Source organism: Pocillopora verrucosa, chromosome 2 (genome assembly GCF_036669915.1).
Source record: "Pocillopora verrucosa isolate sample1 chromosome 2, ASM3666991v2, whole genome shotgun sequence".
Lineage (NCBI taxonomy): Eukaryota > Metazoa > Cnidaria > Anthozoa > Scleractinia > Pocilloporidae > Pocillopora > Pocillopora verrucosa.
This window is the reverse complement of record NC_089313.1, coordinates 13,810,471-13,953,449: the sequence shown is the minus strand read 5'-3', so window position 1 is coordinate 13,953,449 and position 142,979 is coordinate 13,810,471. Positions and strand designations below refer to the sequence as shown.

At 38.7% G+C, this 142,979-nt stretch overlaps 10 protein-coding genes and 1 long non-coding RNA gene across 17 annotated transcripts in view; 8 read left to right on the top strand and 3 right to left on the bottom strand.

Moving 5' to 3' along the window:
* LOC131789668 (uncharacterized) overlaps positions 1-14,888 on the top strand; it is a 15,481-nt gene extending 593 nt beyond the window's left edge. The window contains exons 1-3 of one of the 7 annotated variants that reach the window (XR_010716709.1): positions 10,555-10,817; positions 12,878-13,020; positions 13,457-14,888. Coding sequence is in view for 4 of the 7 variants with exons in the window: in XM_059106852.2 (XP_058962835.2) it covers positions 1-374 (374 nt within the window). In the remaining 3 variants the exon portion in view is untranslated. Of the gene's footprint in view, positions 375-472; positions 2,145-3,044; positions 3,828-10,554; positions 10,818-10,838; positions 12,330-12,877; positions 13,049-13,456 lie in introns of those variants that run through there. The other 6 variants (XR_010716707.1, XR_010716708.1, XM_059106852.2 and 3 more) reach the window with 6 other exon arrangements.
* A 792-nt stretch (positions 14,889-15,680) lies between these two features.
* On the top strand, positions 15,681-17,255 carry LOC131790753 (uncharacterized). Its single transcript, XM_059108024.2, has one exon. It carries the CDS (start codon positions 16,233-16,235, stop codon positions 17,160-17,162), a length of 930 nt encoding a protein of 309 aa, XP_058964007.2. The 5' UTR covers positions 15,681-16,232; the 3' UTR covers positions 17,163-17,255.
* A 3,605-nt stretch (positions 17,256-20,860) lies between these two features.
* LOC131790650 (uncharacterized) lies at positions 20,861-26,645 on the bottom strand. Its single transcript, XM_059107887.2, has 3 exons — positions 26,368-26,645; positions 22,067-22,207; positions 20,861-21,464 (listed from the first exon to the last, which is right to left on the bottom strand). Exons 1-3 carry the CDS (start codon positions 26,522-26,524, stop codon positions 21,301-21,303), a joined length of 462 nt encoding a protein of 153 aa, XP_058963870.2. The 5' UTR covers positions 26,525-26,645; the 3' UTR covers positions 20,861-21,300.
* A 4,212-nt stretch (positions 26,646-30,857) lies between these two features.
* On the top strand, positions 30,858-33,625 carry LOC131788920 (uncharacterized). Its single transcript, XM_059106013.2, has 2 exons — positions 30,858-30,927; positions 32,114-33,625. The coding sequence occupies exon 2, from the start codon at positions 32,131-32,133 to the stop codon at positions 33,079-33,081; it is 951 nt and encodes a 316-aa protein (XP_058961996.2). The 5' UTR covers positions 30,858-30,927; positions 32,114-32,130; the 3' UTR covers positions 33,082-33,625.
* A 1,929-nt stretch (positions 33,626-35,554) lies between these two features.
* LOC131788910 (uncharacterized) lies at positions 35,555-39,772 on the top strand. Its single transcript, XM_059106005.2, has 2 exons — positions 35,555-35,853; positions 38,176-39,772. Exon 2 carries the CDS (start codon positions 38,206-38,208, stop codon positions 39,163-39,165), a length of 960 nt encoding a protein of 319 aa, XP_058961988.2. The 5' UTR covers positions 35,555-35,853; positions 38,176-38,205; the 3' UTR covers positions 39,166-39,772.
* A 12,692-nt stretch (positions 39,773-52,464) lies between these two features.
* On the top strand, positions 52,465-69,795 carry LOC131790123 (autism susceptibility gene 2 protein homolog). Its single transcript, XM_066162466.1, is given in 19 exon segments — positions 52,465-52,803; positions 55,458-55,580; positions 58,534-58,653; positions 59,433-59,471; positions 59,649-59,675; positions 60,595-60,637; positions 61,344-61,452; positions 62,116-62,363; positions 63,849-63,934; positions 63,936-63,972; positions 63,975-64,051; positions 65,508-65,569; positions 66,071-66,110; positions 66,113-66,139; positions 66,668-66,758; positions 66,761-66,838; positions 67,286-67,352; positions 67,354-67,394; positions 67,397-69,795. Coding segments are annotated over 19 exon segments (2,730 nt in total). The 5' UTR covers positions 52,465-52,572; the 3' UTR covers positions 68,581-69,795.
* Positions 69,796-71,554: 1,759 nt separating this feature from the next.
* LOC131789503 (unconventional myosin-XVIIIa-like) lies at positions 71,555-108,770 on the top strand. The gene is given in 51 exon segments (XM_066162864.1): positions 71,555-71,750; positions 71,753-72,223; positions 72,267-72,298; positions 72,343-72,573; positions 72,575-72,707; positions 72,710-72,913; positions 72,916-73,001; positions 74,631-74,714; positions 74,716-74,832; positions 75,611-75,749; positions 75,752-75,786; positions 76,429-76,470; positions 76,472-76,640; positions 78,134-78,278; positions 78,661-78,727; positions 79,133-79,277; positions 79,741-80,041; positions 80,681-80,727; positions 80,730-80,872; positions 81,062-81,145; positions 81,703-81,742; positions 81,745-81,834; positions 81,916-82,047; positions 82,050-82,074; positions 82,603-82,741; positions 83,451-83,655; positions 85,990-86,090; positions 86,649-86,714; positions 89,608-89,736; positions 90,191-90,280; positions 90,666-90,719; positions 91,197-91,286; positions 92,386-92,505; positions 95,212-95,356; positions 95,696-95,823; positions 96,432-96,586; positions 96,990-97,113; positions 97,778-97,867; positions 98,188-98,289; positions 98,737-98,847; positions 102,741-102,800; positions 102,996-103,139; positions 103,318-103,368; positions 103,931-104,044; positions 104,202-104,318; positions 104,952-105,035; positions 105,567-105,647; positions 105,737-105,793; positions 105,986-106,083; positions 106,474-106,561; positions 106,749-108,770. Coding segments are annotated over 51 exon segments (6,420 nt in total). The 5' UTR covers positions 71,555-71,629; the 3' UTR covers positions 107,343-108,770.
* A 708-nt stretch (positions 108,771-109,478) lies between these two features.
* LOC131790597 (vacuolar protein sorting-associated protein 37B-like) lies at positions 109,479-113,520 on the top strand. Its single transcript, XM_059107829.2, has 4 exons — positions 109,479-109,783; positions 110,699-110,870; positions 111,896-111,978; positions 112,717-113,520. The coding sequence occupies exons 1-4, from the start codon at positions 109,616-109,618 to the stop codon at positions 112,876-112,878; spliced, it is 585 nt and encodes a 194-aa protein (XP_058963812.2). The 5' UTR covers positions 109,479-109,615; the 3' UTR covers positions 112,879-113,520.
* A 1,550-nt stretch (positions 113,521-115,070) lies between these two features.
* Positions 115,071-116,061, bottom strand: LOC131790780 (dnaJ homolog subfamily C member 30, mitochondrial). Its single transcript, XM_059108060.2, has one exon. The coding sequence runs from the start codon at positions 116,020-116,022 to the stop codon at positions 115,312-115,314; it is 711 nt and encodes a 236-aa protein (XP_058964043.2). The 5' UTR covers positions 116,023-116,061; the 3' UTR covers positions 115,071-115,311.
* A 138-nt stretch (positions 116,062-116,199) lies between these two features.
* Positions 116,200-123,717, top strand: LOC131790608 (probable 18S rRNA (guanine-N(7))-methyltransferase). The gene is made up of 12 exons (XM_059107840.2): positions 116,200-116,252; positions 116,346-116,383; positions 117,123-117,218; positions 117,612-117,694; positions 118,348-118,444; positions 119,228-119,324; positions 119,711-119,761; positions 120,047-120,132; positions 120,488-120,536; positions 121,212-121,270; positions 122,055-122,144; positions 122,727-123,717. Exons 1-12 carry the CDS (start codon positions 116,208-116,210, stop codon positions 122,779-122,781), a joined length of 846 nt encoding a protein of 281 aa, XP_058963823.1. The 5' UTR covers positions 116,200-116,207; the 3' UTR covers positions 122,782-123,717.
* A 6,902-nt stretch (positions 123,718-130,619) lies between these two features.
* Positions 130,620-136,413, bottom strand: LOC131788796 (uncharacterized). The gene is made up of 4 exons (XR_009340548.2): positions 136,178-136,413; positions 133,716-133,795; positions 132,615-132,714; positions 130,620-130,815 (listed from the first exon to the last, which is right to left on the bottom strand). It is a non-coding gene; the product is annotated as an uncharacterized lncRNA (long non-coding RNA).
* Between the last annotated feature and the right edge of the window lie 6,566 nt (positions 136,414-142,979).

The window sequence follows — 142,979 nt, the reverse complement described above, 5'->3', positions numbered from 1 at the left end:
ACCACGACCGACTGCCGAAGAATATTTTTAACATTTGGTCAGTCAGTGATCAACGAGTGGGATTGCATCATCTCCCTAGGCTTCCCAAAGTCAGAGATCGATCTAGCTGCTACAAATTTTGTCTTAAAAGAGGATGCGCTTATCACGACGGTCTGCAGCTCGATATCTTCGTGGTCGATTCAATTCCTTGGGGAATATTTCCATTGAGGGAAATGACCTTTGAGGGATTCAACATTCTTGTTCCAAACAACTGGAAAAGTATGATAGCTGCTGAGTATCCACATTTTATGGACTTACCTGAAAAGGAGTTGAGGCTCCCGAAAAATATGGACATTGATCCCGTGCACAGGTGCGAGGAGCTGTCAAAGAAGTAGGTCAGTGCGTAGATCCGAGCGTTTGCGCGCTTTCTGATCGGTTAACATTTATTTTTTATTTGCTTGTGTACCCATTTTATTTGCTTGTGAATCCACAGAAATCTGAAATGTGGAACATCGATTACCGCAAGATAATATACATTTTAGCTATGTGGCCAGGTGGTTTGAAATGGGTAGACAAGAATCTTGTTCTACATCAATTCAAAATGGCTGCCCAAGTACTTGCTTTAGGCGGTATCTTATTGGTGAAACCGCTTCCTCTCACAGTCACATTTAAATCAGCACGCAAAAGATTGAGATTATACAGACATCGGCGACAAATGAGATTTGTAATTGAGATTGTGAACACTTCGGGCTTGAGGAACATACTTTAGTTTAGAGCGTACGATCTTTACTAATCGCAACAAATGCATGAGAAGGACACGTGAGTAAAGCAAATGTATCTCAAAAAGAATTCTTATGATGATTTTGTGATGTAACCCTTTCACTACCATTATCTCTTTATTAATTCTCCTTACTGTCTGCCATACATTGTTTATAATTTTAGTTTGGAGAATTTTTATTTTTATTTTATTTATTTTTCTATATTCTCATCTCTTGCCTTCTTGAGATTGTATTGATATTGTAAGGAGAAATTCTTTCTTGGTCACTTTGTTGACAACAGTAAAGTTTATAGTGTTTCACGTTAATTGCACGCTTTGGTTATATGACCGATGGCTGGTCAAAGTTTTCAAACAGCTAAATGACCAGATTTTTTCAGAAAATCAGACAAATCGAATTATCTTTTACAATCCAAACTATTTTATGTCAGTGAGGCACTCGTGGGGATTTATAAATCTCATGTCAAATCCTTGGTTTACGTTTTCTCAGAATATCGAACCATGGATGTTGGCGCTCCAGAAATTGCGTGAGGTCTGCGACGTTCTTCAGGGCTCAGTGAAAAGGATGACAAAGAATAGGAGGGCAATACTGAACGCGACACGTGTGTTTCAACTCTATATTATAAAATAATTCAAATAGTACGCGCGCTCTGATTGGCCTTAAAACCATTTTGCATGAGCGTATGTAAACACGGTTTTCGTTCCTCTTTCATTAGTTATTTTATAAAAGAAAAGTAAAATGGTTTCCGTGTTTAACTTAACAGTATAGGATATCGTCACAAGGTCTACTAGTGGTCAAGGTTCTTACACCACGAGATGACCGTTAGTCGCAAATTTTTATAAAAATTTTCGAAAATTTAGAGAACTTATACAATTCAAAACGCTAGTTGTCAACGAGGAACTGGTGAGCGATCTCGAGGAGATCTATAAACATGACGAGCTTTGCTCAATAAAAAATATTCTCACCAGGGAAGCGTAAAAGAATCCACAGGCAATGTGACTCCGCGGCGGGAGGACTGTGAAAGAGAGGTGTTTGGCTTCGAACGTGAAATTAATTAAAGTTAACGATTAAGAGTGTGTCCTTGACAGCACCAAGAAGTCGTGCTACATGCCATCTCGCCATTTCAACGAAACTTTGCCAGTTTAAAGGGTCTACCCCAAAACTCAAAATGGCAAACTACTTTCTGTTTTGGTCCTTTCCGGGAGAAGATAGAACACCCATCCCGGTTTTTCTAAAATCGCTTCAAAATAGGTAAAATGTATGAAGCTCTCACTACAACTTTATTCAACAAATTACTCTGACAGTTTGGAAAGCACGATAAAAGTTTCAATCGATTTGATTGACGGCCTTTCAGTCAACAGTGCCAAATAAATAGAGTATTCTTGATCACGTTTTGGGCTCTATCATGTTTTTGTCTTAGGGCCTTTCCGCTCTACCGGACAAAACTACAATTGTCCCGATACAATCCAAGGAAAAATTTTGTCACGACAAATTTTTGTTTCGTCTGTTGCATCCGCATTAACAATTTCAGAGCTGACAAATTCCGTCAGCGCCTGATCTGATCATAAGACCGGCCAGTGTAGTTGCCATAGGATTCCACCTTTAATTTCCAGGATTTATCCTAAGTCGTTCTAAAATTTTGGATTTTAAAACAAATAAAAAGGGGATTTTGCAGTATAGGACAATTTTTGCGTCTCTTGCAAACTGATTTCAGTTCAATTACACGCTTGTCGTAGCTCATACGACAAATGATTGCTAAGTCTCTTACGGTTTTGTTTATTAAGTCGATTTTGCCACTTTGAAATTTTTAACAGGGACTTATTTTGTCGGCGGTGCGTTAGGAGACTCGTTCGCTTCGGCCAAAATTTTCCTAGTCGCGACAAACCATCCGCACTTGTAAAATATTGGTGTTGACAGAAAATTTGCCTGAATAAACAACTTTGTCGCTAATGCTGAAAATTTTTGCGACAGTGACAAGTTTCTCTCAACCACAACTGTCATTCAGTTCTGGCTGTAAGCGGTCATTTAAGCACATAAACCGACATTATGTAGCTTGTTATTCAAGATCATTGATCTAGGGAGCTAAGAAATGTAAAAAACTTCCGAGGCTTTTTGTAGTAATGGAAAATGTTTACGTGTTTAGAGAAGCATGTAGGCGAAATATTGATGGGAAAATCGTAGCGTTTTTCTCTTGTCGTTTATTTTGGATATTTTGCTAAAATCAGCAAATATGGCTCTCTTACGGAAAAAAATTCGTAAGTTTTTGATTTGATCGTTTATTATTCGCAGTTTACAATCAAGACATGGGTGACAGGAAAGAGGGTTTTGAAGTCACATTCCGCCTATTTGTTGACATGCAAGTTCCTGTGTGCAACAACCTCGGCTCGTGCGTACGGTGGATGACGAGAAGGGCCCAGGTCGCACTACAGTCCACCAAAAAATTAGGCAGCCAAAAAATTCTTCGAAAAGTTGAAACCGCAACCGGAAGAGCCGAAAAATGTGACACAGTTTTTGGGTCGCACTACCGAAATACATAAATTGGTCAAATAAACACAGTTGATCAGATTTCATTTCTGGCGCGTATTGTGCGGTAATAAGCATGAACCCAAATCAGGCATTTTGCTTTTGCCAGTCTACTTCTACAAATTATCGACATGCAACAGCAGCAAATGTTTACCTTTTTCATCCTGTATCAGAGATGGGTAAATGAATACATGTCAATCCTGAATGTCGTTTTATAAGAAGACGGCGGCACGTACGTAGAATTCGTGTTGCGCCTTACACATGGACCATTCCTCGCCCAGCCGAATCATGGTTTAAAATTCATTACTTGAGCCCTTTGCTCTTCTTGCGGTCATTTGTCGCATTGCTTTTTTTTCTTTTTCTGCCAAATCTTCAGTTGACCTGGAGCTGGTCGGGCTATCGCTCTCACATACCACAGTTGCGAGACTATGGGACCGATTAAGCAAAATTCCTCTGGGTCCCGTTTGATCTAACATCGGTCCAGCCAATGTAGGGTCGAAATGACAAAAACTTGGCTCAGGAATGATCCCGGCGCATAATAAAAAGGAAAACGTCCATCCATGCTGAAAGTTGGCGGGTTGAATCACAGGCGGCCCAAGCTCCAGCTGTGAGATGATCATCTTGCGCAATAACAGTCATGGCGGAATTATAAGAGTTTGTATGGGCATATTTACGACCGCTCTAAGGAATAAAAAATACGTCAAATTCTCAAAAAAAAAAAACCTCACCTTACTTCCACAGTGTGTCGCTTGTTATCTGACCGCTTACTTTGATGAAAAGAGCCCATTTAAGCAAGTTGTTTATTTCGAGGTTTTCAACGTACATAAGAAAAGCCTTTTCTTATGAACGTTGAAAACCTCGAAATGGACAACTCGCTAATATGCGTTCTTTTCATCAAAGTAAGCGGTCATATAACAAGCGATACGCTGTGAAAGTAAGGTGAGGTATTTTTTTTTGAGAATTTGACGTATTATTTTATACCTTAGAGCGGTCGTAAATATTCCCATACAAACTCTTATAATTCCGCCATGACTGTTATTGCGCAAGATGATCATCTCACAGCTGGAGCTTGGGCCGCCTGTGATTTACCATACAACACTCGCTATAGTACATTTACTTTTACTTGGGAAAGTAGATTTACAACACAATTGAGTAAACGATAGTAACGCTGTGTAACGCAACAATAGGCCTCTTCTGAGCCATAATCGTTCTCAAACACCATCACTTAAAATGCGAGAAGCACATGTACCTTTGTAGAGCGTTTGAGCGGCCATCCAAACCTTTGAAAGGCTCCAAACTACGACGTACATCAAATTTGACCTTCTTGAAAACTGGTCTCAAATTACTTACTGAAAAACAGTGATTGCGTTTGTCCTTGGCAACCATAGAATACGCGACAAATACGTACGAAAAATACTTTTACACATTCAGAATAAATCAATTAAATTTACCTTTGGTGAAAGAAAAAAGGAACGGCCTAACTTTTACGGGATGTTCAGTCAAAATTTTCCGATTTCTGCTGCTTTCGCCGCCATATTGAAAATGAAGCTACCACAATGCGACGCAATCGGAGTGCGCACACTGGATAGCGTACTCCGAAATCCGTCAAAAGGAGGTCATCTCAGGTAGATTTCCGATTACGAAATCCGAACTCCCCTGATGTTGTGCTCGTGATAAAGCCCTATTTAGCATTTTTGACCCGCACGATAGTGTAGAAACGAACATATACTTCGTTTTTGCTCATGACTTCGTATTAGCGTTAAGATTTTGAATTCTTTTTTCGTTGCTAACTTATATTACAGACTCCACAAAATTTTTGCGATGCTTCCTTTTCACGGATGGCCGATCACAACTACAACATAGTGACACCTCCACGAATTCTGTCAAAAGGAGGATGTTAAAACATTAGAGGTCATCTCGGGTAGATTTGTGATAACGAAATCCGAGCTCGCCCGATGTTGTCTTCGTGATGGAGGCCCTATTTAGCATTTTAGAGCCGCAAAATAGAGTAGAAAGGAACACTCTCTTCGTTTTCGCTAATGACTTTGTATTAGCGTTGAGATATTTGCATTTTTTATCCGTTGCTAACCTATATGACAGATTCCACAAAATACATTTGATGCCTCCTTTTCACGGATGGCCGACTACAACCACAGGCGGCCCAAGCTCACGTCTCGAGAAAAAGCCAACGATGAATTCATGAACGCGTCACGCGTTGTGTGACTCGGTGTTAAGTTACGGGAGGAACCGTTGAAAATTTGAACACGTTATAAGGAATAGTATGGGGAACGAAATATGGTCGATTTACAACGATAAATATTTCGAAATATGAATATTTACACGTAAAACCAATAAAACTTACTCATGCCCCTCTATCACTGTTATCCATGTCAACACTTCGTCTTTTGACATGGATAACAGTGATGGTAAAGCAAGCTTAAAACGGCAGAAATCGCCAGAAACTACGACGGATACACAGGGCATGAGTAAGTTTTTATTGATTTTCCCCATACTATTCCTTATAACGTGTTCAAATTTTCAACGGTTCCTCCCGTAACTTAACACCGAGTCACACAACGCGTGACGCGTTCATGAATTCATCGTTGGCTTTTTCTCGAGAAGTGAGCTTGGGCCGCCTGTGCTACAACTACAACGTAATGACATCTCCACGAAATCTGTCAAAAGGTGGATGTTAAAACACCGGAAATGATGTTTTAAATACGAACTGTCTTAGCACGAAATAAGGCATTCTGAACAGAAATACCTTTTCTTAAATAAAGCTTTTCAGATAAAACATCTCGGTATATGGTAAACTCAGTAAAGCTACGCCCAAAACTACTAAAAATCTTCTGGATTTCTGATGAAATATATTTAACGCAATTACGTTCAGAGTTTAAGCGACCTGGTCATGGCCTTTCCTGTGAGCATGTGCGAGCCAGCTGTGACACAGCATACTCGAGTTTCCTTGCGCGGTGTTGGGTATAGATGACTAGGCCTCGCTTAAATATTTCTGGACGCTGCAAATAGGCAAGTTTTTTGTTTTTGTTTTTGTTTTTGTTTTTATCATTACTATTTATCAACTTAATGAATAAACTACTGATAAACTATTGACGTTACATTTAGAGTTCGGTAATGTGCTTGTTGCCCTGAATCCGTGACCTCAAAACACACACGTACTCGTACATGTAACGTCAGAAAAATGTCACCCATGTACCACACCTACAGGCACACATTATGTCGTTCTGCCACAGGTGGCCCAAGCTCCAGCTGTGAGATGATCATCCTGCGCAAGAGTCACGGCGGAGTTATAAGAGTTTGTTATTATTATTGTTATTAGCTAGTTTTTTACTCATATTTTAGTGATGTTTACGTTTTTATAAATTTTATCAATGTCTTTTATAAATGAATTGTAAAGCGCTATTGAATAGCAATAGAAATAGCGCTATATAAATACTGTATTATTATTATTATATTATTATTATTAATATTTACGACCGCTCTAAGGAATAAAAAAATACGTCAAATTCTCAAAAAAAAAATACCTCACCTTACTTCCAGAACGCATTTTAGCGAGTTGTCCATTTCGAGGTTTACAACGTACATAAGAAAAGGGCTTTGTTGGACCCCCCAACAAAACTGAGTGAAAACATCGTCCTCAATGTTCTAGTAAAAATGGATGATACTTTACGTTCCAGTGCGTACTAAAGTATGTATTTCATTCAAAACATGCGTATCGTTAATGCATAAGAACTGGCATCCCGTCGGATGTTTCTTTTGACCAAGGGAAAATGGGCAAGAGTTAATTTGATGTCTGGAGAGAGGTCGTTTTTGTACCTTTTCCGCGATAGTCGAACACCACCAGATTCAATAGGAGACAAACTTGTGACACTAATTTATTTTGTCATTATTCAATGCCCGAGTGTTAGGACGACATGGTTCGGTGCGAGTTGTGCGAGGAATGGTTTCACATGATTTAAGACTACCCCGGAGGGCGAGTGGCTCTGCATTGTCTGCAGATCGCCAGACTCTAGACGTCTTCGTAATTGTTAAGGTGTTATTTCGGATCCCTCAACAGTTAATAATCGTTAAAATTTGAAAATAAGATTGAGTCCGATGTAATAGTCTCCACTTTTGTTAAGACGTTGACATTAATGTTGATTAATGTTGATTTGCATCTGAAAATAAGCTGAGAGTTCCAATAGTTCAGAATAGAAACATTTTTACTTATCATAGGCTTTACGAACGACTTGTAGTAGGAGTAGTTTCTTCGTTCTTGTTCAGAAACTGTTTAATGTTATTATTTTAGAAAATCAGACTGAGTTATTTTTGTGACTGGACGCAATAGTCTCCACTATTGTTATGACGTTTCGTGTCAATGTTCGAATGCATTAGTTTGTTCACATCTGATTCTTACGTGTACTGTACGACTCGCTATGATAAATGCGGTAGAATTGGAACGAAATGGCTAGTTTTTTCTTTTACCTTTATTGAGGAATGTTGTTTTGTGATTGAAAAGAACATCGACAAAAAGCTTGCAAATAGAATTAGTAATCAAATATGATACAAAGAATGCTTAAAAGGAAAGTTTGGTAGGGAGGTCCAAATCTGCGAAGGAGGGTCCATATCCGCTAGCGGATTTGGACCGGGGGGGTCCAAATCCGCTAGCAGATACGGACCGGGGGGGGGGGGTCCAAATCCGCGGGGGTTCCAAATCCGCTGTGACACCGGCACCATACAAACGACTCATTCACGACATTAACATTACAAACGAACCGAATAGTACGACCTAACTTGACTCTGATGATGACTTCCACTCAGGTTGTCGAAACGTCAGTCACCACTACCGACAACAGTCCTTCTCAGGACTACACTCACCCGGACGATCAAACTACACTATTACATGTTAACCCCGGGTTCAAACCATTTACTGTATATGCTAATTAGTTTCAAATGTCAATCGCTCAGATCAGAGGTCAGCACTGCACAAACATAAAATTGCACAACAAAAGTTTATAAAAACGTGACAGTTCATGTGGGTCCGCGTTGAACGTGTACGAAGAATCTGACAAATCGTGCGATGTGGAACAAACTAAGAACAAGCTACGATACTGCTGTTCCTCGAGACATGGTCATGCAGATTTTACGAGAGCTTGATCCCGAAAAGTGCCAAAGGAATAATTACCGAAAATTTAACCCTAACGGTTTACGTTGGCTCAGAATACTTAGAAATAGCGTAACTCACGGTTCCCAATTAAGTAAATGACTGACAGTCTTAAATTTTCGTTAAAATTTAAGACACCGAGAAAACTTATACAATCCAAGCTATTATATGTCGATGAGGAACTGCTGAGCGATCCCGAGGAGATTTATAAATCTCATGTCAAACGCTCAGTTTACGCTGGGGCCGTGGGGTTCTTTACATGTTAAAGAGGATAAATGGAAAGAAACAGAGCAGTATACGAGTCTGATTCCTCAAGGAACATGGAAAAAGAATTCACTTCTTGAAAACCCTTTTTAAGCTTTTTTTATCAATCCGATATCTTTCATGTCCGTGAAATGCATTGAAAAGAAAATGTATGATTTCATTCAAAAACAAACTTCACCCTGCATTACAACTGTTCTAAACCATGTACATAATCAGCATCAAAAAAGTAAAGTGTCAACATCTTGTGACGATAAGGTTTTCATGCACTCTAACTGGACTTCGCGGGGACGTACAAACGGGGGGAATTCAGTTATAAATCGTCTTTTACCGTGTTCAACAATTTGTCAAGTTAGTTCTAGTAAAGTTTGAAGTACGAGTGATTAGCGTTTGCGGCGATACTGACTTCTTTCAAATAACTTTCAATTAGGATATTTGAATATGTATCGATATTCAATAACGTTAACTGATAAACAAATGCGCGCTCAGATATTTTGAGCGGGAACTTTATAGTCATTTACATCAAAATATACTTCAATAACACCAACCAACAAACAATTGCATTTATTGACAAGCATTCGTAAAGAATAGAAAATTCATTTGCGCAATTATCATAAACATTGACAATCTATTGTGCGAAGGGCAAAAGCATTATGCACTAGTCAGTGGAAAGCCCCGCACCCCCATACCCGGGGAATAGCGGGGCATTAGACCAGGCGTCCCAACTAAATGAAGCAAATTCCCCGCTATGCGGGGCAATTTCTTATGTCAAAACCTCATTTTTGTACTCCGCCCCCGGGGCAATACTTGAAAAATCCCAAATACACAACGTTGACCAAAATTAATTTATTTCAAGAATTGTGCCTCAAATTTAACTCTTACAAAAACTTTTTCAATGTCTTCATAAAATAGATGAAACAATCATGGCTTCCTCTACTCCTCTTGGTAAGACATAGTTCTGTAAACTTTTCTCTGGACGTGTAAATGACTAAAAAAAAACGCCCATTGGCTCGGTTTGCACAGTTGCAACGGAAATGAAAACAAGTGCCAAAAGACAAAAGGTCAACGCTCTAAATAAATCGCTAATCAAGCATGACGAGGGCATAAACATTTCCCCCCCTTTTTCTAATTTCACTACAAGACATGATAATATTTAGAGATTGAACACAGAATTTAATCGATTGCCCATTACAAGCATGAAAACAATGGATTTTAAATCGTACATACCTTCTTGTTGGCGGCCGCCATTTTGAGATCATACGCTTTCCCAGTGTTCTTTGCAGGCCTATTCAAAAGCGAAATCCCCGCCAAAGCCCCGCTAACGGTCCCCGGTCGCTGTTATTTGTGTCTAATGTTGTCGAACACCCCGCACACTGGGGCAAAGATGACCACTTAAAACCGCTAAAATCCCCAGCTAATGACCCGCATTCCCCGGGTATGGGGGTGCGGGGCTTTCCACTGACTAGCGCATAATGCTTTTGCCCTTCGCACAATAGATTGTCAATGTTTATGAGTACGCATGAGAGGACGGATATGGCTTTTACTGCAAGTATCATCTCCCGCAGCGTTATTTCCCCGGGTCTGTTGGGAATGTGTGAAAGCATGTCAAACTGTAGGAGATCAACTTATCATCGCAAGTTATTGGTGTCCTGGTTAGTGTTGTAATGCGACTCCATAACCTTTCAAACTATAGAGATCAATGTGTCATCGCTCGTGAATGGAGTCCTGGTTAATGTTATAAATGTCGTAATATGATTCTTAATCTTAATAAAAGACTCCATTCTTTTGCCTGTTGTCTTAACCGGCTTTCAACCACGAGTTGTTTGTTAGTCGTAGGATGGCATGTTCTTTCTACGACATATTTGTGGGTATGCAGCTATCCCGTATGGTGAATAACTAAAAGCGCTTTCCAGTAGCCTGTTGGTAAACGGCTTTCTCCCAGATCTTCACGGTCAATTGATTTCGTGGGCGAATCGAAATATCGAGCCGGGCACCCTTAACGCATGCGTACTTGTCTTCAATTATTTTGTCAAAAATACCATTTACACTTCGAGCATTTCTAATCAGCACGACTCATTTAATATGCAAGGAACTGTGAGACATGTTAACTTGTAGAGGTGAGTCAGTGGAGTTATGGTTATCCTCCCACCTTTAGATTTTTAGCACGAACATAGCTTACATACACGGATACACAGGATAGGTACGAGATGAGAGATGAATATACAAAAATGTTTCAGGGATGAGGCCTTCTGTGCCACTTGGCGCGAAGAAGTTAGGTGAAGGTGAAGTTGCTACAATGAAACTTAATAAGTGAAAGAAAATGTTAACTAACATACCTTGGTTTTTCAATCATTAATTTTAAGAGAAGGCTTTGGCTTTGGCTTGTGAAAATACTTGCAAATAGATCATAAATTTTAGAAAAAGGGAAATGTCTCTGCTTAAACTCAAAGCCTAAATGCTGACTCCTAGGTTCAAGCTGGAAGTGTCCTAATACAAAGTTTTTTGAGCCACAGCATCCTTGTTTTATTCCTAAGTTAATTTTTGGCCTTTGCCAGTGGACTGCAAGAGTTATTGTTACAATAGCAAACAGAAACTGGCAAAAAGATGAGTCATCTTGGCAGTCCTGTTGATAAAAGATGTGACATCTTCACAACAGGAATACTGATTTGCTAAAGTAACAATGGAAACAGAATGTTATCTTGCATATGCCTAATTCTTCTATTCTTGATTATTTTCTTCTTCTTCCTTTCTTTCCCAATATTTCAACTACAAGAAGGCTTAGGCTCAAATAATTTATTATACCATTTTTGCCTACATTTATGTTATTCTAGATCTCACAGTGAACACTATTGTAATAGGGAACACAATTGTGTGGCAGATGATAATGATCAAATGAACAAGTCTACTGAATTCATTTAAAAGTACTATGTTTGCAAACTAGATGGACGGTACCATTGACATGGATAAGTCTCAAAACAGGTCAAAACCTATCATTTGGTCATATAGAAACACACCCAAACTACTGTGTCATGCACCAGGTCTGTTAGTAAGGGCTACTCTTCAGGGTTCTGATATTCAAAATTATACCAGAGTTAAGATAGTGTGCACTTATTTCTAAGAACTCAGAAAACAACACACCAGAACAAATGGGTTCTCAAGGCAACCCACCCAGTTTTAACTTTGTTTATTTACTTTTAGATATGCAAACAAGTTATACTTGGTTTTACTTCCAATTGGTCAAGAAATTGGCATTAATGTCTAACAATGGAAAGCCAATATGATGATAATTAGTTATTATAATAATTTACAGAAAACTATACCATAAAATTTGACACTGAGTTACTGAAAACAACTCATACTTCATAATATGGGATTAACACAAACATGCTGGTATACATTTTGCAATTTTTTTTCCAATTGTATACCTGGCCATCCATCCAACATTGTGGCCTTTCTGTGCTGCTGGAACTGTTTTTGTGATTATTTTTTTTTGTTTTTAATTTACTGTGGTGTGACTTTCCCTAATCCCGCTGCTAACTGTGGAAGAGGGCAGACTAATACAGAGGGTTTCCACCAGCAGCCTACATGCAGTTTTCTTTTTGTTTCCAACCAAAATTGATCATCTCAAGGTAATATTTGTCTCTGTTGACAGGAATCAGCAAACTAGCAAAAATGTGTCATTTTGGCTGATCCAGAATTATCCATAGCCATTAGTTGCCCCCAAGCGATGGGAGGTGATGAAATTCTATGGGCTAGGGATCTAAAAAAAGGCTGCAAAATGGTGCAAAGAAAAGTATTGAGGCTAAATTATATGCCTAATATGATTTTCATGTTTTCACATGTGGATCATTATTAGCAAGTATTTCCTCTGACGAAAACATTGCTAGAGTTAAACACTTGCTAAATTTTTGCATCTATAATTTAACACAATAGCTGCCACTGTCACCAAGAAACAAATATCTTTTAACTGAATTTCAACTCTGGTTGACTTTAATTTTTAAAAATGTGTATATATTTAAGTAAGTAAGTTAGTTACTTATTCATTTAGTTATTCATTTAGTTATTTACTTATTCAAGTCTTTTTGTTTTGATTGTTCTGAATGTTATTGCTGTGAGAACAATAATTAGGAGAAGCTTATCTTAGACAAAACCTTTTCATATATTTTTCCTTGATCAGAGCTATAAAGTCGGTGAAGAAAATTGTCATCTAATCAATTCATCTAACAACTTAAGGGCAATCTTCAGGCTCTACATGTACATCACTGGACTTGGCATAGCCAAAAAGCTAAGAAACATTGCTGAGAAACATATTGTGACTTTGTAAGTTTCTTGCAACCTAAACTACAAGGTGAGGCCTTCATCACTAGCAAGAAAGGTTATGTTATAGGACAGTATGTTGTTAAGTAGGGAAACTGGTCATAACTATTGTGTATAGGAAGGTCCTTAATTGAAAAAAAAGCCAGGTGGCTCTTGTTGTCATCCCCATCCAGCAATACACTTCTTGAATATCTTCACAAAAGTAAATACTGCGAAAGAGCACAACCTCCCCTTGTTGTTTTACTAGCCTAATGAATCATTCTCAATTCAATTTTTTTTCATTTAACCCCTATCCCCTTTCTTCCTGACTTCCCCTAAAGGCTACATATTAAAGAGGCCAGTGATGCCATTAGTCCTGTTGTTGTTGGTCCCCTTGTGGTGTTGCTGTCCAAGCATTTTTGAGCATTGACAAGTAACATTGGAATTTCTTGCTTTGTAGCTACTTCATGCAGGATTTGGCCAAGGGAATAAACATCACTGGCTTTGCTACAATGGGTGCCATTCAGAACTTCAGGAGCAATGTGCCTATAGTGAAAAGTGTACTTCTTTGCAGGGGGAAATGAACTGTCACAGGCCTTTCCAAAGTCTATAATTTGGCCATGTTTATCGGTTACAAGAACATTGTTTGATTTGAGACCACAATGAAGAAAGCCTTTGGAGTGAATGTGAGTGGGAGCATCTGTGATATCATGACAAATGATCAGCCAGTCTTTGCTTGTCAGTGAACTGTTAACTTTCTCTAATATACCATTGGATTCTTTGCAATACAATAGTTTACTGACTGTTGTCCATGTATTTTCTTCCCCTTTGAACTCCATCACTAGAGATATAGGCTCTCTTTCAAGCTGGATTCCTATTATTGCAGGAATGTTTTTGTGTGTGAGAGTCTACATGATTTGTGCCTCCTTTACCATCTCTTTAGTGCTTTGCATCAGACATTGTTTTTCTACCACAAGAACGTTTAATCTTTTTAAAGATTTTAAAATGCACCGGCCATATGAACCCTGTCCTAGTATTAATTCCTTTTCACTGATTGGTTGAAGCTCAGATGGATCAATTAAATTAACAGTGGCAAATTTGCTACTGGGTGGTCCTGATTTTGTATTCCCGTCTCTAATCTGGAATAAAGTAATAAACAGAGGAAAAGTGAAGCTGGTCAGCTTAATAAGATTCACATGCTAGATTGTGTAATAAGTGGTAATAGGACTGAGTGGTCTTTGGTCTGTAATCATATGAGTGATAACAAAATCAGACGACTGCATAGTGGGAGTACAATTTGTTTATCACGAGTATGATTACAGACCGAAACGAATGACACAAAGTCCTTTACCAATCAATCATAAAAATTACAATTTCCAAATTAAAAAGAACACTTAAATATTGTCATTGCTCAAGAGAAACCAATTCTCTGTTTTGAAGAAAGCCCCAATTTAGGAATCTGTACACTGTTTCTATGGTGATTGAAACCAAGGTTGTGATTGATTGATTTAAACCACAACTTTGAATGCGATTGGTCGACTTAAACTACAACTTTGAATGTATTTGGCTTATTGAACTGTCCAACAACAACTTGGCAAGTGAATTAGTGGAAAATAGGAGTTTTTAAAACTAATCACAATCGAGGAAATTGTAATTCCTATGTTAATAGATTTATTGGTAAACTTTATCCCTTTCATATAATAAACTGCAGCTCATTTGCCTTCTTTAAGTCTCTCCTTGTATCCTAAACAACCCCAAGTATTTTATGTATTCATTTTAGACTTAACTCTAACACTGTTGATAGAGATACACAGAGGTTAGGCATGGTTGCCACAAACAGAACTTTCCAAAATTCCCTGACTATTAAGGTACTGACCTATCCATGATAAAAATAAAATTTCCCTGATGAAATGGATACAAAATGTCCAGTCTCCTCTTCTTCATTAAAAAATTGCTGAGATCATCTGAAATATTTCTTCCAGCATGGTATGAAACTCAGTGGTGTAAAAACTTTAATTTCCCTGACTTTTCCCTGACCTTGAAATTTCTATCCCTGGCCATTTTTTGATCTGTGGTAACCTTGGTAGGGCAAGATCAACACTACATGGCAAGATGGAAGGGAAAATGCTCAAAGCTCAATGACTGTCCTTTTGAGACAAAAGTTTTGCCTGTCTGCTTGGCAAACAGAAATGAATGAATTCCGGCCAAATCATTTCAGAATGTGGTAATTTCAAATGGGGATTCTTTGCCTTATTTTACGAAAATGATTGTAGTTTTTTTTTCATTTCATCATAAAAAGGAGACAAATTTTGAGGGCTACACTCTCCCCTCCCCCTATGAGTTTATGTTGAAGTCAACCCCAGGACGTTTTGTACAATGCAAGACAATGCTAGTTTGATTACGTTCAGCTTCAGTTCGGTGATATCGTTTTTTGTAACCAACAACTATTTTATTCTATTTTGACGCTAACCGAGTACCTACCTTGGTTTTGTCCAGGGTCTTTTTATTCTGTTCGACTAATGCTTTCCATTTGCCATAATACATTCGCGCCAAGGATATGCATCTCTTTCCTTTTGTGTTCTCATTTCTCTGTTCTCCCTTTCCCTAGCTGTCCTTGACAATCGTTTACGTTTCCTCCTTTGATTTCGCATCCTGCGTTTTTCTTCGATTGTACTTTCCCGAGATCGTCGTGGCATGATTACTTTGCCAAGCACGCGCCAAGCGCGCGCTTTTTGTTGGCGATCGCCTTCGGTACTCGATTCCCTGTGGCTGAGTTTGTGCCCGCGTTTCCATACCGATATAATGTTGTAGAAAATTCTAGTGGACAGCGGCCTATCTCAACGCGATAAAACGATAAAAATTAACCGGAAAGCTTTATATAGTTATATAGTTATATGGGACAAAGGGAGGTACTTACAGTGCACGCGTTTTCCGTCCTGTCATGCACGTTGGGGCCATCATGCGTCACACAAAAACCCTTTGCCACCCTTCATTATAGTTCTCCCCTATTTAATGGTTAGGCCTCTGTCATTAGAAAGCATAACTAGCAGTTTCTAAAAGAAAGTAAAATGCTGCGAGGTTAACTCAATGAACTTTCGCCGCAAAATTCCATAAACCTCACCGTTACAGCTTCAATATTCACTCTGTTAATGCTTAGCGTGACTGGTTCACTACCGCTGAGCAATATACTGTAGACGGGTTCACAGTTCGTAGGCCGAAATCAAGACGTACAAAACATGCGAAGATTCAAGAGAAAACTCAAGCTGATCATTTTAATCTGTGTATTTTTTTTGATTTACATCAATTTCTTCTTGGATCCAGTGTATTTGCAATCGATCCATCGATACGCCTTCGGACATGAAATTTTACGAGGAGATGTTGTGAACAAGCAAGGGGAACGCTCGAGGAGCAGACTTTGCAAAGAGAAACTATCATTCCCTGGCGAAATGTGTCCAAAACCTTTTACAGAGATTTCCTCCTGTGATCTAAATAAGGATAGATTTTCCTGTCCTGACATCCGACGTAAAGGAAACACTACGCTGCGACAGGCCCAACTTGTAGTCACAAGGATGTTGCGAGTATTCGATCTCATTTCGCGCAAGCACAACATACCATACTGGCTGCGATCCGGATCCCTCATAGGAGCCATAAGGCACAACGGGTTTATTCCATGGGATGATGATATTGATATTGAGATACCACTCATGTATTACATCGACTTCTTTGAAAAATTCTCCAGAGAACTACCAGATGATATGTTCTTCCAAACATCCGAGACAGACTCAAAGTATCATCGGCCGAAGAGTATTTTTAACATTAGGTCGGTCAGTGATACACGGGTGGGAGTTTACCGTGGCAATTGGCGACCCAAAGTTAGAGATCGATCCAGCTGCTACAAATATTGCCTTAAGAAAGGATGTGATTGGCACGACGGTTTGCAGCTCGATATCTTCGTAACCGATTCAATTCCGTGGGGTATATTTCCCTTAAGGGAAATGACCTTTGAGGGATTCAACATTCTTGTTCCAAACAGATGGAAAAGTGTGATCGCTGACGAGTACCCACAGTTTATGGACTTACCTAGAAAAGGATTCAGACTCCCGAAAAATATAGATATTGATCCCCTACACAGCTGCGAGGAGTTGTCAAAGAAGACGGAAGTGTAACATTCTCAAGACCTCCTGAGTGATACTTAACTCATACCTGGTGACGTACGTGTAATAAAAGTGGTAATCTTGGAATAAAGGTACGGTTACGGAGAGGTTGTTGGATTTTTTTCCCAATTTTTATTACAATTATCCCAAGCTCAGGTATCATGTCATAGAGGAGGGAAATTATTGTGATTTGTATAAACATCCCACACAGCCGCGAGGAGTTATCAAAGAAGACGAAAGTGTAACATTTCCCGTTTGAAAGTTGATATGTTCATATGAATGGCCAATTTAATTAGCGAGCTAGTTTTTGAACAAGGAGTTTTGTAGAGGAAAAACTTGACGAGTAGCGAAACTATCTGATGAGTGGGTTAACAAAAGAAGATTGACAAGAAATTGCAAGCGCTCAACGGTCTCGTTTTTGTTCGCTGTACTATTGTGGACTCACGTGTAACGCTAACTACAACGCATGATTATTGAAACCTTATTTATACGTTCACACGAGCAAATAAAATAATTTGTTGTTCATTCAGGTAAGACTTACCACCTTGAAACCAGCTTAATTTAAATACTTGTCGTGCATAATTACTTTGTGCATTCATTCATTACAAAAAAACTGTCAAGTCACGCTGTGGAAACAATGGTGACACACGCAATGACCACGAGAAAGGGTTTCGAAGTTTTAAATTTCTAGTACGAAGATATTTTCAGTCGCATTGCTACCACCAAGAATGCAACATAATAGTCCATTTTACAGTTGCGCTGGGTTGCAAAGCCTTTGAAGAGGAGTAAGATTAAGATTGACTTTGTTATGATGCAAACCTTTCTGCTTTTCAAATGTAAATTACTTTATTGTCATGCTTTATTGTCATGCTTTTCACTTGAATTTTGCAATCGCGACTTTCGATTCCCCCCAACTCTAAAAAAATTTCGTTCTAGTTTTTTATATTTTTAGAGTCATTAAAAAGTTTGTATCCACAGCCTTTAGATAAGAAATTTAAAGTTTCCATCAGCTGTAGTTCTTTTAGTGTTTATTATATATATTCCCCTCATTTCACGTGAAAAAGGCATGTAGGAAAACACTGAGCTTCAAGAACAGCCAAGTTAAGGCTAATGTGTTTACCATGCTTAAAAATTTATAATCAGGGCCACTCGTTTAGGAGAGCTTTTTCAATACGGGGGCCAATGACCATAGAGGATTGGCCGGACTTACGATATGAACAGGTACAGTTGCGAAAAATTTGAAAATTTTTTGGGGCAAGGTGGGAGAATTCATTCGGGAACCACGGTTTTGGTTTTCTTTTTTCGTCACGCACGTCACGCAGCAAGTTACAAAACGTAAATATAATTCTTCTTGGTGCCTTTCCGGATGCCACCGATGCCTTTTCCGATGCCTCCATTGTTTATTAGAGCAGTAAAAAGATATATGTGCCATAAACACTTTTGAAAAATTGCTTAGCATTTTATTTAGCGAAGTATACTGTTGATATTTCGGCGTTACAACACTATTGTTTTCCGCAACTATAACTGATATGTCTCTATATGAAGTATTGAATTTGTTTCCCCGCTGATCACTCGTATTTTGATCTTTTCTTCTTCCCCAATTCGTCGCCCGTGATGTAGTGACTCCCGAATATTCCATGTGAGAATATTTACGACCGCTCTTAGGAATAAAAAATACTGTCAAATTCTCAAGAAAAATACCTCACCTTACTTCCACAGTGATTGAATGCTTACTGTGTTAAAAAGAACCCATTTTAGCGAGTTATCCATTTCTAGATAAAGGGGTAAGTTTCTAAAGAAACTGTGGTGCTGCGTCGGTGGGAGAGTATAGCAGGTAATTCAGTGTTAACAACTGGTTGAAAACGTAAATTAGCCACCGTGAAGCGGGCAAAAAAGCTGACGTTTCGAGCGTTAGCCCTTCGTCAGAGCGATTAGAGGAATTGTGGGTTGTGTGTGGATTTATATGTAGAAAGTGGAGCTACGCCAATCTGGAACTTTAAAATGCGCTCGCTCACGTTGCAAAACTTGTCCTTTCATTCATAACGTAGAGAAAATATCGGGACCCAAAAGATCCATTAAGATCATTGATCACTTTACGTGTACCTCCGCCAATGTTATTTACTGCATAACTTGTACTTATTGCAATAAGTTATACATCGGCGAAACAGGAAGACGACTGGGTGACCGATTCCGAGAACACCTTCGCAATGTGGAAAGAAATGACAAGGACGCATCCAAACCAGTCGCTAGACACTTTAATCTTCCTTATCATTCTAAACAGCATATGGCAGTTTGCGGCCTTTCCTTACATCTAGGCAGTTCGGAAAGCCGTAAAACACTAGAACAAAAATTTATATTCCAAATCGGCACCCTTAATCCCCACGGAATCAACGAGCGCTTTTCATTCAACTAATTTATTCCTGTTTTCTCGTCACCATATTCTCACCAATGGCGTAGCTCCACTTTCGACATATAAATCCACACACAACCCACAATTCCTCTAATCGCTCTGACGAAGGGCTAACGCTCGAAACGTCAGCTTTTTTACCCTTTACGGTGGCTAATTTACGTTTTCAACCCAGTTGTTAACACTAAATTACCTGCTATCCATTTCTAGGTTTACTACGTACATCAGAGAAGCCCAATGTTGCACACATCCATATCCGAACGCCCGATACGAGAAGCAAAAAATCCAAGCTTAAAATGACCGGGCGGCCACAAATCCAAGGCAGAATCAAAGCACATGTACTGTAGTTTCATTTCAGTTCACTAAAACCTCAATCTACCCCGTGAAACCGACGCTTCTGAGACGCTAAGCCGCAGTTTGCTTAAAAAATTACCAGTGTAGACGTTTCTAACGGCCCGCGTAGACCCAGCTTGGTAACCCTGCCTCCTTTGCAAACTGTCCGTCACCAGGGATGGACTACACCGTCACTGGCATCATAAAGAACCACGGATGCCAAGTGAGACAAATCAACTGAATGTCCCTTACCTAAATTGTGGCCGGTGTCAATGGTTTCCATTTTCAATCCTATAGGCCAGCTTTATCTAACCCACGTTGCCGTTCTCCGTTACTTCTTGTTTTCCTACCAAACTGGAATTGGCAGAGGTTCGTTCGAAGTTCTTCGGCGACTCTCATTCTCCTGGAAGTCAATTATTCCTTGATGACATCCAGGCACATTAAAATGTATCAGTTTTTTTTCAAAACCTGGCGTTCGCAGGATCAGATAATCGGTAGCAAGTTTAGTTCAGTTCAGACTTGCAGCATGTTCACTGAACAACAATCCAGCTCACAGTTACTTCAAAATAAAGTTCCTCAAGTTAAGAAAGTTGAGACTCATGGTAGAGTTTTCACAAACCGAGTCCGTTTACGGTAGAGGGTCTGAGGTCTACCTGAGTAGACTACATGAAATAAAACTGATTAACCTCGAAATAATTTGGTAAAATTATACGTAGAGGACACAGCACGAAATTCAAAACTGCAAATACGTTCGCGGCCGAACGAGTGAGTAGAAGGGAAATATGCAATTCTCTCACTGCAGATCTTTCTTCGGTGTAAATTGGTAGGAAGGGATATGTAATTTATAATCTGAAACACTAGCCGTAAAGTTCGCGGATTCAGTCACTCCTTTTTTTGCTTTCCTTTCGTCCGGGTCTGCATGTGGTATTAATAGATAAGGCACTGCTAAAGTTTTTTTTTTTTTTGCTATTTATTGAGTGTTCAACACAACATGTGTTCAACATATTAATAGGCCGATCTCTGCTTCCTAAACATGAACTGTTAGGAACAATTTTCGTTGAAATGAACTTCGCTTACAGGTTAAAACATCAACACTTTAATCACAAAGGAACTGTTTTTAATCCTTTCTATAATACATAAACGCACTGAAAGACAGAAGGGGAAAGTGGAAGTCCTAACGTAAACCGGTTTTTTTTTTAAATTTTTTTTCTTCTTTTTGCCTCTTCTACAATATTTACAAGTAGCGGACCAAGGTTTTCATGGAATGTCATGCAAGAACAAGTGATGCATCGTTACGTGACATCCCAAAAACGGCTGTGAAGGAGTCTAAAGCTGGTATTTGGTATCGTGGTTTCGACTAACATCCTGCTTGGGTGTTGCTTCACATGTCTCTGCAACCGTTGTTCATAGTTATTGGTTAAGGACCACAAAATTCTTCTCTTCCTTCCTTGGAGCCTGATGACAGCTTCCGCATGTCTTGCCGCACATTTCTCGTACAAGTTCACCCAGGTCAGTGTGGTCGCAGTAACCTTCAAACTGCTCGCAAAGTTCTTCGCCGACCTCGTCCTGACACTCTATATATTATAGAAGAAGACAATGGAAAAGAATGTGATAGTTGATGTTGTACCATTAGTACTTTTTTTTTTAGTTTTATTTTCAGCGGTGACAAAAAAAAAATCAAGTATCCACTCCACTCTTTGGAATAGGCATTCTTTCTGACCACGTGTAGAGCTGGGGGGGGGGGGGGGCGGAGGAAAGCAGAAATTGGAAAGGAAGGTGAACTTATACTTTATTTAATAAATACACTGTATGAAGAAAACAAAAACCTTATACCAAAAGCCCTAAAAAGACCAGGACGCAACGCCGAGAGAAATTAAGTTTTCTTGTGGAGCCGAGTGATTCTTTGTTTGAGACACTCTGAATGAAGCTTCACGTCTCCTATTTCCCTCTCACAGCAGCTTGTGCTAGACATCCGGAACAGCGAGACAATACCTTAGGGCATTGCTTCATGTTTTTGTTTTTGCAAACTCTTTTCAACATGTATATACAATACCAGGAGCCCATTACTCAATAGGCTCCTGACTATATTTATTTGACTATGTCCTATATCTCTATTGTCCACACTCGCCAATTTCTTTAAGACAAGTATAGGAAGGTATAAGGCAGAATGACTTACTCTCGGTGCAGAAGCCGCATGTAGCCTGGCAGACACTTTCCACAACATACCGTAAGGATTCATCGCGTGTATTGCAGGCTTTCTCTCCATAAAAACCAATGATTTTATTGCACTGCCGTTTGTTTTGGTCCACACACTTCACTGTAAGAAACAATGCTTGGTTAGAAAAGAGTGTAAGTGTAAACGCGGCTGAATTCAACCGTAAATTCGTTTATAGTATACAAGCTGGACAGTACGCTAGACACCATGTGAAGACATTATGGAAAAGTTATGAATTCAGTCTGTACAATGACCCGGGAGGACTATCCTGCAATGCAGGCGTCTGTACCATGATGCATTAATGCAGGAGCCCATTACTAAGCAATGGGCTCCTGATTAACGCTACAAGCTCGCGATCGTTTATCCAACCGGACACATCCGATTTAGAATTAGAGTGAACGCTAGGGCGAAGGGGGCAGGAGAAAGTCGAGGGATTCATTTCCACACCCTCCTCCCTCCCCTTTCCTTCCTTTTGACCGTCACTCACCCCCCTTAGTACAAATTTATTTCTCTCCCCAACCATCCGCTGCAGTAAAAATCAAAGGTGGCAGCTATATAATTTTTCACGAAGAGAATGATATACGAGTAATCACTCGCCAAAATCACGCCTCCGCAGGCTACGGGAACATTTGTTTTATCGACCCCTATCAGTGGCAGATCGAAAGGGAATTGAAACGAGGGCTTTAGGTGTAGGGACCCAACAACACCCGCCCCTTCAGACTTCTGTTTTTTTTTTATAACTTGTCTGACACCCAAATTCTTGCAGTAACAGGATTGCATGCTCGCTGCTTTGTGTGACGAGCGTGTGAACTCGGCAATTAAAGAAGCTCGTGGTTGTGAAACAAATCTCCATGTCAGAACCATTTAAAATGAAAAGAGAACAGTAAGAAGATTATGCATACTGAGGCTAGGGTGTGATGGCTGAAAGATATGCTGAGCTTTCTTTAGCTTACGTATACGAAATTCGCAAATTAAAAACATACTGAATTGATTGAAAACTGAATCAACTTGAAGTCGTGAGCAAATGATAGCTACCACTTGACTGTGGTTAAAAATGGAACAATCATCTTCCTCAAATTATTTTGAATGTGATTACCATCTTTATCTCATTATTCTGAGCGACACTGGAGGTCCTGAGAGATAGATGAATAAGATAGATGATAAGCTGAAAGGAGAAATTAGTGCCAAACTTATGACTGATACTTCTTAATTTCAGGTAGGCTGCTTCGAGGGCCAGACGCTTTCTGCGAAATGTTTACCAATACTGTCATTATGAGGTCATCGATCGTGCCATTCTTCCGCTTTAATATTAGCTGCTGATAAGTAGAAAAAACAAATTCTTATCGTTATCACGCAAACGTTTTTTCTAGACATTTTTCTATCGATAAATTTTCCACCAGGCTTATGTTCATCGACTCAAAATATCTGTTCCTTTTTCCATCACCATGAAAAAGATATCATTTGTGATACATTTCTTTTAGCGATTCAAGTCAAGTTTAGCATTTCTTTCCAAAGGTTTATTTCACAACTTACGAGTTACTTTCGCCATCTGTTGCATAACTTTTAAGAGGCAGCAAGTAACCGCAGATAAATCTTCTCACCCTAGAATAACTCTTGCAATTGTTTCAGATTATGCAGGTTTTAGCTACAGTTTCCAAGTGATATAATTAATTGGCTTGCAGTTAGAGTTTTAATGGATTTCGTCGAGAAAGTTTCCAAAGTTTGAATGCGCTAAAATTTAAAGCAAAGCTTTCGTGACTTCAGTATAATTAGATTGTCTGCTAATCGGTCATTTCGACGTAAGATTGACGTGGTTCTCCTCGTTTTAAAACTTCACTAAAAGGCCGCTCAGAACCCTGTGCTTCGCGCGGCAAAAAGTTATGATGATTGACGCACTCTTTGGGGAAATAACAATGGGTAAAGGAAAAGTATTTTTTAAATTAAAAAATGGAATTCCTTTTTGGTTAGAAATGAATATCTAAGATGTTTGTGGTGGAATGTATACAACATTTCTTGTTAGGATATTTTCAAAGAAAGAAGCCACTCTGAGATAAATCCCGCAGTATTGTCTGCAAATAGCATTAATCCTTGTAGGTTTTTCGGCGTGGGGAGGTAATTTCAACACTTGTTTAACAAGTTCAGTGTGATAATCCGAGCTTATGTGTCACAGCCTGGATTAATTCATCGAATATATTCCTCCTAAGTATGCTGAAAAAAACACATATAAAGACTAAGAACCTATATCAAAGTTAAAGTTGTACTAAGAACCTCTTTCAAATGAAGTAAAATCCCATTTAGGTGTGTCAAAGTAAAGAATATACCCTTGACAGGCGAATTCAAATATTGTGAAACCCTAGTTAATCGCGTCGAGAAATAGAATAAAACCGTGGAGGGACAGAGGGAGAATTCTGGCTAAAAGTTTTGGAATCCGGTTAAATTTAGTCCTTAACGCTGCAGGAGAGGACACGAAATGGAAAAGCAAACCTTTTTATCACGATTGAAATATTCCTAATTTAACTAAAACTGAGAGAAATCATAGCTGTTCCCAACTAAACTTATCATCTAGCTAAGGAATCCATTGTCTAACAAAGGTTAAAAGGCTTTTTTTCGGCTCTTTTAGGTACCGACAGATTTGAATACTTTTTACAACAGATTCCAAACAGATGTGTAAATAATCTTAGCCAGCCGCTCAGTTACTAAAGTTGGAAATTTCAGGATACAGATGAGACCACAAGCGATGATAACTTACACCTTCTAGAACCGTCTTTGAATATTTTTGACCCCGTTCGGTCCAATATGAACAGCTAATCGCCTTATGAAGTTATTACCAAAGCGCATACTGAATTTTCAGAATTTAATACTGGTATGGATCGCGAGATTTTCCGGTCAAATGAATACCGTCGTAACATGTTCCAGCATGCCAAGTGTTTCATCAAGAAGAAATATGTATTTGAAAAAAGCAAGCTACTAAAAAAGAAGGGATTTTCAGTTATTGCAGGGCAGTTTCTACCAAGATTATCATTTACAACAAATAAAATGCAAGATCATTGTGGTGACATTTCTTCATCTACCAAACCCTTCAGTCTATGTCAACTAGTGTAACTATTCTCTGATATAATCATCTGTGCAAAAGGCGAGTACTTTATAATCAATTAACTTTAAACGGAGCCCTTCACAAGTACGCTTTTAAACAACGACCGACTACTGAAGTGCACAAAGTTTCCCTCCAAGAGCTACCGTCATAGTATTTAAAGTCAGTTTGAGACCTTTGGATTCTAGGACAAGTGAGGCGGCGAACTCAGATATTTCCTTAGTGATAGACTGGGCACGCGCGAATGTGCGTTATATTGGCGGGAAAAAGACAAAATCTGTTAACGCGAGCGAGCGAGTTCCAACACAACAGCGCGTTGGCAAAAACATGACACTGATGCATGAGCAGAATTTCGCTTTCCCACTTGGAAAGGGTTTGATTACGTCTGGTTATAATAGCAGGGCATACTTCACTGCCTATGAAGAGTACAATGAGGCTCAGAAATGTTATATTTTCTAAGTATTTCGCCGAAAACTAGGTTTAAAAAATGATGCTTGATGCCATACTCGTCGTCGATTCTAAAAGGTTTTCATTCTTTGTAATTCCCAGAAGGACTCCTACAGGTTTGCTCACCATTTAATCCTCAAAAGTAACTAGTATCCAAAATCTCCCAACAATTTACCTTTGAATCCGACATTAAGGTCAAGAGAATGAAGGGAATGATCACCAATAGAAGAAACTCTAGATTGCCAAGCAAATTCTCCTTGTCAGCACCCATGGAAATTTAAAGAAAACAGTAAGGAGGAAATTCACACCGATGTAGGTTCTAAAGGGTTAAAAACGATAACGAAGCACAGGCGATATAGACGAAACAGGACCAAGAACGAAAAAGACCAAAATTGTTTGCAGATGATATTTCACGCACCTCATTGACGATGCGCGCACATTTTTCAGTGAGTAAGTCTCGCAATCTTGTTATTTCCATTAAATAATAAGAAAAAAATTTATCAACACTGTGCGCCATCGGATTAACACTTGATTTAGAAGTGTTTTTCAGTCTTTGAACGACGCCGAGACATCGAGCACGCTGATAGCAGTCAGACTCGTTCGCATATTACAAAACAGTTTGTATTTCGTCACGTTTAAAAACCAAAAGTACTCGCTTTAATCTGTAAACTTTTTAATCCCCTCAATCATTTCCGTGCGTGCACAAATCGAATTGCTTCCTTACCTTCTGAATAAATACTCTCTGATGGTTTCCCCTCCGAATATGTCCCGGCTTCGTGTCCACCGACGTAAATACTGGAACCGTAAACCGAGTTTCCTCCATAAAGGACTTCTAAGATGGCCGCTACCAAACACAACTTTCTTAGCGCTGTGGTAATCATATTGAAAAGCGTAACGTGTGCACGCGTGTTGCAGTAATCTGTTTTCCTCAAAGAAACTCACCGTAGCTGTCTGAGGATTAAAGAACGTAGCTGCGTGTTATATAGCAAATCAAATCAAGGCGTGACCTCCTATAAACATGCTAGGTGTGAAGGGATCACCTCCTATAATGCCCCATTCCAAAGATCGCTGTCATTTTTTGGGGAGCTTTTGAAATCGATCTACCTTTTAAGGTCCTATTACCAAAGAAATCATTGTAGTTATTTAAAGGCGGTTGGGTTATTTACCATTCTTCGATGACCCTGTTCCGTTTAGACTGATAAACTAAATGACCCTTGGACATTTGCATGATTATCATTTTTTAAACTAAATTCACCGACGTAAAGCGAATGATCTTGATGAAGTTTGATGTTCCTCAAAATAGGTCTGTTGCTGTGTTTGTTGTAGTCAGTTTCCTTAAACGTCTCTTGTTTAGTGGCGCATTGGCGGTGAACTTATAAAACCTGATGTTTACGAACACTTCGATGATAATGATGATTATCTAAATCTGTACGTCTGAAACGTCGAACAAATTTTCAGCTGTTGGGGTGTTCTGAAAATTGTTATGGTGCATTTAGTTCGGAGAGATGCAAATAATCATCATGTGACTCTTCTCTCGACCCGGTAGTAAGCACGGACATGCTGTAATTATATTTAGTATAAATCCTTAAGTGTTGTATCACTATTCCGTGATAGACAGTGAGTAACCTGAGAAGATAAACATCGCGTAGTTATAAAAAAAAAACACGAGCCTTTCTTGATGGTAAGTTTAGAGCGGCTAGTAGAATTACATCAAACAAATAGATTATTCGCTCTCGTTTTCTTGCGAGATGGTTGTTTCGGCGTCTCCCTCATCAACGAACTATCACGCGATAGAAATCTCGACATGTAATACAATACATAAAGCGCGCGAGTGGCGAGGGCAACGATGCATATAAAACTGTCCAATGTCTTTTATTTCTAATTTGAACCTCGTGTTTACTACTTCAGGTCTTCGTTCAGTTAGAGTATGCCCAAACACCTTCGGCACTGGAATCTGTGGATTTTCTGAGGGATCTACGTAGGTGGTGTGACACGGCGCAGGCATTGCAGGTTGTGTGGTTGGCAGCATTTTCTGAATTCACTTCTTTTAAGGAGGCTATCAGACTACTTATCATAACTTGGAATGGGAATTCAAAATTTAAAAAATTGATAAGAACATTTGCAGGTGACAGTCCGAAGAGTATGATGTAACTTAGGATGTTATGTACACCTTGGTGTGTGGTAGGTTAACATGATCACATATCACGGGTCAAGTGTATCGCTTTAAAGTATTTAATAATATTAGAACTTTGCGCAAATAGAAAGCAGATGAAAATCATATCATCATCATCAACAAAGTTGCATTGTCAAGTCAAAACGTTAACAAGTTCTGTGAAGAGGCAGGAGATTAAATAATAATGACGAGGTAGAAATAAATTTCACAAAGGCATCTATTTCCTCTTTCTTAATTTCTCCGTGTAAATTGGGTTGATGAAACCACTTCGATTTTTTTGAAAGGCAGCAAATTGAAACCAAATTAAAACTTTATTGATATTTTTCCTCCTGTTTCCATGAAATGAATACCCTCGTTCAATACCGTCCCTCGGAATTCCTCGTTCAAGATCAGTTGCTCTCTTGTATGACGTGCTGAAGACATCTAACCGATTACAAAATTTGCACAATCGAGAATCGTCTTGCAGCAAAACGGGCAGGGGATGTGATCAACGCGAGCTGATGACTGGGAATTCCTCGCGCTTACTGGGAATTCCTCGTTTAAGATCAATTGTTGCCTTGTCTGAACTGCTGAAGACATTCTAACCGATACATAATTTGCACAATAGACAATCGTCTGGCAGCAAAACGGGCAGGGATGTAATCAACGCGAGCTGATGACTCGCGCTTATTAGGAATTCCTTGTTCAAGATCATAGCAAAGCCATTGTGATGGCCGGAAACGGTGTTGACACAATGTGATTTCTGCCCAGTGCTCTGAATTATATATATAGAGATGCACGGCATTTTGGTGGTTTAGCGTAAAGCCTTAACTCTCAGATGTGTTCATAACATGTTCAAAGATATGGCAATCTCCAGATGGAAATTGCAAAATTTAGGTGGCTGACAACATAGAGCTTGATGCGGTGCAATTGAGACATGAAGTATTTTTAATACTCCCCTATGGAGTGTGGGCTCTGCGACTTGCAGTTTACCACAGGCCGGAACAATTAATTGCCTCCGAAATCAATTTTGTGGTCATTTTATTTTAACTTACGATACTTGAACAATCTTATCAAACTGAGCAACTTGAACTGAGATGCAGTTTACAAGTACCACATCTGCTTTCAATTAACCAATAAAAATATGGTCATTCAAAACATTTCGGCCATTTAAGTTTTAAACAGGAAATGTGATTTCACGAATTGCCTCTTGAAGTGGATGTCTTCTGGACCAAAGACCTTAAATAGGGTTTGAACGTTGACGATGCGTGTTCAACATGCATGATACTGACAATTATTTGAGATCTAATCGCTGAATAATCTGTCCAAATATTTCATAAGTTGCAGGATGAGGTCGACACAGCAGGTTAATTTTCATTTTTGCCCTCACCCTAGTCCTGGACGGGGCAGCGAGGTGAACCGATGAAGGGAGTTTATGATTATTTATCTGAAACAATGCAAAGGTTTAAGGACACGGCGGAACTCCCTCACCCACACACCTTTTGAGGGCTCCTCCTTCACTGTGGAAGACTTCTATTTCAATCGGTAGTTATGTACTTCTTTAACTCTTGAACCCTAAGAGTGACTGGCATCTAAGGTCAGAAGAATAAAGGAGCTGATCACCCACTAAAGAAGATCTTGATCGTTAGGCAAATTCTCCATGTCGGCATCTTAGGAAATGTTTAGAGAACACTATGGAGAATATTCATGCTAATTTTAGGGTGTAAAGGGTTAGAATTTATAGGCTACAGAACCAACACTATCCAACAGATCTTGTTGAACTATATGCCCAATAAGATCGTACTTTGTCTTAGTGTCGACCTCGACCTCAGTTTCAAATATCTATTAGTTTTGAAATTCGTGTCAGTCATAATGAGCTGCTGATGGGGGGGAAGGGTAGGAAATTTGGAGTCATCATTAAAGGAAGGACGTGACGTAAAGGGGTTTAAAGCTTCATCACAAAAACTGTGGCCTTCGTATTAGTCTTCGTATTATGAATGACCTCTTCTTAAAATTTTGCGGGGATTGCTTGACTTTATGTTCTAGTCAGGTAGGAACCTGGGTCGTCAAGTCCGTTTTCCGGTTTTCTTTCAAACATTTTGCAGATTCTCAAATAAAGAATAAGCACCCTGTCCCTAAAAAGCGCCTGTTTCGAATAAGCACCCTTCCTTCACTAACCAAAGAAAATAAGTGCCCCAGACACTAGATCGATCTTTACTGTTCTCTAACAAACGATACACAGTATATAACGTAGAAAGGAAATATACTTATGTACACGATTTCTTCAAATTCCGCACAGCCTTGTTTTTTCACCGTAAATTTACACCCTCTATGAACGTGATTCCTAAAACGCTTGCTGAGATTGTCCAATGAGGATGATTAAAAGGAAACGGGTTATAAATAGCAGCATCCGTTGACGCATCAGTTATTACACAAGTTTCTCTATTTGTCCTTCAGGTTTCTCTTCAAGCCTATCTTGCTATCCAAAGACATGCTTTTGGTTAATCATCGTGTTTTTTTCTAGACTACATCGATTACATGTAAACAACTATGGCAAAGCTTTCCTCAACTTTTAACCGAAAGAAAGACAAAGTTGAGAGGTTGACTATCACGGTCTTCTTTTGCCAGAATCTAAGGAAGCTGTTAGATTTCCGCATCATAAAGCGTGGAGGAATTTATGGAGCTAAGGAGATCACATGTGTGCAAAACTTCCTTTTCAGCCCTTTTTTAAACTTCCGCTGTTTATCAGCCTGTACACCTCCTCACGTCCGCCGTTTAAAGGAATTGCATTAAAGCTCGATTTATTTTTCGGTTGAGACGTTAATTAGTTGAACATTTTAATCGCTTGATTTAAGAAATGTAAAATAATGCATTGACTTTTTCACTTAAAGGATCAGTGGTCAGTATGTCTTCTTCTCGTCGCGGCAAAGACTACCGCTCTCTCAGTTCAGCGTCGCGCATTCTTTTGTTCGCTGACTGAATTTATTTTGCTTGACAAACAAGGAAATTAAAAACATAGGCACGCAAAGGAGCAAGGGTCAACAACAAAGCGTATAAATTGGCTTCCTGGTGTTGTTGGACCTCAGAACAAAGATAAATCTGGATTTCTTTTATTTTTGAGCAAAGTTTGAGGTGAGTACAGTGGTTTTATTTGCGGTATTATGAACTGAAACGTTTAGTCCACTTGACAGAATCTGCTGACCCTTTTTTGAATCACAGGGTCTATGGATAAATCGACCAGCTTGAATGACAATACATTTTACGCTCTGCGAGAGTGAAATTCTACTAGGAAACAAAGTGGTTACGTTCAGTAGTCGACACGAATGATAGTTATTGTTCAAAGTTGTGTTTTGATGTGGGGCTCCGCGAGTTCGAACCAAAGGCTTTCAGTCACGCTACATCCCACACAATTCAAACAAGAGTCGCCGGTTTCGTAATGGAACATTCGGTACGAAAGTTCTCATTCTCATGCTCGTACTCGATCTCTGCTACCCAGGATTGAGTTTATTAAAATACCAAGGTTGACATGTTAATTAAACGTCAGTAGAATGCGTCCATGAGTTGTTTGACACAACCGCACAATTATATATATATTTCATAGAAATTTGACAATTGTCATAATTTTCATCATTGTACATTCTCAAATTGTCTCGCATATCTTTAAAGGTCGAAAATGCTAACAACAGAAAGGAAGCTTGCTAACATGATTGAAAAACACGTTGACTGCGCCAAATCACGTTACTATGGAGAGCGAGAGAGGTCGAGAAAGCTTGAAGAGTTCCTTAAAAAATTAGACATAAGAGCTGTAAAATAACACTACATGGACACCATTCCATTCAGTCAAGTCGAATTTTATAATCAACTGATAATTGAAGTCACCAAAAAAGTGTATTTAAGTCGAACTCAGTCGAACGTTCTAATTCCAAACTCTTGACTGGAAACATTTACTTGATAATTTTTTTTTTCATAGGCCTGTTGATTTTTTAGCCATTTCGAAGTGTAAACATTCACGACATCTCCGCAATACATCACGGCGTTTAAATGTTTTCTAGCTGCACAAACATGAAAGAAAAAGATAATTCAGTTGTTGACCTAGGCTTTCTTAACTAGTTTTTAAAGGGCAGGTGATAACATTTTGGTCGGGTTCCACTCCCTGTTCTTTGAAAAAAGAAAGAAAAACTACACCTGGACTCTTTGCACGCAAGGCCTTATCCTAAGTTCACATGCAAAACACCTTCAGATTTCTTTATGCATATGTCCTTTAGGTTATTATTCTCTAATCACTACCTTTGTCTCTTTTCTCTTTTTTTTCCTAAAGCTCTACAAACTAGTAGCATGACTACTATAAAATTATCATTGCTGATCATCGGAATCCTTGTGCCAGCGAAATTGGCTCACAGAGAGTGCAAAAACTGTAAGGACTGCTGCAATGTATATAACTGTGTATCTGGTGATATGCATGTGGAAGAGCAAAGCAAAGGAATCATCCGCGTATCACAACTATCCAATGGAGACTTCATCCGAGGAATTTCCGGAGCCGATCGTAAGCCTGGTTGGTGCAGAGTTGAAGCCGTTTATCCCTCTTCAAACGTAACGGTAACTACATATGAAGGTTTCACAGCGGGCCACATGGTGGTTGATGATGACTTTGTACACCAATTCGGAAAGAAGGGCAACGTGACACAAAACATACCATTTAAACTGGCCACAGAGTGCGATGCCACCCTGAACGCCGCTGGTCAGGCGTTTACACCCATCAGCACCACATTTTGTCCTCATGATCTGGGATGGAGCGAGTACCTGACCCTGATGGCTGCTATTCGACGCGTTACAGATCGCACTGGGTTTTTCTGGTATTTCAGCGATGCCTTCCATGATAACGACACAGCTCATGTACCATTTTGGACGGACATGTTGCATGAAATGTGCCTGGAGCTCTTGAGCTGTGCCCGCGATGGAAAATGCCAGCAGTTTGAGAATGTGATGGCCGAGTTCGTTCGAGAACACGTGAATAAGAGGTACGTGGGCATCGTTGAAGTCGTGTTTCCCAACATGGGCGGTGATGTGAGGAAAGAAGAAGCTGGTACTATCACTGAGACTGTTCGACCTAAGACAATGAAAAGCATTATGCTCATTTCTGCTATCGGCAGCGCCATAGGTGGGTTCTTGCTTGTTGTGCTTGTTGCAGCCATACTGTACAGGAAAAAACACCACCGAGGAAACAGGAAAATGCGGATTCTGCAAGTCAGCCACCCCCAAATCAAAAGTGTCAATGAAAAGGCCTAGACTAGTAAAGTGGATTTTTGCGATCCATGATGTGTGACTAGTGTGACAGCGACATACAACGTCATAGGAGTGGTTTTGTTACAACAAATTTACTTGATTCCCCCCCCCCCCCAAAAGGCTCTGTAGTCTTCCAATGACCACCCCTCATTGGCAGGCGATTTTTTTATAGTGTCCCTTAATACTCTGTCACTAGGGTAGGCGAGTCTAGGTAAAATCATGAATGATTTTCTCATAAGTATCTTAACACAAGCCGATTGAAGTCTTGTTATGTACATATTAGTTATACAAAATCTCGCACTTTTTCGGGAAGGATACTTGACGAAAATGCTTTCAGATTTTTAATGCTATTTTCAAATCGCTTTCAATATGCATTCTATTTACTCGATATTCTAGGTTTAACTCGATATGATCGTAATTTCTATTTCGGTATGTTAGATTTTAGGAATTTTTTAAACTGTAAGTTCACACAATTATCCTAATTGACCAAATATGTGAGGCTAGTTTGAATACTTCGTTCATTGCAATCGTAAAAAAATAAACTGCTTTTCATCCCATAGCTCTGAACTTCTTTGGGCGAGTAGATATGAAAAGGAGAGGAAATGAGACAAATGCAGGGATGGGAATTTTATGTTCGGGGGAAAGGCTGACAAGTGTCTTTTAGTTCTACCTGAAATAGCGGTCACTTCCATTGCATGGCTATCTCGTGAGTACCTTGAAATTTTTTCGCCCAGAAAGAAGCTGTATGCATAAACACTTTGACCTTTTGTTCAATCTTGATTATTAATAGTAATAGGACCGAGTGGAGTCCAGTTCGGTCTGTAATCATACGAGTGATTAAAAAAAATCGGACGAGTGCGAAGCGGGAGTTCCATTTGTTAATCACGAGCATGATTCAGACAGAATTCCTTTTACCAACTAATCAAAGTGATGACAAAATTCGGGAGAGAAACTAAACATCCGTTGAATGTTTTCATAAAAAGACAATAGTTAACTCGGCGAAGTGCGCAACAACAGCGCGTGCACATGACGCGTACTGTCCTCGTATACGCAGGCGTGACGCGTTAACTGTCCTAATACACTGTCCAATTATAAGCATGACGCGTACACTGTCCTAAGAGCGCTCAAATCAGTCTGGTGATAACCAATCACGTTCGAGAATTTTGATTGATCCACGTATCGATGGGATTACCTGTTCGATGAAAAATGACCTAAGAATTGTATTGTCAGTTGTCCGAATACTTTTCCTTCATTTTCTTACGCTATCTGATCATGGTCGTGATAAGACATGTTTAATAGAAACAAGGCCTTGATCCACGTGATGACAGACTCGAGCCCAATCGCTTTTTACTTGCAATCTACTACCTAATTCTTGCTTGGCCGTGTCATAGGATACGAGGCAAATTTCGGTGTATTAAAAACGAAAGAGGCATAGGATTGACAGGAAGGGCTTTTCCCCTTTTGAGTAATGCATAGGCTTCATGTCAGAGCCGCTTTATCATCATTTGACCTTGCTGCGCAGCGAGGAAATATCCATTTAAACTTCACTTTTCGCTTTTGCAACCGCTGCTTTTTACGCGTAATAGGTCTAACAACGCCTGTGAAACGTAGTGCTTAAGGGACAACTCGCCCCGTTTGAGGGAGAGGGGTGAGGGATTTTGCGGAAATCACATGGTTTTCAGGGGCAATTGAGGGGATCAGTCGTCGCAAAAAGACTATAAAGGGGGAATATATAATTTTGACTGCATACGAACTACCAATGAGCTGGGATCATATGTCTGAAATGGAATCGATGGTGACTACACATTCAAATATTTAAACAAGTTTAATGAAGCTCTTGTGTTCTAAATAACTCTTCTGTTTGTTTCGCTATCGCACGATAATTATTTGAGGAGAATAATACATTTTCTTTCGGCGAGGGTGAAGAATCACAAAATTTGATTTTTCCGTATTCTGTGTCCATTTAATTGTAGTCAACCAGTGATCGACATTTTAGTCGATTAGAGGTCGATCCTGAATTCTACAGATGGAATCACTCAACGTTTTGCTATACGATAGCAAAGCGACCTATAAGACGTTAGCGAATTGCACTGAGACATAGGCGAACATGGACGTAAGCTAACTCGTCATTAACGAAATGAAACATTAATTAAACGATCAGTAACCAAGTGAGTAAGAAACACTGCGATGTATTCTTTGTTAAATTTATTTCCTCTATGAACGTGACTTCTCAAAGCTTACTGGGATAGACATAAGAGGATGATTGATGTACACGTATTAGCAATAACAGCATATCCAGATTACAATAAAAAAGGCAGCACATCACGTATTATACTGGATTTGCGTTTTATCCGACTGGTTTCTTCTTCAAGTCCATCCCATCAGCTCGCTTTTGGTTCCATCACTGTGGCTTTTTCTAGACTATATCGATTAAATGTAAACGCCTGAGGTACAGTCTTCGTCAGCTGTTAAACAGAAGGAAAGACAAAGTTAAGAGGTTGACTATCACGGTCTTCTTTGCCTGATTTCCAAACAAGGAAGTTGTTGGATTTCTTGCATTGCAAAGTGTGAAGGAATGTATGGTGCAAAACTTCCTTTTCAGCGCTTTGTAAACTTTCTCGTGAGAAAACTGATCTTGCTCAGCAAACAACAAAACAAAAAACATGGTCACGTAGAGGAGCTGGGCTCAACAACGAAGCGTATAAATTGGCTCCTCGTGACCGTTGGACATCATAACAAAGATAACTCCGGATTTCATTTTTGGCAAAGTTTGAGGTGAGTACACTGTATTAACAACTGAAACTTTTAGTCCGCTTGATGGAATCTGTTTAGCCTCCTTTTAACAACAGATTATATGCATAAAAGGACTGAATGATAATTTATTTTACGGTGTGCAACTTTGAAATTCAACCAGTAAGCATAGTGGTTATGTTAGTCGACGCGAATGATAGTTATCGTTAAAAGTTGTGTTTTGATGCACGGCTCCACGAGTTTGGGCCAATCGATAGGCAAGTTCTCATTTGTAAGCTCATACTCGATCAAAAAGTTCCCAAAGAGATAAGACAAAAGAGCCGTAAAATTAACGTACATACACTCGTGGATTCAGTGGATTGAAATCGGTAGTCAAAGGTAATCTAATTCACCGAAAGAGCCAGTTCAATCGACATTTGAGATTCAACTATATGATCATGAACAAGAAAAGTTGAATAGGAAAAGAATGAGGTTAAGAATAAGAATGAGGCCTATGTCTTGTTCGCGATTAATTTGCTTTAGTGGCGTGAATATTCGACCACATGTGTAGAAGCAACTATATCGATAAGAAAACTTGCGTTGATTCTAATTGCACCCAAGCAACTCATTCTGTTCGACATGTATGTCATTCGAAAACCTGTCATTAGATTGAGTCAAAGTTTTTTACACCCGTCCTCAAACGAGGATTGCGCTCCATGCAGGAAATGTGCTTCTTGTTTTAATAATTGCACGCGTCATAACTCACCTTTTCGTCCTAGATTGCTCTTTGATGATTTCGTGTATAAATTTTACGACAGCATTTACACCATTTCCGCTGATCTTTCGTTAGCCAAACTGCAGCCAATCTAGACATGAAGTCATAGGGTTAACATGAAAACATTCCTTATTGTTTGGGGTCTTGAGTCCAAAAATCTGAAACTTCTCGAAACTCGAACAGTCTATTTTTTAATTTGGTTTCTCTCTCTTTCATTGCTTTTTCTCCTTCTATCTCTTTGTTGCTGTAGAAAGGGTGACACTGTGCTTGCTTTTAAAAGGGAATAGTCAGCTTTCATGTAAGAACGTTTTTGTTGCTATTTCAGTAGATTCGATTTAATCATGCTCTCCCAGGTATCCTAATTAAAAGGATCCGTTCCTCATCGGTCTATATCCAGAACAGATTGTTCTGTTGTGATGCAAAGCAGAGATTAGACGAGAGTATACCATGTTTCTTCAAGAAGGGGATTGGCATAAGAAACAATTGATGTGACGTCTCGTAACTTGCTTAGAAAGACGAAAAGGTTTGTTTAAAAAGATGCATTTTGGAAGACAAAACTATCGCAACAAGAAAAAATAATGAATAAATCTGATAGAGATTTCAGGCATTTTCGTTCAGCAGCTAGTTGCTTGAGTTCCATTTATCTTCGAGTTTCATCTCACTTGCATGATGCAGGCATCGTTTTCCCAATTCAAGTTGAGGAGGTTAAAAATATTTGATAACAGCCTTCAACTCGTGATGTCGTGAGCAAAAGGCCCTAATTAACAGAGAAATGGCATTACACGTGAGTTCTACGACGAAGTACATTTGTAAGCCGGCGGAAACATCGAACTTTTGCGACATTTCTTCAATATTAAATTCTTTCGTTTCTCTTGTCAACAAAATACATTGGAAAATCCATCAGAGACTTACGTTGCATGACATTTTAAACAATGACTGCATAAGTTGTGATGACATTAAGTTTTACATTACCACCTTTTCAGCGCTTTGGTAAATAAACTTCCGTTGATTTGGAACACGTATCTCCCATGTACGTGACCGTTTCAGCGGTAAAGGATCAACAACCGCGGTTGCAGTTGCATGTTTGCAGCTCTCAGTTTCACTGCCAAGGCAATGAAATCATTTTAAGCAAAGTCACCCGATTGATTTCTAAACCAATCGGTGATTTTTCGGTAACCTTTTACCACACGTAGCCATAGTATCATCTTACACTCCCTAATGTCTGAGGATACTGGATCACTTAAATGAATTATTCCCGAAGAAAAAATGACTGTACATATTTGATGCACATAGAATTCACAAAGTGAACATGCAAAACTTTCAGTGTCGGGTGTATTCCAAAACCTGCCTTGAGTGTGAGATAGCGACAAAAAGCTGATCAGTTTTTAATAGCGGTTGAAATTTCAACCTCAGCGATTCTGTTTTCGTAGATGAATGCTGTCTCAGCTGAGTCACTTGTACTCGTTGCGAACAAGGTCGTCATGACGCTCTTGTGAAATACCCTCAGACTTACTTGATATACATGTCCTCTATCCTATTGTCCTTTAATAGTAAATTATTCCTTTTGTCTTTTTTTTTTCTTATTCTCTAAGGCTCTACAAACAGGAAGCATAACTCGTATCATGAAACTGTCACTGCTCATCATCGGCATCCTTGTGCCAGTGATACTGGCTCAGGTAGATGTCGATAACAACGACAAAAGAAGGTGCAGCGGTTGTAGAGACTGCTGCAACAATAATGGGTGTGTATCTGGTGATATGCATGTGGAGGAACAAAGCAAAGGAATCATCCGCGTATCACAGCTATCCAATGGAGACTTCATCCGAGGAATTTCCGGAGCTGGTCGTGAGCCTGGTTGGTGCAGAGTTGAAGCCGTTTATCCCTCTTCATACGAAAGCGTAACTATATATGACGGTTTCACACCAAACCACATGGTGGTGGATGATGACTTAGTACACCAATTTGGAAAGAAGGGTAACATGTCGGAAAACATACCTTTTAAGCTGGCCACAGAGTGCGATGCAGCCTTGAATTACGCTGGCCAGGCGTTTACACCCATTAGCACCGCATTTTGTCCTCATGATCTGGGATGGAGCGAGTACTTGACACTGATGGCCGCTATTCGACGCGTCACAGATCGCACTGGGTTTTTCTGGTATTTCAGCGATGCCTTCCATGACAACAGCACAGCCCATATTCCAAAGTGGATGGATACGCTGCATGAAATGTGCTTGGAGCTCTTGAGCTGCGCCCGCGATGGAAAATGCCAGCAGTTTGAGAACGTGATGGCCGAGTTCGTTCGAGAACACGTGAATAAGAGGTACGTGGGCATCGTTGAAGTCGTGTTTCCCAACATGGGCGGTGATGTGAGCAAAGAGGAAGCTGGTACTATCACTGAGACTGTTCGACCAAAGGGAATGAGAAGCATTATGCTCATGTCTGCTGTCGGCAGCGCCATTGTTGGGTTCTTGCTTGTCGTGCTTATCGCAGCCATACTGTACAGGAAAAAACACCGCCCAGGAAACAAGAAATTGCAGGTTTTGCAAGCCAACCACCCTTGCGTTGACTATGGAAAGGCTTAACTAGTTAACTTGATGTTTGACTCATGATGTGATATTAGTTTAACAGTGTTAGTGTTTTAGTTCCAGTCAAACAGTTTTTGAAATTTTTAGCTCATAATCGTGGCAATTGTAACGAATTTATGCATTTCCCTGCACAGTGTTTAGTTTTGTTATTTATCCTGAGCGTGTGTGTGAATGATTTTTCATTAGCTATAGGTCTTATAGGGGTGGATTCTTTCGCTTTTCTAGTTCAGGCTAGTCTGGTTAACGTGATGAATGATACTTTCCAAAATACCTTGACACAAGCGGTTTAAGTGTTGTCAGGTGCATATCAATTATATAAGATCTTGTACTGTTTACATTTCAGAAAGGATATTTGACAAAATTGTTTTCAGCTATTTAATGATAGTAAGTGTTAAAGCTATTTATTTGTCTTTAGATAGTCTTAAATACTGCACTCCGTTTAATCGTCATTCTAAGCCAAACTTGAAATTATCGTATGTTCTATTTCGAAATTCTAGATTTAGGGATTTTTTTTTACTGAAATGTTAACACAATTATCGTAGTTGACCAAACATGTGAAGCTGTTTTAAATACTTCGTTTATTGCAATCTTAAAGAATAAACTGCTTTTTAGTCCGAAGTTGTCAGTAAAGGTTATTGGGTGAGCAGATATCAGAAGAAGAGGAACTGAGGAGAGGGTCTCAATGGGGTGATGGCTTTTACGGCTAACGGTTAAAATTTTGGCCAATTTACGGCTAATGGTTAACACCTTTCCATTGTTTCTACCAGATTTTATATTCACGGTAAACTTTTTTTACGGTTAAAATTTGTCAATTTTTACGCCTAACGGCTAAATTTTTTGGCCGTTTTACGGCTAACGGTTATCCCCATTAAGACCCTCTGAGGAGAGTGCAGAGACGGGAATTTTGTATGCGGGGGGGGGGGGGTGGGGAAGGCTGACTGAATTATTTCAGACAAAGAAGGTTTTGTTTTGACCGTTGTCTCTTTGCAGAAAAAAAAATCTATTTACAACAGTGGTCACTTCCATTGCCTGATTACCTCGTGAGTAACATACCATTAGACTTTTACGCCCGGATAAAACTGCATGCATGACTATTTTTACAACCTTTATTGATACAGATCCCAATAGGATTGCCTGTCCGACGTACAACGAGCTAAAAATGTCTTTTTAATTATCTAGATGCTTTTTCTTTACCTGCGTACGCTATCTGTTCGTGATAAGACACATTCAATGATCCGCGTGATGACCGAGACTCGAACCCAGTCGTTCTCTACTTGCAGATCCTTGCAGTCCACCACTTAATTCTCGCTTGGCCGTGCCATAGGATATAAGGCAAATTTCGATGTGTTGGAAAGGTAAGGGCTTAGGGCCAACTGAGCATTAGGATTGAAAGGAAGAACCGCTACACTTCCTTCAGAAAAAGACGGAGACCGAATGTGATGAAGTATATGTTTCATGACAGAGTCACTTTGGAACTAACCATGTAACTTCATTGTTCGCCGTCGAAACCGTTGCTGTTTGCCTGTGAAACGCCTATGAGAACACCGGAGCGCCAAATGTGGACACGTTTTGGTTGCCAAATCGGGTTGATTATTTCAAATTTTGAATACAGCTATCAGCCAGAAAATGCCAAAACATTTCGTGCTATAGGTACTAGGAAAGACGTTTTAAGACCTCAAGATCCATGCCCTGTTCGGCTGCGCATACCCGTTTAAGACAAGTCTGATTTTACTTTAAAGAAAACACAAACGTTGAACTTTGCACCAAACTACTTGGGTATGAATCGACGGTGAAAAACCGATAGTTTTTATGACTTTTATGACTAAAGCCACACATACATAGAGTGCAAGAGAAGACGATGAACCTCAAAGATCTCCCTGATCTTATTTAAGTTCAAACAAAATAACACAAAACAAAAGAAGGAAAATTAATAACTTCTACGGATCTAGCCTTTCACTCTGGCTTGCACCTGAGGAGGAAACCACCTTATAAAAGAATAGTAGCAAGCCATGTTACATAAGAAATGTTCAAGCTTATTTTTCTTCGTAAAGAAGAGTTTTTTAGGACTCTGAATGTAGCCGGTCAGAGCTTAGGGTAGCTGTATCCAGCCACCTCAAAGGACTTTTGTTCATTATTGTCAAGAAATGCAGGCATAGGTCCTACAGAGCGAAGTGTTTGTAAAGAGCCTTTTGAAAAAGATTTTTCTCCATCGGTACTGCATGCAATCTAATCGCTAAGGACTTTTATTCAGTTAGCCATCAATCGTTTGGCGCTCTCGCATACAACAATCCCGTATCTAAACCTTTCGCCAATATCACCAGTGAGAATTTCATTTTTCTTTTCCAGACCAGTTCCTAACTTTTTGTTGACACGATACCCGAGTACTCCTTGCGATCGATTTTATTTTTTCTGGGCAAATCATGATTCGTAGACTAAATTAAAAAAGCCGAATCAGGACCTTATTCGAGCGTGTTAGAAAACAAATTTATGAGAACAACAAAGTAAATCTTTGAAATAAGAATAAAAAATAAATGAACGTAATCATGAATTGGTGGCCGTCGGGGCGTTCTTCTTGATGATAGGCCCTTGGGGATGTGTCGCTGGATCATGTGGATGGGGTTGATGCATTTTCGATAGAGGTACAGGAATGAGGTTGAGCATTTTCGGGATTTTGGGGGTGCGAAAAGTCTGGTAAGTAACCATTTCAAAATTGGAAGATTAGCGGCTGAAAAAGCGACTAGGATGGGGCTTATAACTAGCCACAAAATAGACGATAATGGAATAGGCGTTCTGAATGGCCAGCGGTACATACCCAACAAGAATTGACCCAGGTGCCGCCTACCCCGGAAATTGTGCTGTGCTTTGTACGCAAAATTTACCCAACAGTTCTTCAGTAAAGACCAGGGTATTAGGTAAAACTTTCTTTATTGCCAATTCATCAAAGTACGCCGATAAAGACATATAATTCAAATAAAATGAACTTTAGGAAGTCTTAAACAAGATATGATTAAAATATCTGACAATATGTTCCATTTTGCGGTTCAAATAGGAAATTGCTAAGTTAGAATGTATGCCAGCTGTCTGGCTACAAACACATCAACCAATCACATCAAAGGGAAGCCAACACACGGTCTAGTGCCTTGGGTTGTTTTTTAGTTCTTTCCAAGTATTTTGTTTTTCTACCTCTTCTCCGCTGCTGGAACTGGTTGGAGCTGACTTACTAGCCTTAAAAATGGGACAAGGATGAAGAAAGAACCAGGTTTCTTTTGTAACACCGGAAGTTTTGAACGACAAGGCTACTCAGCTGAGATGGGAACAAACAACAAAATGGTTTCCACGGTGGAGCAAAAGAATACCTCCAACAAATAAGCACAATATTTCTCATTTTTTTTTCCTTTTACTTTTTTTTTTTTCGTAAAGAGCTACAGTAAAAAAGAATCTTCCTTGTCAGGTTTCCAGCTTTTCACATATTGTGTTTTGCGCTTTTCAAATCCATTATTGAATGATCGAATATCAAACAACCTCTTCCGCTCCAGTATAATTAAACCTTTTCTTTTTAAAAGCAAGCGAGACTATAAATGCGTCAGTCAATTAAGGGTAGAGCAGACTGCGGCAACCTCAAAGAAGATCCATCAAGTTTAACTAAACACATCATGACTCGCCTGTAAAACAATACTTTGTTGTTCTAAGAGGGTTGACATTTTCTTCACATATACCACACTAAATCGCCCGATGAGAAGTCTCTCGCATGAAAAATTAGAAACTTTGTTAAGCCAAGATTGTAGTTGTATGTTGAGGCTGTGACCACACAGGTACAATTTTAGCTGCTTAGCATTTTACACAACCATGAATTTGCAGCTGTTTCGAGTGTTGTCTTTATTAAACTTATGCTATTCAGGGAGATATTAGCCAGCTGAAATTTGTACTCGCATAATGAAATTCGTAACTGATTAACTTCTATCTCACGAGGCGTTGAATGAACTTGGAAAAACTGAACTTGGTCAGCTCCATCAGAACTTGAAAGTGAAGATCAAATCCGCTTAAGACGAGCACGTTGAGAGCGTAAAGAAAAGTTTTCCCAATAAGGAGGGGCTGGATGAATTTAAAAACGTTCTCATGGTTATTGAAAGTGAAGAATGTGTTATATTGCTTTGCCATGGGGTAAACACTCTCTCAGCGATATCTCTACATCTCTTGACATCGTGATCAAGTTTCCTTTCTTTTCAATACTAAATTGCCTGGTGTATTACAACCAGCAAAATGGTCAAGTCTTTCTCACGAGTCACCAAGAACGTTCTTGTAAATTCATTACAATACACTTTTTGAAGTCGTGTTTTGCTGTACTTAAATCATGCTGGTAAGACGAAAACAACGCGTCTTCACAAATACCAATCTTAAGAGTCATCAAGAAAGCATCGATGGAGAGCTTGATCCCAGGCCTCTAAAACTATGGATATTTTCAAGCATTTGGCTTATTATTGCTTAAAGTAGGTGGTGCTAAATATACACAACCCCAGTGATATTTCAGTTGTAATTGTACTATAAATATGCCTGATAGTGGGTTTGCTTTGGCACTCTCATAAATGTTTCATTCAACCCAAACATAGCACCTCAAAAAGGGCGGATCAAGTTAATTGTCCACGCATAATTGTAAATATACAGATATTCTTTGTCGAGAGTTAATCACTTATGTATCTATTTCTGATAGCAAGTACTGCCTAAGTGTCCTTTAAGTGCCCTATCTAACGGGTGTTTTTACTTGTCTGGGCTCATCTCCTTTCGACCCTCAAATATTTCGGAATTCAGTACAAAAAGGTATATTGCCTTTAATGCAGTGCGCAGTATAATCTACTCAGTTAGCTGAACATCTCAGAGAGACAAATCGCTCTGTTTACTTTTAAATTTCAGATATTAAAGCAGACATATAAACCACAATTTGTCCTTCCCTCATATATTTCTAGTGATGAAATTTTTGCATGCACTAAATTTTGGAATGAGATGGACTCTTTGTCGGTGTTTGCATCGAACGAGCAATACCATTGCCACTTATGTCGTAAATTCAATTCTTAAGTGTTCACTTCCCGTTTTGGCGCTACCCGCTGTTTTAAGATCAGTATCTTAATCATTGAACTTCAAAATACCGTCAATGAAATGCAATTTACTGGATGTTTTTCGTTCCCAGTCTATATTACTTAAGCCTTTTGTCCTTTATCTCCTCATGATGTTATCATCTTTGGCTGAGGTATGTCTTGGGTCAATTTAGTTATACCTATTAGATGCTCTATCACACTTCCGATCCCTAATTACACACAATCAGTGCTGATTTAAAGTGTCCAGGATTTTTACTGCAAACGTGCTACTGTGCGCAGTTCCACATTTCTTTGGCATAGATTCAAACTGAACTGGTATCAACCCGTTTCTAATACTCCTAAAAAATTTGAACCGAAGAGCCACAAAGTGACGGCATTACTGAAATCTTCAATTCATTTGATATTGCGCGTGTTGATGAAGTCTTACAAATATAATTTTATCGTCTTTCCCTACACCCTTTCCGTGCGTTTATCAAGCCAGTGAGCAGATGAAATGTAAGTGATGAGGCTGGATTGATGCTCAATAAATTCCTGTAGTTCTGTTCTGGTTCCTCTTTTGAAGTACCTTAAGATGTCTCTGTGCGTCAGCTGTGAGAATGCGGCGCAGTATCGTAAAAGCCAATACCGCCTTTTAATTTCTGGCGTCTTAATTTTCTCTGATGACTTAACTGAATAACAATATATTATGAAAAGATTACGTAACTGCTCGTGCTAGTGTGCAAAAGGTTAAAGAACATCTCAATATGGGCTAAGGAAAACACGCTTTTTGTAGACTTAAAAAAATAGTTTTCTCTTAAAGAAAGCTTCAACTCACAGAGCTTATCAAAACGTTGCTTTCTCACTTCATAGCCACCTTAAACCTTTCACTTCCATCAATGATCGTTTTGTAAACTCTCTTTATAGTTTCTGTATATTTTCTAGCACCGATGAGTAATGAGAATTGACAAAATTATCCAATGAGGCGTTTTGAAATGTGGGAGGAGTGGGGTTGGTGGGCTCCCACAGATCAAGCCGAACGCATACCCCTACTCAAGTTTTCCAAAATGTCCTATGCGTGGGTCGATCTTTGGTACAAGCAAACCTCTCGGCAATCTTAACAGTGTTCAGTGTGTCTGTGATTGATCTGTGAAAATGCATTAGTAAGAAGCTGTTCTGAAAGTTACTCCAGCATATCGTTTCACTAACGCGATCCAAATGAAATGATTTGGTCTGAAACTGAAAATTTATCCGAGCCGCACCAAAGTGTAAGAGCTTTGCCACCCTCTCCCCCTCAAATTTTCGTTTTGAAGGGTTACATCCCCTCTCTACTCCTGGTCTTCCGCAGGTGGGTATCATCTACCTATTATTCATTTCCCATAGATGAATCACTTAAATCTTAGAAGGACTTAGTAGTACCTATCAGACAAATGTTTGGCCATGCATTTAAAAAATTAGTTTCTAGTTATTAAATGAACGAGTCATTGATCACTTTAATCCTGGCACGAACCTTTTTCTCTTTATATTCTCTGTCAACTTTGCAGACTGTTTGACATTACAACTAAACATGCTCAGCCAAAAAACTGACCACGCAGTTGCAAAAACTCAACTTTGGAATGCTACACTCGCTCATCAGTTCGAGATTTATCACTCACTTGAACCCCGGGATTGACCTTCTAAGCCAGACTTCAAGATTAAGTATATAATCTCATAATCGTGGCGGTAAAGATATCGGTTTGGGGTTATCATAGAGATGTATCACTTCTACGTTGGTGCAATCTCTAAAATTTCTATCGGAGGATAAAGGCTATTCAAGTTAAGTTTTCACTGCAAGATAAACAATTTCTACTCGATAACATGTACTTTTTCTTTTCACCAATGAAAGATGGACGTGCTCTTTTGTTTTAATAGAAGGAGATCGTATTTTTTTAAAAGTGCAAAACCGTTTTAAGTTCGCACAAAAATAGCCAATACTTGCTCTCTTATCTGATTTTTGCAATTTCCGGTGTATTGACGTGAAGTGGATACGAACAGATATCTTCTGAGATCTATTTGACTTCCGTTGGTGTTTACTCAAAATATCCACCCTCGCAAAGATGTCATTGGATACGCCGACCACAGCCATTGTACAACCTCAGAATTTAAATTGATCATTAGTCCGAAAATAATTCAGGCGAAATTCAAAATAAAAGCAACATTCTGTCTGCAAAACTAAATTCTATCAATCAACTTTAGGTCCTATTCTCAAGTTTCAACATTACTCTATAGTACTTTTAAAAAGGCAATATTTTTTCGCTGCATTACAAATTACACTTTAAGAAAAACAACGGAAAAGCTCAACCAGTTCTAATCCTTCTAAGCTTCCTCTGCCCAATTAAGAGACTAATTACTGAATAAAATGTGCTTGAAAATGATGCACTTTCAGGTTCTAAAACTCTTGTCCTCATTCAGTATTTTCCTGTTTTGTATTAGACGCATTTAACCTCATAAAAGGATTTTCAGCGAGCCCTTAGATCCAGTGACGTTTTCCTGCCCCGGCAAACAGAGATCTGAATCATGCAATCTACTCTAGCCATAATTCTTAACATTTGTTTACCTATTGCACTTTTGTTTTGGATTTTCTGAAATCTTGCTGTCCCTACTTTTAGCATGTTTAACTTTCCAGCGTGACGGAGACAGCAATTTCCTACGACCTACCTCAAATGGCCGCGAAGAACTGATACAAACCTTTGTGTATGAACGCTATCCTTAGACATTATTAAACCATGTCTTGCCATCATTGACGGCTAACAAGACCGCGTTCTCTGAACTTTCTAATATCAAATTTATTCTGTGCTTTCGGGCGGGTTTAGCATTTTCGATGGATCTTGAGGTATTATATTTTATCGCAAAGTAAACTTTCTGATGATTTTTTTATTTTAAAAACCATGCCAATTCTGCTAAATATGATAATGACATAAAAACGTGGTGTGGAAGTTAAGCCAGCGAGAAACAAGCATGTCACTGTCCTTCTTTAGATTATTGGGTCAGGGAAGATATTTGCCTTTGGGGTCAAAACATTTTATTTTAGAGTTTGAGCAAATTTTTTACTCGGAAAAAAACTCGTTTTTATTATTTGACCGCAAAATTTTGGTAAAAAGATGATAACATTTTATAATTCCAAAGGGTCTCTTTGATGACGCAGATTAGGGCGCACAAACAACATTTTAATTTGTTTTGTAAGATTATCGCAAACCATCGGAATTAATTGACGTCCCCCTTCCGCTTACTTATTTGGAGAGAAATCAAAATAATTCGCTTAATTCTGAGATGTCAATAGGAATTTGCGTTTTGAAGGCCTCCTGTTGCTCCATTTACACGTTCTAGGCATATGTCGATAACCGTCTCTCACTCTCGGATTGAATAGAACCTCGAGTCTTTGGAAAATCTGGTGAAAACCCTTTAACTCCCATGAGTAACCAAGACAGAATTTCTCCTTACAATATCAGAATATATATCAACCAGATAAGTGATGATCCAGTACTAAATTCTCTGAACTAACATTATGAGAATTGTATGGTTGATAGTAAGGAGAGTTTCAGTTTGATCTGGGGGTTAAAGGGTTAAGTATTTTACCCATGAGTTCGAGGCTTTCGCTAATTCCAAAACAACTTTAGGGTCTGGGTAAGTGGCCTGGGCAAAAACTAAGTTTCTGCTATAACTGCAACAACAACATAATCAACAACAACAAAAACAATAATTACATCATCATCAATATCATTACAATACTGATTATTAAGTAAAAATGTTCATGATGGTAACGAGAGCACGCGAGGACGCCTAGCAACAGAAAAGAGGAGGCTGAGCTGTAAAGGAGAGCCTTTGGCCAAAGGACTGAAAAACATCATGATCAAGGGGAACATCGGGGTTAACAAAGTCTGAAATGCTAGCAGAAGACTTCCATGCATTTCCTTGAGAGGGCAAGGTTTCCAACCTGAACCAGTCTTGACGGAAAGGATAAGTATTTTGGCATTTATTTAGGAAAGGGTTTTTGAACACCAGGCGAACGATATGACTGACAAGGGCTGAAACTTTCGGACGGATTTATTTTCACTCTTAACTGTCAAGCACCTTCTCTCAGTTTCCATCTGAAAAAAAAGGAGAAAAAAAAACACTTCACTCATAAATTAAATTGAAATTGTTAGTCTTATAGGTTGGATAAATTTGCGTAAATTATCAAACACATTCAATTTTAATGGCGCCGTCTGAATCGGTCGTGTTTGACATGTTTTGAGCGGGAAGTAAAGCTAAGTTTTGAAAGGGATATCCTAGAATGGTGAAGATGAATATCTAGTTATCTCTTGTGATCAGCCTCAAAAATGATATCTAACCCACCGAATTAAAAAATATTTAGTATTCAGAAAGTACCGCGAAACTGTAAGTTTAGAATATCACTGAATCCTATACTACTTGAATGAATGCCTATTACGAAGCCATTTCAAGAGCGTTCAAAACTCTGCAGATGTAAAACAAATGCACATTAATTGGACAGACTCTACCTGTGCAAGTTTATTACAAAGTTTTATTAAAGGCGAAACCAGCGTTGCACATGCTGTTGAAATATTACTTCTACACATGTTTTGTTGCGTTTTTTTACGGTGCGGTACAGCCTACAACCGCCTAAGATCACTTTAGGTCGGCACGAGTTGTAAGAAAAAGGGTTAGTTATCAGTGTATATATACATAGTATAAATATAGTTATCCTTTTATTTCTTTATGTACATTCAGCATTTGTGGTTCGTTTTAATTAAAGTGACGCTCAGGTATTAATTTAAATGAGCTGCGTCTTTTGATTTTCGAAAAAACCTCATCTAAATTCTCTTTTTTTCTTAGTTATACGTATTTGTTTAAAGAGGAACTTATCACAGTTTGTTTGTCACTGTATTTTAAATTTGAGAAATCGAGGAAATCTCTAAAATATTAATGGCTTCCAACAATGCAACAACGCTTTGAAAGAGCCAAAAATTAGCATGTCAAAACTGCATTTTTAATCTCCTCAGCACATCTGCAAATATCACATATTAAATCTTTCTCTTTTAAGACGTCATTTCTAAATTGATTTTTTGCAAATGCCGATAATGACAGTGAAACAAGATTACCCGAGCTTGTAAGGAGCCGCCGACAAAAAGTACGTCCAGACTCTCATTTGTATTACTTGAATTAACTTTTACGGCAGTAATTTTCGTCTCTCGTTGATTGCTGCAACATATATGCCTTATTTTTGTCACCGAGGCACTTATGTAATCAGTGCAACTGCTTAGAGAGTATTCAGTCGTCGGGGAACTGAAAATCAATTCTGGAATAATAATGATTTTAAAAAGGAATTGTTCGATACAGCGGGAACTTAAAAATGGCAGTTTCCTTAGTGAGAATTCTCTCTTACCCGTCTTTTTGCGGCAAAGTCTGTCGAATTCATGGGGAACTTAGCAACAGAACATTAAACTTAAAACATCCGCAGTTAAAATGATTAATTCAAATAAAGTCTGCAAATTTTACTCAGTCGATTTGAACTTTTCATTTAAACCAGAGATATCTTTCACGGCATTTTGGGCAAAAGACCATTGCGATGGTTTCCTTGAATGATATTTAAAGTGGTTTCTCGGTATAGCCGTTTCAGAAACGCACAGTGAAACGAAACATGGCTTCGTGTAACCTTAGGGGGACGTGCCAGAAATTATACCATGTACACTCAGATTTTAGTGTGGTTTCACCGACGGGACACTTAAAAAATTTTTTCGATTATGGGTGTGTTACACAGGACCTGTTGTTTCGCACATACGGAATATCGGTATATATGGGAATTAACAGGCCTCAGTGTATTAGGCTTGTGGTCTTAACAAAGCTAAACTTAATCCTGGAACACCTTAAAAGCAAACTTTTTAATTCATCCGGCGGAAGAGCAAAGAAATGAAACACTAAAGATTGGACGCCATAATTTCACCCCAGACTGCACAGTGACTGACATTTTTGCCTCAGCTGGAGTGTGTTTTTAAAGTTTCCGGTGTTCAATTTTCCAATTAACACTGTTTCACAATATATTCAAACCAGTGCGTTCTGATAACAGACAGCGCTAAGGCATTACGGATTTACCAAAGAATTGATGAATGCGACGGAGGTTTCAGTTTCGCGCACGTCTCACCAAACTTGTTCGGAACTGGTTGAGGAAATGTTTTCGTACATCAGCAGTAAATCAGATCTAAAACCATCTTTGGTAATTGTTGCGTTTTTGTCTAAGAGCAGAAAAAATCCTTGTTTCATCTTTGTCAACTTGACAAATTTCTACTTTATTTAACGCACTCAAGGTATCTCAAGATCCACTCTTAAAGATCGCTAAAAACCGAGACCGGTTTTTGGAGTCAACAAGGCAGAGCCTTATTTGGTAGATCGTTCGCTCTTTCTCTTCAAACGAAGCTTTTAATTTTCCAGCAACCCTTCCCAATTAAGTGTAATTACAGGCGCTAAAATATTCACTGAATTTAAAGCATTGCACTAATTTTTCCCTTTCTCCAGGGCTTTTTAAAGAGCGTTCTAAGTTTATCACTGTTTTCGAACAGTTCATCAATCAATTCCCCATCACAGAACACACTTCACTGCGGAAAAAAATAAAATGAACCGGACGACCTCATTTTCAATGTATTTGCTTTCGACAAACAGAAAAATAAAACAAATTGCAGGGCGCAATATTGTTTTGGCCGATCGAAAACTCATTACATTTAAAAGACTAACAGTCTGTGGAAATAGTGGATTTGCGCGTCGCTTGCTTCGAGCAGACACCATGGCTTTCATAATTCCTTTCACTTTCTTACAAGGCTGTTTTCTTTTCGACGATAGGTTACGTTTCGAACTAAATTTTGATCAGCTTAAAAAATTTCAGCGCATACTGTACATGACCTACCAGGGTTTCTGTAGTATCGCTTGAGATTTTATCAGTGATGGGATCGGATATAACGATCTTTTGCGTATAAGCTATATATGGACGCATTACCTCAGTCTTATCTATCCTTGCCAGTCAAAAGAAGATGGTTATTTATCTCTTGGCCTATCCACAGCTCGTAGCCAAAACTAATTGAAAACCCCGGTTGGCTTTTTAAAATAAATATCATCTTCAAAACTACAACGTTTGGCAAGTCCGCAGGCTAAGTTTTTAAAGTTTCCCGATTCGAAGAGATGACGATTTCGTGCAGGTATCTTCTGTGAAGGAAATGGATGAGAACTCAACAATTCACGCTACAGTCGTGAGAGAAATTTTTTTATTGGTATTTTCAAAACACTGACGCTTGTTTTTGTGACCATATGTGGGGGAACATAAAAATTAATAGCCTTTTCGTATAATTACTACCTGAGTGCGAAACTAAAACTGTTTTGGACATAAATTGTCTGACAATTAGCTTTTGTGAAACAACATATCCAAAGTTGTCAATTTCGTAGTCCTTGCTACTTGGAATGGTTTCCGGCCAACAGTAAAATGACTGACATATAAAAGATATTAAACCCTTTTTGCGAAATGATTCTCTCTTGGTTTCGAGAGAGTTTTCCATTGATCTTGAACGGTGCGTTTTCTTTTTGTAAAATTTCACTTTAGCATGTTTCCAAACGGATGTTTAAATAGTTGGTATCTCAGACGAGTGACAGAATTGCAAACACAGCTGAGAAGTTGCTTTTAATTAATTGCTCTGCGCCTGCGGAGTTGCTTTTCAAGCTGCTAAGCGTCACGGCGCTGTTTTTGAGAACATTTTTTAAAGAGGAAATTCTCGTTCCTGTAATTTTCATTTAGACGTACGTGTAGAAAGGACACCGGAAAACCTATTTACGAGGAAAAGTGTCTTTCCAATGACCTTCAAACCACAGAACTTGGGCCGGTGAAACAAAGGGGGCGGGCTCACAACAGGCTGTCTATCATGCCTGAGGGAAAACCATTTTTGTTCTCTGGGGAGAGGGTATGTTAATTTAAAGATTGAGTATCGGAATGCATTATAAATATAAATTGCATTGTACAGAAAATGATATTTTACATTTTATAGTCTGTAAAGCGTTTTAAGTGATTAGTTGATAAACAATATCAGACTATATGGTACAAAAAATAAGCAGCCAAATGTTTCACGCTACCTCCCCTCCCCTAAAGTATTTTAATAGCACCTTGCTGATATTGTTAACTGTACTCGGCTCAGTTCACTCACTTTCTACTCGTTGACTTCGCTCGGTATACTCCAGCACAGCTGACCAGAATCAAGGAGTTTGGGACGCCTTTCTCGACCGCACAAGAGGCTTGAGGGCTTATAATGTAACAGAGGAGGTGAAAATGAAAGATGAGGAAGTTAAGAAAGCGACACAGAGCGACGACGAGGGGAAAGCAGCCGAGAACGGCGAACTAGTGCGAATGGATGGTGACGATTCGCACGCGGCCATAGTCAACTCAAATGGCAAAAGCCGAAATAAAGCGAATCGCAAGCGGCGAGGTTCTACTTCTCCTGAGGAGGACATTATTGACGGATTTGCCATCTCTTCTTATTCGTCGCTGGAAGCGTTGGAGGTAGGTAGAAATAATAACTATTTGCGGCCTTCTTTATCAAACTATTAACAGTAACAGGTCGATCAACGGGCTCTCTGTGCGTCTTGGTGTCACAAACACTCGAATTTGCCAAACTAAAACCGACTCAGTCGAGCGGCATTTGTACGGTCGCATGCAAACCAGACGTTTTTATCCGTGATAGATGTGATTGATACCATTCGTTGTTTTGAAAATATTCGTCCTTTAGCCATTTTGTGTACAGAGGGCGGCCAAAGCGGAGATCGTACAATGTTTACTTTTCGCAACAATTCACTCGAGCTTCAGCTTCAAGAACTTCCTACTACCATAAATGTCAAATTTTCAATTGATCGCTAATACCGAGGTAAAGCTACGTTCCGTCTAAGTCTAAGGAAGGGCAAATAAATGAGAGATTTGAACGTAATCGTTGAAAATGCGCCGAATTCAGAGTGCGCGAAACGCTTGTCTTTCAACGAGCCCATTCGGTCTTCGTGCCGATTTTGAGAGGTGGTTCTTGGAGAGATTTTCAAGGAGATATCAACGCTAAATATATAAAAGCCACGCATGAACAATTTCTTATGTGTTGTAGTCTACTAGGTATCATTGTTACTAAGTGATATACTTGGGCTTGTAATTTAGCAAGTAAACCTCGAGCAGACCACAAATGATTTTCGATTGCCCGTGCGGGCCATTTTCGCGTGTTGAGAATGAAATAGTGCTCAAAGTTTGGCCCGTTATCTTCTAAAACTGCGATAGATTCTTTCTTTTAGTCTACATGTGTTCATTCCTTCCGGCATTCTCTATAAAGACACGAAACCCGTGTATCTTGCGTTTAGCTTTCAAGCTGGGAGAAGCTAACGGGTCTGTGTGTTTTGACCACATTTCGTGGTCAAGAGTAAACCTGATAATTCGTCAAGGAACGCCAATGTTTTAATGCAGACAGTTATGCGATAAATCTATTCATTCGGTTCCTCGTGTGAAAAGTGGCTTTCGAATACTCGTTTAAATTTCAGTATTGTGGCCAAACATCTTGCCTTTTAAGCAGTATTAAATATTCAGCGATTAAACTGCAACGATCACAGCCAAACTCTTTCAGATGATTGGATTAAGTTATTAACAAACATTCCACCCTTGTTAGTTGAGTTGGGTTTTGTCAGATTCAACGGCGTAGTCATATAGTTTTTACGTACGAATTTCCTTTTTTCATGGCTTTTTGCCAGACTCTAAACGAAAGGTCATTTTTAAAGTGTGATCCACACATCGAATAACACAAAGCGAATAATATTCCCAAGGGCAGCGTAAGGACATTACATTAAAAATTTTTCACGTCGTTCTCACTTATCCACCAACACTTCTACGGGTATATCGCATTAATGAGAAAAGAAAAAAAAAAAGGGAAAGAAATGCAAGTTTATCCTAACTCAGATGCCTTTGAATATTTATTCCTTCGTAATGTTTCGGTAGTGTTTGTTTAAAGAGCTCGTGATAAACAGAAGAAATTTTATTAATGGTTTGCTGATTCGAACTGCAAATCTCGTTCACTGCGTTTTCTCTTGTTAAACCAGCTTTGTTTAGTTTTGTACCTTTTTACCACTCGTGTGTGTTTTAGTGTCCCCGAGGACTTTCCTTGTTTGTAGAAAGAACAATATCCCCAGGTTCCAGACCAATATATCTGTCTTTCTATTGAGAGACCTTGAGTGTTGGCTTAGAAGAACTTATCTTGAATAGAATTGGACCACTCTCTGTTTCTGTGGCAATCAATTGTGCTATAAAACATGCGAACTGGATCGATGAAGCATTGTGATTTAACAGATAATGCATCTGTGCAATTGACATGAAAGTAACAATTTTGCAACACACTTTCTTTTTATTTTTTTAAAAAGTGCTGTGTGCCAGGCTGTTTTTAAGACATTAGTGCTCAATATATTTCTGAGTCTTAACAAAAATTAGATACACTATCACTTTAAGTGTCTTGATAAGTGCAAACTTTCAGTTTTACTTCGTATTTTGGACTCTGCTATTAATAACTAGCTGTAAAAACTTAGTCTGTATTCTCAACAGTCCATTGTGATGACATACATTAGCAGTGTAAAATACTTGCTATCCACAGCTTCTCCTGAGGTACTAATTTTGCAAGAAAAATTATTTTAAATCATCGAGTGAAATAGTCACTGTGCATGGAGTTCAATAACGGTTTGGTTTGTTTAAATTTTTGCTTTCTCCATTGTGTGGGTTTTTAAGATACTAGATAGCCTATGGATTTGCCTGAATCTTTGTGTTATTCAATATTAATTAACTTCAAATGTCTTAAGAATTCTCTCCTCTGTTTACTAGCAGGTAGATTCTCATTTGTAGTAATTGAAAGTGACAAAAATTTGCACCAGGCTATTAATATTTTTCATTTTTGAGTATAATGAATTTAAGGAGCTCACAGACAAATATATCCTGTACATCTTTGGGTCAATAACTGTAACATTATGAATTATGACTTTGTTGTGATATAGCAGCTTGGTGTCTGATTGAAACTGTTCAATTTAAGATCAGAAATAATTTGTCAATTTTCAGTGGCTGCAAGTAACCATAAGGTATTAAAGCTAAGTAAAAGCTAAACTATCGTGAGATAGTTTATTTAAATATCATTTCATATTTTCCTGCAGTCCAAGGGACCCAGCAAACCCGAGCTACTTGTTGATGGACGCCGATCTCACAAAAGCTCCAAGCGAAGTATGGAAAATGGAATAAATGGGAAGAAAAGAAAGTCTGAAAAACGTAGATCCAGGGTATGTCCCCTTGTAAAGCTGTTATTACTTTACTTGTCAAATTTGTTTTCCAGAAGTTCATATATAGTTTAGTTGTAGCAAAGTGTTATGTGGCTGTGTAAGATTTTGAAGGTAAAGTGGTGGGGAAAAACTGATGAGAATTATTATGACTGTGGGAAATAAATATGTTCTTGGACAGCTGTCTTTCTTGATGGAAATATCATGCTAGGCTCGTCGTGCCAAATAATCAAAGAACCTTGAGTAATTAAACCAGTTAGGACTAAAATTAGTCATGCATATTTATGGCTGTCTTTCTTGTCGGTTAAGGGGGAGGTTATTTTATTTTGATAACATCAGGTAAAGTGGTATGTCTTTCTGTTTGTCTGGTTGCAAACTTCAGGTGTTCCAAGATGTAAATTTGTGTGTTATTTGTAACTCTGTTTTTTGTTCCTGTTTCAAAAAATCTGTTGTCATTCCAATTAACAGCTGAAACCACAGAAAGTTATACAATGTGGGATGCCAATTACTCTGTTTACCTTTTTGTTTGAATTCAATTTCAAGTACAGCTAGACCTCTGGCAAACATCTACATGTGAGGAAAGAATTTTTCGAGTTGATATATTTTTCTCTGTCATTGAGTGTGTTATATGTACAGGGTAGGTGAATGATATAAAAGAATTGTCTTATCTATTGCAAAGATGTGACAATTTGATAAAATTCTATACTTTCATGTTGGGATTTAAGCAGCTGAAAAGGTAATTCCTATCCAAGAGTTTCAAGTTTCATCAGTTAAGAAGGGCAGTTGTTTATTTTCTTAAGCCATAGCTGATTCAAGTCTTTCCACACTGGAATGCTTATCATTCAGATTAAGCTTTTAACAAACATCTTCACCTCTTACTGCTGATGATAACAGTCATTGACCAAAGCAAAGCATAATGTCACGGTAAAGCCAAACTCTGACAAATTATTATTATTGTGCACACTGGAATATTCTTGTAGAGGTGGGAAGTTGCTGTCTTGTTAATAATGTATAGTTTGACCTAGCTTTTGTTTCATTTGATCACAATGGACGCCTAAACATCTTCCCACATAAATTTAGTGACCACAAATTAAAAGAGTTTGAGACCAAGTTAGGTTTCTCTCTCTGTGAGGTGGAATCTGTGTACTAGATCTTACTGGTGTGCAATGAAGTAGGTCAATTTTTATTTATATCACTGTTAGGTTGTTTTTGTGAAAGCATGACTAAGTTAATCTGCAATATGAAGCTTGTTTCCTTTACATCTGTACCTCTTCAAATAGACTTCTTGTTTTGTATTTTGTTCTTTAGTTTTGTCTTGGTTCCAACCAACCCTCTACTAACAGCTAGCTTCATAGGCACACTTTCCACAATTAAAAGTAAAAAATGTTTTGGTACAAGTTAAATTGATCTTTGGATTAACCTCTTAATCCAGGATTAATGGTAGTTAATCCTGGTTATTTTTAACTGAAAGCTTGGTCCACATCTTTTCATGATTTGCAAGATCTTAATTGGGAATTTTTGCCTCTTACTATATCACAAACAAAGCAACATAGTACCTTTTAATTAATGCAGCAAGCTTGCAAATTTATTTCCTCCTTCCTCCCTGCATTAGTCTAAACAGCTTGTGGTGATATTCTATGATCCAAAATTGTTAACTACATGTAGAAACTTTGAAGTATCAAATTTAATGGAAAAGAATGAATCAGAGAATTGGTAGTAGTGTGGCAAATTGACTTGAAGGGAGGATGACTCTCAAGAGTGGTAGCCATAACAGTACTTGTACAGTATGTCATCAGACTTTTGTCATTTGATGTTTTGATCATGTGACACAGACAATGACTTTGAGTGCACAATGAAGCAATGGTCAGGCTTTTTGAAGGGTCAATTATTCTCAGTGGTATATATGTAAAATTAAGAACTATATCTTGAGAAATATGAGAAGCTGGTTTCATTTCATAAGCAATTGAAGCTTGTCACAGTTGGAAGTGATTTCATCATGTGGCCATTCTAGATCATGGTCCTTTATTTACTTCCTTGTCCTAGGAAAAAAATCTTGCTTTTGGACACTCTGTACTTTTACAAATTTTCAGTAGTTGATGGGGAATCAGAACTCTAAATTGGAACTAGCAGGGTTGGAAATCTTTGAGAAGGACTCAGATAACTCTTTTCCCTATGCTCTTTGCAGTTATGTAAAATCTTTCATAAATAACCTTCTTTGTCTTTGACTTGAATGTCAGTGGCATGTAAGATCCAAGCTGTTATTGAAATGTAAGATGACAGGTTGTCAGGTGAACAACTTTGTTGGCAACTAAAGTAAGGTTATGCTTTTCCCTGCCTTGTGTTGCTTGCATTATCAGCATAGAAGCAATCTAAATTAGGAGGACAAACACTTATGATTTCCTTAGCAGCATTATCTTGTATTTTGTTTGTTCTTGTACTTTGAATGTTGGAAGCATAATCAATTTGCTCGGTGGCCAGTACATGCAGATTGTGTTAGAGGGACAAAAACTCAAATTTGTTCTAGCAAAAACCAATTTTGAACAATCTGTTGCATTTCAAACTATGCTACATGTAAATAGAAAAGTCATCAGAAGTAGTTGGTTGTTTTGTCATCTTTGGCTCATAAATATGTGGATTGTCAAAAGAGAATAGTGGCCAACCACTCAACTGGTTACGCCCAAACACCAGTATCCAGATTGTCCTTAATCTCCTCTGTATATTTCCTCTGGTACTGACAAGGAGAACTCATTCCAGAATCAAAGCTTCTTAAGTTGGCAATCATTTGCTTTGTTCTGCTGATCTTAATAAATGATTCAGCAGTAGTGCTTTGTAGCGCTCAGTAGTGCCACAGTTTATATGTATCTAGTACTATGGCTAACTTTTTTGGACCTATTAACTCCACTGATTGTTGATCTTAAATCGACTCACTGATATGTGTAACTTTTTTATTGATCAGATGCATCATGATCCTAAACCTAAAGACACAGATTCAGAGGATGAAGCAGGTGTAGAGAGGAAGAAACCTGAGGGTTCTTGGTTCCCTCCCAAGCGAGAAAAAGGATCAAACACTAGTGACGTGAGTAGTACAATTATATTTTCCATAGTTAAATCTTTTTTTTTTTGTGTGTCTTAAGCCTATGCCTTGCTTGTTGAAGAGTTTGGAGAGCAATAATTGCATTGGAAAAAAATTTCATATGACTTTATCTGTAACTCTGAATGGAGTGGAAACTTAAAAGTATTGGATGTATAAATGAAAAATGTCTTAAGTTCAAAGAGGAAGGGTGGGTAAATAATTTATGACATATTTCTACGAGACAAGTCCTCCTGAGAGGGACAGGAAGAGAAAGGGTTTGTGTGGCAACATGGTTTGAGTGGACATAGAAGTCAAATAAGCAGTGGTCAGGAGTTGTATGACTAAAGTTACTGTAAATTGAGAGGAGTCATTGATTAACTGTGCCAGGTGTATTATTTATTTACTGTCACTCTAAAAGTAAACTTTTCACTTTATTTGAAAGTTTCTGGCATGATTGAGTTTACTGTGTACCTATTCATATTTGGATATGGATACAACCTTTGATTCTTGCCATAAATACTGTCATATTTTCTATTCAAGCACCAGCATATTGTCGCAAGCTATGTTCTACAGGGTATTTGGGAGTCAGATTATACATGACTAACAATCAGTCATAAATGCTTGAAGGAATATCAATTCGCATTTCACAGAACAGGTTATGAAGTTCAACTGGATTTCATACGTAGTTTCCTTTGGGCCAACTGAATTTTCTCTCATGGAACATTGTCTTAAACTTGTTAAGCATATGAATTTTTTCTGATCTTTTATTGATCTTTCGACAGGACAATTCAGACTCTGCAAGTTCAGACAAAGGTTACTGGGTATGTTTTGTTCAGTTGAATCATTTTTGTTTACTTTTCTGCTGTGCATGTGTTTCTAAAGGCTAGTGTACAGCTGAAACATCAGCATGCATAGTCCTTTATGATTTCCTTTCAGAGTTACTTTTATGATTCAAATTTGTCAACTTGTAACTTTTTGTATTTTCTCTTCATTTTCAGTGTGATACTGAGAGTGAGGGGGAAAGGGTAAGAATCATCTTTAAATGTCAATTTTGGTAGAGGCAAACTGCAGTTGAGTCAAGGCAGTGAATTCAGTTTTCAGCCATTGTGTATGTAAATTTTCAGAACAGCAAAAATGCCTGAAGGTAATTTGATTAACACAAAGGTACCAATGAAAGCTGGTTACTAAACTGCTTTAGCCACTTATGTTAGACCTCCTACAGCTTTTTGTAATGATTTTATCTATGATATTTGAATGGCCCATTTCATGGAAACAGCTAACAATTCCATTAATGGCAGACTCTTGTTAAAAATGTTCTTGAGATCGCTGTTGACAGCAACAAGGAGGGAGAGTGTGTTATGACTTACATACTGATGATCCAGGGCTTGACATATTTACTTTGAATTACAATTGTCCCTCTCTCAGTCAACCATCTTGTTTTTAATTTGCCTACTTGTCAGCTGCTGCACTTTTCCAAGCTAGCCATACTTCCCATTAAATTAAATGTACCAGACTCTCTAGAAAGCTCCCACCCTTGTATGAAACCAAAAATGTAAAGTTATCACCAACTTGGTAATAATTTTAGTCCTAGGTTTAATTCTCTGACCCAGTCCTGTATAATACCATGAAGTGGCATGGTTTTTCCTTAGTAGACATTATACTTTTTAAATTTTTACAAAATTAATGTGAAACTCAATATACCATGTTATGTTTTATTTTGGGAAATCCAGTTTTTCAGTTGATTAAGATACTTGTTTCATGTTGACACAATATTTTCATGAAATGTTTTGCTTTACCACATAAATAATTTTTTACCCACTGACCCAAAAGTGTGTCTCTCCTCTAGTGCAATGAAATCGTGACACCCTAGGTAGCAAGAAAATTTCACCTTTGTATATTTGTTGTAAATAAGCTCAAATGACAGAGTGCTCTTTTGCATTTTAGATCTCTGATAATGAATCCACAACTACTTCATCTGCTCCAAACAGTAAGTGGTTAAATATATTCTAACAAAATTGTGAGTTTTATTTAGTAAATTAAGTCAGACAACAGGCCTGTGTGGAATGTTGCAACTTTATTACAGCAGGCTTGTATTTTAGTAGCAACTTTCTATTCCCCCACATTCCTGACCACCTTTGTTGGGGTTGTTTTCAAGTGCCCCACACCTCCCCCCCCAGACCTCACCTCACCCCTTCCTATAGGTGCTGGGGTTGGGGTTGGTTGCTGGGTTGTGGGGATTTGCCAGCCATGTGGGTGGTTTTCTGTCTTGGGGTCTCTCTTGGTCACAGTGGAAGTCCCTGGATACCCTGACACCCACCTGTTCCTCATAGTGGAGGCAGCAGTTAATTTATGGGAAAGTTCTGTTAATCTGAGCTTCAGATTATATTTAGTCCATGATACTTATGACTGTCAATTAGGATTTTATGTGTGACCCATGTCACGTCTAGAAATGCTTACTTCTCTCCACAGTATTCATGCATTGTCAACTGGGCTGATGATGGGAATGAAGTAAAATTACCAGTTAATGTGTGTTTTGTGATAGAATTACTGAATTCTTTTCACTAGCCTAACCCATGGCAACTAGACGGGAGAACTACTTGAGTCTTTTTATTTGGGGGGGGGGGGGGGTTAGCCACAAATTTGCCACAGTTTCGTTCAGTACTGCCAACATTTGAAATGTTATTTTCCTAAAGGTTCATTGTTGAGTGTGAAGACAACAGTTTCTACTACCAAACCGAGCAGTACTGAAATGACAGATAAAGAGGTGGAGAAGAGTGTACCAAAACCATCAGAGTGGACAAGGTTAGTTAGTGATGACCCCTTTAACCCCTAAGAGGGACCAGCATCTAATTTCTCCCTACAATAGCACCCTAAATCAAACATTAAGGTCATGAGAATACAGGAAAAAGTCATTAAGTAAAGATGCTGAAGGATGTTATATGAATCCTCCTTGTCAGCGCATTAGGAAATTTAAAGAGAACATTATGGAGAATATGCCTGCTCATGTTAGGGTGTAAAGAATTAAGGCATGTTTTAACGTAATACTTATGTACTCTTAAGCTGCTGTAACATTGCAATTATAATTGTATTTTATAAATATCTTAGTTGTTCAGTATTTATGTATTTGTATATGTGATTGCTTATTTTCTGCGTCACCAATTAGCTTTCGTTTAATCGTTTAACTCCCAAGATCCAAATAGTAATTTTTCTCACCGACTGTCATGCATTTTCTTTTCAATTAGACCAGAAAATTTTTTGTTATGTCAGGGTTGTCTTTTCTTATAACCAATTTGTAAGATATTTCAGGCAGTACTGTTTAACCTTGGAGAGGCACTGAGATATTTTTCCTGAGACACAATCTAAGCTTTATAAATCAGTTAGCTGGACAAGAGACGTATTGATTTTTCACTCATCAACGAAGTTTACCCGCCTACTGCTCAACTGCTCTGTCTGTTCATGTTTCAGTTCCACGTCTTCTTCCTTTTCAACTGTAACAACCCAACGTCCCAGCAGCCATGGTTCGAGTTGTGCTTCCACAAGCTTACATTTGGCACTGACGACCACCACCACCATGAGTCACCCCATGACCCCCACCTTTGGACACGCCCATCATGGCAGCTTGTTCCCCCACTTTCCGTCCTTCCATCCCCACCCCGGCGCCATAGGATATCCTCATGGACCACCGCCTGGCGAGTCACCTTTTCCGTATCCAAGTAATGCACCAGGATTCAGACACGGGCTCCACATGACCTCACACCACCCCCTCCTTTATTCAAGGAAGAGCATTTGGACCACAGGGGGTGGGGTTAGGCGTGGAAGCTAGTGCTGAGTCATGCACTTTAGTTTAGAAGTTTATACTGCACCTTTAAGCTGCACTAGTCAAGTTACGTGTTTGGTTCATTCAGTTCGTAATGTGTGGCTAGGAAGTTAGCGAGAGCAACGATACGAAAATTCAGAATTAGTTGAGGGTAGTGGATAGGAAATCTAGGGTATGCATGCATGTCCGCCAAGACGCTAACGACTGGTTTGACATGTGCTTGTAGCACATTGATGAGATACTGAACCCTTCGTGGAATTGAATAGCACTTGTCTGTGCATATTATTTCCGTTCTTTTCAATCATCTTCTAGAGCGCAGGCCAAAAAAAAATCGCCGCGGTAGATTTTCAGAACGCGAATTTAGAGGGGTGATGAAGGAGAAGAGGAAACGCACCGTGGTTGGACTCGCTCTCCGCGCTCGAATCACGCTCCGCGCTTGGTCACGCACGCTCGCTTCGTGTTTCCTCTCTAAAGTATGGAAAATAACAGTGTGGACATACTAGAATGTTCCTCTCCCGGCATCAAATGTTTGCTATTGCTGTTTTTTTGTGTCAGTTATACCAATTCGTGCTTCAGGGAAGAATTAGATGACAGTTCGATATGTTATCGATGTGGAATCAAGACAGTTGGAACTTTTGTGTTCTCGTTTAGAGGAGAGTTTAGGCGACATCTGTCAGATTAGTGAAGCTTAGTCATGTCTTGTTTTAACTTTTGTCAATCCTCTGCATCCCAAATAATTTTCCTGCCTTTTCGTTACTATGAAGTCTTAAATGTTTTTCCCTCTCCAAAAAGAACTAAAAAACTTGCTTATGCGTCAGCTGTTGTTCATTTAGACGTGATGGGTGGTAATTTTGGAAACAACGAAAATACGTAAGAGTTGCTCGAGGCGTAGCCGCTGGCATGTCTAGAATTTCGAGTGCTCTTCAAACTTCCCAAGTGCTCTTAGATCTCTATGAGCAAACAGCTGACCTGAGAACTAAGTGTTCCAGACCTTTTCAACGCCGTTTTTTAAATGTTGTCCAACGAGACATTTCCTCTCCCACGCTTCAACACGTTCACGCTCTTCATAAGTGTGCACAATGGGAATATGAACCCACGCATATTAATTTGTTGAACACGAATATCTTAACTTTGTCGTAAGTATGTTTGGTGGACTCCTTCAATTGGAACGGGCATTTCGTAGGCCGCAAAAGTAATTTAAAGATTAAGAATAAAAGCAAACAAAAAATGGTGAAAAAAAAATGATGAGAAAAGATTAAAAAACCAAAAAAAAACCAGTAAATTCAACAGACAGCTTGTTTGGGCTCCATAGGCACATTACGGATTTATCTAGTGGCGTCCTCAAATGTATCTGCTAAAGTTAACAATCTCCTCCTTGCAGGTCCTGAATTTCTCCGTCACGAGCTTAACAACCGTTTCCTGCAGTCACAAGCAGCCGACAGGGTCCCTCCCGGGATGAGTCCGTCCTCAGCTCATGCATTACGAGTCTCATCAACACCATCACCAACCTCCAATCCGCACCAGCCTCAACATCAGCATGTCCATAGCAACGGTGCGCCGGTGGCAACCACCACAGGTATCCCAATCTGGTTTGAATCCTGTCTGTCCGTGTTGAGTAGATGGGCCATTGATATATTTTTTAAGCGTATTATTTGGTCCACCGTTTCGTTTGCCGTATGAAAAATTTGAGGTTGGTGAGAGAAAGGGTTGGACTTGAGCGGAACAGGGAGGGGGGGAGGGTTGTCAGTTACCAACTTTTAAAAAAAAGTGTAATGTCACTTTCACTCATACGTGGCATGCAAGGCTTTTCGCTGATTCACATTAAATTACAATATATATGGTGCCTCCCTATCCTATCTTCCGTGCTCCAAAAAACTCTAGGACTTCAAGAAAACCACGACGGCGACGACAACGAGAACGTAAGAAGACAAAGAGCTAATGAGCAAAAACACGAGCGAAATACGGCGTGTTTAAAACTTTGTACAATTCTTAGCCGTCCCATACAGAATAAGAACGCGAAAATCTTCAACTTTTACTGTTCCCCTAGCAGGGGAAACCTCGACAGGCGATTTAGTCAACAGTTTTACTTTGAACTCGACATACATTTGCATTGTATGCCGAAGTTGAAGATTTTTTACCGTCAGAAAAGGTTAACGCATAAAGCTATCGGCGAAAACTATTAGAGGAAACGTTTCACCCCACGTCGCCGTAGCGCAAAACTTAAACTCCCTACTAAAGAACGTAAAAAGGCACGGACGTTTTGAACGAGAGGCGATGTGAGGGTGATGGAAATAGCGTGGGCGCTCCTTGACCGCTATTCAACAATTAGCAGGCGTTTCTGAGAGGGCGCAGAGTAAGTAGGAGGAAATTGAGATAGTAATAAGAAGAGAGGGTGACCCGATTTGGAAGGGATTAAGGTCATTTTTCATTGTAAAGTTGAAGGTCAGTTTATCCTTAGTAAACCGTGCGTACCTCTGAAATGCCTGTTGCTTACCCAGATCGATGAATTTGGACTGTGATGCTGGTGAGATTTCTCGTGAGAGCTTTTTCCGGTCGGCTTTGTCACTCGAAGGGCTCAATTGAGATCTCTGCCGCTGAATTGAGAAACCCTTCAGCTGAGCATGCTACTAAATATACTTTTCAGTGGGCGAGCAGGGAGTTAATTGTCATCAAGGTTGAGTGCATTTTCACTCGGGGGACTCTACAGGTTTTTGGTTAATCTGGAAAGTCTTGGAATGAATCATAATCAAGTTTGTCCAAGCTTGGAAAGTTAATGAAATGCCGAACGACCTATAATCTCTTTTCATCTTCTTTTGATATTCGCCGTTTCACAACCATAGGGCAAAGAACACAGTACAAAAAGATACTTGGAAATGCCTGGGAATTGTATGAGTTTGAAAGAGTTCCAACCCGATGGCAGAGAAGGCCTATGTAGTTTTTTGGATGTTGTCCCCCCCCTCATATAGTTGGAGTGTTTTTTTCCTTCCATGCGGCTGTGTACTTTAAGTATGCTATGTTGTTTTGGGGTTTTTCAAAACACCAGCTTGGAATCCCTCCTGTTGGCTCAGACAGCCCAGTACCCTCCCCCTCTTATACCAAAGGGTACTGTTTTTTCCTGTTTATGTTTATTGAGGACGTATTTCTCACGACTCTAAATCTTTTCTGTAAATGAGCGGGAAAATTCGCATTCATTACGTTCCTCTTCGCTATGAATCCAGTTTTTACTAGACTAGTCATCGAACTGCAAATTTAATAGGAGCGACGACTTTTATAGAGATGCGAATTCTTTCTTGATTTGTTCCTTGGCAAGTCGTTTGAAACACCGTCCTGAGAAAACATTTTGGGGAAGGGCATAACCCGCTTGAACGTTTGCTTTGGAACCTCATGGGAAACCTTGTTATCTCCGTTCCTCTTGTTGTTGTCGTTATTATTATTATTATTAGTAGTAGTAGTATGCTATAATTTATTTGCAAATTTTCTTTTTAGATTGAAGTTCTTAATGATGGAAACGTTTTCTATAATTGTTGTGGTTGAGTAGTTTCCATGATTGATCCGAGTTTGTTTGTTTGTTTTACTTTTTTTGTCTTTTCCCCCGGTACACAGAAACCTGGTGAAATGGTGTGCAGCACAGGTTCAGACAGCATTGGCAAATTTCACTATCATCAGCAAAAGGTAAGACCCCCATTGAGCTTCGATGCGAAGCGATGGAGCAGGCAACAACTTGGGTCAAATCAATGACGTGAAAAGGCACAAAAAAGCCCTAGTGTCTTGACAAATGTTCTCCCTACTTGAATTTATACATCACGAATCAGATTACCAATGCGAGGCGAATGGTTGGGGGGGGGGGGCAAAAATTTGGGCGACCAAGTCCTCCAGTAAAACCACTGCGCGAGTTTTGGTTTCCCACAACAAGTCACCCGCAATTTGATTTCTCGTTCTCATTTTATTACCCAATTCAAACCAGTTTTGAAATTTTTTGGAGTTGTTTTGGGCTCAAAAATTCTGTCGCAGAGACGAGGAATCTTCACGCAAACATTTCCCTGTGTTGCACACTGAGTTTTATCGTGACCTTCCCGCGTAGTGTCATCGACGACTGTTGTTTGTGGTACATGAACAACTGTGGAACTGGGGTCAACATTGTTGCCACTTAAACCTGGTCAGGTCTCTTTAATCCTCATTTTCCTTTTTCGCTTTTCTCAGGGTCAGGCAGAGTTGCACAAAGACCCTCATGTTAAACCAGACCAAGTGCCCATCAGTAGATCTGCACTTGCCTCTCGTCTGCACTCACGCCCAGCAATCATGAAGCGCGCCGTATCACGTCCATGGCTCCAGGAGCCGTTAGTCCAGTCACTACACCTGCCAGTTCTGCTGGTATGTAGTATTTACTCTTGTCCGTCCCCGTTACTCTTCTCTTGCACCGGATTTAAATGTTACTATACACGGCACTTGTTTTTTTTTTTCTTTTTTTTGTTTTTTTTTTTATTTTTCCTTTTTTTTTTTCCCCCTATATTTACACTTACATATGTACTTACACTAACTTGCGTCTTACACGATGTTTATACTACATTAACTTTGCACTACTTACAATACATATATTACAATACAATTACACTAGTCAAGATTGACTCACAGCTGACACGTCACTTTGTAGTTGCTTCTACAAACGTCCACATCAGCTTGATCGAAGCACCCTGTTCAGAGAGCGGTCCTTCTTTTTCCTGTGATGAGGTGATTTTTCATTCGAACTCTTCGTGGGTAGCTTTAACTCCATTTCATATGACTTACCTTCCTTTACTCTTCACTTCTGTTCCTCTGCAGCTGCTGGTCCATTTCTGACAGGAACTCCCATTCCTACAGCCCACAGTACCAACCATGGTATTGCGCACCTCAGGGGGATCCGTAGGCATTCCGGCGGCCCCGCCTGCTATTATGGACTTGGCGGTAGTCCCGTTGGGGGATTGAGATCGGGTCTCGGCGCATCTATTTCCAGTCCTTTTCGAAGCATCGGGAACAGTAGTTTCAGCGGACTGGGCAGCTCACTAGGCCTGGGTTCTAGCTTCAGCAGTGTTCATGGAGTGAAACCCGAGTGGAATCGTATGTCAAGCAGTCCAGCATCCTATCATTCCTGGCTGAGCCGTGAGACGGAACGAGAAAAAGAAAGAGAAAATGAGCGTGAAAGAGAGCGGGAACGTGATCGAGAACGCGAACGCGAACGCGAACGTGAACGTGACCGTGAACGTGACCGTAGTAGCGATCGAGATCAAGATAGAGATAAGGAGAGAGGGATACCCGATGCAAGGGACAGAGGAAACCTCCTGGCAGGAAAAATCCAGGAGAGGGAGCGTGCATCACTTCGTGTCTCTGACGAGGAAGGCGATAGTAGCCAAAGGCTTCGAGACAGAGATAAGCCCGTTGAAGGACGAAGATCGCCGATCAGACATTCTCACTCGACTGGTTTTAACATCGCCAGTCTGACAAGCACAGAACCTAAACCGGAAACGTCTTCTGCGCAGGAAATGCGCAGCTCGTTCGAGCGCGAGCGAAGCTTATCGACCTCTGCCACAGTCAGCAGTGTTCTTTCAAGTGGTAGGAGGGAAGAGCCCAAATTACCTGGTGACAGAAGATCTTCTGAGGATCACGATCTTGTTATTCTGTCAAGTGACAGACATAGTGGTGGCCATTCACATGGCGTCTTGAGTTTTATGGACAAACGGAGTATTTACGAGGACAGAGACAGACCTCGCGAACCATTCGACCTTGCTCGTTTTGCAGTACGCCCTCCGGTGCCGCACCGTATCGGTCTATACCCCCCACCTCATGCTCATCCCCACCCGTATTCCCTTCCCCACAGCCACGCTCATCCTCACATTGCCCCTCCCTCTCTCTTTGCACATGGAGGGTCCTTGGCGAACCCGTACCTCGGTGGTTCCGCCATGTCAGCAGTTACACACCCGCCAGCCATGCCGGGATTTCTTCCTCCACGTGGAATGCTGGGACTAACACTGCCTGGCTTGGGACCGCGAAGCAGAAGTCCTGGTGATGTGGTCGCTGCTGAGCACGCGCGAACTGCATCGGAAATTCTATTGGCTGCTGCTCCGGAAGGCAGACCATAAGCTACACGATGTACATAAAATGCAGTGGGGTGGGGTCGGGGCCTGTTTCGTTGTGGCTCCAAGACTACGTATGATATAAAATTTGTCAGTTTAAGTTAGGTTTATTCATGTAACATAGCGACTGCTGATGCGGGAAACGCCGTCATACTCTTTTACTTGTCTACTAATCGATGATCAGAGGTAGTCACCGAATTCACTCATATAGTATGACTATAGTTTGGAAAACGAGATATTAAGCGTATCATGAACATGTTTGGCTGATCTTTTAGACAAGTGGAAGATTATAATTCATATTCTTGTTATTTATGACTTGATAAAGCCGGAAACGCCAGCCCTTGCTCAGAAGTAATGTCGATACGACTTTTGATCAAGGGTTGGCCCCTCAAAAACCAGATCGTTAATCTTTTAGGAGAGAAATTGTCGTTAGTAGATGAGGGTAATCTAAGCTCACCAGTGGTTGGCATTTATTGAGAAACTTCCAGAAATTTCCTTGTTCCTTTACATAATTGACACATATTTGAGAACGCCACAGAAGACGAAGGTAGATGTTTTGTTGCTGTTTATGATAGTTTTACAAAGTTACTAAGCACTTGGGTCGGGGAAAGCAGTTTCCTTTTCGTTAGTAATACGTCTCTCCAGGAAGTTTACAAGTCCTACTTATTTCCCGTTAGTATTTCAAAGATTTCTTGGACGGGTCCTCTTTTAAGTGTAAAGGTTAACTTCCTATTACGTGCTACCGTGACGGAGAGATTACTAAGCTGTGAGATCGGGTTGACCCGACTGCTATCACTTTGTAGCCATACAGACACGCTGAAAGATTCACAAAAACGAATATGAAGGGCATATGTGAATAAGCAACAGACCAAACTGGTTTTTTTCCCCGCGGCGTTGTATTTTAAATTCTTGCCATTTAAAGGCCTTTTGACTCTAGCACAGAGTTAATTTCAGCACATTGACCCCGTTTCTGCGGATTTCGTGTACCATTTGCAATTATTATCCAATTTTGCTGTAGAAAATTTTCTTGTGGAACATTCATTGCGACCCTTGCGCAGACTTATGTACATTTTGATAAATGTAGAACGCCGATACGATTATTTGTATTTTCCTCAAAAGTACTATGACAGAGAAAGAAAAATATAGAGGAAATCGATTTAAGTTTAAGCAATTCCCATATTTACAAGTGAGGAATTAAAATTATTTGCCCTCCAATGTTAACTGTGTGAGATATATCTTGATATTGTCATCGCTTTTTGTTACGTATGATAAGGTTCTGATTATGAGAAAGTACGTCGTTTGACTTATTATGAGGTTTGCAAATCTTCGCGCGAGATCGAGAGAAGGAACTTTGCCGAACTGGGTCGTTAACTTGGGCCTATACACCTAGGTCCAGCTATTCAGCGGATGGATAGTGTTTTCCGTTAGATAAATCGCTATCCGCTGGAGTAGTGTTCACGAAACGTACCGGTTAATGTACCGGTTAATACACCGGTTAGCTGAGAGAATTTAACCTTAATTATGATGGAAATACATATGCGCTATTGACCAAGCGTGAGGTCGAGATGGTTGCACGTTGGCCGAGTTCTGTTCATGGGTTTTTATGAACAGAGAATTCAATAAAGGAGTCGGAAAAAAAAAAAAAACGATTTCGATATAGTAAGAATCAAGAATGACATGTTTATTTCGAGAACCGGAAGAGAAAGCCGATTGTGTTTGTAGCACAATAAACTCACGAGAGCCGTGCGTGTTTCCTTTGTTTTGACTTTCTTCTGTCACTTTTTACGATTTCATCGCCAACGTTGTCTAAATATTGCAAACTTTCTCAAGTCCGTTGCCCGCAAATTTTTGACTTGTGCGGGATGAGGGCGGGTAATCCCAAGCGGGCAAGATGGGCCCATCTTACCCGCTCGGGAAGCCAATCAGAATACAGTATTCGTTTCATGTTGCACACGAGCGCTACCGGCTGTGTAATTATTTCAAAATATTGCTAGTTTTTACAAGGGAATAATGGCGATGATCATGCTATGGAGATGCGACGGACAATCTTTGAACTGGCCTGGTAGAGTTAAAGTTGTGAACAACAAATACCACGTAACTTTAGAGTCTTGCCTTTTTGCTGATCATCGGCATTTCATCTTCTGCTAATTTTAGGTTCTTTTTCATTTAACCACTTTCCAGCTATATTAGTTTTGATCATCGATCAGTTAAAAAGCGTTGATTAAATATAAGGTTGCTCACAGTGAGTAATTTGTGATCGTGTATCGTGTATTTTACTTTTGAATTTCGCACGCATTTTTTGATTGGTTCTTTCCTATTATCTATTGGAGGATAGAAGCATAGATTACGTCACCACTGACAAACTTTTTTCGCTTCTTTGTTGTAGAAAACAAATAGATTCCATGTTGTCTAATAACACTTCAAAATGTGGTAAGAAAAAAGCGGCACATAAGGCGCAGCCGAGTGTGTCACTGATGTTTTTTTTTACGTCATCTGTGATGTATTACTGAACAGGCGCAGGGAAACACGCAATTTATTTGTTAATTTGATTATATAAGCCCTTTTTAAAAAGCACCGCTAAGGAATCGAACATTTAAATACGTTCGATACGTCATTTTGTAGTCTTGTTAAAATACTTGCGATGCATCATTAATCACGAGTGTCATTCTCGATCATGTCTTTTTTCATAGACCTCCGTTGGTTGTGCGTGACCGAAACTTACACCACGTTTTCATGAAAACGCACGCAATCTTAAAGAAATAACCCGATTAGTGATCACCTTAATGTATATGCATGGCGTCTTACTCTTTTGGCCTTCTCATTTTCACAAATATTGGCAGTTACCTTTGGCAGTCACCGCAATGGTTGGCTACATTCCATTAGTTCGTGACAAAATTACGTAACGCAATGACCAAAACATTTTGATCACGTGATAAGATTTTGCAATCCCCGGATTTATGAATTAAAAATTTGGCGGCCATTCGTGTTAAGTACATGTCTACCAGTTGTCTCTAAGACAAAACTAAAGTTGGTTCGCTAGCAATAATCTATCGCCATGTTTTCCTTCAAGAAGAAGGACAAGGATAGGGAAAAAGTTATCGAGACGAAAGAAGAACGAAAGGAAAGGAGAAAAAAGAGAAGGATAACAAAAACAAAACTGATCGCAAAGCTCATGGCGAACTTGGGAACATAGTTGCTGGCTCTGAGGAGGAGAGACGAGGGCGATTTAGTTTTAGAAAACAGGATAAACGAAGGTACGATGTTGAGCACGATTATGACCAAAGAAATCCATCGCCTGGAACTGAGCATCTTGATTTGTATGGCAGGAAAGGTCGTTCGAGTAGCACCGATACAACTGGTAGTACAACTAGCGGTTCGGCCATTCCTTCTCCATATTTGTACGGATCTTCTACTAATGTTTCATCTAACGCAGTTTTTTCCGAAGCGGTTCCACAAGCAAATCGTAGACATGTAGACGATGAAAAGCAAGAAGTTTCGGAAGTCGGGAAACCTGTCCCGAAACCACGAGTGAGAGAAAGAAGAGCTCGAGTATTGAAATCAAGTTGCAAGTCCGAACCGGCAGAGTTACGAGTCTCAAGATCGAGAAAAGACAACGAACGAGGAGGAGGGACGAAACCACAGAGCCGAAGTTAATGGCAATTCTTCAATTAATGCGAAGTCTTCTGATGAAGGTATATCTGCTTCGTCGATGAACGATAAGCATGTTTTTGACCGATAGCGCTCCACCTAAACCTCCGCGTATTTTAGCGGATCGCGCTGGTGGTTGAGTTCGAAGTCAAGCTGATCAATGTTGGTTCCGAAAACGATCGAAACAAGGCTAATTCTCAACGATCCATGGAAGTTGATCGACCTATCACTGCTACAAGCTCTGTGCAGTCTTTCGCCGGTCCTCCAAGCGATCCGAAAATTGTTTTGCCACCAAGAGATCTGAACGTTTCCTCGCCGTCGATTCTGTCTCCTACTGATAAAACTTTGGAGGGAAATGGGGGTCGATTTGCAGCTACCGGAAGTGAAGCCAGCCATTTCTGGTATTGCAAGGGTGATAAAATTAAAAAGGCGCTCTAGCGGTGATTTTGGGTTTGCTCTGAGGAGAGCCAATGCCCCTGGAAGCGGAAAAAAACTGTTCACTTTGTGGAACCCGTTGGCCCAAATAGCACACCGGGTTTGCTACCAGGAGATCGACTCGTAGAAGTCAATGGAATCAACGTTGAAAATGAACCGAGAGAGAAGATTATCGAGATGATTGTTATGTCGGGAGAAGAGGTCGTTATTAAAGTTATCCCAGTACCGGAACTTTCAGAATTGAGCGTGAGAAGTGGTTGGATGGATCGACTGTTCAACTTGACGAGTCGAATCTCAAGGCCGGAACTCTGGCTCGGAGTGGAAGCAAAAGAATTAAAAAGAAGGTGAGTACATTTCTTTAATTTAGTTCAAGTAAAATTGCTGATAATAGAATGTACTAATGGAGTTCTGAGGTAAATATGTTATAGCCTTCATTTGTGTACTTTGTTGCCTACGCTCTGTTGATATTCCTGTCAACTGTATTTCTGAATGCCAAGGTCGTTGATCGCTTGGAATTTAACCATGTGATAATTTGCATGTTCTGACTATTATGACAAAACATCCCAGCGGTCGATATTCCAATACCACATCCTGAAATAGTATTAGTAAAGCTCTGTTTAGTTTGAGGTATTCGCCGCTGATCTTGTTTGATTTTCACTGTTTTGCAATGCATCAGTGGTTCAAATTTGCATTAGAATAGGTTTCCTTGTTAAAATTTTATTAGAGTTAATTACTGCATAGTGTAAAATGTATAGGACTTCCTTCATTTGACAAAGAATCACGTGAAATTAAGTCCGTGAGCTTTGTTCCCTGTTTTAAAAAACATACCACTTTGACATGGATAAACACGGCCTTGTCAAAACATGGATATTGCCCAGTACAAGATTCAGATCGCCAAGAATATATTAAGTCTCTGTTTACAGGAGTTCTGCTAGGAATGTCACAGCATGAATATTCTTTTGGGCCAATTTGGGTTTTCGAATTTTACTTTGCTATCTTAAAAATTAATTTAACCAACTAATCCAGAGGAAATTTTGTTCAAATTTTTTTGCTGCTGCTCTCAAATTGCTCTCTCTCGGTGGTGAGTGTGTGAGAACGGGATGTTGTTTTTGTCAACATTCTTAAGATATAGTAATTTACAAGGTGTCTATTGTTTGAAAGAAAGTGAGTTTGATCAAGTTAAGGAATTAATTGCTTTTTTCTTGTGTGCATCCCTTAAGGCTGAGTGGATTAAAATGGAAAACCCACTGTTTGATTTGATACATGCTAAGTGTTAATTATGATAATTTAGGTAATTCGGGAGTGATGTTTGCTATGACACAACTTTTTGTTGAAAATATTTCAAGAAATCAGAATAAGGGTATTAAGGATATACAATAAACCCTCTCAATTACTGTTAATTGCATTAATTCTTACATTCTTTTACTTAAGTATCTTATCATGGATTTGTATTAGGAAGATTACATCCAATAGCTTTGCTTGTGACAGCTTCTGTTTGCATAATGGTGAAGCAGGAGGTGGAAAGGCTATAAATATTCATAGATTCTAAATGATTTGGTGTTTACTATGCTGAAATTGAGATGCAGAACTATAAGTATCTTGTGATGGAACCTCCCTTAAATTTAAGGTTTGCTTGAATGTAATCGCTTCTTAATGTGATTGGAACATGATTTAGGATTTGAGAGGTTTTTTTTTTCATTATCAACAGACATGTATGTGTAGTAGAACCACATTATTTATACCTTTTCTAATAGAAAGATGGGGTAATAACCTTGAGAAAGTGAGGAAGTTTTTAAAGTGATTCTTATCTTGGTGTTTTGTTTCAATTTGGAAGTTATGTTTATATGTTTTCCTGGATGAGTTATTTGATGTATGTAATGGATTGAAATATTAGTGTATGTTATGGCTACTGGTAGATTCTAAGTCGAAAAAATTCTCTAATGTCTCCACTTTAATCTCTTTTTACTTCCCAGCCCAAATCAGAGGAGGAGGTGAACTCACAGAAAGCTTGGTTAGATGCTGAGAAAGTGTGGGTTGTTCACAAGGCAGGGTTTTCTGGGTGGAAGAGTACAGAAGATTAAAGAGCAGAGGCAAGAAGATGAAACCCCTATGTGTAAAGTGAAGTTGGATCATGGTGGTGAAATTATTTCTATTGAAGAGGATAGTGTTGAAAAGGTTTGTTTAGTTATTTTTTACAGTTTTCATTTGCTTTTTTTTTTTCGGGGGTGACCTCAGCTTTTTTATCAGGCTCATTGCTACTGGAGACATGGGAGACATAGTCACATAGTTGTGTTGTGCCCCAGCTGAATTATTGTGTCGTGTTCTCGGGCTAGATGCTTTGCACCTATAATTTCTTGCTTTATTCAGGCCTGGGTTATATTAAGGGTGGACAACCTAATTAACAGCCCTCTATTCCATGAATAGTGAAGTACATTTTGTTAACACCTCTTGGTTGGGTAGTGATTTACCCACTTGATAGTTTTATCCTCCCTTTTGAACAACTGGGCCAGGGAGTCTTGATGGCTACAGGCTTACTGTTGGGGGGTAACCTGGATTAGCATCCCATCTTTAACCCTTAAACTACTAGATCAAATGTGTAATTCTCCTTACTGTCAACCAAACAATTCTTATTATGTTAGTTCAGATAATTTAGTATTGGATCAACCAATTATCCCCAGATTGGTCTTTTTCTTTATTCTCATCACTTATCTAGTGGATATTGTATAGATATTTTTAATTAAAGAGAAATTCTGTCTTGGTCATTCATAGGAGTTTAAGTGTTAAGGCAGACACTTGCTCCAAGTGGTTATAGCTAGAAGAATGTAGGATAGGTAGCAGTTATAATAACCGTCTTTTTGGCCTAATGTAAACATAATGGCAAACATAATGTACATGTATGTTGGAAGAAAGTCTACTGCATAGTAGAATATTTATATTTATTTATTCACTTTAGGCAAATCCTCCTCAGTACGACAGAGCAGAAGATCTTGCTTCCCTGCGTTACTTAAATGAATCAAGCTGCCTACACACTTTACGGCAACGGTTTGGTAGTAACCTTATTCACACCTACGCTGGACCCAACTTGATAGTTGTTACCCCCAGCAGGAGTTGGCCATTTATACTGACAAGGTACTCAAAAGCTTTATAAATACCCTAGAGCCCTTAACCCTTTTATTACCAGATTAATTTGTAATTCTCCTTACTGTCAACCATACAATTCTTATAATGCTAGTTCAGAGAATTTAGTATTGGATCATCTAATTATCCCCTAATTTGATATTTTTCTCTATTCTCATCACTTATCTGGTTGATATTGTATAGATGTTTCAAGGAGAAATTCTCCTGGTGTAATGGGAGTTAAGGGTTTTAAAAAGTAACCTTGGAAGTTCAAAATGCTGGTGTCAATACTTTGTACACAAGAAGCTGTTGTGAATCACCTACTGGTTGAAGAAACCAAAGAGCAACCTTGAAAAGCAATGCCAGAAATTTTGGATGAAAATAAAAGGGAGTTGTTCAGTTTGAAAACTTCCCCACAGATGTAAAATGTTTGAAAATGATAATTTTTTTTCCATGGCTATCAGTCTTGTATGGTTAATATAAAGTAACCTCCCAGATTATTTAATTCCCTATTTTATCTGGTATATTTTCATACATGTAGCTATGGCAACTACAGCAAAGAGAACAAAATGATAAGAAAAACCTAACTTGAGTTGCTGAACATGCAGTCTTTAAGAACGCTTGCTAAAAAACTGTTTGTGGAATTTCAAACAGGTGATTCAGATGTTCCGTGGCTGTAAACAGGAAGACATGCCAACCACACATCTTTGCTGCTGCACAGTCAGCTTATAGAAACATGTTGGCAACAAGGATGGATCAGTCAATTGTACTAATGGGACACAGCGGCTCAGGGAAGACTGTCAATGCCAGACACATCATGCATTATTTGGCAGCTGCTGCCAGTTCTCCTCACTCTGCACTTACAGGTGAAATTAAGTTCTCTCTCTTCCTACCCATCCACCCAACTCCCAAGATCCTCAAATCAATTCCTCTTAGTCTTTGTCACACATTTTGTGTTATTGAAGGTTTGAGGATTTAGTGTTAAATCAAACTAGGTCTTTCAGTTTATAATTTTCTCTCCTCTCATCACCTTTCTGTTTGATAATGTTGTGCTTTCATAAGAAGAAATTACTTAGTGGTCCTGTTGTAAGTGAAAGGGTTTAAGAGGTCATGTTAGATTAGGTCAGTGTTTATATGTTTCGACCCTGGCACCCGAAAAAATGTCTGTTTCTAACTAATGTGAGGTTTAAGAAATGGAATTTTTTATAAGGATGGAACTTTACCTTGCAGTGTTTATCTTTTAATTTTTTTTATGGAAACCATACCTCTGTTGGAAGGTCTCTGCAAGCAGATATTTGCCTCAGTGTGAATGTTGTGATTTTCCTATATCTTTTATCCAACATATATTTCCAGTTTTTTTTGTACATGTGCATATAAATTCATAATTATGTAAAGTAGCAATGAACTCTTAAAGTGAGGAAAAAAAACTTACCAATGATGTAGAAATGCTTAACCTCTTAAACAACAGAAGTTAGTGTGGTCCAATTTTTGTATTATACTTTACTATATTAAACATATTATTTAATTAATGTAATCCTGATTGGACATACAATGTAGATATTGCCTAGTGTTCCGTGATGAAATGGTACCTGAAATTGCGCCTAATACAGGCGCCAATGCGACTAAATTTTTCACTTTGGCGACCAAATCCTGAAAGTTAGTCGCCAAATTGGCGACTAGAACGTTTCATCATAACCTTACCAAGAGATATAGTGAATTAAAAAGATTTGCAAAGATAAATCCGCGGCAAACTTCCTCGTTAAGTTTGTTTCCAAAACGTAGCACATGCATCTCGATCGATAACTAGACGCCATCTTGGATTTAGATGAGCCTGAACGTTGTATATCATCCATCCTAGTGTCCACTTTGTAGCACGTTAAAGATCTTTTCCCTAACTTAATTTTGGAGGGTCTATCTAGAACGCTGACAGCGTAAAGAAATATTTTGTTTGTCTTTGAAAATGGCGACCAACTTTTTTTGAATTGGCTACCACTTTGAATGATGGATCTGCGAAAATCTGGCTCCTCCTAAGATCAACTGCAAATTGTAATATATTGTAATATATAAATAGCTGAATGTTCATTTTTATGTACACCAGTTAACCCTTTAAACCCTAAGAGTGACTAGCATCTAATTTCTTTTAACAATATTACCCCTGAATCTCACACTAAGATCATGAAAATGAAGGAAATGATCACCAAGGAAAGAACCTTTTGATTGGCAAACAGGTTCTCCTTGTCAGCACCCCCAGGAAATGTAGAAAAAACAGTGTAGAGAATATTCATACTGATGTTAGGGTGTAAAGGGTTAATGTGTAGTTCTCTCTTCTATATGTTGTATGAGTGTGGAGCAATCTTAGGAATGTCCCTTACCAAACTTTGTCACTATTGGTTGTTCCAGGCATTTCTCTTAGAGAAGTCCAAAGTTGTCAGGCAGTCAGAGGAGGAGAGTACTTTTAAAAATATCTTTCACTATTTGGTGTCAGGATGTGATCCAAAACTGAGGTAAACAGCATGTAACTGATGCTAAGCATATTTCGAGTGACAGAGAAAGGTTCTTTGTTTCTAACTCATTTTTACACATAACTTTACTCAAAAAGATGGAAAAAAACAAGGGTAATATTGAATCATGAAATACTTTATACATACACAAGTTGTATCAATACCCTTTAATAGCACAGCTTTAGCCACGTGTATCAGGGGCATGGTAGGAAATGTGTTCAGAGGAAAATTTGTACTTGATAGGTGGGTACCTAGAGCCATAGCTGAGCCATTTGAGAGATTAAACAGAATTTTGAGCTGGGAAATTCATGTTGATAGCCAAGTATTTTCCCCAATTTCCAATCATTTTCACAGTATTAAAAAATCATGTGATTGCTTTTAACAGAAAGGAACTACAACTGGAAGCAAAAATGAGTGAAACGAATGAGTTTATGCAAACATTTGATCCCAAGGTAGAGTGAGACATGAGTTACTTTTATTACTTTCAATGCTTTTATATATGCAGAGCCTCTTGTTTGAGAGATGGCTGTCGAAATGGTCTGATCTTAATCAATAAATAGACCTTTTGAAAACAAATGTATCACAGTAGAGCATGTTGTATTTGTAAGGTGAAGCACTTGACCTCATCGCCTGACAAAGACCAGCTGTTGTTATGTCATGATTAGCGTTGGAAGTGACCACAACATGAGATAAACGTTGACTGTGTCGTAATTGTCGGTTTAAGAATGAATCATCGACAATCCACCTGTGCTCATTGCCCGATGTTTTGTAGCAGTCATAACATGATAGTGACTCTTATCTGGTGAAGCAGATGTTTTTAAAAGTCTTGTACTTATTGAAGGCGTCTTTTTCCACAGTCATCAGATGATCAGATGCTCTCTGATAAGTGGACAGAGATTGAGTTTGCTCTGCAGATGCTGGGTATCTCTGAGGAAGAAGCAAAAGGCATTTGGGCTATCTTGGCTGCAATCTGTCACCTGGGATGCGCAGGGGTTGCAGTTGGTAAGTGCATCATTCAATTACGTCTGGAGCCTACGGATCCATTGGAAATGTTGCTCATTGTAAAACATAATTATTTATGTCAGCTGTGTTTCACCTCAGAATGTTTTGTGCACTTGTTAGAGGTTAAAGCTATATGAATTTGGGTAGGCAGCAGTTTGTGTGTGTAGATCAGTTGGTCAGTTACTCAGGTAGGCAGCCAGTCAGTCAGTATGTTAGTTAGTCAGTCAGTTTGTCTGTCAGTCTCTCTGTTTGTCCGACAGTCAGTCAGTCAGTCAGTCAGTCTTTCAGTTTGTCTGATCTTTCAGTTTGTCCAACAGTCTGTCAGGTAGTGAGTCGATCCGTTTATCAACCAATCTGTATTCAATGGTAGTTTGCTTGTACAAACAAATACATATTCGTGGTTACTGACTTCCTTATGGCTTTCCAAGATTTTTACTAAAACGCTCTGATTACATCTCTGCAGGTGCAGATAACAAACCCCACTTCGCCAACCCAGCAGCAGTACAAAGAGCTGCGAGTGTCCTGGGTACCACCAAGGAGGACATCACTGAGATCATCTTCGCACCTCCAATTGTCAATCAGTTCACCGTAAGAATGCGGCGCCAAAGCCAGTCCAGAAATGATCTGACTCCGTCCAGCTCTGCTGATAATACTCCTGAGAGGCAAGCTAGATCTACAGCGGTTCAGTACATCGAGGCGTTGGAAGGGTTTGCCATGGGACTCTACCAGGAAGCGTTTGCTGCCTTGATTAGATTCATCAACAGGTAAAGGAAAGATAAACGAGTAAAGTGTATCTGTTGCAAATAATCCCTGAATGCAAAACAGATCTAACACTGATGTATTGAGACGAGAGTGAAGGCAGACTCTTGAAGTGTGGGGTTTTGCAGTTCAGGTTTATGCGAGGGTTGATCAGCGGAAAGAGTGGATACCTTACCAAATGAAACACAGCAGTCCAAATGTCAGGCATGCGCGAGGGGATCAATTCTGGCCTGCCGCACGACAATTTTCCCCGCGCAAAATTTCAAAGGAAAACGCAAAACGTACAAAACAACTGCTGTCTCGCAAAGTAAGCAAAAGAAAGTTGAGACGTTAATGGAATCTGTTAAAGAAACCAAAACTAGGGAGAGGTAAAATTCGAGTCTTGTCGAACACCAAGCTAATTCAAGTAAGCGCATCCTGTTTATTTACTTTTCTGTTATAAAAAAAAAAAGTTACGCGCTTACTTAGTTGTGTGGTTTTTTGTAACTCGTGTGAGACAACTTGGTTGTGAAACCCTGAAAGCACGTCTCTTACTCAATACAACGTCCGCACATGCGCAGATGTTTGACCGCTGTGTTTCATCCAATGCGGGATCAAAACGACGAACAGACTAGAACGACTCTTTAATCATCTTTCTCTGTCAGATCTCTTCAATGTAACGTTCGAACTGTGACATCAATGCACGTGCTGGACCGCCAGGTTTCCAGAACCCGGCATCAGTCGGCAAGACCGATGGTGCACTGTTTGATGACTTGTGCCATAACTACGAGTATGAGAGGCTTCAAAAGTTCTTCCACGACACAGTGTTCAGTACTCAGATGGAACGATACTCACAGGTACTTATTTATTTTACATAACAGAATGCTTGATAAGGCGTCTCAAAACCAAAATAAAAATACTAGTAATCACAGTCATGTAGGATATGTACTGTACAGTCTTCCGTCTAAAAAAAAAAACCATTTGTATTCACATAGATGTTTACCATAGATTCACACAGATTTTACCAATCAAATTTGACTTTACAGGAAAACATAGATTGTAGTTATGAAAGTGTGGCAAGCTCTCCTGATCCTGTGGTGTCCGTCTTTGATAGAGCTGCTCAAGGAGTGGTATGTACATAATGCACATCATATTTCAGTTGCCCTATATGTAATTTAGCATTTCAGTTCTTTTCTTTTCTCGTTGTTGTTAATACAAAGGAGCCATCGAACCTCAGAAGTTTCTTTTTAGCGTCCCGTAGCGCTTGAAAAAAGTGTGATACTGGGAGTTCGGACGCTATTGCCGCTTCCTTTTTCACGTCCAACCATGCCGGCCGACGCTTAAGTGGTCAATGTTGCATTGTGGCCTCGCGTAGTTTTCTTTGCTCCCGTTGTTTAGGATTTCACGCAAGCGTTTTGTGACATGCACACGAACGGCTGCAAATTCACTTCAAACTCATTCGCATGCAAAGTCGCTCAAGAATTTCTGTATTATGTCGGAAGATCTTTCACAGTAGGTACATTTGTGGTATGTCTGATTTTCAAGTCTCACTGGGGAAAGAATGTTACGCTCTCTATGTCTCTTGTGTGATTCTGATATCTGCTTTTACTTAAAATATCACTTAATGAACATCACGCATTCTTCGTAAAATTTTTTTGAGGCTCTCCTTTGCTTGTGTTTTCTTAAGACTCGAGGTTCTACCTTGGACCTAAAAAGTGAACAGAAGGGTTTTTATGGATCTTAGACGAAGAATCAATCTTCCCGGGAGCAAATGACAGCAGTTTCTTGGCGCGGCTCTATGTACATCACTGCAATGATAGTAAGTTTATTTTTCCTCCAACCGTTCATCAGTTCTAAAAGAATTGCCTGGGCTCTAACAGCTGGTTCTTGTTTCCTTTAGAAGACACGTGGGTCAAACAGGGGTCGCTCAAGGACACATTCTACATTAACCACTGCCAGGGTAACTTACCTGTACTCTACAATGCTCAGGGCTGGCTGAAAGTCGCCAGGGAACATGCTGCCGTCAAGCAGGCCCATCCATCCTGGCTGAATCCTCAAAGTAAGTACTTCGTCTGGTTCTCAGAATCTCCGTTTATATGCAAGCTTGAAAGTCCTGAAAGGCCAATTTACGTTATCAACTCAGTTGATAATACTAAATTACCCTGTTTTACTCTCCCACCGACGCAGCACCACAGTTTCTTTAGAAACTTACCCCCTTTATTCACTTCTCCAAAATAGCTGGTGGAAAAGAGAACTTAATGTTTTACAAAGGTACAGGAAATTTGCACGTTGCTGTTACTACCACGATCCATATGACCGGGATAGCCCTGCCAGCGTAGCAAACGTCTGAAAAAGTGATCAAAACAAACTTCATCTCTGCGATAATTTTTAGTCTATTAACTCGTAATAAATGCTAATTCGTGCTATTTGGACATTATTCTTTCTTTCTTAATTCGAGAAGTTAACTATTTTTCGGCAATTTTAGAAGGTTTTATGACATACCAGCTCGTGCTTGCTGTAGGTGCAAGCACCAGCACAATACTTTCACTCGGAAAGCTGATTTTCAACTGTGTTGTTTGACTTGTAGAACTTACTTGAATGAGATGTTTTCGCGACACCGTTCGGCTGCAGAGGGAGTGACTCGATCCCGGAGCCTGAAGAAAACTCTGAACACACCAACAGCAATTAAAAAGAACTCTCATTGTTTACAGCTCATATACCAAGTGGTGAGTGCTTTTGTCGAAGTACAGCACAGCGAATTCTTAGCCAAGAAGGAATGAAGGAGTGTTATCTCAAGGCTCGAAATAAGGCCATCTCAAAGTTTAATTCATAATTCCTTTGATATTCATTTTAGCCAAGTTCTGTCAACTGTTTCAAGCCCCCATTATCAGCGTTGCAGGACGCGCGTTTATCCGCCCGCGGGAAGATTTAAGACGAGTCGGGGAGAGGTTGGCTGGGGGTCTGGCACCTCACTATCGGTTCCAGACCCTTTACAGACCTCTACCCGACTCGCGTTGCTCAAGACCTCAAATTTTCCCGCGAGCGATGAAACCCTCATCCCGAAGCGCTAGTAATGAAGGCCTGATCGCCAGCTACTTGTTACCTGTTAGAACCGCAGGTTTGGTAATGGAGTGTCTTTCAATTGGCTTTTAAGACAAAAATCAATCAGAAAAATGGAAATACCATAAAAAGCCAATCAGAGCTCAGAATGAACACCCTCAACCGGCTTCAAGCACAGAAAACGTGAGAGCCCAAGTTGCAATTTGATATAGTTTTGCCGTTGCCTTTGCTTTTGCATATTGGTTGAGAAGGTGGGGAGACAACTCTGGGCCAATTATGAACGAAGCGCTGAAGCATCATGAATTCTGTCGTGGATTGGTTTGGGCTAACGATTGAAAATTGAACTTTCTGTAAAATTCTATTATTTCTTCTCAGGACACCATTCTGGACGCCATACGAAAGACCAAAGTCAATTTTGTGCGTTGCATCCTTCCAGTGGAAATCGCAGTCCAGACTGACAGTGTTGATGGAGAGGCCGTGAGTAATAGTGCCAAAGAAGTTTCCTCATTGCACGTACCGCTTGTCAGAAACCAGCTCAGGTCTGCGGAAATGTTAGATGCTGTCAGGATACACAGACAAGGTGGGTGGATTGTGGCATCAGATTATAAACCTGTTTCGAAAGGTCCCTGTTCTCGCCGCCTCGGTTAGTCTGTTTTAAGTAATTTACGTTGTAGGCTTGAGATGCGCGACAATTAAGCAAAATTCTATTAACCCTTTAACTCCTAGAAGTGATTAACATGTAACCTCTCCTTATTACACCATACATTATTCAGCAAACAGGTAATGAGAATACTCATGCTCATCAGGTACAAGATATTACTTTAATCGAACATCAAATTCTCGTAACCAATTGGTAGAGGAAACTCGCCCAATCTCTCAACCCATCGAATGCAAAACTACTGTGAAACCAATGCCGACGTGGTCACTCGTGTTTTCTAGCGTTTTCTTGCGCTTCAGGCGATATGCTTGTCTCTACTTTGCGTTCTTATTGGCCTCATGTGGTATTTCCTTTTCCTCTGATTGACTGTTGTGGTTACTTTGGTTTTGGTTAACGACAGGCAATCTAAAAGGGCTCTAAACGCGTTGTACAGAAGTTTTCCGGTCTAGCAGTTGATCATTTGGTCATTCAGTTTCTTGTTCAGGACGAAATCTTTGTAAGAGCGATTTTTCGAAAAAAGTTTTTAGTAGCCGATGTTTTTTCTCATTAGGGAAATGAGTTCTTCGTTCTTAAAGTACTTGTAAGTAGTTTTATTACAAAAGAAAAAGTAACAAAACAAAACAAAAAAACGTTTACCTTTTCAAGGTTCCGCAGTTTGTTAATGACTTTTCAGCTAGTTCAAATGTGTACACATCTTTACCTTAACTTCGTTATTGGTAAGCGTAGGTTTATTTAAGTAATTTTACTATTAGAGCAGCAGTTGGCAAAACCATTTCCGTTCACATGTACATCGTTCTCGAAATAGTCGCCTACGCCTTAACCACTCAAGCACGCACTTATCGAGCGGATAAACCCTTCACGTAGAGAGGAAGGGAAGGCATGTCAGGCCACATTGAAGAGGCAGGGTCGTTTGTCAGCGTTAAACGGATTCAATACCCGGTCAGTTCGCTTGTTCTATCTCAACGACCGCTAAATTGGTGAGGAATTTGGCTCAATACTTTGTATAAAATCTACGCAGCGAGAAAAAACAATCGTTAATTCATCACAGGAAGTTGCCATTGTGATGCAAGTCGCTTCAAGGCTTTTCTAAATCTTCGTAAGTACCTCTACTGTTGAACTGTACCAAAAAAAATGAATTATTTCCCCAACACTTTTAATTTGTTCTTATAGTGACCATTATATGATTTCTTAATATGTATTAATTCACCTTTTTAAACGTGGCGGTGTCGTAATAAAGTTGGAGGTGTAAAGAGGTAATATTATGTTGATATAGCACTAAATTCACAGAACAAACATGACGGTAGGTGTCTGCAATGCAGTAGGGAGAGTTTAGATGTTAAGATTGGTAGTGAAAGTCGATCCAACTCCGCTGCGTGATTTTAAAGAGGTTTCGTAATCCTTTATTAACACTCTTGAGACTTAATTTCGAAATTTTCTTGTGTTACCGAAAAACGGAACACGGTCTCCAACAATGCACACAACAAAATATAATTAAAGGCCATTTTGAAATGCAAATTTCGATGATCAAACAAACGAAAATGAAGTCTTCCTTTGGGCTAAGAATTTTTAGAGGGTTAGCTTGTCAAAGCGAAACCTAACCAGAAGAAATGAAGAAAAGAAAACCGATGCCTTGTTTGTTCATTTGCAGTCCCTTCTTTCTATATGGAGGTAGTGTAATATGTAAGGTCTTTTCATGAAGTTGTGTTGAAAGCTGTACTGTGTGGAGCGCAGTCAGGATTTGAGCAATCAGTAGCTAAGTCATGGTTCTTTGAAGCCGGCGGAGACAAATATTGGCGGAAAGCGAATGGATTTCGAAGTTGTTTTGACTATTTTCAATCATTTCAAGCTTGTTGCATCCTAATTGAGTATTCATAGCCATTCGACTATGACGAAAAACCCGCAGACATGCAGTAGCAGGGCACATTTGCAAAAGCCGGCAGGATGCCCAACCGTTGTGTTTTAGAGATATTGTATTCCTTCTCTCCAACACGACACGACTCAGTTTCTGTGCAGTTTTCAATTCACCATGCCCTCCAAAACTGATGTTGTCTTTAAGGAAGCCGTTGTTTTCAAATCCAACGTTTTTGAAGTTCGAATACGGTACATATTCAGCAACTGTAACACTTGCTCTTCTAAAAGTTGTTGGAAGCCGGTGACTAATTGCGGCTCGCCGCAGTTGATGTTGTATGCGGATTCACAACTTGATACTTGGTGACATTTCATTCCTATGTGACTCAAAGTCTTTTTCCTCCTCAGGTTTTCCAGAGCATATGCCATTTGGAGAGTTTAGGCGCCGTTTTGACATCCTCGCTGCGAGTCCGCATAGAAACACAGGCCCCGTTTTGGATGAAAAAAAGGTAGGTGAACTTTTGCTTTGTTCCGTAGTCGAGGCATAGTCTCTCCTACTCATACGAAGTTGTTTTCCCTTGGGGGAGAACTAGAACTCGAAGTTCATTAAAGTTTTCGATAGGCAACATAATTTTACGCTCATTTACTCTAAGTTATTTATTCAAATATTGAAACCAAGTATCTTTTGTTATGAGTGTTCATTTTTTAGACGATGACTGTGGCTATTGTTACTTATTAAATGCATTTGTTCATGACCGTGGAAGCATGGCAAAATGGCCCCTTAAAAAAAAGAATGAATCTATGTTACTTGAGTAAAATAACTTCTACCTTGAGTGTTTCTGACAGCAAGACATATGTTGTGAAAACGCAAAAGAGGAGAGGGGTATTCGGTGGCCTAAAAATAACACAATAATTTCGGTTTCCCCCCTTCAGTTTTAAGTCGTTTGTTCACGCGGTGCGCTATTTAATTGCTGCTTGTTATTGTGTGATTGACAGTGCCTACTACAAACGTCGGTGTTTCAGCATGACCGACAGAGCTCGCTTTATCTGATTTTCTTTGTCTTTAGGCCGTAGAAACACTGCTGGATCACCTTGAACTGGACAAAAGAAGCTATAGACTGGGATTGAGTCAGGTAAGATTAAAAGCAAAGCGTTTGTAAGGCGAGGAGATAGTTAACAAAACAGCAAAGTGACTCTTTTCCTTTTCCATACACACCGGCCCAACCAACGATTTCACCTTAAAACATTCCAGTATCTCTCTCAACTTCCCACACCTTTCCCCCTTCGTTTCTTGTTACTCCTCCTCTCTACACCTCTCTTACCACCCTCCTTTACACATCTCTTTCTCCCCCCCCCCCCCCCCCTCCTTTCTCTGTTCTCTTTTTATGCAAACATTTTACTGGACATAAATAGCAAACCTTGAAATCCATGTACGCTCCCAGTCTATTTATTGAGACACACGAAGTAAAAAACTCTAAAATTAAGGGTTTTAATTTATAAAGCAAGCCAAGGACAGTGAGAGAAAATAACCCTGATAGATTTGACTTATAATGATCATTCTGCCAAAAAATATCCATTAAGGCACTCTTACCTCCCATCAAAAGAGCACTTGTCAATCACGTAACGCTAGCGCTGCATGGAAGAGAAGTTACCACAATTTCTAACTTTCACGTCTTTTAAAATTGTTTAGAGTCCGAACGAATTAAAAAAAAAAAACAACAAGAGGCTCCCCTCTGGACCGTCAGATCTAAAATACCGAAGTCGTTACAAGTTGATATTTTTACCATAAAGCACATATGCTGTTCATACGAGCATGGTCGGCTCTGCTTGCCATTTTTGATATTGTAATAACAGGATGACATCCCAGAGAGTGTTATTCTTTTTTCCTGACACTAATCCCGTCTTTGTATGATCCTTTTGGGTTTACAATACGTCAAGTTCAGAAATGATTAAGTTGTATTTCTTTGAGTTTTGGAGCTTTTGCCGACCGCGAGGTCATAGTAAAACGCGTATGTCGACGATCGTGTTGTGCTCGGCAGTTCGTACCGTTTTCGACCCCGTGCTGATTTGAACAAGTGCTCTGAATATTTGGCAACTAAGCCAGCGTCCTAGCCAAAGGTGTGTGATGGTTTTTGATTGTTTGCATACCGTTCAATTTGTCGACATAATTAAGCTGCTTGATCGCAATTTCGAGCCCTATTCACTTAAATTTTTATTTGTCTCGATTATGATATTCCACTCCTTTTGTACCAATTTTAATCGACGCGAGCGATTTTGTCCAGCCTTCGGACTGTCTTCTCTTTTAGCCTATGCGAGTCTTTCGAGATGTGTTTCGTGATGTTTTTGCCTCTAAGAGATCAAGCGATAGTTTCATTTCTTATTTAAAGCTTAGAAACGATGCACTAAACATTTCATGAATAGATCGATGGAACATGTATATTCACGTTGCCAGTATTTTCCTTATGTGATAAACTTGGCCTTTACGAGGCGACTGAGTAAAGGGGTCAGCTATATAGTCACTGTTATCTTTTTACAGACCGACGATACTTTTCAATAAGTTCATAATATTTCTGTACATAAATAAGTCAACACAATTGTTTTATTTGCCCTAAGGTTTTCACTTTGCGTTAACTTCTGTACAAATGGTAACATTTTATACCTTGCTTCTGATTGACATGAAAGATTATTGTATTTAGTATATCGCAAATCCTTCGTCTCGACGCAGATTAAATTAGCATGCATACCAATGTAGGTTATTATCTCACTTACATCTTTGTTTTTGAAAAGATTGTTTTTCAAAGCTCTTTTGGAATTCACTAGTGAAAGTTACCCGAGTTTTGATTAGTTAGTAGCAAATAAGAGTATTGTGTTCGTCTTCAAAACTGTGTGTACCTCATTGGAATGCGGCGACCGACCTATCTTGATAAATCAAAAGTTCAGATAGTCGGGATTAGCAGTTGAAGAGCTCGTTTGTTATGGTGGACTTTGATTTTATGAGGTCATGTTTAAAGGAAAAAATTCAGGCAAAGGTTGTGTTTCAAGTGAAAATCCGAGCAGATGATACAGCGAAAAAACTGTTAAGTCAGAAAGAAAATTTGTTTTTCTCAAATACGCCAAACCACTGAAACAAGAACGGGTAAAACTGTTCCTTTGACAGATACTCTTTTCGGATCCTATCTTTATTTGGACAAGCCACCTAGTTACGTAACTACTTCGCTGGTACTTATCAGTCATATTAATCCAAGGCACAGGTTAATCCGACTTGGATTAAGTTTCCGCAGTTTTTCCCGTATGTCAGGGGTTTTTTTTCCGGAAGTATTTGGCACCAGTAGTCTGTCCTGCCACACTTGGTATCTCTTGCACGTTTTCCCCTTTTAGGAAACCGTGATATTGTTTCCCTGTGCTTGACTTGACTCATGCCCAGTTTGGATGTCATTTGATTTTTTTTCCCGCGCATGACGTGAGTTTTGCCTTATTTGGACATCACTTGATTGTTTTCCCGCGCCTGGCGTGGCGTTTTGACCCGTCTGCACACTTTTTGCTTGTTTTCCCGTGCTTGATCTAAGGTTTTACCCTAATGGACTAACATTTTTCTGCTTACCCAAGCAGTTACTATGTTGCCGCCTAAACTAGGAGCTAAGTCGCTGGTTTGTGCCTCTTATAAGTTTTTTTCTTCCGAAATTTTTCAGTTCGTCTCTAGCGATCTGTCTCGATATTCTCCATCTTTAGCTAGTCTTGTTCCATGGCGGTTTATTTTCGCCTTGTTTCTGATTAGCCATCTTACCGAATCAACATTTGGAGTATCCTTCAAGTTTAAGGCAGTTTAGCATAACACCAAAAAAGATAATCAAATAATTACGAATGAGCTCTTTAAAAGACAAGTTCCTCAACTGTTTTCACCTTTTACTTTTTATGGCATTTAGTTACCTTGTGGCAATCAAACGCAATGTTTTTATTTTTGAATATATCCGAATCGTATTTAAATGAAGATCCTCAATTGTTTTAATGCCTAATATTGTTTTCCAGATCTTCTTCCGTGCCGGTACTCTTGCTCAGTTAGAAGACGCTCGGGACGAGAAGACCACTGATACCATAGTTGAACTGCAGGCTTTCTGTCGTGGATTCTTAGCGAGGAAGAACTATAGTAAATTACAGGTATGCATGCTTTTCTTTTTGGTCATAGCTTTGAACTAGACGCTTTTGACGTCTCAAGTACCTGATAGACATCACTTTTTCATCGTTACTCTACTGTTACCGGAAATTTCTCGTTCTTCGTCTGATGGGATGTCCCCTTTGAAAAAGAAAATAACAAAAAAAGAGGTTTTTCTTGTTAAATGAGATGCGACCCGAAGGAACTTTATTACCGTTCTTCGCTACTTCTTTGGCTTTGGCTTTGGCGTCTTCTTAATTAATAAAGGTGAAATATTTAACCAGGCTTGTCGTGATTGTTTTTTGTTTTTATTCAAGGATTTCTTTTCCTGGTCCAGGTTTTCTTTAATCCATGATTAGTTTTGATTTGAGATTTTCAAATTTTACCCAACCAAATGAAGAAAATGCTGATGCCCGTCGAACTTTTGAAAACCGTATCTTGTTGTTTGTTTGGCCTTAGGTTCAGTGCACAGCTATCCGTTGTATTCAGAAGAATATTAGACTTTTCTTGGCAGTCAACAATTGGCCTTGGTGGAGATTATATACAAAGGTAATAGTGAAGTGAAGTTCTTTAGAAAGTCTATCAAGAGATGGAAGTGGATAATAAGCATAGCGAGGTAAAGGGAACCTGTCCATATGCTGAGGTAAACCTCGATGCTAGAATGGACTGATTCGGGACAATTGTCTTCTTATGACATGACGAATGTCTTTGGAAATATTTATCGCTGAGACTTTAAACAGCTCCATTTCATTCCCGGAAAAAAATTTTCCACACGAGTTAAAACCAATTTGTCTAAGGGTGTGAGAGTTGTCAGCTGCTAGGGTTAGGGAAGTTTTAACTTATGTTTCTAAGTGAATCGTTCTGTGTTAGAATAAGCCGAGAATTTTGTCCTTAATCAGAGCATTAATCCATATTTTTCACTGATTTTGTGTAGGTCCTCCCATTGTTAAATGTTCATCGAACCGAAGAAGAACTAAAGAGCAAATCGGTGAGTATCCTGGTTTCCTCATGACGATCACAATTATGAACAGTTACTCATGTTGCAATGTATATCAGTGATATTAGGAGCGAGGTGGTAGAGATAGCCAAATCGAGGAGAATCCCGGTTTCTTTAATAGCAGGTTCTCTCGTTGAGTACATTTTTTGCACGAAAAAAGGAGAGGTTTATGTCCAGCTAACTTTAAACTTTTTAAAACAAGACTTCGTGATTCGGTTTCCTCCACTCGTAACAGGGGTCATTTCATTTCCCGCGCTTAGCGCGAGTTGCACAATTTGTATATTTCACTCTGAAGTTGCCATTGGCCAGTTGCACTATGTGTGATTGTTGTGATTAGCCGGTCAGGGTTTCTCTGGTGTTGGTCTGTGCATAGTATCATATAAAACGCGTTTATACCGCGGCTTGCTTGGTTGGCCTCATGTAAGAGAAATGAAATTCCTAACTATGCCGTCCTCATTCTTTCTACAGGGAGAGGTCGACATTTTGAAATCAAGATTAGCAAAACTTGAAAGGGAAAAGAAGGAATTAGAGGAAGCAAACGAGAAGCTACAGCAAAAGGTATCAAAACTTATTGCATGGAGACATACAGTAACATTTCCGCAAAATTACTAATCAGCAGGCTGGCTTTCATTGCCTTACGTTTGGATGAATACATTTTTTTTTCAAACACGAATTTCCCCCGTATGTTTGGAGGCCGCGTGATGAAAATTTACGTTGATGGTCAAACTTATCTTCGACTTTAATCCAAAATGGATGGTATACTATGAACGATAAAAAGGAAGCGTTTGCTACACAAAAAAATTGGCTTAGAAATTACGAATATTGCGAAAAAAAGTTTTGATAAAAGAATTATTTTGCGTTAATCTTTTAAATCCATTATGTTATTCGTAATCTACTCCTCTCTTTTTTATCTTTTGGTGTCCACGTTTATGTTTGGTTGGTTGTTATCCTGAACACATTCCCTCTATTTTTGATTATCATGAAGAAATGTTTTCTCGATTTAACGAAATTTGGTTCATCGCAATTATTCACTCTGACAATGCTCTTTATAGGCAAGCTTTGTCAAAGTTTTATCTTGGTTTGAAATTAATTGAGATTTATCTTTTAATTAATGATAATCCCTAGATCATTAAAATATAGTTCTTCTTTAAAAATGTCGTTTAATGTCAAACGGATCAGCTAAGAGAATAAAGTGATCAGCAAGTAATGGTCACTTTCGTGATTAACCTCTTAATTCTCATAGCAAACGTTTCAAGGAATGTAGAGCGATTAGTAAAGAGAGTTGATATTCTCATCTTCGTCGAACTCTTGTATTTTTTATCTCAAAGATCCTCAAATGGGCCTTTTTGACCTCAAAGAATGTACATGTGTTATGTTTCTTGTCCGAGGTTCTGGTTAATTAATCGTATATACATTAAGTCCCTGCATCGAATTCCTTTGATACCCCATGTGGTGAGCTAAATTACCCTGTGATGCATAAATCACCTTCGTTCAGGCTAAATCGTCACTGCCAGGTCAAATTTACTGCATTCGATTTTAGGAGATGTTCCTGAAGACTTAGATTAATTGCCAGAATTATGAGGGTCTGTGTATTAACTTTCGTATTGAAATAATTTCTCTGTGATATGCATTTGACGTCGTTCAATATTTCTTTCAGGTAACTGAATTATCCGCTTCTTTGTCCGAGGAAAGAGAAACCGCCAGCCATGCCAGTGAAATGCTTGAAGGCGAAACAATGGAGAGAATGAGATTGGAACGTCAAATGCAGGAACTCCAGGTTTGTAGGATGATTAACGATTCCAGTGGTGTAGAATTGCTCTCTAAGGGACCGTCGCGTTCATTCTGTCACAATAAACAATCGGGTGCGTTCGGCCAATCGATCGTAAATGACTCATAGTAATGTCTCAGGTTAGTGACTTAAAGAAGATATCGATTTCCGCGATTTACTTCACGCACTCTAGACGGTAACAAGGTAATGATATTTTGTAGAAATAAAGTTCCAAATGAGGCATATAGAACTCGTATGGAATTTTGCTTTCGTGAGTCCAGTCGTTTGAATTTTTTTTCAGGTGTAAGATTCTCTTTGCCAATAATTTGATAAGATCAGAAATACATACTCTAATTATGGGGGCTTCTGTTGATGAAAGAGGACAATATTAAGATACGTTTGTGTGACAAAAAGCAGGATCTCAGCAGTGGACTCAAAAACTCGTATCGAATTTTGCTTTCGTCGGTCCTTCCAATTTAATTTTTTTCTGGTGTAAGATTCTCTTTGCCAATAATATGATAAGATCAGAAATACATACTCTAATTATGGGGACCTCTGTTAATGAAAGAGGGCAATATTGAGATACGTTTGTGTGATAAAAAGCAGGATCTTGGCAGTGGAAAGACGTCCGTGATATATGATATCGTATCTATCAGTTTCAGTGATGTCAACTACGTGCGACTTTATATGTTGCCAAGCAGTCTCGTGTTTGTCGTTTCAGTTGTGATCTAATTGACCTGTTCGCTGTTAACTCTTGTGATATGACGCCGCCATCGCTTTCTTGTGCGAAAACTCATTAAGTTGAGTACGCCATCTGAAAAAACCTTTGCAATCACTTCTATCAAACAGGACCACACTTAGTCGAGATTTAACGCTTGTTTCGAAAACAGGAGGAAGTCTTTATTAGTTCAAAGCAGTGACGTGACTTCTCTCAGACAATCGCGTGACTTGTCTCGTGACTTATGTTTCTTGAACGTTCGCTCCTGTCTGGAGCCTGGTTATATAAGAAGATTAAGATAAACTAGGTGAACTTCCGGTTTCTCTCAGCCTAGAAGTACATCTGATCTCAAAACTATGTTCTGATCGCACAATAAATCGCCAGTTTCTTTTGATTTCATTTATTTTCGTTGATAGAAAGCTTCAGCAGCAGTTACATTCACTTTACACTGTCAAGAACGGTTTTGTTTTCATTCTTTCTTAAATAAACAATATTTGCTATCTAAACCGTCAAGATTTCCGGATTTCGTGTGGATCTGCGGGATAAATCTATTCAGGCCTTAAATCCGGCCGTGAGAACTCTGGTTTGAAATAACATTTAGAGACAGGCTTCACTGTTAAGTGCATAATGAAATATTATTTATTCAAGGAAATTTTTCAGTTTCTCCAGCGCATTGAGGAGCGTGTAGATTGCTGAGCAAGTGAACGTAGTGTGTTAGATTGATCGTTAAAACTCCACAATCAATCACAATCACAATCAGCTGGTCACTCGAGATTTAAACAGCTGAAAGCTGAAGGAATTGAATCTGCTTTTCCGGTGAAGTACTTCTCTTCCCTTAAGTCGTGGATCACTTTGGAAAATAAGCTGCAGTCTCTGAGACATGATTACGGCTGAGACGTATCCACAGGTGAATCACTCTTTTTCGTTTCAATAGCCCAGTGTTTAATTGCTGGGAAATTAATCAAATTATTTTCATCGCTTAACGACGCCTTTCGAGTGACCATTTCCGTCTCAAACACTTTCGATAGAATATGTGAAAGCACTTTGCTATCTCTTCTTTGAGGCTTACCATTCGAGCGTGTCATGTAATGTTGTCCCTTATTTTAAGCACGAAAGGTTAACGAAATTTTCAAACCGGTAGAGCAATCCTTTTACCAGTTGAGTTTGCAAGAATTCCAACCGATTTTAGGCGGTAGTTTTTACTGGCCGTAAATTTTACTGGTTACTGCCTGAAAGGAGAAGAATACCTGTCTAAACCTTAGCATTAAGGTAAGAAAGAGTTTACAAAGCTGTTTTGAGAGTACAACTATGCCTGAATTTATAGGTGCAAGAATCGCACCACAAATGATTATAAATGGTTCAAGCTGGGAAGAGTCAGCTTGAGAAGACTCCGTAACAAGCGGCTTCTTTTTAATTGGAAACGTAATCTTAATATTGTTACGTAATCTTGTGGTGTTTTTTTTTTGGAATTTTTTTTTTTTTTTGCGGTTAGTTTTTTTTTTAATTGTGAGACTTCTGATGAAGTATATTTGATGAAAGTATCTTAAACTCCTATTCCTTTGCCATCGTGTCCTGCTTGATTCCATTTTGTCCACTGTTTGCTATTGTGTCCTGCTTGATTCCATGTATTATTAAGTAACTGAGACCGTGGGTGAAAAAATGGCAGAAACTTAAACTTTAAAGGGTGCAAAAAGAGGATTGTGGGAAGGCGATGATAGCTCAAATCGAACATTTTATTTCAAATTGCTAGCTATTTTCTTTGATTGTTTTTATTGTGATTGTAAACACCATCATCACCTGGTTAACGTGTTAAAAAGCGTAAAAATATTTAAAGAGCTGAAACTTCTTCAGTTGCGTGGGAAGATTTCGTGGTACCGAAGTTGTACTGAATTTTCGTCGGTTTTTTTTTCCGCATACAAGCAAATTCTCCCAAGCAATACAGTAAGGAGACTTAACCAGAATTTGTATGCTAAGATCAGAACATTGTGGTTTTACAGGAGTCCTTGGAGGACGTCAAGAAGAGGAAAGACAAACTTGAAGTTGAACTTCTTGAAGCAAGAGCTTTGAGTGTCACCGCCACAAGGAATGTCGAGAGATTGGAGAGGTACGAAGGCGAAGGAGCTTCTGAAGATGAAGAAGAAGGTGAGACAAGCTTAGATTGCTTTTTGAAATGCTACCCAGAAGGAAAATTAATAATGTAATGCTAGATATTAACCCTTGACTCCTAGAAGGCCAGAAGTCATTGACAAGCAATTTCTCCGTACGATATCAATATATTAGCTAGCAAACAGGTGATAAGAATATTAATTTTTATTAGCTAGAATGAGTTATTCTGAATTTCTCCTTACCAATTTGCAAGGAGTTGCATTGTAGCTAGTAAGGAGAATTACCAATCAGATCTGGCACCTTTGAGTTCTCCGGTAAGCTTCGTATTGAAACGCTGTGGTTTTAACCGTCGGCTCTGTTCTGTTCTCAATACAGAGTCGTTTTATCGTGAGAGGTACATCCAGGCCTCCAAGGAACATGAGCAACTAAGAAAAAAATTACAAAGTCAGGCCGAGCAAGAGATAGAACAGCTCACCAATCAGAAGCGATTACTGGAAAGGAAGGTAAAGACGATACAGGAGAGGTTTTGTTTCGTTGCACACCTACCGTTCGCTTGACTTGAACTTTCCCTGACGGCTCATCTATCTCGGTGCAATTGGCCTGTTCTAGGCGTTCAGGTGCGAAATGATAAACGACGCGGAGGAGAGAAAAAGCAGGGAAGGTTAGGGACGGGTCGCGTAAAGACTAGGCTCGATTGTCAGCCGCTGTTCGAGAATATGAGCCCGCGCTCCACCCCCCCAAACCCTTCTCTGGAAGGAGCGAAGACTGTATGCGAGAGAGCGGCGGAAATCGAGCCTACGTAAAGACCAAACCTTCCTCGTTGTTTCACATTGCTTCTTTCGTGCAGTTTGCAGTTGCGCTCCGTTTTATAACCAAACGCCTGGAACAAGCTTCGGTGCGATAAACAGTTACACTATGTATGGTGTGTTAACGTTATTCCCTGATGCGATAGCTGGCTAGAATCAGATATCAACGTTTCCTATAAAACAAGTTGCTGATTTAACACTGATGCAGTATTTAAAATTATGTTATGTTAATCACAGTGGTTGGGGACTCTAATCTTGTAAATTGCTGATTTAACTTGGTTTATGTGCGATTGGTTCTGATTTAGTTGACTGAGGAGAAAGCTGAAAATGAAGAGATACAGCGCCAATCGTTAAATTTGAAGAAAAAGACATCTCGAGTCCAGTCAGAAATGGAAGATTTGAAACTTCTATTGGAGGAAGAACAAACTAGAAATGCCGAATTGGAGAAAAAGCAACGAAGGTATGGGACTCAGGCTTAAAAAGCAAAGAGAGCAACAGACGCTAAGGAAAAACTTCATTGATTTGATTGTTAGTTAGACAAGCAAGTCTGCTTAGTCAGTTTGTAATGTGGTGATTATAGAATTAAAAGGTATCAGGACGTTTCACTCACAGCAAATTCTCCCACTGCCACCTTTGCGAGTTCGCCCCCTGAACTGTACCAGTTCGGTTTTTTAGGTTTCGTCCTGCTGCAAGTTCCTTCCCCTATCACCTTTGCGAGTTTCGGCCTCACCTTTATCAGTTCGCCATTACTTTTTTAACTCGTTACCTTGCCATAAAGGCATCGTTATAGCTGGGGCGAAGCAACCAGTTTACAATTTAAGTGGAAAGAAAAATGACTTATTTTTAATACTTTAATTTTTTAGGTTCGACACGGACAGTCAGCGATTCAAAGAAGAGCTGAACCACGAAAGAACATTGAAAGAGAAAATCAGTCGCGAAAAGGATAAGGCTGTCACGGAAAAATTCCAATTAGAACATGAATTGTCGGTATGTTGTTTGTGTGATGTCTTTACCTAGAGATAAATTTCCTCTGCCTTTGGTTTGCTTTCTTCAAGCGGTAAATAGACTTTCTAACCGTCAGACTAAGCAATTTCCATTTTTTCCTTTTTATCATTCAGTTTCAGGTTCTTATTGTACGTTATGGAACTATTTTTTCCAGCTACCTTTTATGACTAACGAGTGCCAGCTAAGGGCATTTGGGAATAAAGAATGTAGGATGGCAACTATAACAGCTCAATTTCGGCGAGGTTTGCAGACGAGTTTGGCCTCCTAAATTGACCAAACAAAACACACGTTGATATTGAGAAGTGCAATAATTAACAATTGTTCACCGTAGTGGAGGCGAATAGTGGTGGATATTTTACTGAGCCGCAAAGCGACGAGGTAAATATCTACCACTTTCACCGACACTGAGGTGAACAGTTATTTCAGTATAAGTACTAAAAAAACTAGTTTACCTCTCTCAATATACCAAAAAAATAGGCGGAAATTAAACTCTTGACGCGTGATTTTCGTCTCATGGGCTGCACGGAGGTGAATAGTACTTGCTATTCACTATCGAAATAGCCAATAAACGTGCGTGAAAAGCACTATTCACGTGTGTGGTATATACTAACTATAAGTATTAATCGTTATCTAACGGTATTTATAGGAAACTCGCGAAGAACTGGAGAAGGCCAAAAAAGAGCTGACACAAATTGAGGGCGATATGGATGATATCACTAAACAAAAAGGAGGAGACGTGAGTTGTATACTAAGCCCTTTCTATTTATGTATTTATTTATTGAATTATTGTCTTGGTGTCTTTTTTTACGAGATATGTAGCGTTCTAGCTCTTCGTTGTGCTGTTGATTAACTCGCGAATAAGTAAAGCATCTCGGTCTCTCCAACTAACCAACTTAAACATGCAAAGTCACTTTCGATGTTTTGGTGATCACTTGAAACTTTCGATCGTTTTGTTCGTCCTGGTCCGGTTTTGTTCGACTTTATTTCTAATTCCACGGCCGACTATCCGCGTAGCCACAGCTTACACGCTCTTTGTCGCTGCTTGGTCTTTTCCAGGCTGTTGCATTGAAGAAAACCATCAGAGAACTGGAGGAAAAAGTTCAGGATCAAGAGGAGGAACTTGACGATCAGGCTGGAAAGATCCAAATGCTTGAACAGGTATAAGTAGAATGCTCGGCTAGTCCATGGTTTCAAATAGTATGCATGCGTCAAGAAAATCAAGTTACAAGTTACAGTATGCCTGGGGAAATTTGTTCTCTCTCTATTATTCTGGAAATTCTGAGGTGGGGAAATTTGGGGGTGCAGGAAACTTCAGGCGGGACGCTGAGCTCTAACTTTTGGCGGAAAACAGTTAGAAGGTGGGATGGAAGCAGAAAACTTAAGGCGAAATAAATCTGAAAACCTCGACGTATGCAGTGAATTATGGTGGGGAAAAAAACTGTCAGACAGACGCGGTTTATGATTTTTTTTATCGGATCTTCCCTTCCCCCCCCTTCCGCAAAATAAAATTTTCGGGGAGGGGGAGGGGGAATTCTCGCGGTTTCTCAATAAACATTGAGGAAGGAGCTTACCGTTCTTTCGTTATTTTTTAAATTATTTTTTAAGGCCAAACTTCGTTTAGAAATGGCTGCGGAGCATGACAAGCATATGGTACATAAGGATTTAGAAGCGAAAGACGAAGAAATGGAACAGCTTAGATTTAACATGCAGAAAAAGGTAAAACACTTTATATGAAAAGGATTATGGTGTGGTGTGTACTGTACTTTGGTACTTTGTGTAGAAAATCCCTCCCTTTTTTCTAAATTTCAAGTTACAATTTTTCTCTTCCTCTTCCCCCTTTGTATTCTTTTTGTATTCACGCGCGGCGCGCGTGATTTCGCAAATTAGCCAATCACGTCAAAGAACTCTAACCTTGACCTTGGAAAACTGACGTGGACATTTCCGCCTAGTTTTACTTTGTTTTCGCGGAGTTTTAGTTCGTTATTTTTGAACTTTCGTTCGTGTAAATTTGTTACTCCTTTGTTTGAAAGTTAAAGAAGTTGGGAGTTTTCATTTAGCCGTATGTTGAGGTTCATTTAACAAGTTTAATACATATTTTCTACGGAGTTTGGACTCTAGTCTCTTTTTTCGTAAATGGATTATTTACATGGTACCGATACTCGGGAATGTCGACTCACAGAAGAATTAACTCTCTCTGGAAAAATGGCCGATGAAGAACTGAAAAAGTAGAGAAAGATCCGAGGAGGACATAAAGGATACGTTACGACGATTTTGGAAAAGGTAAAAGCCTTACTCGATGAATTTGATTCTCCTCTGGCGAATCAATTGCGAACTTATCGGATTGCTCTTACGGAAAAACTCAATGTTCTTGGGGCCCTGGACGACGAAATTCTGGCTTTAATAACAGAAGAGCACATCGAAGATGAAATCAAGGGAACTGGAAACTTCAGAGAATCTATTCATCAAATGATGGTGGAAATTGACGAAACTCTCAACGCAGTTGAACTGGAAAATGCCGGAAATACAGATAAGTCAATTCCTCTCTCTAATTCTAATTCGTTGAAATTCCATGGTGATCCCATTTCCTTCAATCCATTTTGGGACTCATTTGCAAGTGCGGTCGATGACAACTCTGCTTTATCAGATGTTGACAAATTCAATTATTTGAGAAATTTGTTCGAAGGGCCAGCCGTAGGAGCCATTCGAGGGCTACCGCTCACAGTAGAAAACTACGAGTCAGCTAAAGCCATTCTAAATAAACGATTTGGGCAACCTCAAGCAATTGTTAATGCTCACATGGAGGGAGTAGTGAAAGTATCAGCTGTAAGCGCGGACAATGTTTGAGACGTCCACGCCTTCTTTGTGGTCGAGTTGAAGCACACGTTCGAGCTTTACAAGCCCTGGGAATAAACTCTGAATCGTATGGGAAGCTTTTGATTCCCCTTTCCATGGAAAAATTACCTCTGAATATGCGACCGATCGATCTTCCTACCTCTAAGAAGCCTTTCTCAGTGCCGCCAAGAAAAGGTAAAGAGTTTTCGTCCGCTTCAGCTCTTATTAATCAGTCTGAAGAATCTGTAACCTGTACCTTCTGTAAGCAAGGGCACCTCAGCGCGAGTTGTGGTGTTGTTACTGATATCGAAGCCGGAAGAAACCTGTTGAAACGAGAGGGCCGCTGCTTTATTTGTTTACGTCGCAACCATTTGGCAAGGAAGCCCGCATTTGCTCAGGAAGACATCACATGTAAATTTGCGTGAAAGCCAACAGCAGTCGTGTCATCTCAGAAAATGCCGCTCAAGTCCTCTACAACGGTATGCGTGGACTCAAACACGTCAATTTTGCTGCAAACGGCCAACGCCTATGTGTCACGGATCCATCAACCTCATTCTGCTGTTACTATACGCATTCTACTTGACAGGGGAAGCCAGCGGAGCTACATTTCCGAACGAGCGAAAGAAAAATTGGATCTGTTCCCGAAGAGAAAAGAGAAGCTGCTCATCAAAACGTTAGGACAAGAAAACGAAGACTTAAGAGAGTGTGGCATTGTCAAATTCTGTGTCTGAGGATTGAATCAAAGTTCAGGCGTTCAGATGACTGCTCATCCCGTTCCTCCTATCTACGGTCCTTTGGTGAATCAAGCCGTACAGTTTGCTCAACAATCATACAGTCATCTGGTAGACTTAAAACTCGCAGATCAACCATCCGAAGACTGTGGTTCAGAAGTAGATGTCTTAATTGGCAACGATTTCTATCGGTCTTTCTTCACTGGAGGCACGAAACGGGGGGAATCAGGACCAGTGGCGATGAAGACGAATCTTGGATGGGTGTTACCTGGTCCTTTGCCCCAAACACCAGGTTCAGATACTGATATTCATTTGGTCAGAAGCCATACCTTGCGGCCAGACACCTCCTCATGTGACGACACGATTATCGAAAAGAGAATTTACGACCCGCTGCTGGAACAAGTGAAAAAATTCTGGGAGTTAGAAGCTATCGGTTTGTCAACACAAGAAGAGACAGTGCATGAGAAGTTCTTGGATACTATTCATCTCAACAACGGCCGCTATGAAGTCTCTCTTCCTTGGAGAGAACAGCACGCATTACTTCCGGATAACCATGCCCAAGCCGTTTCTCGCCTGGCTTCTGTTCTAAAACGTCTAAGAAAGAATCCTGGACTGTTTGAAGAGTACAACCGCATCATTGAAGAGCAATTTTCGCGAGGAATAATCTCCGATGATGTCGATCCCGACATACCAGTCGAACTTGGTCACGTTCATTATTTACCGCATCATCCAGTTGTGCGCGAAGATGTCCAACTCCTCACTAGAAGGCAGCGTTATTTGTCTAAACTGCTCGGTCAATTTTGGAACCGTTGGAAACGTGAGTACGTGGTGGATCTAAGGGAGCACCACAGGCCTGCCAATGAAGGTGCCAGCGTTGCACAATCAGTTGCACCAGGTGATATTTTCACCGTAATGGAAGAAGGGAAGTCAAATCGTAGTACTTGGAAACTCGGAAGGATTGCGGAGGTGCATCCTGGAAACGATGGTTTCGTTCGAGGAGCCACTGTGAAAGTTGCTTCGGGCAGTTGCAAACGAAAACGCCTGAGACGACCTTAAAAATTTTTTTTTCCGCTAGAAGTTCGAGAACTAGGGGGTTCGGAACAAGTTCCAGCAAGACTGGAGGCAAACACTTTGCAATGGCAGAGGAGGAGTGCTGCTATCACAGGAGAAGTTAGAAGACGAGAAGTCGATCAGTTTCTTCAAGGACAAGAGGACTCCTTTTAAAGGAAAACTGATCGAGGGGGGGAAAGATGTAGAAAATCTCTATCGTTTTTCTAAATTTCTAGTTACAATTTTTCTCTTCCTCTCCCCCCTTCGTGTCTTTTTGTATTCACGCGCGGCGCGCGTGGTTCCACAAATTAGCCACTCACATCAAAGAACTCTAACCTTGATATTGGAAAACTGACGTGGACATTTTTCGCGTAGTTTTAGTTTGTTTTCGCGGAGTTTTAGTTGCTTTTGAGCTTTCGTTCGCGTAAATTTGTTACTCTTTGTTTGGAATTTAAAGAAGTTTCGGAATTTTTATTTTAGCCAAATGTTGAGGTTCATTCAACAAGTTTAATACATGTTTTCTACGGAGTTTGGACTCTAGTCTCTTTTTTCGTAAATCTTAACCCTATAACCCTTAAGAGTGACTAGCATCTAACTTCTCCTTACAATATCACCCTTGAATCAAACATTAAGGTCATGAGAATAAAGGAAATGGTCAACAGGTACAGAAGCTCTTGATTTTTTCAAATTCTCCCCATCAGCACCTCAGGAAATGTATAGAGAATAGTATGGAGAATATGCATACTGATGTTAGGGTGTAAAGGGTAAAGTGCAAGGTAACGAGTGAATAGTAGTTAGGTTGGGTGATGTTTTCATTTGACTGACCTGGTGTTAGCGAGCTGACTCGACGGAGTTCATCCTCATCAAATCCCCACTCCTCTCTTTATGTTAATTCAGACCTTCAGCTTGCATTCGACAACTTACTACTGTTTTGTCTTGCGTGGAATCAGATTTCAACCCCACACCTGAAAATAATCTGTCTTTTAAAATTCACAGGTCAAGCAACTCGAGGATCAACTGGAAGATGAATACCAAGAAAAAACGGCCGCTGTTAAGGTAAGCCGCTCTCGCCACTGGTTGCCTGAATGACCGTTTTTAAAACTTTCGCTTCTTAAGAATTGTAGCTCTTCATTTAGCTCTTTATTTAACCGGTACCAGCCTTCTTACTTATGCTTTTTAGGTTATCCTCCACCTGGAGGTAGTTTTGAAGGCTATGTGTCAACCTTCATAAACCTCCTGATTCCTTTTCAGGCCAAACGAGAAGCCGATAGACGCCTTGAAGAACTCCGCGATCGCTACGAACAAGGCAATGCGGAAACGGAGAGAAAACTGAGACGAGAACTGAAGAAGACGAAAGCACTTCTGCGTGACGCTCAACAAGTGATTGATTCTCAGGTTTGTAATCACCCGCCACTTCCCTTGCCCATGTCCTTTGCCCTTCCTCTTCCTCTTTTAGGGAATCTCGTGCAATTTTTTACTCGATAAATGTTGGTTTTCTTCTTTAAACTTTCATAGCATTCACGGTGCCAGTGGTGCTGTGTCCTACTGACTTTCGCTTTGTTTTTCTTTTTAGTCTCAGAAACTTCCGAAAGAAAGAAATCAGATGAAAGCTCTGAAAAACCAGGTGATTTTTTTTTTTTTTTAAAGATTTAGCACGGTTTTCTCTCAAGGGATGAGTTACCTCAGAATAGTGACTCTGATAGCAAAGAATCCACCCCAAAAACAGCTGGGAGACAAAGCTATTGTGTTGGTTTTCCTCAACTTCGTTTTCCTCAAGCTTGCGTGCTTGATTTGTTTGAAATGGGAACTTTGATCCCTTTACTCTCTAGATTTCCACGACGACACTCTCTTCTGGCCACTATCGTGAAATTTGTTGAAATGGAACATGTTTTTCATCAAAATAACACTCTTCAGCTGAAGAGTCTGTCTTCTTAATCGCCAGTTTGACAATTTTAGAAGTTACGTGTTTACCTTATAGTTTAACCCTTTTCACTCTGACATCAACATCTATATTCTCCATACTCTGACATCAACATCTATATTCTCCATACTGTTCTTCTTACATTTCCCATGGCATTGACGAGGAGACTTTAGTTAAAAATCAAGAGCTTTTCAAGTTTGCAATCATTTCACGGATAAATGTCAGTTCATGTGAGCCACAATTAAACCTTGAGTCTTTATTTTAGTTGGAAGACGCGGAATTTACCGCTCAGTCTGCTCAGAAAAGCAAAAAGAAACTGGAAGAGGACGTGGCTGACCTACAGAACCAGCTGGAACTCTTGAGCAAGTCCAAGAAAGAGGTAGGCCCATTTATATGGTCTCGGGAACCCGAGGCAACCCTCTCCCTGGGTTACCCTGGCTGTTTTAAATTTTCACTCATTCAGATGGAAAGAGAAATCTAGTTTGTTTGATGTCAAGGTGCAAGCTCAGTTATAAATGTTGTTATTTATCTCTCAGCTCGAGACGAAGTACATGACGACGCTAAAAGAAAACACTGAATTGCAAAGTAGAGTGGAGGAAGACGAAGATGACATCGATTCACTAACAGAGAAAAACAGACAAATTGGAAAACAGGTTTGTGTTGCGTGTTGTCGTTGATGAGATATCGTCAAATGATATTTATTTCAGTCACTGCCGCTAGATCATGGAACGCATTGGCAAGTTTCAAATCCTCTTAAAAGACTCTAAAAGAAAATATATTTCGGAACCACTTCCTTGCTTGGTAATTTTTAACCACAGGGGTTCGTGATAACCTTGTATAGTACTTTTAACTTTTGCATGAGTACGCCCATAGAAATTATTTTTAACCATTTGTAACTAGATCTTTTATAACTTGCTTGTTATAACTAACTTGTCTTTTTTCTATTAGTACATGTTGATGAGGGATTCGTAATGTAATGTTATTTATTTTGTTATCATTATTAAAAGATTGTGAATGTCATTGATGTATGGTTTATCACTGCCTTTTCGCTTAAATTCAGTGAAACAAAGAACTTTTGGTACCATGGCTAGCTTTCCGTTTTATGTTTGCCTACCTGGTCTAATATGTGATATCGTAACTAAAATCTAAAAGAAAATCTTAAGACTTATTGTAAGCTTTGACTTGAATTGTTTCCATGATTGGAGGGACTTGTGTAAAGCGTCTTCCTTATTATCACGTGTATCTCCGATCTTGATCAACTGTGAAGTTCCTTTTTCATCTCTTAGCTGGCTGAGGCTCAACAGATGCTACGTGAGCGGGAGGCTACCATTCAGGATATCACCACTCAAAAGGAAAACTTGGAAAGCAAGGTGAGTCACACTCCGCTACTATTTCATGCCCGAAGCTCATTTGCGCGGGGTTGAAGGGATTGTGGAAAAGCAGTTAACGACGGCTTTGGTTTTACTTGGCTTTGTTCTGTGATTGGTTGAAGAAAGAATGGAAAAAAAAAACAAAGAAAAAAAAAACAAACACTTTTTGTGTTCATTTGGGTCGTAGTCATATTTTTCTTTGTTGCGATAGGCCAACGTGATTACTTTGGTTTTGGTTGTGCGACGTGCAATCGAATAGCGTAGTTAGAGTAACCCGTTAACGTTATCTTGTTAGCTCAGTTGTTATAAGCTTATCCCTCTAACTTTGCTTGTCCCCGTTACCCGAGAACACTGTGCATGTAATTGCCTCCCCAAATTAGAAAAGGGCAGTAGTTTACCGATGCTGCCTGACGTAAAGAGAAAGAACCTCTCGTTTTTGTGTGGTAGAATCTACCGACACTGTGAGACAGTCCTGGCGTGCCACGCCTTGGTCACGCACCGCTAATAATGGTATTCTTTTTCCTTGTAAAGGTTGACCACATGGCAAACCGTCTTTCGTATTTGGAAGAATGCACAGTTGAAAAACATCAGTTTGACCAAATGGAGAGCAAGGTATTCATTGCTATATGAATAAATCATGATTGGTAATTATTGAAGAATGTCTGTTTGGCTTACTTCTGGTTTTTATTTTTCATTTCCAGAGAAGGGAACTTGCAACGCAGTTGGATTTGGAGGGATCATTCAAAAAACGACAAGAGGTGCAGTGGTTTCGTTCATTTCTTTTTTCGTAGCTTGTCGGTAGTGATCTTTTTAGTTTTTGTTTTGACTCCACTTATCGGAAATCTTGCGGAGCTTTACGAAAATTTTCCGAAATCACGTCTCTTTCCCACAATTGTTTTCGCTTTTTTACTTGTCAGACTTGTGCAAGTAATGTGTTATTTGATCTTTAGGTTCAAGTCAGTCGACTAAAGGAGCAAGTTCAAAAACTAAACGACGAAAAGGAAGATCTGCAGCTCAGAGAAAACAAACTCATTCAGGAGAACTCCAGGTACTCGCATCTCGTCTATTCAGTATCTTCTTTCATGTTTTAGGCTGTATACTTTTTTGATCACTTTGGTCTCAGTCATTCTATTTGATCAAACTTAAATGGTCCTCTCTCTTAATCCGTCACCAGCTATTAAGTCCTTTGCTGTTAGCAATAGCATGCTTCGTAAAACAGCTCGGTTGAGGGGGTTTTGAGCTAAACAGCCATGTCCCGCAAGTTGGATGTCTGACGCGCAAATTTGCTCTCTAGCAAGGAATTTTATGCGTTTACTGCTACCCCCAAAAAGCTCCTCATCCACTGGGTTTGCCAGGTTTTTTTACGCGCTTTTACTAATACACATACTTGCATGCGATACTCTTGAAAGTTCACGTTGTACCTCTCTCGCATCTCTAGGTTGGATCGACAAATGCGTGAGTTAAAGGAGGAGATGACTTCCCTCTCGAGACAAGAAGAAGATCATAAGAAAAGAAAACTTGATGCTGTGAGTCTCTTTCGAATCGTTTCACTTCTTAAGGCGATCACCTTGGCACTTATTAAGATATTATTCTGTATATCTTCGATTGTTTGTCATTTGTTACTCCTGTGTTGACTAAAATATCACTGGTAAAGTCTTAATGAAGCACTTAACTCTTCTTCTCAAATTGTTTTTGTTTCTTTGAAATTTTTAGGAACGAGAGGTTGAAAATTTAGAGGGTGTTGTAGCAGGCCTAAAGCAAGAATTGGGAATGGCAAAGAAACGTGTCAGCGAATTGCAGCACGCTTTGGAAGATGACATGCACTACGACTCGGAAGGAATGTCGAACGACGACGACTACGGCGATGACGACGACGACCTCGACATGAGTGATGAATCCGACGAGTTCAAAGACACTGGGTCACGACGATCAGAGCCGAGGTCATATCGATCGTTCGACGAGCTTGACGACGAGTATGACATCACTGATCGACTGAAACGAAAATTGGACGATCTTAGTGACGATGTACCTTCTTCTCCTAGAGGGTCACGACCTGTTAATGATTCTGTGGATTCCAACGTGTTCGAGAGCTCTCGGAAATTCGATAACGTCAGTGACACGCGAAAAAGCAATCGTAAGGAAAGCGGAGAGGATCGCCATCATCGGCGGTCACGATCGGGTACCGACGAACATGATACCAGTGTCGATAAGAAACGAAGGAAGAGCGATGATAAAAGAAGAAAAAGTCTTGAAAAGAAAAAAAGTTTTGAGAGAAAATCCAACTCCACGGATAATTCTATACATTAACGAGAACACAGAACAGATGACTGTTGTATATGATTTTTGTTGTGAACAGGATTTTACGGCGTTTTGGAACAGAGTTTGAGGCTGAATTGTGTTATTAGGCGATGCAACCGCAGATGTTATTGTTGAAGTTGTCACTTAAACAGTGCCATATTAGCCAAAATATGGCGTTGAACTCGTTGAACACATGATCAAACATGGCTTCAAGACTCGAACTACGTCAGGATTAAGGGATAGACTCAGCTTTTTCATTTTTTTTTAATGCTGTGTAAGATATCGAAAACTCATCAAGGTGAATTGCTGGTCGCCAGCTTCAAATACAGTTCTTCTGGTTAATTAGTTGAGACTATGCCCAAAACTGAAATCGAAGAATTAACAACATTACTCGACAACCTACTCTAAATAATTTAATACTTGAGTTTCGTTTCATACGAACAGTCTCATCTGTGCCTCATGTCTGTTCTGGTTCTTGGATAACATGTTAAGGTTGGTTTGTCAGTAATAGAAGGTACGGTGGTATAAAGGTTATGGTTAAATGGTTATATTTAAATACTTTGGTTCTATCTCGTTCTCTCTTTTAAACATTTTAACCAGTGTAAACTTTTCATGCTCAAAATTTCGTGCTATTTCTTGACATTTATTTAATCGCATCTACTTTATTGTTTTTCTAATTTATGGAAGTTTCCGTGTCAACTCGCATCGTGGCATGTTGACAATACCACTTGTTCACTTTGACAAAATTAATCAATCACATCATGGGAAACGGGCAGTGGCTCTAACTAAAAACTATAGAGCTTGGCACTAAAGCCAGCAAAAGATGGTTAAAAGATTCAAATAGATTTGATGGTTAGTTTCTTGTCATAAATTTGGTCAGTGTCGAGTAAGTGACCTCGCAGTATAAGTTGTCGCGCTGAAAAACTTACTTTCATTATTGTACGTTAGCAGTGAGTCGCCTGTGGTAAATGTCGTATCCATTAACTCCTATAACATGCAAACCCACGTGATGAGTTCTTGGAAGAAGATTTTGCGATACCAATAAACGAAGTTATATACTGCTGATGATCCAGATAATTTTTTTCAAGTTGAGAAGGTTATTTGTGCATCTCACGTCTTGTCAACTTGAAACCAATCTCAAGTAGCAATAAATTTTGCAGCGTGTGCGTCTGTTAAATGAAAGATTGCTCTCATTGGAAAGGTGACGAGATAAAAACTTAGAGTTTCACAGATAAATTAGGATGGTTGTAAATGACAGATTAATTATGTTGCACAAAACTTTTTTGGTATATACAAATCACTTGAATATATTTTATATTAGGACTGAACAGATTTAATTATGGTAGATTAGTTATTTTTGTAAGGCTTCCTGCGTGTCTTAACGCTGGCTGTCGACTGGGATCTGATGGGTGTACATAAAAAAACTGGCCTACACGTCCATGTTATGTTAGTATTTTATTGTTGTGGGGGGCTGGAGGCGCGCGATGTGTGAGCGAGGAAGGCGCAAGGGTCGAGTCTCGCACGATAGGAGCTGTGTGAAAAAAACACTCGATCGCGCTTGCTGATCCGCTCGCGTGAAAACGACACCGCTGGAAGGGAGATAGATCCACGCCTTAGGAAAAATGTTGTAATACTGGAAACCTGTAGGGAATAAAAATCCTCCATCATCCTCCCCCTTCCCCTAGCCAAAGAGTAAATTATTAAGTGCCGAAGCTCTATCCTACGTGTAGCCGTACCCTTTCCCCCGCCAAGGTGAAACGGAGGTTCCCTCGCCTCCAATTCACCTTGAAGGGGAAGGGGACGGCTACACGTAGGCTACCGAAGCTCACCATTTTCCCGCCATATTTATTGTGTTGAGCAATGAAATTCGTTGGAGATGTAAGATCTGTGCGTGGCTTCATAATTTCTGAATTAAAGGATTACAGACATGATCAGCGCCCTAAATAGGTAGTTGTAGTACCTGAAAAAATAATTTCCTCCCTTGATGTTGACTGAATTTGACAGTTAGTGTACGCGATCGTGTGAAAATCAGCTGTCGATCCGGGTTCTTGCAAAGCAATCTGCAAATCAGGTCCGGTGAGGTATAACCTTAAAGTCAGATTTAGGCGAGGTCGCTAAATTTTCTCAGAATAACCATGACGCTGTTCGAGCCACTTGCAAACATTATCTAAGGACAAGGTAAAGAAAATGGAAATGTACGTGTGGCATCGGTGATGCAGTATTCGAAGAACTGTGAGCGATCTTAAGTTCGATCTTGATTTTTGTGCCTTTTTTGAGCGATCATGTCGGGTTACGGAGCACCTTCAGTGGCCATGGCGCCCTTTTTGAACGAAAGAAAAGCCATCGAAGATTTGACGAGTCTTCTTAAGCATATTGACGACAAAGGAGAGCTTAAAGATCTTCTGGAGAATGAAAGTCAGCTCAATGAACTAATCGCAGATAATGAGGAGGTTTGTTGTTCAGTTTGTGCATGTTTGTATCGTTCGCTGCTGGGATATTAATCCGTTTTTTCCTTGTTAAATGTCGCATTCAAATGTTTATCATCCATAAATTTAGCATGGTTCGTTTTTTCGATCTTGCTTACAAGAGTTCTTCCAATCAAGTGGCCACATCGCTATCGTTTCCTCTCTTTCGAACCTAAATTTAGCGTTGTACGATTATGTGTAATTCCACTTTTGGGGTTAATAAATTTAAAGTACTGGTTGTACAAACGGAATCGAAGAGTAACGGACATTTAAATAATACGGTTTTTATGGAAAGGAGGTTTTTAGTAATGCATAGACGGCTGCTTCAAGTCATGTTGTAGCTTTTTTTTAATATGCTGTCACAAAATATAGTTTGGTTTATGTGTGTGATTCGATTGTGAGCAGAACGGTCGTTCACTGACTAAACTAGACCTGACAGCTGCATATAGATTTGGAAAGTTAGAGTTGTCAGGGATGTCAGTAGAGAATGTAATAGATGTATGATCTGAACTGAGTGGGTGGCTGAATTGAATTATTCTTGAGTAGCAAGCATGGCGTGTTGAAAAGGAACTTTCTTGGGGTCAGGTGTGGCATGCCCCCCCCCACATTTAATGTATGAAACTCTGTCAGATGGATGTGGCATCAATAATTTTGGAACACATTTGAGACACTTTTGTTTTAGCTAGACTTTGGTGTTAGAATCAATTAAAAAATACTCATTTTCTGTCTTTGATCACAGTTTACAAAGTAACCAGCGGAAACTGGTCTGATAGCCAGCAAGTTTCTGCTGCTTATTGACATCTCAGGAGAACCCTGAGTATTATGATATTCATGGATGTAATCTTTTACTTATGATTTACAGCAGTGACATGATTGTTGTTAATAACATTTTGCATGTAGGTTAAGAGAATTCAAGTGCAGCGTGAGACTCTGATGGCAAGTAACAGAAGTCTTGCAGAGTACAATCTGTCACAGCAACCTATACTGGAGGCAAAGAAAAACGCACTTTTTGAGGCTCACCGAAACAAGGCTGTTATTCAAGAGATGTATGAAGAGTACAGAAAAAAACTAGGTACAGTATTTGTTGAGTATAGCTGTATCAGAGTTGTGTTATTAGACATAATTATTCACCTACAATTGCCTCAAAATGAAGGCATGGTTATTTTGCTGGCCCTTTGGTAAGCTATCAACACATTTTCATCACAACTTGCCTTGTTGTATACTGTATTATAAAATAATTCAAATAGTACGCGTGCTCTGATTGGCCATAAAACCATTTTACATGAGCATATGTAAACACGGTTTTCGTTCCTCTTTCATAAGTTATTTTATAAGAGAAATGTAAAATAGTTTCCGTGTTTACATAGCCTGATGTAAACACTTGGGAGGTTGGGAGAACACCTGATAAGCTGGAAACCACTCCACTTCGCGTTGTGGTTTTCTACGCTTATCTCGTGTTCTCCCAACCTCCCGTGTGTTTACATCAGGCTATGTACACACAGAAACCATTTTACATTTCTTCAATGAAAATACTCTGTGCAATTAAAATACTTTGTGCAAAAACCTCTCAGTGACATGCAGCAAACTTGGAATCTGCTTAATTTTGGTTAAAAATTAATAGTTTCATTTAAGTCTTTTTTGTTTTTTTTTACATAGGTTTTTTACTCACTTTTTTGTTTATCACTCATACAAGTATATTAAGGAATTATTTTATTATAGCCTTCAGTATATATATTCCCTTAGCTCCGGTTGGAGCATAGGCCATTAACCAGTTCCGTCCTCCATCGGGTTCTGTCCTGGGCAAATCTTCCTAAAGTGGCCCAGGTGTGGCCCCAGTTTCTCATTTGGGACTCTACACCTCTATAGCCTTCAGTCTTCAGTGATTAAAGGTTGTGACTACATTACAACATGCCTCTCGGTTCAGCTAATGGTATTAATGTGTAGCTGGGTGATGGGATTGTGTGAGTGTAGTCATGTTGATATTGACTCATGCAAACCTAGATCCTGTTCTCCAACAGAGCTATTCATTATCTGCGAACAGAAAACGTCATAGGATGTTGGACTATTGGTTTATTGAAAATAACTGATTCTTTGCAGATGCACTTTCAAGCCAATATTCACCGGACACAACCTTAGCATTGTTGCAAACTTCTGCAGCACAAGCAGAGGAAGAAGCCGAGGTAAATTGAAAATAAGGGTGTATCTAGGCTATGCTCCCTTTTAATCTTCTCTCTCAAATTGCATGGGGCTAAATGGGGTATGATGATCAGTATACAAGCCAGCTTCATTGGAGAAATGTCTGGTAAATTTCCAGTACTGACAGTCAAGTGCAGGACATGGTCCAACACCTTAACCCTTAAACTCCCAAGATCTGATTGTCAATTCTCCCCTCTGGCTGCTACACATTTCCTTGTAAACTAGTAACGAGAATTTGCTGTTACATCAAGATAGCAACTTCAAACTGATAAGTTTGAGTATTCTCATTACATTTTTGTTGGATAATGTATGGATATTGTAGGGAGAAGTTACTTGTTAAGCACATCTGGGAGTTAAAGGGTCAAAAACAGATATCTGATACAAACCCAAAAAAAATGCTATATTTATAGTATTTAGCACCAACATGGAAAAATAATTTGGTTTCCATCCACTTTTCAATTACAGAAATGTTGCAATTTGTTTGAAGCTGTTGGTAAAATGACGTTGAGTTGAACTATAACATCTTTCCTGAACAATTTTCTATTTGACTAGCTTCACTTTTTCTAGGCAAAAACTCCTCAGTGGTTTGACAAATGATTAGATCATTTGTCAAACCACTGAGGATTTGCAGGCTTGGTATATGGTAAGTGTTGTTGTATGTTATGATTAATGAACAGGTGTGCATTCTTTAGCACTGAATCAAATATTTTATTGCATTTCAGAAAATTGCTGATAAATTCCTAGATGGTGAAATCAATGTTGAGGACTTCATTCAGTCATTTCAAAGTCAGAAGACTATTCACAGCTTACGAAAAATTAAATCTGAAAAGTTGACTGAGGTATTAAGAAGTAGGATGTCTTCCCAATATTCCTATAGGCTTTAATTGTTCATACTCTTATACAAGAAGAAAAATACATGTTAAAAATAAACAGGCTTATCGTCTTTTCTCTTCAAAATAAAACAAAGCTCTGTGGATATGGTCAAACTCTTTTGTTGGGGCCAGCCCCAATGAGGATTAAAAACAAAACTTGACTGGGGTTTCTGTGTTCAAAAAGGCATGATTTAGAGTTGATGGAGAAGGATGAAATACCTTACATTTTTCAACCTTTCATTGGCAAAATGAAAGTTTGTACTCGTGTGAAATCATTAATTTATGCATAGCTTATATTAATGTAAAAGAGCAGTTGTTTGGGGGATAATGCTATGTTAACTATTTTACTCCCAGATTTCATTAGTGATGCTCCATACTGTCTGCCATACAATTCTTATGATGTTGGTGTGAAGAATTTTGTATTGGATTGACTAATAATCCCCTAATTGATATTTTTGCTTATTCTCATCACTTGTCTGCTTGATGTTGTATGGATATTGTAAAGACAAGTTCTGTTTTGGTTGCTCATGGGAGCTAAAGGGTTATGTGTCTATTGCCTGTCTGAGCCTGACTCAGATTAAAGTGATGTCAACTGGGAGTTAGGCCCAGATTGACAATCTTCACCTTGGACAAAGTCATTGGTAAAATTTAATAGTTAGTATGTAACAGGCTGGGAATTATGCTTACATGTTTATTGTATAATGTGATCTGTAGCAGCTATGGTGATCACATAGCTTGGAATTGGTTGTATTACTTTAATTCACTTTAGCACAGCTAAGTTCGAAGTAAAGTTCAAAGTTAATTTTTAGGTTTTCTAATGGTAATTATCAGTACGATATGACTGTGGTATGTATATGGTTTGAGACCAAGAGATAGTTAGACAGGTGTCAGAAAGTTTTCCCAAAAGCTTGAAAGTTGTGCAAAAGAGCTGGCTCTTTTGTATAATGTTAGTCCTTCAAATTTTTGTGCAACCTTCAGGCACTGATTTTTGATATGTCTTCCATAGTTTCCTGTAACCCATTAAAACTGAGAATAAAGAAAAAGTGTTTCCTTCTTCACTTACTTGTTAGGTTTTATATTGAACTATCAATAAATTTTTATATAATAAGTTCAGTTATGCACGCATTCTGATTGGTTCTCACTTATGATCTATTGGAGGACAGAGGTATAGATGATGTCATCATTAAAACTTTGTTTGATTCTTAATTATATAAAACAAATATTTTCCAAGTTGCCGTGCATCTGTTCAGTAATAGATCACAGAGGATGTCAAAATGTGGTAAGAACATCAGTGACACACTCGGCTGCGCCTTGTGTGCCACTTTTTTGTTCTTACCACATTTTGATGTCATCTGTGATCTAGTACTGAACAGATGCACGGCAACTTGGAATCTATTTGTTAATTACACTCTCCTTTGAGTAATCACCCCCACCCTACTCCCCAACAATAAATATCACATATCAATATCTACCACACACGTTAATGATGCTTTTTGAGCATACTGATTGTCTACTTCATAAGGAAATGGTGAAAACTAAGTTGCACGTCAACAATTGAATGGATCATATTTGGGCATATTGACAGAAATAAACTTTTTCTTTTCAGTTTTCTGTGTGATATATACAAAAACAATTATTTACTTCAATGTCAGTGAATATGGTGGATATTTACCCTGCTGCCTTAAACTTCACTTAACATCCACCACTATTCAGCTCCACTTTAATGAATAATTGTTAACCCTACACATTCCAGGCCACCAGTAGGCTTATCAACTTCAGAGCTTAAATTGAAGGATTTATGTGAGAAGAGGGCTAAATATACACCCATTGATGAGAGCAGGCATGCTAGTCATTACTTTCCCTCTGACTCTCATGTAAACGGATCTAGTACACATAACTTTTTGTTTGAAAGGTGCATGCCATATTTAAAAGGAAAAGTCACAAAGTTTTCCACAAAAGCAAGAACTGTGTGAAGCAACTTTAACAGTCTCCTTTGCAATCATTGTTTGGTCTTGTTGTGCAATGCACTCTCTTCCTCACCAGAGCAAGGGAAACTAACTTCAACAACCATCAATTTTCTGTGGCTGTCAGTTGCATAATACAACACAAAATTATCACAGGATTAATTTACCCATTCATATAAAGTATTAAAACAAAATTAAAAAGTCACTCCGAGAGCAGAGGAAGATCAAACAAGGCCTTGGTAAGAAATGCACTTGCCTTCTGGGGAGGTTACTTTATTTTCATTGTTTCTTGGTTTTGATGGGGGAAATATAACTGTAAAAGTTGAGCCCAAACTGTTCTTAATACAAAATTTACACAAAAGAGTCGTTGGTGTAGAAATCCCAACCTTTATCATTTAATATTAGCTTCCAAATTCTCATTACCAAATGTTTTTGTATATTCTACCAATGAGAGAAATGTATGCGATATTTGTGTAAAATATCACATTCGAAAGTCATCTTTTGATTCGAATTTCTGTGCGTTTTTACTGTAATAATACATACAAATAAGCAATAATACGGTAATCGAAACAAACGTAGCCTTCATTGTGCCAGATCCCGTTGTTGGCGTATTCAATTTTTCTTTCCTAAGTTGTTCTTGTCTTAATTTTGTTCGGTGATTTCGATCAAGTGTATCCGAGTAGTGTGCTTTAGTCCATTCGTCAAAATTATAAATCGACCCTGATTTCTTGACCGTTTGTGGATGTTCGTAACCTTGTGCGTGTTCTGCTCTCAACTGTCCTTCGCCGATAAGTTCTCGGTCATATTGCTTTCTCGATTCTTGATTTCCAAGTACGTTGTAAGCCTCCGTGATATTTTGAAACTTTTCGTGAGATTCAGCGCTTCCCTTGTGTTTGTCCGGGTGGTGGGTGATGGAGAGCTTGTAAAATGCGTTTTTAATCTGTGCCTGGGTGGCTTTAGGTGAAACGCCGAGCACTTTGTAGAAGTTTTTCGTCCTGGTCTTTGCTCCTGTGCTGTAGAATTTCACATCTCTATCGGGGTGTATCAATTTTAAAGCAAATTTATGAACGCCAAAAATCGACGATGATCTCAGAAAGCCGTGAAAAGATGTTTTACGAAACTGACTGTACTTTAAACCAGTCCATCGCGGGGACGATGAGCTCTGGATCAACAATCTGACCACACAATTCATAACGAAGTGGCCGGCATTTAGTCAGTGACCGCCATTGCTTTCTTGCGTAACATAATTTAGTAGTATATGAAGGTGTTCTTGAACATGAAGTATCAAGTTCTGTCACGCACAGTTGCTGCTATGAAACACCGTGGACGTAGGTTTAAAGCGCAGATCCGCTGATATCATAAGATTACTTTTCCAACATGGCGTCCGGAAGGCGACCCGAACATCAAGCACCACCAGAAGTGGTAAGAATTTTGTAATGCTGTCCACTTCTTTTACTTATTTTATCTAGAATAAAGGAATTTGGTCCTCAATCATCTTTTTGCCTTTTTCTCCAGTTTTACAATGACGATGAAGCCCGCAAATACACATCAAAGTGAGTGGAATCTTTTATTTACTAACACGTAGCACGTGTGTTCATTTGCAACCGGGGGTTGAATCTATCAGTCTTCAATTTCTGGGGTGATCATCGCGCTATGTGGGTTTTTTAATTCTAGATAACGACCGTGGGAGCTAGTATGGCGCCTTTAGGGTAAACTTACATGTGTCTTATGATATAACTAGCTCAGTAAACTCTTTAAACCCAAACAACCCAAATAGAAGTCATCTTCAGAGTCAAGTGAATGGTTGTGGTTAGTCAGATGTTCTAAATCTGGTTCATATAAACTGATTGATCAGTCTTGCCGTGATGTTATTGGATGATGTTGTCTTTGACGTTTGTCAGTGTAGTGATGCACGACCAATCTCGACTGACTTACACTACTTGAGTGTTACAGCCAATAGCACCAAGCAAGGCCGACCAATCAGTTTATTCGAATGGGAGTTAGAACATTTGACTGACCACAAGCATTCACGTCATTCCAATGATGACTTCCACTCAGGACTACCAACAGCAGTCCTTCTCCTGACCACATTCACCTGGAGGATCAGACTACACTATCAAATGTTAACCCCAGGTTCAAACTATTTACTGTAATCTCAACATAGTCTTGATGTCATACCTATCAAGTGGGAGAGTGTTATTTTCCATATAATATTTTACTTCATCACTGTCAAGTCCCATAATACATGTACATGTATTTAATATGGAAAATTATCATACTTTGTAATTTCAGCACAAGAATGATTGAGATTCAAGTCCAACTTTCTCAGAGGGCAATAGAGCTGTTAGATTTGCCAGAGGATCAACCTAGTTTTCTTCTGGACATAGGGTACTGCAATACAATTCTAATGTAAACTATATATGACTATTTAAGCATGCAAATAGTTTATTTGACAGTTGCCTCCTCTAGGAGTGGGTAAAGCTTTTACTGCATGTTCAAATTATTTGTTTTACTTTTTTTTTGCTAAAATAAATTATTACAGCTGATCTTAACATGATTTTGACTCATTTTATGTTTTAATTTTACTCATTTCCTAGCTTTGGTTTAGTATATCATCAGATGTTTTAGCACTTGGAGCTGTAATCGATGTATTATTTAGAGTCATTTGCATCAACCATTTTAATAGTGTGTCCCTTCTCTTCATTTTCCTTGTCACTTCTTCCTCTCATGGTAAATACATTAATATGAAGTGTTTTATTTCTTTTCTTTCTTCTTTTGTAGCTGTGGATCTGGTTTAAGTGGTGAAGTGTTGACAGAGCTGGGTCATCAGTGGGTTGGCTTAGATATCAGTCCAGCAATGCTTGGTAAACATGATTGATAAGGACAGAACCACTTAAATTTTGTTATCCAAAGGGTGCCTGTTTGTTTGTTTGATTGTTTTATTTTTTGCATGTCAATGCATATTTTGAGTTTCCTAGTAGGTTTATTTGCAATTCTTCTCTCTCACAAGCAGCTACAGAAATCTTCAATTTGCTTCTCAGAAAACTTATGTGATGGAGCACATTTACAATGTAAATGTAGCAAGATAATTTCCCGTTTGAATCTCCATCTACTTAACAAATAGATTCCAAGTTGCTGTGCATCTGTTCAGTAATAGATCACAGATGATGTCAAAATGTGGTAAGAACAAAAAAGTGGCACACGAGGCACAGCCGATTGTGTCACTGATGTTCTTACCACATTTTGACGTCCTCTGTGATCTATTACTGAACAGACGCACGACAACTTGGAATCTATTTGTTTTATATGATAAAGAATTTTAAAAAGTTTTAATGATGACGTCATCTATATGTCTGTCCTCCAATAGATCATAAGTGAGAACCAATCAAAACGCGTGCATAACTGAGCTCATTATATAAAAGACAGTATATCCTAATGACTTCTTTTTTAAATTAAATTACTGAGTATTTAATTTTTTAATATAAAGTGGTGGATATTTTTCACTTAATTTTGTCAGATGTAGCAGTTGAAAGAGAAGTAGAAGGAGATTTGTTTCTTCATGACGTAGGACAGGGTCTTTGTTTCAAACCTGGAACATTTGATGGATGCATAAGGTTTGGCCATAGCTTATGGTTTATTGCTTGGTCACCACTGATAAACCCTTTGCACCCTAACATCAGTGTTCATATTCTCCATACTGTTCTCTGTACATTAACTAATGTGCTGACAAGGAGAATTTGTTAAACATTGTGAACTTCTTCAGTTGGTGATCATTTCCTTTATTTTTATTGCATTGTGTTTGGTTCATGGGTGATATTTTAAGGTGAAATTGGATGTTAGTCACTCTTAGATGTTAAATGGTTAAAGCAGTATCTGCAGAATGTACTTGTTGCAACTCTAGCAGTGACAAGAATAATTTTTGTCTGTTATAATGTAGTTAACAATCTGTATCATCATTAGCTGGATTTTTATTTTTATTTTTCAATGTTACTTCATAGAATAGTGCAATACTCTGGTAGATGCTTCAATCTTTTAACTCCCAAGATCTGGTTATTAATTCTCCCCTCCAGCTGCTACACATTTCCCTGTAAATTATTTATGAGAAGTTAATGTTAGATCAAGAAAACTTTTACCTGATAAGTTTGAGCATTCCCATTACCAGTTTGCTGGATTATGTATGGATGTTTTAGGGAGAAGTAACATGTTGATGATGTCTGGGAGTTTAAGGGTTAATTGGCTGAGGAAAGATTCAGTAACTGTTGTTACTTACTGTATCACGAGCTTTGCAAACCCAAATCTTCTTCGCTGGTCCATTAGTAACCTCAAGTGTCACCAATATTCAAAAGACTAGTGGTATAAAATGTAATATCATTTGACTTTTTTTTTTTCCCTTAAAGCATATCTGCTCTTCAGTGGCTTTGTAATGCTGACAAAAAGGGACACAATCCTGCTAAAAGGCTCTACAAATTTTTCAGTTCACTTTACAGTTCAATGGTGAGTTTGAAAAGGTTTATATTCCTCCATAATTTTGTGTGTTTATCTAGCCTAGCATTTGAGCCAGTACTTCAAACTAAACCTCTGATCTGAAGACACTCTCAGTAACATAAAAAAAATTACCATCCCCATGAGTTTATTCTGTATGACTGTCAATCCAGTGATGATTGAGTTAAAAGGTGTATATATCTTACTGAGGGTCACAAGAACAGTTTACCACATTTTGCAACCATTAGTATTGGTCAGATGTCACTAAGAAAAATATTTAAAATAAGGTGAATCGGGAATTAATCAGAGTCAGCAACCTCATGCATGAAGACTCGGGCTTTTATTTTTACTTATGTCTTATTCTACAGTATCTTAGTATCTTTTTTTAACATATGCAGAGTCGGGGAAGTAGAGCAGTTTTCCAGTTCTATCCAGAAAACCCTCAACAGGTATTTTGAACACATTTGTCTTATCTCAAGCCACAGGGCTGAAGGGGCCTTTTGATTTGTGAGAATTTGTGTTAGATCAAGACAACAACTTCTACAGATAAGTTTGAGTATTCTCACTTCATATTTACTGGATAGTGTATGGATATTATAGGGAGAAGTAACATGTTAATCTTTTCCGGGAGTTAAAGGATCAACAATCTGTTATATACTAGCTGAAGTGTACAAATTTTGGTCCTTTAGTAGCAAGGATTGTTTCATGCACTTTTAATTTTTGTGCGTGCACAGGTTGAGTTGATTACAACACAGGCCATGAAAGCAGGATTCACAGGAGGCTTAGTGGTGGATTACCCCAACAGTACTAGAGCTAAAAAGTGAGTAAATACTGTGCTAATTATTCTTGCATGCATGGGCAAAGTGATGCTTTCTTTACAATTTATTATGATCTTGCAATGTCCAAGGCCACCCTTTGTTTGTCAGTAAAGAGTTTCAAAAGCTGTTGTTTGGAAAATCAGCACTTTGTCAGAGCTAACACTTGAGAAGTCAGCTTTAGAAACTCTTGAAAGTGGCCAGTTTACTGTATCAACTCCATTCAAAAAACTAACTTTTACCACTCTATTGGAATATCCCCACCAATGCAGGGCCACAGTTTCTTTAGAAACTTAACCCCTTCATCCATTCTTTCAGTTACATTTAGTATTCAACTTTGTCTTCCAACTAATTTTTCAGAATATTCCTGTGTCTTTTTGCTGGTGTAGTTGTGGACAAACTTCCAAAGGTACATTAGTTGTTCTTTGTCAGAATTAACTGTTCTCTCTGGTGACTATTCACAAATAATAATTATTATTTCAGATTTACCTTCTACCTGAATCCTTAGTTTGATAAGTTGAGATCCATATTAGTTTTTGTTGACAGTTTACAATTAATGAATGTAGTGGATGATTCAGTGTCATCAGTGTGATGATAAGTACTGTACTTACTTTATTCATTTTGATAATATAGCTAGTAAATTTGTGTAATCAAATTCAATTGCAGGAGTGTGCTTCATATTCCTATTGTGCATGCTCATGATGTCAGCAAACAAATCCCTTTGATAAAAAAAAATTGAAAATTTTATAAAACAATTCTTTTATACGTGAGCTGTGCATTCATTGAGATATAAAGCACTTGGGAAGTTTGGAGGGCACTCAAGAAGCTAGAGTTGATCTCGGCTACACCTCAAGCAATTCTTACACATCTTTCATCCTCTCCAAACTTCTCACATGCTTCATATCTTGATGAATGCACACTGACATATGAACCAATTGTTAACCAGATTTACATTTTGAAACCTTTGGAAATATGTATCTATTTGTAAATTTGAATTGGTTAGTGTTTAGTGGTTTGGCATTTGATGTTAACTTCATAGGCTTGTGTAAGAACATCAAATTAATCAATTTCTTGATTTTGATAGGGCCTTGGCACTGAGGATTCCAAATCAGTTGAGGATAGTGTTCAATTTAGTGGGAAAAGGTACAAACTGAACTTGATACTATTCCTATCCACTTGAAATTGAAGATACTTTCCAATATTCAGAGCTGACTGGAAAAAAGAGGTTGCTTGCAGCTGTGATTTCCTTTATTGATCAGAATTGACTGACCAGATCTGTCAATCTTCAAGTTTTAACTACTATTATTGCAATGGCATTTGTATCAAGAAAAACAAAAACCCATTGAGTTTCAGTAATAATTTATGTGGTCAGCTGGTTAGGACAAATGGAATGCACCCTGAGGGATGAGTTTTTGGCCACGGTTTCTAAAACTCCAATCTCATGTTGATATCTATATATTAAATGTTTATAAATATGAAGAATTATTCATCTTGCTTTCTTGTAAATGATAAGCTTCTGCAAACCAAACTGCTTTGAAAAGATGTGGACCCTTAACTCTTGGGTCTGCAGATTATGACCTCACAAGAGAATAACAAGGTTGTGTTTCAGTTTCTCAGTTTAAGAAATCATACAGTCATACTTAAATACTCAACTTAGAGGCTGCCAAATTCTGATGTTGACCAATGCATATGAAAATATTAACTTATGGGGGCTTGAGATTCTCCAAACATTTTCAGTAGCTTCAGAAATGTTGTCCAACTTTGGATATGTTTGGAAACTAGGTAAGGTTTGGGGATCCCAGCTAATAACTTTCTGCCATGTTCCACAGACTGTGACTGTGTTTGGTCCATTTTAGGCTGCAGTAATTGCATTTGTTGCACAAAAGATGAAAGAATTGTTAGATTGAGTTTTATTGCTTTGTATTAGAGAGAGAACAAAAGTACCACGAGGAAAATCAATAAAAAAGAGCAAGGACTGGGTAAAAGAAAAGAAGGACAGGAGAAGACGTCAGGGAAAGTAAGGAGATTTGCAAAATCAATCACTGGTTGAGCACTGAAGATACCTTAACCCTTAACCCCCTCATATCAGTATCCATATTCTCCATACTATTCACTATACATTTCCCAAGGTGCTGACAAAGAGAATTTGTTCAATAATCAACAGCTGCTTTAGTTGGTGATCATTTCCTCTATTTCCATGACCTCAATGTTTGATTCAAGGGTGATATTGTAAGGAGAAATTAGATTCTAGTCACTCTTAGGGGTTAAAGGGTTAACCTCTCTTTTGTTGGAGGAAAGGAAATCTAATGGAAAGATTTCTTATTCATTTTACCCTTTGTGTCCAAGATCTGATTGTCAATTCCCCCCTTCAGCTGCTATACTTATCCTTGTAAATTAGCTGCCATAATTTGGTGTTAGATCAAGATGACATCTTTACTTAATAAGTTTCAGTACTCTTATTACCTGCTTGATAGATAATGTATGGATATTGCAAGAATAAGTAACATGTTAAACACTTCTGGGAGTTAAAGGGGTAAAGCATTTTTTTACCTAAAATGACACAGAACCATTAGAAAAAAAATTTCTATTTCTGTTTCAGAGAAGTAAGGCCAGACTCCAAGTATACAGGAAGGAAAAGAAAATCCACATTTTAACCTTATCTTTCATGATGGAATTAGTCAGGAACTAATGTGGCAGCCTCTTGGAACAAGAGCTATTAATGGTCTTGAAGATATGCCCAGTGGAAGCACAAGTGCTCAGTTAAATTACAAGTAGTTCACTGAAATTAATTAACATTACAATGTGGAACAGTCAATAAGGTTGTCGCAGAATGCTGCACAAAGCTACATAGCCATGCATGCATATAGCTTTAAACTTGAGAATTGGAGAGCCTTTTACCCAGAATAGCAATGTGCTGAGCTCTCCAGGAACATATGAGGAAGAACATCCCGCCATGACCTCCCTCTTTAACCTACAAAATATAGAATATTATTTCAAGTGAGGGAGGGATGAGTGGGTGCCTGCCTTCCCCCCCCCCCCACCTCTCCTCTGCTCAAGGTGCATCAATGAATGAGCCTTTTTAGAGACGGAAGCTACCTTCTGTTGTAAAAGTGGACATGATTTTATGGGAAACTTTCTGAATTCATGCACAATATGTTTTATAACTTTGAATTAATAATTTCTTACCTTGATGGAGTACCCTGAATGCTACAAATATCAAAATTAACTCCTAAATGTTGTTGTGAAAATCACTTGAAACGTAAGGATTGACATTTGGTTCTTAAGGAAAACAAGAAAATTAAATAATTCATATTCATCCCAAACTGTGAAGTACACCTCTGGCGACTGAGAAGCATTTATAGTTGAATCCTGTTTGAAAATATTTGAATAAACGATAAATGAATGACAAGGTTATGAGTTGTGTCGTTTATGTTGTTAATAGACCACTACATATCCCTGTACAGCTTATCATCAGTATGCATATTTTCCGTACAATTTTCCTTACATCCCCCCAGGTGCGCATAAGAAGATTTTGTTTAACACTTAAGAGCTACTTTAGTTGGTGATCATTTCCCTTATTCTCCTGACCTTAATGCGTGATTTAGAAGTGATACTGTAAGAAGATCTTTAAACAGGCAAGGGCACTTCTTTCACAAGCTCATAGAAGCTCAAGCTCAATCTCAAGCTTTAGTCATTTAACCTGATCCGTGGACGCGTTTCCTACGTTTGTCGCTAATTTTGAACCTCAGCCTGGTGAACTATTCTTTTTTTCGTCTAATTTTCACCCGTTGCGAGTTGATATATTTTAATACTCGTATTTCCTCATCACTTTAACCACTTTGTATCTTAGGTTTTTGCCTTACTCAATAGTACCAAACTGATTCGAAAAAATTTTTCGGAAAATGTACTATCCGAATTTCTTTATTTATTTTATCCGAGCATTGTTTATATTTTATATCTTTGTATAATAATAGTTGGTGTGATGTCTGTACAGCTTTTACCAACTTAATAAATGTAGATGTTGATGTAGTAGAAAACGGCTTATTGTTGATAACATCAAGCTAGTGCGACCTGTTGGCAACATTCCACAATAGAGGGGTGCAAAGCGAAACATATGAGTGGTATTTTTCTGCAAATTGAACAGTCGTGTCGTATTCCCCTTAAAGAGCACTTTAGTCCTATTTTTTTCTCTGGCCCTTGGGGAGTCTATCATGTTTTTTTAGCTTTTTTTCCCATAAATAGCTGATTTTTATGCTCTTCAAAGTGTTCGTGTACCATCTTATGTTTTTTTGTGAATAAGGGGATGTTTTAATCCTTTTGATGGTAAGTCGCGTCGTGACAAAACTTAATGCAAGAACAATAAGATGGCCGACTCTTCTGTATGTTTCTGGACTGGATCCTTGCATTAAGTCGTTCACGTGTTATATATAAACTGAAAATTTAGTGCATGTAAGAAAAATTCCTCGCGCCCTGTCGGTAGAGCTTCGCACCGCGAAAGCGGCCACAATCGGGTTTCAAATCCTGGAGCAGTGGACTTGTCATTTTGTAATCAATTGTAATTTTTGATTTTCCCTTCTTTTGGAGAGGGGGGGGGGAGAGGGAGGGAAATTTGCACTTGTTTTATGTATACTTAGAATTGCAACTGTTCTTAGACATGTTCCTCGCAGATCAGTGGGTGGAGCAATGTACTACAAAAACGGCCTCAGCCAGAAATCCTAGCCTGGGGAATTTGTCTGTCATCTCATATTACATAGTTTTATTTCAGTTTTTTTTGTATTTTGCTTGGAAGTTTGTATTATTTTTTTCTTTGCTGGTCTTGATGATAATAAGTGCCAAATCTCTCTATTTGGGGGCTCATATTTTTTTCCAAAATAAAGTATTGTTTTTGTCTAGTTGATGGTATGTTAAGCTTTCACCGAGAACTTAATATTACTGAGGGAACTGCATGGAAACTCCGTCAAATAAAGAAACGTAAAAGCTGATATTTAATAATGATGACAAATCTAAGGTGAGGGACCTCTATCTCGCCATGCTTCTAGTTCTGGAGTTGATCCTGGTAGATGACAGTACGCTTGTTGGATATAAACTTAAAATTAAGACTCGCAAGCAGTACAAGGTCCATGGATATAGATTTGATCCTGGGGGCATCACACTTGAATAGATATAAACTTTAAAATTTAGGACTGTTTTTCAGACAAGTTCCCCGCAGCTCAGTGGGTAGAGCAATCGACCGTGTTAGCGGTCCCTTCTAGGGTTCAAATCCTAGAGCGGGGAACTTGTCAGTTGTTTTTTATCTTTTTGACTTGTTACTTCATTTGTTTCCTGATTGTTTTAATTATTATTTCAGACTTTTCTATCTTTTTTCGAGTTCATGGAGAGCGAACGTTTTTCAAAAAATCACAATTTGCCTTCCGGGGTTGATCTTGGTAGACTGCAGTACACTTAGATATGAACTTAAAATTAAGACTCCTATTCAGACAGGTTTCCTGCAGCTCAGTGGGTGGGGCAATATACCGCGAAAGCGGTCTCAGTTAGAAATCCTCGCTTGGAGAACTTGTCAAATTTTTTTTATGAATTTCTGTTTTTTATTTTCGCTTCTTTGTTTATTTGTTTTTCTCTTTTCTTAGCTAGTCTTACCAATGATAAGTGCTTAATGCTTTATCTGCTGTTTACTTTTTATGATACGACAATATTTTCTTCGGGTTGATGATAAGTTACTTTTAAACCAAATAATTAAAATTAGGGAGCTGCAATGGAATAGAGTGAGAGCTGTTTATGATGAACTGAAATGACCAATCCTAAATAATAACCACAAACTTAACTCAACAGACTCACCATTCTTCTGGGGTTTTTCTCAGCTGTGCGCTGTGTTCTTGTTTCGTGAAGACTTAAAGTTGCACCTTCTTGCGGACAGGTTCCCCGCAGCTCAGTGGGTAGAGCAATTCAACGCGAAAGCGGTCTTAACTAGGAATACTAGCCTGGGAAACTTGTCCTTTTTTTTTTCTTTTGACTTCTTTTTCAGTTAACTAATTTTTTGGCTATTTGTGTTTGCTTTTTTCTCTTTGCTGGTCTTACTAATAAATAAGTGCCTGGGGTCTTTTTTTAGTGGTTTACTTTTAAATAAGGCAATGTTATTTCCGAGTTAATGGTATGTTAAGCCTTCACCTAAAACCCTCAGTAACAACCACAAATGTAAGTCGATGAACTTCATCATGTCATACTTCTGGATTTGATCCTGGAGTAGATAGTACAATTGTTAAATATAAACTTAAAATTTAAGTTGATTTTCAGACAAGTTCCCCGCAGCTCAGTGGGTAGAGCAATCGACCGTGTTAGACTTTTCTAATAATCAGTTTTTTAGGATTTTTTTTCGAGTTTATGGAGAGTGAACGTTTTGCAAAAAATTCATAATTTGCCTCGGTGAAAGTCTTCTTTGATCTTTAATATCGTAGTTCTTACGAAGATTCATTTCTTTACAAATTTTCCAAAACCCAATGGGGTTTCTGGTGCGTTCCCCAAAGGGCGTAGAAACAAAAGTCTTGTTATATTTGTGACGGAGCCATCATTAATTGGTTGGTTTCTCTACTCCATATTCATAGAAAATTCCAAACTTCTCGCAAACCAAACTGGTTGTGGACGGGTAAGGACGGTTTTTACCATGGACGTGTTTGATGTTGGAACAAGACTAAAGCTTGAAAGCTGTCTGAAGGTGAGCATTGTGCTAAGATTTCAAAGTTGCTAGTTTAATTCATTTTATTGCCCTAAGAGTAATGAGCAAAGTTTCTGAGTTAGTGCGCTTTCGGTTCGCTTCATGCTTCGCCTTCGACCTGAAGAACTGTCGTTTATTTTGTTTGCATTGCAATTTGTGGAGAAAAGGTGCACCAAATATTGAGTCAAATTCTGAAATAAATAATTCAAACTTGGTTAATTTTTATAAAGAAGAAAAAAATGGCTTGGCACATAATTTATCCAATTCATGTAGAATGATGCCACGTGTTTCTGCAGTCTTATGGCAATTGCATGCCTGTCTTAATTCGCGGAGGAATTGTCGTGGTACAATTTCGCAAACGTGCTTTGTGATGAAGTTCATCGGTGCCTATTAGAACATCGTTTTAGCTTCTCAAATTCTGCAAACTCGATAAACTGGCCCTCGGACTTTGCTGCCATTAGACTTTTTAAAAGTTAAGAATTGAACAACTTACTAAATACTGCTTTGCCTATTTCTATTTAGAGCGAACTTGGCTCACGGAGCAAGACAGCCGAATGAAAGAAGAACAAGAGGAAAACCTGGCTCAATCAGTGTAGAAGAAACTCTTCAAAGATAAGAACTTTAAAATTACTTTATTGTCTTAACATAAATGGTGGCTGCCACAATTAAGATTTATATTTTCTCGGGAATTTTAAAGAATAGGTTGTCAGGATAGACTGGTTAAAAACAAATCTGTGCAAGAGGTGATAACTTCCAAGAGTAGAAGTTATGCCAAAAAGACTGATGTATAGGCTATGGCAGCCACCAATAGTAGTGGATTTTTTAAGGTGGCACTCTTGAGAGAAAGAAAATCTTGAAAGAAAAAGTCTGAAAAATGGAAAGATTAAAGATAGCATAGTTATCATAGTCATAATGACGAACTAAATTATTCAAACCTTTCTCGTTTGTTAAAGAAATCGCTATTAAGCCATGAGCCATTTTATCGTTTTGGCTTTAAAAATTCTTTATTTGGAAAACTGATTTTTTGAGGGTCATTCTTCTAAAATTTGGTTGTTTCAGTCAGTGCCACCTTAACCTTTTCACACCTTAATAACAATAACCATTTTGCAATGGACAAGAGAACAAAGGCAACCAAAATTCACAAAAGTGATAAGTATTTATTACACGGTTTGTTTCCTTGGGTGAAAGAATTTGGCCATTTTTTGCTTCTCATAAGAAACGATACCACTTTGTGGTTACATCACGTTAACGATACATTTACCGCTGTGCGCAAGGACAAAATTGACGAACAGAGAAACTAACTATACAACTGTACTTAGCTGTTTATGAAACGCAGCAAATCACGCGACGAATCATCTTACAACCTGTCATCATACAAAGCAGTTACTTTTAACGAGACAAACGCAAATAGTTTGAAACGCAACAAATAATTTATCCAACAAAACAAATATCAAGAACATGATTTTTACATAACCAACTAGAACGAGGATTTTATCAGACGAAACATCCACTGTTCTTCGGAATGGGCACTGATAGTAACGGCACCGCAACTGCGACGACTTTGAAGGCATATCCGAGATTGTCTCGCGAATCATTTATCCGTAAAATGTACGACATGACACGTGCTGTAACTGCAAATGTACACTGTACATCGGAGAGACTGGCAGGAATTCTCATCAAAATATTGACCGCACAGAAACGAACCTCGAGAAATGGTCAAACTAACAGACATATTGCTGAACATCATCTACTTACAAACCAAACCATTTACTAGGACTATATATTTTACAATACAAAACCTACAATATTCAACGACTGATTTTTAACTAGTTTACAAGCAGACTACATTTGGCAGATGGACTCGTTTTATTTTGACATGGCACACGAAACGAATGGTACGAACTACACTGACTTGCTTCAACCGACAAACGCTAATGATTCCTAAAGCCAGTGACAATATGGCTAAGATTTACTCTCATGTCACAGCAACTTTTCAATTTTACTCCCAGGATTTTTGTAGAAAAAGTCCTAGAGGAAACTGATTTACCTACGTTCTCTTGTCGTTTTGCAGCTTTAGTATATAAAACCTTTATGTCTGGTTCAAAGGATCTAAGAAAAATTTAGTTCTCTTGGTTTATAATACAGATCTAAAAAGTGTTCTTTCCTCCAGCAAATCATAAGCACTTTCCAGTTGAGAGAATTGTTGATTACTTGTGAACATTTTTTTAGCATAGAAAAATTAAATCAACAATTTACAGTCTTCTTATAACTCGCTACGAAATTTGTTACGATTTATCTTTCAAATCACGGCGCACTCAGCAGTTAAAACAGTTGTGAGTAAACGAAATTATCCATCACCTTCAAGCGAAAGAAAAACGTGAAACGTGATTTTGTCCCTCATATATTCACAAAAAACAACCAAATTCAAAGAAATTGTCTGTTTCACATATTTTCCAAATCATTATCCTACCTGGAAATAATTGTTATATGAGAAGAAAAATAAACATTAATTTTCGTAAGGATATTGAGTGCGACTTCACGTTAGAAAGGGATTTACGATTACTAAAAAAGAACGAAATTAATTGAAGATTATCGTAAGTGAATTTTTTTCACTGAATGTAACAAGGTGCACCAAAATATTTTCTCTCTAAATATTCTTTGAACCAGCCATTGGGTTTTATAGTACAACTTGTAATTTAGTAAGGCCTCTTTCAGCCTTGAATTGAATTGAATTGATGAGACACAGGACTATAGGAAGTGTTGGAGATTGAAACTTGAATCGCTGCATTCATCGGTGAAAAATAAAACTGAGAATCTTTTAAACCATTTCATTGACTTGCGTACTGGGGCCAAGAAATTGCCTGAATAACTTGCATCCAAAAACAAAATACAGTTAACTTGGCTCATCAGACAGGAAAACGCAAAAGTTCGTTTTGATGATAGAGGATCATTTTTCCTAAATATTTGTCATGTGAAAATACCCCTAAAACATCGATGGCTGAAAAAGGTCTTATTTGAAGCAACATGGCAAGCATTTAGTACTTTGTGAGTCAAACATATACTTGCGAATTATAGCTTGCCATGTTATTTAGCTTAGTTGTAATGTGTATTCATCATCTTGTGCAAGGAGAAAATCATTTCTTGAGAAATCTCGTGTAAGATTGAACGTGAATTTTTTCGAATTCTCCTAGAAATTAGAACTAAAGGCTATTTAGAAAATTCCTTTAAGAAAATTGCACAAGAGATGTTTACATGTATTTTGGCGGAAAAAATTCAAGGGAATCCATTTTGAATTTTATGTCGAAATTCTTGTCAGGGGAAACTCTGTGCAAATTCTATCAAATTTTCCCGCCAAAAAACTTAGTATATATTTGAACGAATTTTTCTTGACACTTTTGTAATTATTTAATCGAAATTCAGTTATTCAATAAGAATAAAATAATTGTAAGAAAAACACTTGTGCTTGACTCAAATGATTTTATTGATAAAAAAATGAAGATTACACAAACAACACTGAGTTTGATGACTTTTATTAAATAACAACAGAAATTAAATCTTGATATTCATCACCACAAAAAAAAAAACCGGCGCATGCGTATTTTGGGCGCCTGTATTTTTCTAAGTTTTTTGGCGGGAAAATGAAATCACTTAAACAGATGTTACTTACAGAACTTGCTTGAAAATAAACAAAAACCTGGAACGTGCGTATTTTTGGTGGCAAAAAAAAAGGCGAGTTGAAAAACAACATTGAATAACCAAACCAAATTGATACTGAAATCGAATCGCTTAATGGCGGAAGAGGTTTTGGAAAAGCGAACGAAACATTTTGCGACGGTTTTCTTTCTACTAAATTTGCTTAAATTGAGCTTTGGTGAAATATATTTTCTACCTCTGCTTTCAACTCGTCTTTTAGCTGTAAGATCTTCCTCTCCAGTTGTCAGTGCTTGATTTGAGCTTCAGTTATCAACCATTCAGCTATCTGCAATGGTAAAAGAAACAATCAAATAAACAAATACATCAACCATAACAAGTTGAAAATCTAATAAAATTATTTAAGGTACAGCATCTGGTGTCAAATTCGATTTCAGCATACTGTTAATTTAATCGGTACAAATTGCAAAGTTTACCGTCATCCCATTCTCGCTGAGTATACACCAGCAGTAAAGGTCATGGAATTTTTCATACTCGACTTCTTCGTTTGTTTTGTCAATTTTTATTATTAATGACAATTGCAAAGATAACCAAATATAACCTGTACATGCAGATTGCCGTGAGCCTGAGAGAATAAATTATTCTATTTCTGAAAGGTTGTGGCACGGGCTATAAAAGAATTTTGGCATCTTATTTTCCCAACTTATGTTTGTATATTTTTGATAATTATTCAAATTCAATTTAAGCTACTGATTACTCATGAAAACTAGCACAATGTATCACTATCTAAATCTTAAAATATAGCCGCAAATATCAAGAGTTTCCCTTACTCTTCTACAAATATTCTATTTCTTAAAAGTTGTGAGAGTTTCTTTGCAATGTATGTGGAAATTGCATGGACCAGACAAAGAATTCTGGCATCATATTTACATAACTATAAACTTCGGAAGCTGGTTTTCTCAGTTTCAAAAAATTTATTTTTCACGCCATTAAACAAAATTCGAATGCCTCTTTTCGTTTCACTCGATGACATCTTTTTTGTCCAATTTTTTACGAACATAACGGCAATGTTATGTGCCAGGTATCCTTGAAATTTTTTACAGAGATTTAAAATTGCTAGTTAAAATGCGATTTGAAAATGTGATTTAAAAATGCGAAAGAATGCGAAAAAAACGTTTTTCCACGTGCAAATCAGGTGATGCTGAATGTGAAATGCGTCATGGAATTTTAATTGGAAAGTTTATTTTTTGGTGTCTGAGATACTATGATTATCGTATTTGGTTTTTGATAACACAGAATTAAACATCAAAATACCTCTTTAAAATCCACTAGCATATCAGTGCATTGCCATAATGTTACATGGAAATCTGGAAAAATTTCTCTTCTACTAATAAACAGAGCCGCTGTTCTTAAGGCAATCTATTGTTTTCGACATTGTTATCTTTTATCCAAGCACAATATGAATGATGAAGCATATACGAAATCTTGCCGAAATCTGTCTGAAAGTTAAATGCTTCAAAATGACTACATGCAGTATTGAAAAACCACCAAACAGTTGTCTCACATCTGTTTGACCACCAAAAACTGGCAGTGAATGACAGAGTTCGCAAAAGCACTTTCTAAACAAAATTCTCTGGTATATTTTTCCAATGCGCACCGTTAAGAAATTAGATGAATTTTTTGTTTCATCTTGTAATTTATTTTAATATCGTTTTACCTCTGTACCTTGCAAATAATTTACACGAGGAAAATTGAAAGAAGGTTGTAGATACCCTATGCTTAAACTTGATTTTTATTAACTTCAATAAAGGTTCACACGAAATTTAGTCAGCTTGCCGAGAGAAAGAGAAAGATTGAATTTCTTAGTATACCATTGTTTTAGTAAAAGTAAAATTGGGAACGATAAGATAAGAGAAATATGGGCTAAGAACTTATGATCAAATGCTCCTACATCGGATCTCTTTGCCTTTTTATCTTATAGCCACTTTTTCAAGACAAAAACAGCTCTAAAAGTCAACTTCTTTTAAACACTGCTTCATAGAAGTAGCGATCTGCATGTATTGTTAACTATCGAAATGAGATTGTACTTGTCATTAGGTAATCAATTATTCAAAACAACCAACTCACCAGGTGAGGAAAAGTTTCTATTCTTTCTCCTCTTTTCAGGCCCTTTTCATCTCCATCACCCTTCCTGATTTTGTTCACTTTTCCGTCCAACTACTTCTGCCTGTTGAAAGATGAATGGCAATTTAGGATTGAAGGTCGTGGGAAGGCCCACATAAATTTTGATAAAATTATTTTTGAACGATATTTTAATAATTTTGTAAAGAATAAAAACTATTTTTGAACGTTTTTTAAATAACTTTTTAAAACTAAACTAGTGATCAGCACTTTGCAAGCAGTACATGTAGTTGTAAAACTTCTTTATTCTCCAACGCGTTTCGTCTAACTGTCGTAGACTACTTCAGGGAGTTTTGCAAGTTAACACTGAACGCCTGCATTTATATGCCATAGTTAGCGGCTATTACGGGGACAAATGACCATAAAGGCTTGGCCGGACATATGGACTGGAACAGGGAAAGTTGTGAAAATTTTGAAAAGTTTTAGGCAAAGTGAGAAAAACATTAGGGGGCCACGGTTTTGGCTAAAACCGTGGCCCCCAGTTTTTTAATTGTTTTTAAAAAAAATTGTTTTTAAAAAAAATTGTTTAAAAAATAATTGCGTTACTTTCAGGTGGATTGCCGAGAAAAGAAGAAACATCGATGGATAAAATTTTGCAAATTAAAAAAAAAATGAAAATAAAAATTAAGAAACAGTTTGGGAAAATATTGCTCTCTGTAAAAACTTCCTGTCTCTGATGGTGACTTCCGCTCAGGTTGTCGAAACGTCAGTCACCACTACCGACACAGTCCTTCTCAGGACTGTGTTCACCCCTGACGATCAGACTATATTATCACAGGTTTAGTATACTTAGGAATTTCGGTAAGGTTTGGAACAGGGCAACTTCTAAATTTGGAACCCAGGCATACTTAACGCAAGGCTTAAAGAGCCTTACCCCCCCCCCCCCCCCTCCCCCTTCTAGGTTTGCTCCCCAAAAGATTTTGAAATTCTTCAGTCAGAGATGATTTTGATGATGAGAGTAGACAGTACAATGTTTTGATAACAGGAATTAATTATTAAAACGGTACACTAGATACATTTATCGAAATTTCACGAATACTAGCTGACCTGTCATAGATACGCACTCCGTTGACTTTCCTCCAATGTTCCAGCATTGTCATAGTGCTCTCCATACATGATCATATTTTCTGAATATCGATAAAATATAACTTGATTAGAGACCACCAATCTTTGCAGTTCTCTTTCAAAAGTTAAATGGTAACGCTAGGATGAAAGATCCTTTCACCACATTATAATAATAATGATGATGATGATGGTAATTGTCATAACGGTAATAATAATAATAGTAATAATAATAATAATAATAATTTATATATTCATAATTTTTTGACCTTTTATGTTAGAACTCCTATCAAGCAGATAGGTCACGTAGTTACGCCCTATCTTGTTATGTTTTAAGCATCAAGAAGTTTTCACTGCATATATAACAACAATAATGATAATGATAATAATAATAATAACAATAATAGAAAAAATAAATGGTAAAACTCTTGTTCTTTCGAGAACGTTTGTGTTCTTTAGAAGTCAAACCTGCATTAAGCGGTCACCCGAATGGCGAGGTGACCGCTTAGTGCAGGTTGACCGCCTAATACAAGTTCCATGGAATAGGGTTGTCATAAAAAAAAATGAAAAATAAATTTAAAAAAATATTTTATCCCGTAGTTGACCTTTTTATGAACAAAAGCATGGGCTCCTGCTGCCATATAGTTCTTGTGACATTAGTTTGGAGAATTTGGTATTGGATCAACTAATAATCCCCAAATTGATATTTTTCTTTCTTCTCATCACTTATCTGGTTGATATTGTATTGATATGTAGGGAGAAATTCTGTCCTGGTCACTGATGGGAGTTAAAGAGTTAAGGGAGGTTCGACTGTAGTAACAAACATATTTTCACGCAAGATGCTGGTAAACATTAGTTTAATAGCTTATTTAACTGGCTTTGTGATGGTGATGAAATATTGTTTATATCAAATACGTCATTGAAAACAACAGATCTCAATCATCTGTCTAAGCATTGAGTTGCATTAATAAACAAATGTGTCGAGGAAATTTTGATAAACAAAACTTAGGAATTTAGTTAAAGGTGTGTTCTATGCCAGCTTTCTGTCTCTGTCCGTATTTCAGTCAGAGCAACCTTAAATAAGCGCAAAGTTAAGGTGGCTCTGTAACTTTGCAGAAAGATGAATTTCGATAAGCTGATTGCTAACAAATTACGAAAAGGGTGGTAACAGAGCTCGTTTCTGAGTTTAAACTGGCGCATTACTGTAGCAATAGGGGTAATCCTGACAGAATATTGTTTCAACCTGCTGGGAAAAGATTGGGCACTTGTCTTATGCAGTTCTCACAGATCGAAACTATGCGTACAAGTGGTACACAATAAATAACCAGAATTAACCCATTAACTCCCAGATCAAATTTGTAATTCTCCCTACTGTCAACCATATAATTCTTATAATGAGAATTTAGTTTTGGATCAACTTATTATCCCCAAATTGATATTTGTCTTTATTCTCATCACTTATCAGGTTGATATCGTATTGATATTGTGAGGATAAATTCTGTCTTGGTTACTCATGGGAGGTAAAGGGTCAATAAGAAACCAATCGAATATTTTTAGCATTTCGTTATAAAAAGAAAGTCCACAGCATATCGCCTGAATAAATGAACACCAATTAGATCTGATACTTGATTACAAATCTTAATTAGTCGTTTGGTCGGTTACCTTTTCCTTTATCTATTTTATAAGGAAACAAAATTTTTCTCGGGAAAAAACTTGTGTGCAAAACTGCCCAACCTACTAAAAGTTCGCTTTAGAAAATGGAAAATTTTCCTTAAGCGTATTTGGTGGCGAAATAGCTTGCAGAGCAGGCGTAATTTTGATGGGCAAGTGCTCAGTACACTCTTGGTGAAAATATAGCTGCCTTCTTTGACTTTTTCATCAGCAGAAGGCTGGGGAGGAGAAGAATTTTGTACCAAGGGGGTGGGCGACAGTCAAAAAGAAAGAGAGGGCAGACAGTAGAGCAATGAATATTTTATATCTTTTTGTCTTCTTTTGCCCCCTCCCCTCACAGTCCACTCTAACTAAAAATCTAATATGGCCGTAAAATAAACGATCGCGGGCTTCTTAACGTCTACTCGCTTTAATAAGAGGTCTGCACTGCAGGTTAGTGGCAAAAAAAAGCTGGACATGTCTCTACGATATTACTTCTAGAGTAGGAGTGAATCACTTATTAATAACTGATAAATTTATGCAAAAATGGAAGCATAAAGTTACACACGTACATAGAAAAACGAGTCCACTTCAAAATATGAGTTTCTTACAGTATTTTCATAAAACCACTTAAAGCTACACTTGGCTCAAATATTTAATGTTTTGAATCAATAAAAATAACCGAATATTCTGCACAGAAACATAAAATCTTACTAATTCTGAAAATCGCCCGTCAGAGCAAAGAATTTCACCTTTTTTTGTTTGCACTAGAACTATTAAATGTTTCGAATACATACCATGGCAAAGAAGCAGGCATTCTCCTTTCGTCCTCGCTTCGTGTCGTGAACGCTTTTGGTGTGGTTCCTTCCAAATCCCGTATTTTCCAAAATTTCTAACCGAAAGGAGAGACTTCATTTACACTTGCACGGTTTTCCCTTTAGTTCATGTCAGGATACTGATAATCTTTGTATTAAACAACAGTATTCGTCGAATTTTTAACGAACGAGGCCCAACATCAACTTTCAAGTTCATTGCAAACGTGGCGAGTTAAACTGCATACGAAATGAGTAAGAAGAAAAAATTATTTGCAATGCAAATCAACCATGCCCGCGGGTATTTCAAAAAACCAGGAGCCCATTATCTTAAAAGAACCAAATTAAAGACAGAGGGCGTGGCTAGAAGGAAAAAAAGAGGGAACAGAAATCTTACTGAAATCAAAAGGAAAGGTTATCTTTAATAATTCATTTAAAGAAAATTCAACTGTTTAGGACTGAGGCATTACATGGCTTTAGAGAATTTAAGTCGTAGAGTGGTGGGTCAGCTAAATGTTTACCGTTCAGACTGGGAAAGGCTTGCGGTCGATGAAGGGATGGCAGTGAAGGAGCAAATGTACTTTAACAGATGTATAGATCTCTCAAATCATCTTGTGAATTGACGCTTGACTTAAAGCATTCAACACAGTACTTATTACTGCCTTTTTTGAAATACGCAAAAAGGAACAGGACTGATAACCTTTTCTTGTGGGTTAATTCGAACCCCCTGCTAACTCGGACAAGATTCGGTTTCCTTTGGATTTCTCCCTAGGCTTCTTTCGTGCTTTAGCCGCTTCTCACGTACTTTACAACAGAACAGAGCAACAGTCAAGGCTTCTTTATAAGTGTCATTTGAACAGAAGGGCCCTAATGATCACAGGTAGCCCAACTACCTGTGCAATGATAATGACAAGAACAGATACAAAGAGTAAAGGAGTTTGTTCAGACAGGACGTGACTCAGGGTAAAACGTGACCGAGAAGAGACGTGCTTTTCCTGTCAGGTTCTGGTAGTCTGAAGTGTACGGCGGCTGATGACGCAGACTGTATAAAAAAACACGCAATGCCATGAGCATCTGTTTTGAAATCGTCTCTGTGAATCAGCGGAAAACACGAGACATGCTGTGCCGCGGTGTAGAGCGCGTGTGTTTCGCTGCAATAATTCTATAATTCTTCCTATTCTATTTTCCGAAACGAAACAAAACGAAACCAAGCGAGATATGACGAAACTAAAGGAATAATGTAGACATATTTTCTAAAAAGGTAAAGATAACTTTCACAAGGATTTTGGAGTAATCGTGAATTTATAAGAACGATTTTTAATCATTTCAGAAAAGTAACTATTTCACGAAATCGACTATTTTCACCCTGCTGTGAAAACGTGACCTCTTTCATGTCACAAAAAAAAAGTTACAAATTTGTATTTCACCAAAGATTTTGGCCTCCTCTTATTTCTTAAAACGTATTAAGTTATGTTTCGCAAAATAGTAATTTTAGGAGAGATACTATTTTGCGAAATGGACTATTAGTCGATTTCGCAAATTAGTAACTTCTCATAAATTACTGCTTTGCGAAATGAATAAAATCTTTCTTGTTCATTAACGATTACTCCATAATACATGTGGAAGTTATCTTTACCTCATCACAAAATATATCTGCATTATTTCTTTAGTTTTTTATATCTCGCCTGGTTTTGTCTCGTTTCGTTTCGCAAAATAGCATAGGCCGATCAAGTAAACCGTATAGTGACTGAACGCAACTTTCGTTTAAAACGTGCATCTATTTCAAAATCGTCACTCTAAATGGAAAACATGAGATACACTGGGTACCTTGACATGTGATATTTCAATAATGATTTCATTACAGTCAACTCTCCGCTAACGAACACCCTCTTAAGCGTAAAGGGGGTAAGTTTCTAAAGAAACTGTGGTGCTGCGTCGGTGGGAGAGTATAGCAGGTAATTTAGTGTTAACAACTGAGTTGAAAACGTAAATTGTCCACCGTAAAGGGTAAAAATAGCTTCCTTTTCGAGCGTTAGCCCTTCGTCAGAGCGATTGGAGGAATTGTGGGTTGTGTGTGTGGGTTTATATGTAGAAAGTGGAGCTACGCTAGTGGTGGGAATATGGTGACGAGAAAACAGGAATAAATTAGTTGAATGAATTCAACTAATTCAAATAATTTATTTTTTACGGTGGCCAATTTACGTTTTCAACTCAGTTTTTATCACTAAATTACCCTCTTAAGGGGAAAGTTCAACGATCTTCCGCTGATGGACACTGTTTTCAATTCCCCTTTTTGCCTCCCAGTCAAACTCTGTATTTACACATTCCCGTAAGCAGACACTAAAGTAAGCGGACGTGGACCAACAAGTAAAAATTGGATTTTCTTTTGTTTAAGCTATCTCGTAAGCTGGCCAACAGAACAGGCGTATTTTTTTGACATTTTTTAGCCATAGGCAGACAGTTCTACGGACACATTTTCCAATTTCCGAGTATGTACACTTATGAGACAGTTGACTGTATCACAAACATGCAATCAAAATAATTATGATAACCGTGACAGGTTTTTTTCTCCGACTGATTCAAACACGATAGAAACCTTTGAACAACCACCCCCTCAGCCCTGACCTGACCAGATTACGGTCTCGGTCAGTCATTACCTACCTCGCCAACTGCTCATTTCTGCCCACCCCACAAAAGGGAGCTGGAAACCTTTCCTTAATTTGGTGATTTTCAGCTTGTGAAAAAAGAAGAAAAAGAAAAAAATAAAACGAAACAAATTCAAGGTGAAAGGATGTCGTGTTCATACCCTACAAATTCCTCCCGATGAAATCGATATTGGATATGGCCACCCCTGTTTCTACCTAACAGGATTACCACACATCCCTCACCAACATCATTACTCAATAAATAAAAGTTTCCAGGAAAGAAGATGGCAATGCGAAGTTCATTGGCTAATTTTTCAAAGCTCGGGTTTTGATCATTCATGTTTCGACTATTTTTGTCCAACCGAAAAGATTTTGTCAAGAATAATCAGGACAGCAATTCTGGAAAAACCATAGCTTGAAACGCATATGTCACTAGCGGTCTAATGGCGGAGCTTGAGAAGACAAAATAGATAATTAACTGTCAGAAAGAGTAGAATAATACCATTTCGTGCTGTTTTCCTAATTAGGCAAGGCCATGTAACAAACCGAAACTACGGGAGTCCAGGAAATGAAAGCATACTTAACGTGATTTTCTTAAAATACAGACTGATTTAGTCCCATTACTGCTGTGGTCAATTAGTGGCAACACGTGGTAACATCGCGTTCTTTCTACTTACCGGTGAGTTGAAACGTTAATTACTGTTCACGTCTCACAGCTGCAATAACCATTCCTTGTCATGGTTTACCGAGTCACGTCCAGGCTAGACGTATTTAAATACTTGTAAAAGCAATTTTTTTTTCTTCGATCTCAGCTAATTATACTCACTAAAAGTGGCGCATAGTCTGCTTCAAACACGGTATCAGAGATGTGAGATTCAACCAGCCTCACGTTAGAAAAATGTATAGCTTCTAGTCCTCGATCATAAACTATAAACCGGAGTAACACTGAACGCGAAATTCAAAAACAGCTTCTTTAAGTTCATCTAGTCTCCGCAGCGCTTTACAGAATAAATAACTTGACATTATGGCGCGAAGCGAACGGTTCCGTGAACTAGTCTACGTGACAGCTGCTGGCGAGAGACATGTGAAGTGTCAGGGGTCCAGATTACCTGGTAATCTACTACATCGTGAGTATCAGGAGACTATCGTAAGCATGCAAAAAGGCAAAATTGAGCTGGTATGTTAGCCTTTCGCTCTTCGATTGAGTTCCAAGGGAAAGGGAAGATGCCCATCGAGGCCAAAGCACTCTTCATCGATATTCTGCGATGACGACATTTTCTTGAGAAAAGCACTTTTCTTTCACTACCCACGTCGAGCCTTAAAGCATACGGGACAAAAAAAGATATTTTCTGCGCTCCAAGTAAATACAGCCCTATGTAAGACAATCGAGAAAACGCTTCTTAATAAATTGGCCAAAATAATTTTTCTTGACGTTGATGACACAGCGTGGTACGCTCAGGAGACTAGGAACAAAGGTGTCGAGATACATAATACAGAACTTGAAGGGTAAAAAGATAGGTTTATACGCGTCCAGCTATTTTCTCAGACACACACTGAGTTCCTCGAGGATCATTAAAGGTCATTAGCACTTTACAAACACTTTCAGTCTGTAAACAGCGCCACTGGGTTCCACCACCTGGACTTTATTTCTGCTTAGTAAGAGGTTGAATATGCGAGACCTTGTGCTCTGTTCAAAGGTGAAGGTCAAAACACTCGAGTCCCCTGCTGGCAGACTACGGGTAGATCAAAACACGAGACACTGATCGACTACGCCTAGATTTTGACTTTCCTTAGTTTCCTAAACATTTATCATGATAAAGAAGGTATATAATACATTATTCTGGAACTTGTTTAGTCAAAAGAGGTACTGGGTATAGAGGTACATATATATAGCCAATTCCTTGAGCGAGAGAGAGAGAAAGAGGAGAAGAAAGAGACGGTCGAAAATGCTCATTACGTACTTCCGGGGCGGGGAAAGATCTCTCTCAAGCCGCTAGTAACAAAATTCCCAACAGATATTTTGACATCCCCCTTACCATTCTGTCCTGCTCCCGCCCCTTCGGGGAAAAAAAATCTACCAAACGACATAGTTTTAGAAACCTTCATTGGGAGTTTCATTAAATACTTGCAACGAAACGTGATATACGCCTTCTCATATTCCATTCTCTTCTTTTCATACTTGAATGCTCAACATGTAATGCATTTTTCGTGTGTTTTTCCTTCTGACGCCGTTTACCATCCATCAACCCTTCAAGCCCTTTAGACTATGTGTCCCCGCTACTAAAAGAAAATGCCAAATTTTGAAAATAGCCGATTAATTTATGTTGACATTCGTCTTTCAAAGAAAACAGAGTTTGCTATTTTAACTGTTGGACCCCAAATAATAGATACTCGGTCTTGAGTTTAACATTTTGGTCAAGTGCACTTCAGCTTGGAGAAAATAAGCAAGAAAAATGGTGGACATTTGAAACAAGGAGCGCGGTATCGGACGAAGGTTTTTCAACAATTTAGGCCGACACTTTACTTGGGTTTCATCGAGCAGCTCTCTCAATTTACTGTCGCTACGTTTTTGACTAAGTGATTATGTGATCTTGGAAGCAAGCTTCTCTAACAGGTCGGGGTGAGTGTGAGGCAATCGATCACTCGATTAAGATTAAGATTAAGACACTTAACATACACATACACATACACACTTAAGGTTGAAACACATTGCTTTTTGACAATAAAAAACAAAAACAAAAAAACATTAGCCACTTGAGTTGGTTCTCTGTCTCAACGAACTATCACAATCCATTTAGATCGCACAGATCTTTTTAATTTTAGCTCGTAAATATGTTAGCATCGATAAATATTTTTTTAAACTTACCGATAACTCGATGACAGATTTCTTTGGTCACTTAACAAGAAAGAGAATTATTTTCTGTCCAAAAGTTTCGATTAATTTGGCAACATTTTTGATATCACTGTCGATTACGCACGTGCGGTTGCACCTGCATCAGTCGGTTACGTAACCAAGAGGAAAGGCCAAAGTAAGCTCAGAAAAAAAAGACAAAACAAAACAAAACACAAAAAACATGATTTTTAACAATTTTCTTTAGATTTTACGTATAGACAGACAAAATATGTTTACTTTCATCACTCAAGGAGGACAATTATGTAACATGAGTGTTTTCAAACCAGAAAGTTAGCATTCTCTGTGTGAGAAAGGATCATGGTCGCCTGATTCCTAACACAAATTCAACATTTTATCAACAAGAATTGGAATGTCAAACATCACAGCCCTTAAAAGTCATTTAGCAAAAGAAGAGAAAAAATATATAACCATAAGCAGAGGAAACCAACAATGAAAAAGTAAAGAATTGAACAAAATAAAAAACTTATGGTGAAAAATCCCTTTAAACTGAATAGAAAAAACCAACGTCAAAGCCAAATCGTAGCTAAAGCTGGTTGATGAAACGTCAAAATGCAAACAAACAAAGAATAATCAACACAGAAAACGCTGAACAACGGGTCAAATGGTAAAGAACTGAGTTTGGGGACCACCGGGACAACCGATCAACATGGTCTATGTGGAAGTCTTCTTTTAGTCGATGTGCCACAGTCGTTTTTTAAATTCATTAACTACCATTTCTTTCGGAGAAAGGCATCGTACTGGATTTCCTTTTTTGTCTAGCTCCGTCATAGTCTGCCATTTACATACGTATTATGTAACCATAACAGCACATCTAAATAAAGGAATGAAATAACAAAGAGCCCTTCAACTGTTTTCATTTTGACTGGGCCTTGAAAGTTGAAAGGTGAAAGGTATAAGAACATTACGGATATAAGCCATAAGCCAGTTCGGAAATGAAAATATTACAAAAAAAAGTTATGTAAACAGTTATTGAGGGTGAGCCCAAGGGGGCGATAGCTTAATAAAACAAGCCGATTTCGGTTGATTTAGCGGATCAATATCATCTGACAAAGAGGAAAAACATTTATTTTAAGATCGAATGATTAATGTGTCGTTTGAAAGAATCACTAAGGAAACAAATATTTTGAACCCGTCCAGAAACTTCGAAAGGTTTGAATTTTTAGCATACGTGCTTGCTACGGTTAGCCAAAACAAACTTCTACTGTTGATTGCATAGTTATGTTTTGAG

What these genes read in the sequence shown, in the direction of transcription:
- LOC131790753 (XM_059108024.2), top strand. Translation starts at nt 16,233, where the DNA reads ATGCGAAGATTCAAGAGAAAACTCAAGCTGATCATTTTAATCTGTGTA.
- LOC131790650 (XM_059107887.2), bottom strand. Translation starts at nt 26,524, where the DNA reads ATGATTACCACAGCGCTAAGAAAGTTGTGTTTGGTAGCGGCCATCTTA. An exon ending in AGAGAGTATTTATTCAGAAG is followed by an intron (nt 22,208 to 26,367) that starts GTAAGGAAGCAA and finishes TGTTTCTTACAG; the next exon opens with TGAAGTGTGTGGACCAAAAC. An exon ending in ATGCGGCTTCTGCACCGAGA is followed by an intron (nt 21,465 to 22,066) that starts GTAAGTCATTCT and finishes TATAATATATAG; the next exon opens with AGTGTCAGGACGAGGTCGGC.
- LOC131788920 (XM_059106013.2), top strand. Translation starts at nt 32,131, where the DNA reads ATGACTACTATAAAATTATCATTGCTGATCATCGGAATCCTTGTGCCA.
- LOC131788910 (XM_059106005.2), top strand. Translation starts at nt 38,206, where the DNA reads ATGAAACTGTCACTGCTCATCATCGGCATCCTTGTGCCAGTGATACTG.
- LOC131790597 (XM_059107829.2), top strand. Translation starts at nt 109,616, where the DNA reads ATGTCGGGTTACGGAGCACCTTCAGTGGCCATGGCGCCCTTTTTGAAC. An exon ending in TAATCGCAGATAATGAGGAG is followed by an intron (nt 109,784 to 110,698) that starts GTTTGTTGTTCA and finishes TTTTGCATGTAG; the next exon opens with GTTAAGAGAATTCAAGTGCA. An exon ending in AAGCAGAGGAAGAAGCCGAG is followed by an intron (nt 111,979 to 112,716) that starts GTAAATTGAAAA and finishes ATTGCATTTCAG; the next exon opens with AAAATTGCTGATAAATTCCT.
- LOC131790780 (XM_059108060.2), bottom strand. Translation starts at nt 116,022, where the DNA reads ATGAATTGTGTGGTCAGATTGTTGATCCAGAGCTCATCGTCCCCGCGA.
- LOC131790608 (XM_059107840.2), top strand. Translation starts at nt 116,208, where the DNA reads ATGGCGTCCGGAAGGCGACCCGAACATCAAGCACCACCAGAAGTG. An exon ending in ATCAAGCACCACCAGAAGTG is followed by an intron (nt 116,253 to 116,345) that starts GTAAGAATTTTG and finishes CTTTTTCTCCAG; the next exon opens with TTTTACAATGACGATGAAGC. An exon ending in GCCCGCAAATACACATCAAA is followed by an intron (nt 116,384 to 117,122) that starts GTGAGTGGAATC and finishes TTGTAATTTCAG; the next exon opens with CACAAGAATGATTGAGATTC.